This window comes from Tenrec ecaudatus, chromosome 9 (genome assembly GCF_050624435.1).
Source record: "Tenrec ecaudatus isolate mTenEca1 chromosome 9, mTenEca1.hap1, whole genome shotgun sequence".
In the NCBI taxonomy this organism is placed as follows: Eukaryota; Metazoa; Chordata; class Mammalia; order Afrosoricida; family Tenrecidae; genus Tenrec; species Tenrec ecaudatus.
The window spans coordinates 8,023,797-8,167,975 of record NC_134538.1 but is presented as its reverse complement, the minus strand read 5'-3'; the positions used below and the strand labels follow the sequence as shown (position 1 = coordinate 8,167,975).

General features: G+C 47.7%; 2 protein-coding genes across 2 annotated transcripts; one reads left to right on the top strand and one right to left on the bottom strand.

Annotated features, from left to right (window-relative positions):
* Positions 1-23,161: 23,161 nt before the first annotated feature.
* Positions 23,162-121,655, bottom strand: ST8SIA2 (ST8 alpha-N-acetyl-neuraminide alpha-2,8-sialyltransferase 2). Its single transcript, XM_075557878.1, has 6 exons — positions 121,513-121,655; positions 61,136-61,198; positions 56,045-56,173; positions 51,777-52,034; positions 45,902-46,195; positions 23,162-30,172 (listed from the first exon to the last, which is right to left on the bottom strand). Exons 1-6 carry the CDS (start codon positions 121,608-121,610, stop codon positions 29,887-29,889), a joined length of 1,128 nt encoding a protein of 375 aa, XP_075413993.1. The 5' UTR covers positions 121,611-121,655; the 3' UTR covers positions 23,162-29,886.
* A 12,973-nt stretch (positions 121,656-134,628) lies between these two features.
* On the top strand, positions 134,629-135,291 carry LOC142456283 (uncharacterized). Its single transcript, XM_075557462.1, has one exon. The coding sequence runs from the start codon at positions 134,629-134,631 to the stop codon at positions 135,280-135,282; it is 654 nt and encodes a 217-aa protein (XP_075413577.1). The 3' UTR covers positions 135,283-135,291.
* Positions 135,292-144,179: the final 8,888 nt, after the last annotated feature.

The following is a 144,179-nucleotide window of genomic DNA, read 5'->3' as shown; positions in this document are numbered from 1 at the left end:
TAACAATCACTCACAATTGAAGCACATAATCCTTTCAGCCCCTTCCCCCATTTCCTCTTACCCAACCCCACCAAGAAGAGGAAATGTGATCTGTATGACTCCATTCCTTCATTTGATGGGGGTCACAAAGACTATGGCGAGAAGATTTATATCAATTAAATCACTGCAACTTCCTTTTTGTTTTTTAACTTGGTCAATAAACATTTACTCCTATACCTGGTCAAGCCCTCTGCTATATCTGTGGGGTTGAACTTTGGGGAACTACATTGCTATCACACTGTGCCAAAGGAGTCTGATTGAGATGTCACCAATGGGAGGCACATATACATAATCTGCTTTTAAAAAGTCAATATTGCTCCTATAATATGATGGACAATCTCATGAGCTTTAGGAGACAGCAGACACAAGGCTTTGTCAGTGGCTTGTGGGATCTTCTCCTACAGTTGACCTATTTGGGGGCAGCACGCACCCCAGATCACCAGTGGCACTCTCCTCCAGCCCTTGTGGGATACCTTCTTGACTTTTAGGGCCTCAGCCCATACAGTGGTGTAAGCCTCATGCCCTGCAGATTCCCTTCCTTCATGAAGCGTCCGTAAGGGTTCTTTTCCTAGCTAACGCTTTCTAATATACCCGATTTTGAAACAAAACTATTCTCTTCCATAGCGAGAAGGAATGAGCTGGTGTTTTCTTGCTAAGAAAGGGGAACATTTGAAAATCGGAAAGGTTCCCAAGACTTGAATTGGAAGAGTCTCGGTTAACCGGAGGCTTGGGAAAGCTTGTAGCGCCATAATGAAGTGCTTGGCTGCTTACCTAGAGACGGGAACTCCCAACCCATCAGAGGGCCTGTGGGAGAAAATGCTTGGCAATCTGCTCCTATGCAGATGCGTCTGGGGAAACTCAATGGCACCGGTGCTCTGCCCTCTACAGGTGCTCTGATTCTGGATCCTACAGTGGCTGGAGTTTAGCCAGAGGAACTTGAGGGAGCGAGAAGGAGAATGGGTAGAATGACTACAGGAGATTTTAACATTACTTAATTTTCCTTGCTGGTGAGCAAGGGATTCTCGACAGGAGGAAGAGCTCGAATGAAATAGATTGAGAAAGACAAATGGAACGAAGAAAACCAGATCCGACAGGTGAACCCCACATAACCAGAGGAGAGAGGAAGAACTCTATCAACTCAATGGCATGACACTCTTCGCTGTTTTATTGAGCACACCACACAGCTCCTTTCTAGTAAATATTATCTGCATGCCACTCAGGTAGTCTTTTTGGAGTTTTTTTTTTCCCCAATAAGCAAAATTTTATTTGGGAACAGCTTCTTACACAGAAAACAGGCAGGCAGACAATGCTTACTTAAAATGTATATAGAGGTGCCCAAAAGTTAAAACTTTAAAAGCCATTTTTTTACATAAGTAATGCTCATATCAAGTTTGAAGACAAGTGGATCACAATGATGCTCAACAATAGTTGTATTTCATTAAATAAGTCCATTGACTTTTTAATGAAAACATATTTGTTCAGAGATTATAATTACTCAAATTCAAAAACACTGCATTTGTAAAAATCATGGCCTCTGATCATGACCATTTTTTCCGCTGATTGGTTTCTGAAGAATAATTTCATGCAGTGAAGAACAAATTCTAACATGTACAGAGACGACTTTCAGCAATTTGGAGCAGTGCACAAGTGGCAAGTCATTCTGTTAACCAACTCCAATTAAGATGTAGTACTACTGCCTGTTCCTCATTTGTTTCATGAATAATACTATTTAAATGGCCAAGAGAGCTCAAACTTTCTCCTATCACTTGCGACAAAGTTTCCCCATCATTTTTCTTTTTTCTTAGGGGTGCATACAACTCTTTTCACAGTCCATACAGACATCAATTGTGTAAAGCACATGTGCACATTCATTGCCCTCATCATTCTCAAAACATTTGCTCTCCACTTAAACCCCTGACATCAGGTCCTCATTTTTCCCCTCCCTCCCCACCCTCCCCTCCCTCATGAACCCTTGATAATTTATAAATTATTATTTTGTCATATCTTATCCTGTCCGATGCCTCCCTCCACCCACTTTTCCATTGTCCGTCCCCCAGGGAGGAGGTCACATGCAGATCCTTGTAATTGGTTCCCCCTTTCCAACTCACCCTCCTTTTGCCCTCCCAGTATTACCACTCACACCACTGGTCCTGAAGGGATCATCTGCCCTGGATTCCCTGTGTTTCCAGTTCCTCTCTGTACCAGTGTACATCTTCTGGTTTAGCCAGACTTGCAAGGTAGAATTGGGATCATGATAGTAGGGGGTGGGGGGAGGGAGGAAGCAATTAGGAACTAGAGGAAAGTTGTATTTTTCATCATTGCTACATCACAACCTGACTGGCTCAACCCCTTCCCGAGACTCTACTGTAAGGGCATGTCCAGTAGCCTACAAATGGACTTTGGGTCTCCACTCCACACTCCCCACCTCATTCACTATGGCAGGATTTTTTGTTCTGATGATGCCTGGTACCTGATCCCTTCGACACCTTGTGATCTCACAGGCTGGTATGCTTCCATGTGGGCTTTGTTACTTCTGACCTAGATGGCCGCTTGTTTACCTTCAAGCCTTTAAGACCCCAGATGCTATCTCTTTTGATAGCCGGACACCATCAGCTTTCTTCACCACATTTGCTTATTCACCTGCTTTGTCTTCAGCAGTTTTGTGTCGGGAAGGTGAGCGTCGTAGAATGCCAATTTAATAGAAGAAAGTATTCTTGCATCGAGGGAGTACTTGAGTGGAGACCCAATGTCCTTCTGCTATCTTAATACTAAATCTATAAATATATGCACGTAGATCTATTTCCCCATCCTCATATATAAATATATTTACATATGTGCCTGCCTTTATCTAGACCTCTATAAATGCCCTTTGCCTCCCAGAAATTTCCTCTATTTCCTTTGACTTTCCTCCAGTCCCACTATCATGCTCAGTCCCCACCTGGGTTTCAGCAATTCCTCTTGGTTACATTACCCTGGATCACACCCTACCAGGCCTCCCACACCCTCCTCACCACCAATTTGGATCACTTGTTGTTCCATTGTCACTGGGTTTGTTAACACCACTACCTTTCCCCCTACCTCTCCCTCTCCCATGTCACCCGGAACTGTTGGTCCCATTGTTTCCAGAGTGTTCATCCGGCCTATCTTATTTAGACAGACTTATGGTGATAACAACATGCACAAAAACAAGACATAGCAAAGCTAAGCAACAATATACAGCAAAACAACAACAACAAACCAATGACAAAAGAACAAAACAAATCACAACAAGAAAGAAAAGCTTGTAGTTAGTTCAAGGATTATTTGTTGGCCTTTAGGAGCGTTTTCCAGTACAATCTGTTGGGGCAACACGCTCAGGCCCCAAAGTCCACCTTCAGCATTTACTGGGGACCTCGCTGCTCCATTCCCTTGTTGCTCTGTTGCACCCCCTTACTGTTTTGCCTCAGTGTGGAGGGATCAGATTGGGTGCAATTCCCACACTGTGTCTCTGGTGTTATCCCCTGTAGGCCTATAGGTCAGTGAGGGACGTCATGTCTCCTAGTGGGGCCGGCCATGTGGTCCTCTCTGTGGATTGACTGCTCTAATTGGGAACATCGTCCTCAAGGCCTGGTGGTTCAGGATGTGCTCCACTCTCTCCTCCTCCCCCTTCATCTGCTCCCGTGTGCTCCGATCAGATAGGTCCCTCTCCCAGAGCTGCAGATTCAATGCCATCCTTTGAAATAAATTCTTCTGGGGGGAGGGGCAGGTGTCCACTTTGTAGTTGGGATTGGGGCCGGCCCCCCAGACCTCTCCACAGGGAAAGAGGGACCAGACTTCAACCCAGAGCTACAATGTGTGAATTCAACATGCCAGCGTGGAGTAGGGAACCAGTGGAGTTTTCTAACTTAGGAGATTTGACTCTTGCTTATCTGCTGAGAAACAGCTAAGTTTGTTAAGCTCAGCAGTGTGCATGTGTTTGTCAGGCAGCTTCTGCTTGGGAGCATTCCCTTCACCAGCTTTGTCTGTGCCGATTGTCTGTGAAGCACGGAGCCTCATTAAAAATCCTGCGTTGGGTAAGTTATTTCTCACAACGAAACAGGAACGCATCTAAGGAAACTTGGACTGAGTAACAGGCATGCCGTCTCTTACATGATCTGTTAATGGTGACTTGTATGGAGTTGAGAGCTCCTGATGCTCTGTGCTGGGTAAGATGAAAGGATGGAAACGAGGAGTCAGCTTGGCAACAGCTGAAGATCGGGGCCGCAGGAGGCCCACTTGTGAAGTAGCCAGAGAAAAAAGCAGCTTTTAGAAACGAGATGTATTGTTTTCCTTTTATTGCATCATCATGTACTTGTTGGGTACCGACTGCTTGCCAAACCCTGCCCGCCTGCTTCAACAACTGAGAAGAAAGCAGACCGAGTCTTGGGGAAACTAAGCAGAACCCACTGCAAACTAGTCCTCAGCCCCATGGCTCAACTGGGAAGCCAAAGCAGAAGGAAATGGTTTGCTACTCAATGAATGCCTAAGCACACCTTATTGGAACTTGGTGGGCTTCCATTTTCATTTTGGTGATGAGGAAATAAAAGAAGCAGGTGCGTGTACACTGCTCACGTGGAAGGTGGGGAGGCAGGGCTGGGACCTACACGGTCTGAGCCTCCACAATGTCGCAGGTGCTTCAAAAGGGATTAGAGACCACTCCTCTGTGATAAGTAACTGCATGTGTTACAGAGTAGAACAGCTTCCTCGGGTCTTCTTGGCTTCAGTCTTCATGGAAGCAGATCACCAGGCCTTTCTGCTGCGGCACTCATGAATGGATTTGCCCTGCCAGCTTTTCATTTAGGGATCAAGTTCAAAACCCAGCCAGGGACGTGTACCTAGCATAGAGGTGGGCTCCCGGAGCAGGTGTCCTGAATAGATCCGCTGATGGCAGCCTGCGGTGTTTTCTGGACGTTACACACCTTTTCCCACCCATGTCTGCTGCGCTGCATTGTGCTCCTTATGCATTCCCTTCTGTCTCTGCTTGGTTGGTTTCACTTCTGGCTTCCAGTCTGGCTGAGGCTAAAGATCTGTGTCACTGTTTTCAGCAGTCCCTGTACCTCCCCCCAGACACCGAGCCGAAGGGCCCAGCATGCTCAGGGCAGGACTGTTAATTTCAACCTCCCTGCCAAGCTCCAGAGGCAACAGCTGTAGCCCGCTGGCTGGGAGGATGGGGCTGTACCATTATCCCCGATGCACTAATGAGCATCTCCACTTGGTGTGCCTGAGAGTGACAGATGGGGTGGGTGCCTATCCTGGAATGAGCTGAGACTGGGAGCTGGCTGGACCACCTACACTCAGGATGAATGCAGCAATGAGGGCACTGTTGTGGACTGCCAGAGGTAAGGGTTAGGGGCTACCTACGTCACTCTGGAAGCTGGCAATAGTTGCTGTTAGGTGCTTGCGTTAGTCTGGGTACTTTGGAGAAACAAATCCACAGAACTCACGTATAAGAGAGAGTTTTAGAGAAAGGGTAAGTGCACATCAAGAAAACATCCCAGCCCAGTGCTGCCCAAGCCCACAAGCCCAACATTAGCCTATATGTCTGACACCGATCCACAAAGTCCTCCTCCATCTCACAAAACACACACTGACACTGACTGCAGGAGGAAAGCCAAATCAGTGAACGAACGTATAAGCATCTAATTGCTGGCAGGGGTTTCCACATGACTGCTCCAGCACCCAAGGCTGCATCGGGGTAGGTCCATGCGGCTTTTCCTCGGGGATGTCTTGCAGGAAGTGAGCCTTGCCAGCTGAAGCAGGGAACTGGCTCAGGCTGCTGCACCCTGGTCCGACCATCACAAAGCAAAAGACCAGAGAACTAGAAAGGTGAGGCTCACGGAGCCATTTATCTCTCTGCCCTTCAATTAACCCCACATGTGTTTATCGGCCAGGTTCGCACAATCAACTAACTACCTCACTGCTCTTGAGTTGATTCCAATTCATACTATCTGGAAAAGGGAATGAAGCAATGCTGCGTCCTGCACCGCCCTTAGTACCATTTCTAAGTTGGACCCATTTTTGCAGCCATGCCATTGAAGGTCTTTCTTTCTTTCTTTCTTTCTTTCTTTCTTTCTTTCTTTCTTTCTTTCTTTCTTTCTTCCTTCCTTCCTTCCTTCCTTCCTTCCTTCCTTCCTTCCTTCCTTCCTTCCTTCCTTTCTTTCTAACTGATCTCCCCTTTACCAAGTATGATAATCTGCTCCAGGAAAACACGGTTCCTCCTGATAACATGTCCAAAGTACATGACATGAAGTCTTATCCTCCTCAATTTTAAGATGCTACAATTTGGCTTTATTTCTTCCAGCAGAGATTTGCTGGTTCTTTAGGAAGTTTATGATATTAAAACTATTCTTCATCAACACTATTATTTCAATGCATCATTTCTTCTCTGTCTTCCTGGTTTACTGGCCATTTTTCACATGCAGATGAGGCTATTGAACGCACCAGTCTGGATCAGGAGCACGTTAGTCTTTGCTCTTCGACACTTTACAAGAGGTCTTGTGCAGCAGGTGTGCTCAGTGAGGTTTTTTGGGAGGCGGGGAATCCTCTCGTATGGTTTGATTTTTCTGACTGCTATTTCTATGGGTGTTGTTCATCATCCAAGTAAAGCTAACTCCTTGACGACGTCAACCTTTTCTCAATTTATCATGTCATTTATTTCAGTTTAGATAATTTTTGTTTCCTTTAGGTTCAGGCTTAGTCTGTACTGAAGGCTGTAATCCCTGATCCTCAGTAAGTGCTTTAAGTCTTCTTTATGTTCAGCTTGCTTAACTTTCCGGCTTGCTTAGGCTGATCTGCATATCATAGGTTGTTAATGAGTCTTCTTCCAGTCCTAATGCTGCATTTTAAGCAATTCCCTGCTGCTCAGATTATCTATTCAGCATATAAATTGAGTAAGTATGGTGAAAAGATACAACCCTGACACATCCCTTTCCTGATTTTAAACCATTTCTTTTGTTCTCTTTTATTTTAAAAAATTTATTTTAAAATTATTATTATTTTAAAAATCATTTTATTGGGGGCTCATACAGCTCTTATCACAATCCATACATCCACCCATTCTGTCAACTACATTTGTACATTTGTTGCCATCATCGTTTTCAAAACATTTTCTTTCTACTTGAGCCCTTGGTTCAACTCCTCACTTTTCCCCTCCCTCCCCCACCCTCCCTTCCTCATGAACCCTTGTAATTTATAAATTATTATTATTTTGTCATGTCGTACACTGTCCTGTGTCTCCCTTTACCCACTTTTCTGTTGTTTGTCCCCCAGGGAGGGGGTTATATATAAATCATTGTGATAAATTCCTCCTTTCTACCCCCACCTTCCCCTTCGCCTCCTGGTATTGCTACTCTCATTATTGTTCCTGAAGGGTTTATCTGTCCTGGATTCCCTGTGTTTCCAGCTCTTATCTGTACCTGTGTACATGCTCTGGTCTAGCCAGATTTGTAAGGTAGAATTGCGATAATGATACAGGGGTAGGAGGAGGCATTAAAGAACTAGAGAAAGTTGTATGTTTCCTCAGTGCTACACTGCACCCTGACTGGCTTGTCTCTTCCTTGTGATCCTTCTGTAAGGGATGTCCAAGTGTCTACAGATGGACTTAGGGTCTCCATTCTGCACTCCCCCTCATTCACATTGATATTTTTTTTCTGGGTCTTTGGTGCCAATTCCTGATCCCATTGATACCTCGTGATCACACAGGCTGGTGTGCTTCTTCCATGTGGATTTTGTTGCTTCTTAGCTAGATGGACACTTGTTTACCTTCAAGCCTTTAAGACCCCAGACACTATATCTTTTGATAGCTGGACACCATCAGCTTTCTTCACCACATTTGCTTATGCACCTATTTTGTGTTCAGCAATCATGTCAGGAAGGTGAGCATCAGCGTGTGCCAGGTTATTAGAACAAAGTGTTCTTGCATTGAGGGAGTACTTGAGTAGAGGCCCAATGTCTGTCTGTTACCTTGATAGCTAACATATAAATATATGGACATAGATCTATTTCCCTATTGTTTTATATAAATATGTTTACATATCTTCATGCCTGTATTTAGACCTCTATAAATGCCCTTTGCCTTCTAGTTCTTTCCTCTATTTCCTTTTATTTTCCTCTTGTCCCACTATCATATTCAGCCTTCATTCAGGTTTCAGTAATTTCTCTCGGTTACATTGCCCTTGATCAAGCCCTTCCAGGCATCCTACGCTGGTCCCTGGCCATTGATTTTAGATCACTTGTTGTTCCCTTGGCCTGTGCTCTCTTTTAATGACTGTCTCTTCACCTATGTATGGGTTCTAAAATAGGCCACTATGAAGTGATCTGAATTCCTATTCTTCCCAATGTTATCTGTAATTTGTTAGGATCCATACAATTAAATGCCTTTGCATAGTCAGTGAAACACAGGTGTGTAGCTTTCTAGAATTATTATTATTATTTTAGCCACGTTTCCCCTGATACTAGCAATGAGATTCCTCACTTCAATTGCACTCTTGAATCTGGCTTGGATTTCTGGCAATTCCCTGTTAATGTACTGCTGCAACAGGTTCACAATAATCTTCAGTAAAATTTTCTTCATTTGTGATATGTGATACTTTCTTAGGGTCAGATTTCTTCCCATAGATAAGAGAGCCCCTTCAGTGCTCCACAAATTTGTTGGAACATTTCAACTGGCATTCTGTCCATTTCTGTACCCCACCCCTCTTTTTCTCCTTGGCATTGCCGTTAGTACAGTTTAGACTTCTTCCTTCAGTACCAACAGTTCTGGATTGTATGCAATCTTCTGAACTAGTCAGATGCTGGCCAATTGTTTTTGGCCTGCATTCCTTCCATCTTCTTTTGAGGCTCTAGTGTCATTCAGTATTTTGTGCAGAGAATATTCCAGTATTGTAACTTGAAGGTTGAATTATTCCTCAGGTTGTTCAGTTAGAGACACACTAAGGGTGTTCTTCTCTTTTAGTTCTGCAACTTCAAGTCTTTCCACATTTCATTACAGCACTTTGCTTCACGAGTCCCCTTTGAAATCAGTTCAGTTCTTTCACTTCACCATTTATTCCTTTCATACGAGCTATTCTATGTTCAAGAGCCAATTTCAGACTCTCTTCTGACATCCACTTTGGTCTTCTTTTGTTCTCTTTCTTAATGACCGTTTTGGCCTCCTATGACTCTGGGATTTGCACTAATGAACAAAGACTAGACAAGGTGTGGAACCTGACTGGTTTCAAATCCCAGCTCAAGCACTTCCCAGCTTGGTGACTTTGGCAATCTTAGTCAACCTTTAGGTCTCAGTATTACCATTTGCAACATCGCAGTAATAATACCATCTACCTCAAAAGAATTCTGGTAAAGGTTAAATGGGTTAACTCATTTTCATTTCATGATTATGCTTAGCTGTCTTCAAGTCCACTCCAGATTCATGATGAGAAATAGATGCTATCTTGTCCTGTATCAGCCCCATGCCTGGTTGCAGATCAGCCCACTGGAATCCATAGGGTTTTCATTAGCTGATTTTTGGAAGTATATCACCAGGCTTTTTCTTTTTTTCTTAGTCTGTCCTCCTTTGGAAGTTTTACTGAAACCTGCTCAGGCTCTCAGTAACACAGACGCCTGCAATGACAGGTTAACAGTGTACTGACATGGCTGCGATTGAACCCTGGTGTCTTATGCAGAAGATGAGGATTATACTGCTTTTTAATATTTACTTTCACCTCTTTGTGGCTTGGGTAAATGTTTACTGAGTATATTGGTGCTCCATCGAACACTTCACAGTAATTCTTTGGTGGTTAACAGTCCAATGCTTACCTGGCAGTGCCATCAAGGCTCCGTATTTTGTGCTGACCCCACCCCCTCCTTTTATATTTTGCCTTCTCATTCACTCAAGTTAATATGTGTCTGCATTTTAGTTTGTGATTTTTCCCTCTTCCTTCCACTCCTGGTAACATATAGATATTGCTTATTTGTGTGTGCAAATCATTCCTTGATTAAAAAATGGTAGTGGTTTCATACAATAGCTATCCTTTTGTGATGGACAAATTTCACTCATAAGAGTGTATTCTAGGTTCCTGAATGTTATGAAGTGTTTCCATTGTTCTGAACATTACTTAGTATTCCATTGTACGTATGAACTGTGTTTATTCCATTGATGGGCACTTAGGTTGTTTTCTATCTTTTTGATATTATGAATAATGCTGTGATGAACATGGGTGTGCATGTATCTTTTCATGTTACAAGTCTTATTTCTCCATAATATCTGACTAGCTGTGGGGTTTCTGGATAATAGTTGTATGGCATTCATATTCCCAATTTTTTTTAAAGAAAAGTTGTAGTAGATGCACCATTTTACAACCCCATCAGCTTTGTATGAAGGTCCAAGTCTCTCCACACCCTGACCAGCACTTTAAAAAATGCTATCTTTTGTACTTTGGTACTGATGCTGGGGGGAAAAAAATTCTTTTCTTTTTTTTTTTTTTTTACTTGCTTCTCTCTAATGCCTAATAATTACAAGCATTTCTTCCTTGCTTGTTGCGGCCATTTGGATATCTTTTCTGGTGAAATATCTACTGATACGCTACACCTATTTTGAAATTAAACTGTTTTTTGTTGTTACTATTTTGGTGACATTTCTCAGGAATGTTAGACGTTAGTACATTTCTGATAAACCAATGCATATGTCATGCATCGTTGTGCATCAGTGTTGACGTTTTAGGAGGTCATAGTCATTTAGTTTGCCTCTTGCTACTTATGAAATTTCAGATATATTTGATAGTGTGTATATCTATATCTATCTATATATCTATATCTATCTATATATCTATATCTTCTATCTCTATCTATATCATGGATTATAGCTCTTAGATGTGTCCCTATTATTTCTTTGATGATCTTTATGGTTTTACCTGTAGGTCTTTGATCCCTCTTGAGTTAGTTTTTATATATGATGAGTGATATGTATCGGCTCCATTTGTTAGAAAGACTATCTTTCCCCAATGTAATGAGTTCCAGACTTCTGTCAGTGGTGCCGGCTCCTTTGTTCTTTGTTAGTAGTATTGAGGACGTCTCTTTCTTTTCCATATATAAAGCTGCCAGTTAGTTTTCCATTTCTTTGGGAAATGATGATGGAATTTGTAGATTACTTTGGTTTTATTGACATTTTCACATTGTTAACTCTTCCTACCCATGAGTTTGGCCCCCCCCAAAAAACAATGCTCGGCCCCCCACAAAAACAATGCTCATTTGTTGTTGTTGTTTATGCGAGGGGGATAGTGCATTTGGAGTTCATTCCACCAGGTCAGACTGCTAATCAAGCTTTCTATTGAGAGGTTCTGAAAAGATGGAGTAACAGTGTGTGACAAACAAGACCTGATTTCTGGCAGACAGGGGACTAGTTTTGCCACCACGACAATGAACCTGCTCATGCAGCCATCTCAGTGCATCAGTTTGGGGCAAATAATAGCATGCCTCTCTTGCTCCACACACCTTACTCACCTGACCTTGCTCTGTATGATTTCTTTTTGTTCACCTGAATGAAGAGGGACATGAAAGGACAGGGATTTGATGACAGAGAAGAGGTGAAGAAAAAAACCGAGGGAGGTGCTGCTATCAGCCATCCAAACAGATGAGTTTGACAAATATTTCCAAGTTTCAGTAAGGGTTGTATGAGCCCCAAGGATGGAATCACAGATTTGACAAATGTATTAAATATAATGGAGAGTACTTTGAGGCAATAATGTTGTTTTGTAAAAAAATAAAAATTAAATTAAATCATAACTTTGAAAAAAAATTCCGGTATATTTTGGGTACCCCCTCAAATTCCTACACTTATATAGGTCTCTCTATCTCTCTCTGATACTAGTGGCTTGTTTGTTTGTTTGTTTTTCTTTCAAAAGTCATTTTGGTTAGATTGCATAAGTGGTTCTGGTTAGATTTATTCTGGAGTATTTAATCTCTGGGTGAATATTGTAAATGTATTGTTTTCTGAATTTCCTGTTCGGGATTCTCTTTGTTAGAGGAGTTTGGCTTGTTTTGTATATGGATTTTGTACCTTGCCACCGAGCCATGTTCTGTTATTTCCAACAGCTGTCTTGTTGAGGGTCTAGGATTTTCTGCATTCAGTCATATTATATGCAAATAGAGAGTTTCACTTCTTCTTTGTCAACTTGTAGGACTGCAAGTTCCCTTTCTTGCCTTATTGCACCGTTTGCAATTTCTAATACAATATTAAATAGGAGTGACAATAAAGGGCATCTTTGCCTGGGTCTTGCTCACAAAGAGGATATTTCCGGTGTCTTTTTGTTGACACTCATGTCCATTGGTTTTGTGTATATGTGCTTAATTATGTTGAGAAGTTTGCCTTCTGTTCCTATTTTGTCGAGAATTTTCCCCTAATAGTTTAATTGAGATATAATTCACATATCATACACCTCCATAGTTCAGTTGTATTTAAAAGAAATATATATGTATATATATCACCTCAATCAGTTTCAGAGTATCCTCCCCACTCCTTTATTCATTATTGGCTCTCCATTTCCCTCCAACCTCACCCCAGCCCATGTTCTTGAGAAGCCATTGCACTAGTTATTGTCTCTACATCCACCAACCCTGTGCTTCATATACTGAAAGTATAAAAAAAATCCAAAAATAGCAGATATTTATTTTAAAGAAAGAAATGACCAACTATAGTATTAAAATAAACAAGAGGTTGAGGGAAAAACTTCTGTTGAAGAAAAACCAGAAACTATTGAAAACTAGAACAAATCCAAAATGGGTCAAAAGGAAGATCAAATGACCAGATGTCACATTGCTGAGCATTTTTATGAAAAAAATAAATAAAATAAGATGCTGGATTTTGTTAAATACCTTTTATGCACCATGCACTGATTTGTCTTATTTGTGTGTTAGGTTATGTTGTTTTTCTAATGTTGAACCATCCTTACATAACTGATATGAATCCTGTTTGATCACCATAGATATGACATATAATCTTATTTTACACACATATAATCACTAGGTATAGTTCATAATGTATGTGTATATATGTTCATGTCAACATGCGTGCTTGTGTGTGTGCTTCGCTGGATTCTTTAGGCGAGTGTTTGGTTTAGAATCTTTGCATCCGTGGTCAGGAGGGCTATTATTTTTCTTTTGGGGGGTGCATTTGCTTAATTTCTTCCAGGGTAATTCTTGCTTCATAAAATGTGCTCAAATTCCATCTGTGCTATGTTATGGAATAATTTTAACAGAATAGCATCAGGTGTTCTCTGAATGTTGGACAGATTTGTCAGCGACGCCATCGAAGGCAGGTTTTGTTGTTGGGAGGTTTTGTTTGTTTTACTTTAAGAACTCCCCAGTTCTTTCCTTTTTGATGGGTCTGCTTAAAACTTTTTAACCTCAGATTTTGTTAGTTTGGGTAGGCAGTATGTTTCTAGAAATGTGTCCTTTCCAGGTTTTCAAATTTGGTTAGAGGACAGTTCTTAATAGTATTTTGGTATTCTGTCATTATCATTTTAATTCTACTTGGTTCTAAAGTGACATCATCTATTTAATTTCTTATTTTTGTTTTACTTCTCAGAGAGTATCTATGGCAATAATTTGCCCGTGACCAGTCCTGACAAACTGCTTTAAGGTGCCTTTCTACCTTCTAAGACCTTCTGTCTCCCCAAATGAAGTTGATATCAGTAGATCTTCTGAGCTACACAGAATATCTAGTCAGCATCAAGGATGCACCCACAGAAAGCAAGAAGTAAGTGTGTTAAGCAGGGTTCTCTAGAGAAACAAAACCAGGACACTTATGATTATATATCTTGAAAAGGAATACAATGGCTAATTAGCCCAGCAGTACAGAGCACAGGGGGCCCCCTTCAATTCACTTTCATGGAACAGTTAATAGACTGAAGGTCCTTCAACTCATGAGGGCTGTTGTTACAAGGTCAAGGAAGCAGAAAGCAGAGTCTATACTCAGGCAAGACAGGCAGAGTGGGGAAGCAAGTGTCAGCAGTGCTGGGAGCTTAGCGAAGCAGGCCCTGATGGGATCTTAAACTCAAGCAGTGTGGCAAAGCAGGTCTCGAAGGAGCCTCAAACTCTAGCAACACGATACATGGGTTGGCTCAGCCCACAGGTAGTGAAGCACATTGTTGAGGCAAAGAACTAGCTCAAACAGCCACACGTTGGTCTGATCTGCAGGGAGGAAGAGAGATGGGATGCCAGCCATGGACACCCTCCAATCAAGCTACAACCTGATTCAATTCCACCCACATGTTCCTATGGTGGCCTCATTGGCACAATAAACCTAACTATCACAGTAAGAAAGTCAATCACTTCTGCAGATTGGTTCCCGGGCTTCAAACCAGTCATGGCTGACACCGCAAAATCAGGATAGACCCAAATTCATAAATTTGTAAAATTCACATTTATACCAGAATACTAGCTGGAATGGGGAGAGTTGTGGTTTGATACTGCGGAATTGGAAACCCTAAAGAGGCATCATGAGTAATATTAGGAGCCTGGTGCAGGAGATTGTGTCATTGTCTGGGCTATAGAGAATGCCACACATTCAAAGTGGCAGAGTTGGCCACCACATTTTGACAGGGCACCCACCATTTTTCTGTCTCTCCCAGTCAAGTGTTTTCATTGCTATACAGAATACATTACCTTTGTTTCTTAAGAGTAACATGAAGTGTGTGTTGACCAGCATTGTTCCCATTCCATAACGCCCACGTTTTCCTATTTCTAGTAAGTCCTGATTTTACTCTGTCAGCTATGACTGAACCTGGTGGAACGAGTTCAAAACTGGTTAGTTCCATGAATACACTAATGAGATGAGGCTCTGCTACCTTGCCCCTTAGTCCCAGTACCCAAACAGTCTTCCTGCCCTGAGAGTCTTGCCTGGAAAGTCTGAGCATCAGAGAGGATGATCAGAGTGTATAATGCTGGAGCAGAAGGAGCTTGGGTAGTCGGAGTGATAGTTCATGACAAACTACCCAAGCATGTCCGTGTTTTATCCATTGGGTTCTGTAGAGGGAAATGGGTAGGAGGGTTATTCCATCCTCCTCTCTCTCCCACCTTCATGCTTGTTCTGGGTTTAGAGCAAAGGGTTAACAGCATTAAGTGTCCCTCAGGAGCCAACAAAATTAGATATAGAGTCAGATTATGTACGCACATGCTTTGGCATCTCTGAGAAGCTTGATTTTCTAATCTGTGACCTATAGGGCAATAAAGCACTCTTGCAGGGCTGTTGTAAGAATAAACCTCATGGAAAGAAAGCATCTTGCACGGTACCCAGAATTTGGGACCCAGCTGGGGAGGAGGTCCTCTGGGGATATAAGGGAGCAAGCCTCCCTTCAAAGTACTCTCATTCAATAAGGCCCATATTAAAAAAATCATTTTATTAGGGGCTCATACAACTCTTATCACAATCGATACATCATTCTCAAAACATTTGCTCTCCACTTAAGCCACTAGCATCAGTTCCTCGTTTTCCCCCTCCCTCCATGCTCTCCCCCCATGAACCCTTGATGATTTATAAATTATTATTTTGTCATATCTTGCACTGTCCAATGTCTCCCTTCACCCACTTTTCTGTTGTCCATCCCCCAGGGAGGAGGTTATATGTAGATCCTTGTAATTGGTTCCACCTTTCCACCCCTCCCTTTCTCCACCCTCCCAGTATCGCCATTCTCACTACTGGTCTTGAAGGGATCATCTGTCCTGGATTCCCTGTATTTCCAGTTCCTATCTGTACCAGTGTACATCCTCTGGTCTAGCCAGATTTGTAAGGTAGAATTGGGATCATGATAGTGGTGGGGGAGGAAGCATTTAGGAACTAGAGGAAAGTTGCATGTTTCATCTTTGCAATCTTGCACCCTGACTGGCTTGTCTCCTCCTTGCGACCCTTGTGTAAGGAGATATCCAATTACCTAGAGATGGCTTTTAGGTCTTCACTCCACACTCCCCCTTATTCATAATGATATGATTTTTTGTTCTGATGATGCCTGATGCTTGATCCCTTTGACACCTTGTGATCACACAGGCTGGTGTGCTTCTTCCATGTGGGCTTTGTTGCTTCTGAATTAGATGGCCGCTTGATTACCTTCAAGCCTTTAAGACCCCAGACGCTATATCTTTTGATAGCCAGGCACCACCAGCTTTCTTCACCACATTTTTTATGCACACATTTGTCTTCAGTGATCGTGCCAGGAAGGTGAGCATCATGGAATTCCAGTTTAATAGACCAAAGTGTTCTTGCATTGAGGGAGTACTTGAGTGGAGGCCCAATGTCCATCTGTTAGCTTAACACTAATACATATGTACATTCCAGTCTTTAGACCTCTATAAATACCCTTTGTCACCTAGTTCTTTCCTCTATTTCCTTTTACTTACCTCTTGTCCCACTATCATGTTCAGCCTTCATTAGGGTTTCAGTAATTCCTCTTGGTTACATTACCCTTGGCCATGCCCTACCAGGCCTCCTATGCCCTCCTCACCACCGATTTGGATCACTTGTTGTTCTCTTGTCCCTGGGTTTGTTAACACCACTACCTTTTCCCCCACCTCCCCTTCTCCCATGTCTCCCCGAAACTTTTGGTCCCATTGTTTACTCCTCCAGATTGTTCATCCAGCCTATCTTATTTAGACAGAACTACGGAGATAATAACATGCAATAAAACAAGACGGAACAAAACCAAGCAACAAAATAAAACAAAACACAACAAGAAAGAAAAGCTTATAGTTAGTTTAAGGACTGTTTGTTGGCCTTTGGGAGTGTTTTCTAGTTGAGTCTGTTGGGGCAGCAAGACCTTGCCCCAAAATCTATTTTTGGTATTCCCTGGGGACTTTGTTTCTCTGTTCCCTTGCTGTTCTGTTCCACGCCCTTAGTGTTTTGCCTCGGTGTGCGGGCAGAATTCCCACACTGTCTCCACTGTTGTCCTCTGTAGGGATATGGGTCAGTGATGGATGTCGTGTCTCATAGTGGGGCTGGCCATGTAGTCTTCTCTGTGGGTTAGCTACTCTGAGTGGGAATATCGTCGTCAAGGCTTGGCGGGCCAGGATGTGCTCCACTCTCTCTTCTTCCCCATTCATTTGCTCCTATGTGCTCTGAGCAGACATGTTCCTCTCCCTGGGATGCAGCCTCAGTGCTGTCCTCTGAAATAAATTCTTCTGGGGGAGGGGCAGTTGTCCACATAGTTGGGATTGGGGCTGGCCCCTCAGATCTCTCCACTGGTGTCCTACTCCATGCCGGCATGTTGCATTCATATCTTGGAACACTGGGTTGAAGTCTGGACCCTCTTTCCCTGTGGAGATATAAACAGTATTCTCCCCATGGGTGGATTAGTGCTCTGTGTCCCCACTACTGATTTCTTTTTTATTATTTTTCTTCCTCCCAACCCCTTCCTTTTTAGTTGGCTACCATATGTATCCCTGGATTTGGTTTGGCTCCTACCATACTACCTGGGACTCACCTTGGGAATGTTTGTACACAGTAGCTTCTTACCTATGCCCCTTTTGCATTTTTTTTTAAAGCTTACCTCAGCAGACTCATGTTGTACTTGTCCTTTTGTGCTTGCCTTACATGCCTTGCATGATTTCCTCCAGTTCTTCCCATATAGCAATGTGCTTCATACATTCATCACTGCTTTTTAGCAATGCATAGCACTCCATTGTTTGTATGTACCACAGTTCTTAATCCACTCGTCAGTTGATGAAAAAAAAATTTAATATGTGCAACCAGAGTTGAAGTGCCCACTCTGTGTCGTCCACCATTCTGACAGCAGGAGAGGCTTCCGTGGACACAACAGACAAAGCCCTGCCCTCAGGGAGGCAGAGAATGTGGTGGGGGTTGGGGTTCTAGTCAACTTGGAAAGGAGACCCTGGGAGAACCAAGACTTGTGAAGTATAAATAATAATAATAATAATAATAATAATAATAAAACCATCCCACTGCTGCAATAAAGGTGTAAAGACTCTAGCCATCTACCAGGGCTAGGGATAGAAAAAGGAATCCTTATGACCAATTTAAAATTGGTGTGTCTTTGCTGAGAGGACTAGGTATGTGGTTGTCCTGCCACATCTCTAGGCAGAGTCATTAGCAACAAACTGTCTCTGAATCCAAAAATTTTCCGGCCCCAGTGTTAGTGTATAATTACCCTGGGCTTTGATCATTTCCACCCACCCTCCCTACCCCAATGGTACTGTGGGGTTAGAATTAGACCGACCGGCGTGTGTAAGAAACAAAGGGGCTATGTGCTCTCATAAAAACATAGAGGCTCAGAAACCCTATCTTAGGGTGCTATGAATCAGAATGGGCTCAATGAGGTGGGTTGGGGTTTGGAAGGCATTGGCAAGTGTTATGGGAAAGAAGTCCCCGTTGAAAATTCTAGAAGGATCAGCAGACAATAAATAAATATTTTTATTCCTGATGTGCCCTAGAAGCTTTTAAAAACAGATGTTGCTGTTCATAATCAGCTTCCAAAACAATGGACTCATGCTTGTCCAGGGAGTGGCCTCCAATCAGGAACTTCTATGGGGCGACTCAGAGTGAAAGCCCCTGCCATTGAGTTGACTCTGATGCATAGCAACCCTGAGGCTGTAAATCTTTTCAGGAGCAGACAGCCTTGCCTATGCAGTGGCTGGTGGGATGGAGAGCCCCGCCCTGTGGTTAGCAGTCCACTACTTACCTGACAATGCTACCAAAATTGAGGACCACAAAATGAACGAGGTAATTCAGAGAGTGCTGAGGGCTACAAGGGCAATCTATCAGGGCAGCGTGGCATGTGATAGAGCCATTAGCTGAGAGCGAGGGCAGCGGATGATGCCTTCAAGAGGCGACATTTGATTTAAGACTTGAAATATGAGAAGGCAGCCAGGCAGGGCGCTGAAGAGAAGCTTTTCAGGGGAGAGAACAGCACATGGAAAGGCCCGAGACGAGAATGAGTTTGGAACATTTTAGGTGCAAAAAGATCAGGGTGGCTGTAACATAGCGAGCTGGAAGGAAGGATGCTCAAGACCTTGATAAGCACGGTTAGAAACCTCTAATTTTTTTTCCCGAGCAGGATGGACAGTCACAGGAGATTTAAGCAGAGTGATGGAATGGTCTGGTGTTAGCTGATCAGAATCTTTAAACCTCACAGCCACAGGCATTTCGTTTTGTCTGTGTCTCTGAAGCACGACTCTAATACTCGGCTCCTTTTCTCTCTCCTCCCGCTCTAGTTCAATGTTCTCATTAATTCCACAGAGGTGGTAGACGGACGACATGCCCACTTTACAGATGTTTCCTGCTTCTGGACCAGCCAGTTCTGGCTCTCACTCCAGAGCTCTTTCCCAAATCAGAGAGCTCATGAGCCAAAGCAGCCAGATCATTAGCCCTTTGATTATTAGGAAAATGCCTTATATGTTTGCATCCTTCATCGCTGGGACAGGGATGGATACTCCTGGCTTTTCACAGGCGAGGCCACTTGTCCCTGAATGTGCCCAACTTTTATGAAACACGGATGACTTGAGGAGCCAGTCACTCACCACCTCACAAGCTCTGCCCAGCAGCGATAACACTGCAACCTCCTCTTGGAAAATTAAGACACTTTGCACCCAATCGAAGGGGTGTCTTCCTGACTTTGCAGCAAATTGAAGGGGCGTTTTTCTGAGGCAGTCCAATTTGACTCAATGCAGTACACTGCAGTTGGGTGCCCACCCTCCTCCTCTGGCCATGCATGTCAGGAGTCGTGTGGGTCATAGCACAGTGGTCCCATTTCTTGGCTCCTGGGTCTTCCTTCTCCACTAGTGACTCTAAGGTCGGCTGCTTATGGAGGGTGCTGGGTCCGGTTTTAAGTTTATTTAATTGTGTCATTGTGAAAATATATGGGGCAAGAGAGATGCTAGCTCAAATGGTTCATATGTGCAATGCAGTGACATTAACTATACTGATTAGGCTCTGCACCCATCACCACGCCCCGTTTCCAAGTGTTTCCCTTAGCTGGGTCCATTTTGAAGAAGCCTTTGAGGACTCCAAGTCACGGTTGGGGCTTTCAGGTCATTCTTGGCACTGTTCTCGGGACCCCTTGAAAGCCCTATTTGCCCCCCCCCCCCGGGTCTATGGGCAGGAGGAATGACTGAGGGAGTGTTGAAATGAATAAGACGAAGAAAAGCTACACGGGACCTTGTCTTCTTGTTCTGTGGTTCCGTAAGCTATTTGCTATAGACAGCTGATGGTTCAAGACCAGTGTTATTTCCCAAGGTGGGCAATACCATCCCCTGGAAGGCACTGGAACGATCTAGGGGGTGGTAGTGCCGAAGCAGACACCTACATTTTCTCTTAGATTATGGGCTATAATAGTACAAAATGTTTTAATTTCCAGGGGAGATGGCGTAATTTTTTTCTGAAAAGGAGATGGCAGGTCAAATACAATTAGGAACCTCTGTATCTGGCCCATGGGCTTAGGCATAGGCCTAATCGCGAGGATGGGGCAAGCTTTATTCTGCTGTGTATATGGTGGCTATGGGTCAGAGCCAACTTAACGACACCTCACAACAACAACGTATCTCGGGCTGGACACTAATACACTGTTTGTGTACACATCAAGCTGGGTGTCAAAGTTGGAAATAAACCAACCTTTGTCCGCCGTCCCCCCAAACAAAAATACAAATCTGATGCTTCAGGGAAATAAAAATTCTTAATATGGCTCTTCTATCTATGTCTCCCTGCAAATGACTGAGTAGGGCTCTGCAGGTAGGGTGTGCATAACACCAGTAGAGGAGGTTCGTCAGTTTGAGTTACCACCTCCCTGGCTATAGGGTGATCACCCTTGAAGTAGAAACACAAACAGAAATCCCAGGACCATCAAACAAAAAAACACGTTTTGAGATCTCTGGCTACAGTGTTGGCGGCTGGGGCATGGAGACCATGGGGCAGAGCAAACAAGCCAAGGCCAAGAGATGATGAGACAGAACAGTCAAGCAACAGCGAGACCACGAGACTGTGAGGCTGAGGAATGGGCTGGCTCCAAGGCCCGCAGAGGCAGAAGCCAAAGGACCATGCAGCTACGAGGCTGAGGTCTAGAGAGAGATGAGAGTGCTCTTGTGGATCAATGACTGTATCCTTGCTGTTCACCGATCCTGACCTGTGATAAGCCGTTAGCTTTCCTAATAAGCCCTCTAATTGTGAGTATTGTCTGTGAGTTCTGTGGCGATTGCAATGGATTACTGAACCCAGTAGAATAGAGTGCGGTGGGAGGCATGTTGGGGTCAGTTAGGGTAAAGAAGGATGGAAGGTGAAGGCAGGTCTGACCTCTACCTCATGCCAATAGGCCTATCAACCTTGGGCTGGAGAGCATTTGGAGTCCCCTCTCCCTCTGTAGCCAGAGGTCACATATGTTCCCCATGCCATGAGCTCCGTTGCCGCTGAGCTTCTTCTGACTCACGGTGATCCTTGTGTGACACAGTAGAACTGCCCTGAAGGGCTTCTTGGCTGTGATCTTTATGAAAGAATGCCAGGTCACTTCTGAGGTGCTGTCCAAGGTGCTGGTATGTGACTGTGTCAGCCTGGGTTCTCTGGAGAAGCAAAACCACTGACACGTATATCTAGATATCTCTATCTATTTATTTCTTTAACATGACAAGTGTCTTAAATTTTTGTAGAAGCAGTTAAGTAATGTCTGATTCAAGTCCATGGCCTGGATATTAAGCTAGAGGCTTCTCTTGACTCGCAGGGCTGCTGAAGCCAAACTAGGAAGCGGGAAGCCAAAGCAGGAGGCAGGAAGAGCACAGGCTTCCTGGAGGCAGAGGTGGATGATCAGTAAGTCAGTAAACTGCGGCAGAATTGTATGAATCCTGGGTCGGCAGGCACCAGAATTGGTGGGTTGACGGGTTAGATGCAGGATCTGCACCCGCTAGAAGCGAGTTAACTTCGCCACAGTGTCAACTAATATTAGGAGTAGCGTACACCTCTGCTGAAACTTCCTTTCAATTTTATCAAAGCTGTGACCAGATTAAAGGGACAGTACACTCCCCTATTCTTCCCTCGACTGCTCGGCTGTCACAGATGATCCCATCACAGAGTTGATTACATTATGTTAGAGCACAGTGTGGGAGAATCCTGGTAAAGTTGACATGAGTGAGTTTGAGCCACTAATCTCAGGTTAGTAGTGTAAAGCTCAAAGGTAACTAGATCGTAACCATCTCTGTGTGGATGGTCAGAACAGAACCCCTTGTTTCCCATGTGCCTAGGGGATGCTCACTACTCCACTCCCTTCCTGGCCTCTCACCCCTTACTCTGCCGTAACTCTGCTCTCCGGGCTATCCCGTTCTAGTGAACCCCACAGAGAAGAGCCTTGGGCAGGGAGAGCAAGAAGGACAAAGATGGGCATGCTGAGATTCCGTAGTGCTAGCGTGAGGCAGGCGGGCAGAGGCAGACACCCAAGGCCACTGCAGATGCCGTTAAGGCATTCGTGAGGCAGCACATGTGTCTGGAGCCCCATCCGACTGCATCCATAACCGTCCCTGTTCCGTTCATCCTGGAAGGGGAGTCTTAATTAGGCATGAAGACATTTATCAAACAGTAACCCCATGGAGCTGCTGGTCTCGCTGCCATCTGGGGTGATGGCTTTGTACCCGGCAGGAGCCACAGCGAGGGTGACATACGAGGTCCCACCACTCGACCTCTGCACTGGATAAAACCCACATGGTGTTTGCCCTTCCCCCCCAAAGGATCAAAAAGGAGCCTTGTTGATAACCAAGCATGCTGAGGTCCACTCCGAGGAGTGGGGTTACTTGAACTTGGCCTGTGGTGATGAAAGGGGAGGTGGTTAGGATTCTGCAAAGGTGCTATCAAGACTCACAGCAGCCAGGCCGATGCTTTGAGTCTGTTTTCCATTTCCAGTGACTCACACTCAAGGACAACAGAAAAGTCCCTGGAGTGGCTGCAGGAGACCTGCCACCCAGGAAGCTATGTGGCTTCGTGTAGCCTTTAATTTCAGTTTCATAACCTATCCAGTGTGATCACTGATTCTTGCATCAGCCCAACCCCTGTTGTGGTCTTTCCAAGGTTCTTGGGAGGTTAAAGATGCAAGTGATTCATGATAATGATAAACCCTCATTCATGATGAAAAAACTCTAGAGGCATTCAGGATTCGATTCAGCAAACATTTATTGAGCAATTGCTGTGTGCTGTGCACCACCCCTGATGCTCCAATGAGTAAAGATGGGAAAAACACAGTCCCTGCCCTCGAAGAGCTCACAATCTAATATGGTCATAAGACAAGTGCACACGTAACTATAATACAAGGCAGAATATGGTCAGTGCCATGAGAAAGGTACAAATAAAGTGCTCTGGTGGTCCGTTGGCGGGAGCGAACCCAGTGGTTGTAGATCGGGGAGGGCTTCATGAAAGATGTTGCTCGGGAGTGGACCTGGAAGGAAACAGAAGAGAGCATTCCAGGGCGTGGGGACAGCAAGACCAAAGGCACAGAAACAGGAAAACCCAGGAGACCATGCCGTGGATGACAAGCACTCTAGAATGAGCCGTGTAGGGAATGAAGGAAGAGCAGAACGGTATTAGGCGCGATTGAATGTCAAGGTGCAGACCAGACCCCATGTGTGTCAGATTAGATCGGTGCACCGTAGAGTTTTCATTGGCTGAATTTTGAGAAGTGCCTTTCATCCAAGGCACTGCTGGGTGGAATTCAATAAATAGCATTTTGGTTAACAGATGTGTGTGTTAGCGGCATCAGCCTTGAATCCGTGGATTTGACGGCAACTGGTCCACTGGTTAATGTCAGGATACAGATGTGGCATGTTAGTGTGTTGCCAGTTCAACACACAAACCTTTAAAGGTTTGTGAATGGCTTAGGATACTAATGGTTATGGATGCTCACGGTGGGTTGGAAAATAGGTACACATGCGCAGAGGAAATGGGAGAGAAGGGACTGCTGAGACTGTCCAAGGAAGAAGTAAAAGTGAGGTTAGTGGTAGTGGAGAAGGATCAACCGCTCTAGTGCCTCACGACGGGCGGTTGAGTGTGTCGCAGGTGTTCCATCAGAAAGAGCAAGGATGGTGGGTGAAAGGTGACAAGAGATGAGAGACGTGGCTGTACACATGTTGAGGTTAGAGGGCTGTGCTCTATGGCAGGGTTGATATATATGAATCAGTGTATAACCGGAGTCTAAAGCTTGGAAGAGGCCTTTGGTTGAGGTCAGCTTGGGAGGGTATTCCTGGAAAGGTGGCTGGCTGGATCCAAGGGGAAACATGAAATTGCTGTTGGACAGGGCAGGGATGTCATGAAAGGGGGCAGAGGCAAGGGCCCTGGAAAATGTCCACCTTTCGGGGCAAGGAGAAAAGGAGAAAAGCAGGGTTAGATCTGCTTTGAATAGTCAGGGGAAGGGCACTGTCTAGGTTACCTAGTGCTCTTATAACAGAAGTATCACAAGTGGATAGCTTTAACCAAGAGAAATCTACTTTCTCACAGTTCAGGGGGCTGGAAGTTCAAATCCAGACCGCCAACATGATCCTTGTTTCTGAAGCTTCTGCTCCTGGAATACCTTCACGTGGTGTGACATTTCTCTTCCCCATCTCTGCTTCCCAACTTGTTCCTTCTCTTTTTTATCTCAAAAGAGACCGACTCAAGACATCCTACACTAATCTGACATCATTCATGTAACAAAGACAGTCCATTCTCAAATGTAATCATAAGTACAGGCACAGAGAGGTTAGGACCCATGACACAGAGGTTTAGGGAAACAATTCGATCCATAGTCTACCCTGTGCCCCCACCCCCCAAATTTCATGCCCTTTCCCCACATGCGCAGCACATTTATCATATCACATCATCCCCAAAGTCTTAAATCAACTCCAAGTCCGAGGTGAATCTTCTGACTCATCAAAGATGATTATTCCATTATTCTTCAGGTGCATTCCATCCTGGGGGTAAAATTCCTCTTCATCTGTGAACCCGTAACGTCTCAATTACAAAGTACCAGTTTCTGAAGCACAATTGTACAACAGGCATAACGTAGACATTTCCACTACAAAGGGCAGAAATTGGGGGGAAAGAGGGGTAATGGGTACCAAACAGGCCAGCAATTTACATGAACTCTCAAAGTTTGAAAACAATCTCCCCTCTTTTTTGCGGGGCACTACCTAGGCAATGACCATGCCCTCCAGACTCTGGGTGTTGGCCAAGCTCTCTGGATTATAGGGAGAAGCCTCTTGGCCCTGGGTTTCAGCTCCACATGCAGGCCCATGGGGACGGCAATTCTGTTTCCTCAATGCTGGCCGACCCCAGTCTTCTAGCCAAGATGAGTGACCACCCTACCTCCTCGGTCCCCAAAGGTTCTATGCTTTCACCTGTTGGGGATGGCAGCCTCACACCCTCCGCTTTCGGTAGCAACCTAGTCCTCTTGGGCAAATGCTTAAGAGCTTTACCTTCTGGAACCAAGCTGGTGAAGATAGGACTGTTTGAAACTGAGCATATTCTTGCTGTATCCTTTGGGATCCCCGAGGCCATGGTCCCACCCTCGGAGATCCAGGGAACCCTGTTTCCCATGCTCTTTGAAAGCGTTCTCTGGTCTCTGTCTGGCCTTCCCCGAAGATGGTTCTGTTCTTTCCATTGGTGGTTCTTTTCTTGTCTCGAAGGACGGCAGATAGGAAGACAGCATTCGTTCCCTCTTCAGTTGAAACTATGGTAATTGGGTCGACTCAGCAGTCACAGGCTTAATCGCTTACACAAACAATGTAGAGCCACAACATTGGTGAAAAGCGTACGACATGTTTCCTTGGCTTGAAAAATAGAATTTTCACAATCTGTACCTTTGCCCCTTTCATTTTAAAATCCACCTCTTTCCTCTTGCATTTCACCATAGGCTGCAAGGAGAAACCACGCACGACCTTTGAGATCCCACTTAGAGAACTCCTCCGCCGAACACCCAAGTTCTCCCTCTCACCAAACATTTGAACGTCATTCCGACAAGTTCGTTGCCACTGCATAAAAAGCACTGCCTTTCCTCCAGTGTTCAATCATATGTTCATCGTTTTTCTTTAAAAGCCTCTGGTGAGAGCACATTTAATAACCACTCTATGAAAATAGAACCTTCCTCCAGAAGGTCCTTGATGTGCACAATTTGCCAACAGTCTCTGCAAAGCCATGTAGACCTCCGGCCTCTACCCATTATCCAGTTCCAAAACCACTTGCATGGTTTAGGCTCTTCCAGTACGAAGTTCGGGCTTAGTACCTAACGCTGCTGGAGCAAATACCACAAGTGGCTGACTAATGCACACAAGTTCATTTTCTCATAGTTTGGAGGCTAGACACCCAAACGTAGGATCCCAACTCTGCGGGAAGGCTTGTTCTGCTAGCTCTAGAGGAGCCTGGTCTCTCATCAGCTTTTGGTCCTGAATACTTGTCTTGTGGGTTGGCATCTTCCTACCCCCATCTCTGCTTATTCACTTGCCTGTTTTATCTTTTATATCTCAAGAGAGGTCGATCCACAACACACCGTATACACTTCTCCTGGCACATAAGAAAGACAACCCATTTCCCAAAGGAATTACCATCAGAGGCAGAAAGGTTAGGGATCATAACACATATTTTGGGAGGGACACACTTCAATCCATAATAGGTGTTAATAAATACATCATAAATAAACATAAATAGGTAAGTATAAATAAGTGATTAAGAGGGGCTATAAAGGGAGAGAAAATCCACGTCATCCCAGGGACGAAGGGAGCAGGGATTGTCCAGCATTGGTCGGTACAGAGCCAAGCGATGTGGAGAGCTTCGTGTGACAAGGGGTCTTTTGATGTGGTCACATGGAGGGCACTGGGCCACTGGCCTCCAGAGCATGCCAGCCACTGGAGCCTGGGACGAAGGAACTGGCTGTCAGGAGAAAAACTTGCAGTAAGTGCCAGGCCCTTCTGGCCAGATCTGGGAGTGCAAAAAGGGGAGGGGCCTGTGGGACCCAGCGTGGCTGAAATGCATCCGTGGTGGTTAGCACCAAGGTCCAAGCCAACAGTAGCAGGAGTGCGGGTGTAAGAGAAAATGTAACTGGAAACCTCAAAAAGCGGGCACCGGAGAAGGGAGGGAAGGGATGAAGGGATTTTTTTAGGGGACATCTTATTTCAGATGGCTCCATTTTTTCTGAGAAGGAAAGGCTTGAGATGGGGGTTCGCTGTGGGGGTGTTGTAGAATGGAGGTCCGGGTGCTTCAGGGTGAGTGGCTGTGGTGGGCATTGACGATTTGACTGATGGGCAAGAAGAGGTGACTGAAAGGGTTGCCCAGAAATGGTGAGTTCCCAGCTAAGGCTGACCGATCCCTTCTCACAGGATGTCTGGGGTCTTGTAATCATAGATCAGTCCTAGGCACGGGCTGTGACTGTGTTGGATCCGCCCAAAGTTAGCTGGTTGGCCTACGCTACTCAAATGGATTTCTGAACAGGCAGGCGAGGACAGCTGGCCTTCTGCAGGTGACCGGAGAGAGGAAGAGGGCAGAGGGGAAGACCACGGTCTTCAGAACTCCAGCCCCAGGGGCTCAAAGCATTCTGGCCACACAGGACTCACTGAGTTGGGGGAGACGGCACATTGTGACTGTCCCAGGCCTCCCGCCCCCTTCTTCAGACAGGGAATGGAGGCTGGTTTTAAGAACTCCTTCCACTCAGACTCTCATCAGTCTCACAAACGAAGACAAAGCACAGAAAGAAACCGTGTTTTCCAAAGCACGTTGGCTCTTTCCTCACCCCTGCCGGGAGGGAGGGCTAGCCAACTCCAGCACCTGGCATCTGGACTCTCCTCAGAATCACTACGCAATGTCCTCAAAATCAGCTCCTCAACACCTGGGCCTTTGCTAATCCACCAAGGCTCTGCGTTGGCAATTCTACTTGCTACCCCCGGCATCACAGGCTTCAGAAATGAAATGTCTTGTAATGCCTCTGAGAGCCTGAAGATGAAAGGCCCTGGGGAAGTGTAAAATATGGTAGTAATTATTTCCACTGCTCAGGAGTCCGGACCACTCAGTGCCCACAGAGGCTGCTCGGGCTATTGCTTTTTAAAATATTCACTTTCGAATGCAAATCCCCAACGCCAGGCTTTAAGCAACAGCAACAATGGACAACAACAACAAAACCTGGAGATGTATCGTTGTCATCACTGCTGTGCACTGGAGCATTTGGGGGGGGGGGATCTGGGGGTTCTTCTATTTCCTCCGCTAGCTTCCCACCAGCCATTACTTTAGAGAAAACGCTCTGTTCTGATTAATTACGTCCGGTCTCTAGGCTTAGCAACAGATCTTGATTACTTTTCTTTACTCTCTTCACCTTCAAGATAATGGTTTTTTACTTATCTTTCCAATCGGTCTCAAAGCATTGTTATTTATCACGGGAGGTGATACATCTCAGAGGCAGTGAGTGCTTTGTCTAATGTGACCTGGGACTTCAGTCCCTAAGTTATTGGCTTTGAGCCCAGATAGCCCGGTGAGCTTGTGTCCAATAGTTGGGTAGCACATTGGCTTTGGGTTAAAAAAATGTTTTAAAAATGAATCTTATGAAGGGAAATGCAGATTTTACAGGATCCTGAAATAATTTCATCTGTGAGGGGCTGGGGGTGGGCGACATTTGGGGTGAGTGTAGGACTCACTCCCTGAAGAGTTGAAGATATTACTGTAGGAGTTCAGGGCTGCTAGTATGACCATTGCTAGGAAAGTGGCTGGGGCAGGACCGTGACACCGCTGCCTGGCTACAGAGGACACAGCACAGAAAGCAGACCGGCAGCTGTGGGGAAATGGCACTGGGAAACTGCACGTTTGTGCAGACCTCTGCTCTGGGGCTTTGTAGGGTACCCAGAGAGGCAATCATATACATTTTAGAAAAGATGGCATTTAGCTTGACAGTGCCCTTTCCAGCTTTTGCCTTGGCTTCCCTGGTGGCAGAAGGGGACAGCACAGTCCCTCCGGTGACAATCTACCAGGGAAGAGGGACATTAGCTTGTAGGGTGAAATTCCAGGGTCTCTCCTCCTGTACTGACTCAAGTTCTTTCAAGAACACCCCACCCAACCACCACCATTGGGATGCTCTTCAGCCTTCCCCTGGGTGGGTTGCCAACCCCTAGCAAGTGGTCTTCATTGTTCAAAGTCCCCATTGAATGTTCAGGCACAGTATCATCTGCCTGCTCCAGCTAAGGTTCCCGGTGGTCCTTGCTAAGCCATGATAGAATTGTCCACTGTGTTTTCTTTAGCCCTCTTCCCATCACCCGGATTCTGGCCTAGAACATATGGGTCACCGGGCATCTTCCTTGGCAATGTAACTCTGTTTGTCGAACGAGTCCCTCCGTGCTGACGTGGCTCTGCTTCTTGGTTTTCTGTGCTCCTTTGTCCAGTCAAACTCATAGGCTCCCTCTCATCTGTGAACCATTTTGGACTGGGTCAAATTTCCCCCTCTGGGTCTTGGCGTACCCAGAATCCACACATCCCAGAGGCTCAGGGCAGCTGACAGGTGGCTCTCCATTTATCCATCAGCCCACAGATTCTCCAACCCGGGAGGTGGTTTGTCATTGCAAGTCAAGAGACTGGCTCCATTCACCAAGTCCTGCCACCTCCAAAGATGGACTGAGTCTCAGTCCAATTCACGTGGATCCTCCACATCTACTTCCTGTGGCTTATCTGCCTAACGCTAGATGAACACCACACAGTTAAAAATACTCAGGTCAATATATATATGCAGGTTGATATATATATGTATATTCTGGTCACTGTTTACACTTTAACAAAGAAAACCACTAGCCTGCTTGTTCTATTGTGCTGCCCTGACTCCCATCTGCCTAGGGTGTAGCTGGCAGGAAATGTGAGCCACTGAGTCCCACAGAGTCCCCATTTTACGTGGCCCCGTCACACTGGCCAACAGTCAGTTTCAAAGCCCCCTGCTCGTGCAGGCTCTTGAGGGCCTTGAACTCCAGGGGCATCGTGTGGGGGCTAGCCTGGGACGTGTAGCCATACTTGAGACTGTCGTAATAGTGGTACTTGACGGGATTCTGGCTCTGATCTAGTGGGAAGGGCCAGAAGCCATAGAGATCAATCTGGTTGCAGAAACGTGTGGCCAGGGTATACATCAAGAGGCCAGTGGTGGGTCGCTTGATGTGGACTTTGTTGGTCAGCCAGTATCTGAAAAAGAGGTTAAAAAGAGAAAAAGGAAGAGTAAAAAGTAAAAACCATAAGCTTGTAATTATCCTTTCTAGGAAAAAAATTAGTTTAATCATGCCCGGCAGCCTGCCACCTGCCAATCCAAGAACACAGGGACCAAACAAGGTGCTGTTTCCCAGCACCCTTCCTCTAGTCAGTTAGTACTGAATTGCTGATGCTGGGTCCTGACACACACACACACACACACACACACACACACACACACACACGCCACTGTATAGGCAGTCTCCCAGCATGCACAAATGCTGAGACGGAGGCCCAGAGACCAAGTGGCAAGACCTGACTTAGATTCAGGCCTGTGGAAAGTGGAAGGAGAACTCAACACACTGTTCTGTAGAGAGCCAACTGGTAACTGTGTTTGCTTTGCGGCCATCTAGACTCCTGTTTCCTCTACTCAACCATGCCATGGTAGCCCCAAAGCAGTCAACGACCAAACAATAAAAAATCCAGTGGTCGATTGCAAGCATCTACATATAACCTCCTCCCTAGGGGATGGACAGCAGAAAAGTGAGTGAAGGGAGAAGTCAGACAGTGTTAAGACATGACAAAACAATAATCATTTATAAATGATCAAGGGTTCATGAGGGAGGGGGGAGCAAGGAGGGAGGGGGAGAAACGAGGAGCTGATATCAAGGGCTCAAGTAGAAAGCCAATGTTTTGAGAATGATGATGGCAACAAGTGTACAAAACTGCTTGACACAATGGATGGATGGATGGATGGATGGGTTGCGAAAAGAGTTGTACGAGCCCCCAATAAAATGATTTAATAAAAAAGAAAATCCAGTTGTCATCAAGTTGGGTCTGACCCCGCACGAAAGCCTCGTGTGTTAACGCTGACTTTGTGGAAGGAGATCACCTTACTGAGGCACCTGTGTGTTGACTTTTTTGGCTAGTGGTTGAGGTCATTAACCTTTTGCAGCACCCCAGACTCCATCTGTGAAACCTATGAGTCAAGCTGGATGTGGCCTACAGGTCAAGGTGAGCTGACGACGATACGGCACCAGCTCCTACCACCTGTCTGTCAGAGAGCCACGCTGGGCGTCCTTCGGCATCCACTACAGAAGACGAACCCCTTTAATGCCATGTCTGTGCCTCATGGAAAAGGCATATTCCTTACCCCAAATTCCTTCGGGAGCCCTGGTGGTGTAGTGGTTACACCTTGGACTGAAATCCACCCGTAAACAGTTACCATCTCGAAGACCCAAAGGGCGGATCGCTGTGAGCCAGCGTGGACTCAATGGCAGTGAAGTGTGCTTTTTAGGTTTGGGACATATTCTTTATCCCTGCCTCTCTAGAGCAGGCCCTGTCTCTTCTCGGTCCTTCAGCAAGAAGTCCTGGTGTTTTCTGGACTCGTTTCCTAGGGCTAGCCATGGAGCAGGTAGCTCTCAAGAAAGGAAGCCAATTGCCTTGCAGTTTGGGAACCTGGACATCTGAATTCAGGGAAAGGGCTGGCCACAGTTCTCTCTCCAGAGTCTCCAGAGGAAGTCCTTCCTGGTCTCTCCCAGACTCTGGTAACCCTAACCTTGGCTTGGAGAGGTCTCTTCCCATACCTGACCTTTCTAGTCTCTTTCAGAGTCCCATCTCCCATTTCATAAGGAGACCACTCATAGGGGATTAGGATTCACCCTGCAGCCGTCTGACCTTGTCCGAACTGATAACACCCTCACAGACCGTAGTTCTAAATAAGATCATACTCAAAGGTACTCGGATAAGGCCTTCCTCAACATGCCGATCTCTTTTCAGAGGAAGGATTCAGACAAAAGGGCCCCTACTCCACACACTCCTACCTGACACGATGGAAACATTCACTCCCAGGAAAACAATGGCCTGAGCCATTTCTGAAGTGATATCTCAGCCCAGTGATGTGTGTGCCTTTGTAATCAAGCACATCAACTAAATGATCAACTCATGCCAGGTGTCATTCACTCACACCAGAGACAGGAGCATGCCAGACAAAAGCATATTACCATATTGCTGAAAGTTGAGGCTCTTTCCTACTAGCCACAGTGCTTTCAGTTCCAAGATGTGGCTCTTCGAAGCGAGGCCCTTAAGGTTTCCAGGAGCCCTAGCACCGGTTTGAAAAAAAGGAACTCACTAAACAGTCTAGAGAGTCAACTTTACACTGTGGTGTTTCAAGGAAGAATTAACCTTTGGATGAAACAAGGTTACAGATTCCCAATGACGTGTATAATCTCAGTATACTGTACAATATTTGCTATGTTGCTTGTGTGTGCTGTCAGTTCTGACTGATTGTGACCCTATAGTGCGGAGCAGATCAGAAGGTTTAGTGGATTTGAACTGTCAAACTTCTGGTTAGTAGTTGAGCGCTTAACTCAAAGCTTGTGCTACTGTGTCATAATATTTAATATAATAAAGTGTATTTAAGGATCCATATCTCTGCCTCCACTCTCAGCCCTAGCCCCACCCGTCTGTCAGACCCGGGTGACTAGAATCCTCCTGGCACCTTTGTCAATGAAGGTTGCGGTCACAGAGGGTAGAGTCAGCCATGGTCTCTCCTAGGTGGTCGTCTACACAGGTGCCACTGTTCATAAGCCTGTCATTGGAGATCCCTTTTCATGCCCCTCCTCCTACGTCTTCTAAGACATGTCCCCACAGCAGAATTCTCCAGTTAGGACTCATCAGAGGGAGGGACACAAGTGGAGCACAGGACAATGGCTCAAGTGAACACAAACAATGAAAATGGAAACAATAGGAGTGTTTGTGGAAATGTTAGGGAGCTAGAGGCAGAAACCAGGGGTTGTCCCTCTACACGCCAAGACCTGCCTCCCCCCCATAGAGGAAGTTGGAAGCCCATAAAGGGCAGAGAGCATGCGCAAATTCGGGCCCACGGACCAGGAAGCCGCAGGTACATCTGGGTGGGCCCAATCTAGGCCAGGTGGGCTTAATTCAGCCAATGGGGTCAACCAATACTGTCGCCCACGCCTCCCAGTGGTGGGCCCTAAAAAAGCCATAATCAGGAGTCCACCGCCCTCTTTTCTCAGCTGCCCCTCAGCCTTGCCTCAGGTCACCACCTGCAGGTGTGAAGTGCCCAAGGGTGCCCGAGGGTGCCTGTGTAAAACCAGAAATGGCTTCTGTCCTTTATAAAAAGGCAGTTGGCTCACAAACCAGGCTTTGCTGTGAATTCTTTCTCATGCAAGCCAAGGACCGAGGTATTTCCCACCTGAGGAATCTGACAGCAAGACTTCATTTCTTCCCTGCCCTGGGTTAGAAGTCCTATGCCCATAGCCCCAATTGATGGTTCAGTGGCAGACTTCCTGCCTGCCTTCCATGCAGGAGACCTGGGTTGGATTCCCAGAACAGGAATAGGAAGAAAGAGCCGGCAACCCACTTCCCAAAGGTAGCCAATGAAAGCCTATGGCTCCCAGTCTGGTCTACAACCAACTGTGGGCCAGGAGTCTACGAGTGTCAACCAACAACGGCGATTCACTCTCCCCATCATCCAGTCAGTTCTGTGCCTTTAACTTCTGACTGCTTCAGCAGAGGTACAAATTCCATAGCATGAAATACAAGCTCTACCAGACCTGGTCTCTGCTTAGCTTTACCTTGCCGCCACCCTGCACCCCAGTGGAATGGCTGCAGCTCCCCAAGGCCTTGAGCTGGGTCACTGAATTCTGCCTCCGTCTAGGCAGCTCTCTCTGCTTCCCTGGCCCAGATCCATCTCTAGCGAATTCTGTTAAGGCTCCGACTGGAATGCTTAGTGGCTGGGCCCTGGGCTGTCTTCCTTTCCTCGGGGCACTCCATTCCAGTTGGGCCCCAGACCCTTCCCTGAACACCAGATTTGGAGCTATGAAGGTATGAGCCTCTCCCACCATGCTGGGGCTCTCCGACAGCCATCTGTCCTGCCATCTGTGGGTCACCTGTCTAATGGGTCTTCAGAACAAAGATTGCTAAATATGTGAATAGTCATCTGGGGGGTTGTACAGGAAACTTTTCGGAAGTATAGGTGTTTGTGCATTTGTGGCACACATTTTTTATCTATCTACCTATTTATTATGTTGATAACATTCTTTTGGCCAGGGTAGCAGGTGGGGTGGGGCAGGGTTGGTCTTGAAGAAAAAGTTCCAAAAGGGAGGGGCAGCCTATGGGTGGCATTTCCCACCCAGGCACTGGCTGGGCCTGGGTCAGGCTCCTGCTCTTCTGCGCATGCTCCCTGTATCCACAGGCTCCATTTGACCTTGGGGAGGCAGGAGTTAAAAGGAACCGTGGGGTGTATCTGCCTTCTAAATCAGCTTTATTTCCCAGAAGGCAGAGTGTGCATTGAAGTATCATTTCTACACGACTGTGGCTCTCCCTTTAATGGGGATTTCCCAGCCTTTGAGTCCAGGAAAAGGATGAAGCGAAGCTGGACTTGGATGCTGAGCAAAGACCTTGGTGCAGGCCCCTCAGTTGCCCTCGCCCCAGGCTGACTGGGATCCTAGACTTCGACTTCCTGCTTCAGATAAGGGACCTCTGTCTGCCACTCAGATGCTGGGAGCCACCCCCTGATGCATTCCCATGAAGCTAAAGTTGGATGCTTCCAACAGGCTGCCTGGCATCAGGGCTATCAGACACCTGGTGCTTCTCTTCGCCACTCAGAGCTCAGAGCCCCTAGGCAATGCCCAACTTTTGGTTTGGCACATGGGTTTCATGCCTCCTTCTCGCCCCTCCATACATATCTACTCAGCGATTTCTCTCCTTCCCTATAGTCCAGCTGAGGTCTGATCCCAAGTTCAGATACTCACAGCACTTTAATCCAGTGTGCCTGTCTTACTTATGAAGTATTGCTCAAACAGAAATACAAGTGGATAGCTTAAGCAAACAAATTCATTCTCTCACAGTTTAAGAGGCTAGGAGCTTGAGTTCAGGGAGCGAGTGCTAGGGGCAGGGTCTCTCTCTGTTGTCCTCGTTTACTAGAAAAGTCCTCGACTCACTTCAGCATCTTGTGGTCCCAATGGTCCTTGGAAATCTCCACCTGTCTTGGCATCAATCTTCTACTGGGTCTAGGAGGTTCCCAGAACAGGGACTCTGGGTCCAAGGATACTGGCTCTTCTTTCTGGGTAAGGTGATACTCATCCACCACCCCTACCTCCACCCTCCACTCCCCCAAACTGGCTTAACTCTCTGTCCTAATCTTTTGTAAGCTAAAAGGGAATGCAAGTCACACTCAGGGAAACCCCCCCTTACATCAGATCAGGCCTGAGTCACTCCACCACATCCTGGGGGATAATTAGATTACCACATACCTGCCCAGTCCCTGAGAATCATGACTCAGCTAAGTTGCCGCATATTTGAGGAGAGATAAAATTCAGTCCATTACAGTGTCCACCACAGTACCTAATCTTACACCCACACACCAGAGAAAGGCTCAAGAATGAACTAGGCTCCCTCTAGCCGTCCTCCCTCCCCCTGGGCTTCCCTGCAAGCCTTTTGATTCCAAGACAATGTTCTTTCCTGAAAGGGTGCAACCACACAGTTATATGGGTAGTGAGAGAATGTAGCTAGTCAGATGTGATTGTACTAGGTCTATCCCATGCCATCCTCTGTTTACTTACTATCTAATCTATATGACATTAAGGCGTCCTGTCCTGGTTAAGGTGAAGTGGGTTACGAAGCGGTGGGGTGCTAATCTTACAGTGGAGGTTCAACCTCACCGACTGCGCTGAGTGATAAAGATGAGGTTATCTGCTCCCTTAAAGATGCACAGTGTCGGGGATTGCTCTCAGGAGCAGTTCTGTTTTGTTCTGTGAGGCCACTATGCATTGGGATGCCAGTGGGTCATGGATCTGTGACTCTGTGGGATTGATGCCGGCTGATGATGGGGGCTGGTTGGGTAACAGCTCTTCCTTAAACGACCTCTGCTCTCTGTGGCCGATGGCGCTCTGAGGGGCTTGGAAGGAGCCTCTGGAGTAAAAGGAAGAGGAGCAAAAGGGATGAATCTGTTCCCAGAAAATCTGTATCCCCCTGACCCCCAAAACAGCTGTTGTCCGTGCTCATCCGGCTTGGCTTAAACACCTCACTGGTCCATCGCATTTTTAGGTCTAACCCAGTGGCAGGTTCATGAACAGGTTCTTTCTAGTTTGGCCCCCTGCTGGGGATTTGCATTCCCATGCCACATATACCTAATCAGAATCTCCTTTGAACAAGATCTCCATCCATGGCCAACATGTGGATTCTAATTAGATAGGACTGGGAGTAGGTGTAGGCCTCCCAGACCCCTGGTCCTTGCTGTTTTCTTTTACTCCATTCGACTGAGGGAACCTCGGCTGGGAGGATTTGGCTGATGCCACTTGGGGTCACGTGCACCACCGGCCCGTGGAACCTGGCATTAGAACATCAGACTGACATTCACTCACTGAGCCAATCTGAGCCTTAACCTGGGCCAGATGCCACATCAGGGATTTGTGGTTGCCTGTTCTCTGATAGTAAGACCTGAGCAAGAGAAGGCTTCCAGAAATAGATATATTTTTCGCTCCGTGCATCAACACTGTGCCTGAAGAGGGGAGAAAATAATCGAATCAGTGGTGAATATCCAAGTTGCTCATCGATGTGTCCGAGGATTCTACAGTCCTGTGCTATTCCATCCCGATGCCCATGCCCCTTGTGTAAGCTCTCTTCCCACTCCATCCAAACCAAGTACACAAATCACACCTTCCTCTTCTTCACCCTCCTCCCTCCCTCAGACTGAATTATTCTCCTCGGCCAGTCGAGCCCTGATGGGCTAGTAGGGTCCATCATGGGCTGCTAACTTCAAGGTCAGCACTTCAAACCCAGCAGCTACTCCTTGGCAGAAAAACAAAACATCTGCTCCTATAAAGCGTCACACTCTCAGAAAACACAAGGGCAGTTCCACTCGGTCCTCCATGGTCATTATGAATCAAAATCAACAGGATGGCAACGGGCTTGATTTGGAACCTGTTGTGAGAAGTCCCTGCACGGCTAGCCACCAAACTGATGGGTCATGGCTTTTGGAAGTGCCGTGGCTGGGCCACCTGACCTATCCACTCCTGCAAACAAAAACCAGCCTTGGAAAACCCAGTTCCACTCTGCCACGTGGGTCCCCGGGACTCCGAACGGACTTGACACCAATTGCTTTTTGTGGATGTCATTTATCATTGGGTTTTGTTTCTCTGGTGTGTATTGGTCACCTACAGCAAGCTGTATGGCGATCTCTGAGACAGCAGGGGCATGCCGTCCCTGCTGCCCAGACAGTGATGCCCAGGAAATATACGTGCACTCCCCTGTGCCTCCCGGCTTCCCTTGACCTTAGACTCGGCTCAGGTGACCAGTCCTGGTCAACAGGACGTGATGGGAAAGGTGTCGCTCTGTGTTCACATTCTTGAAAAGGTAGCCTTGCCCAATTTCTTTTCTGAGACCTCCAGGAACTTCAAACCTACAGGCTATGGTGATGCCCAAGATGGAAGGCTCTTAGATCACCGAGTCACAGGGCTGGAAGACAGCCCCTGTCCATCCACCCTGGACGTTGTCAGAGTGAGAGAGAAGCCACTGGGATGTCAGCATCGGATATTATAGGACAGCCTGGAGTGGATGCTCCCCATGCACCCTGTGCTTAGTTGGTGCTTGATTCCAACAGGACTGACAAATGGACAGCAGGCGAAAAGAACAAAGGGCAAAGGCACCCAGGAGTGGGGCCGGCTGACGGGAATAGAAATGCCCAGCTATCACACTGGTGCCAGGCTTCCCACCCAGAATCACCAACTGGGAAACGTGTTCACAGAAGAGGCCCCAGGAGGAATCTGGAGCCCCGTGGTGTGGAGGGACCCACTTGTTTCCTCTTCTGTCTCCTCGGGTAAACAAGACCTCCTGAGTGATGTGTGACAGGGACACAGGGGCACCGGTTAATGAGCGGCTCGTAATAGAAGCTGACTGAGTTAGGCAGGAACAAATCACTCTCGATTTCTTTTGTATCTCCTCAGTCGTGCTGGCCAATTTAGACACAGTGTACGTGGCCGACCTGCCGACGATGTCTTTCCTTAGGATAACAGCTGGGTGTTAAGACACAACTAATTAATTCTGCCTTCCCAAATGAGGTTAGCTGGTGCATCCGGGATGTGGTGTTGACAACGCACCTTGAATATCCCAGTACTGAGATTTAATTAGGAGGCCAAGTCAGCTCTAAGGAGGCAGTAATTATTTTCCAAATTGGCTACCCCAATTGTCATGGCGATTAAGCACCATATTTTAGGAACCCCAACAGCAATAAATGAGTCTGGCCAAAATGGTCTCCAAAATGCCTTCCACCTTCCGGTTGGATTCCTGGGCTCTGGACTCAACAAAGAGAGTGGCTGCCCCGGCTGGAAAAGGGGGAAAGGGGGACTTTTCTGAAGACACTGAAAGTGCTTTGTGGATGGAGCTAGCTCACGTGGCCTTGAGGAACAAGGATGAAGCAAAGCTGGTGGCAGAAACCCCTCCCCTCCCCCAATCACCCCCTGCCATTCACATCAGCTGCTTCAGCCCTGACCTAGGGGGTGCATTTGGGTCAGGGGGATGTGCACTTCTGTCCTTTCCTTGGGGGTTAGCACTGTTTAGGGTTCTGGTGGCCTGGCCTCTCAGGATGAGGCTGTCTAGCTTTGTACTAATGGAAAGTTAAGAGTTAAGGCTCAGAATTCTGGGCTGAAATGCACAGCAGGTCCAGCTGAGCGAATCCTCAAGGCAGATTCTTAGTCGCCAGCTGTCCAGACTGGTTTAGTCAGTGCTCACCCCGAAGCTGGCCGGGTGATCTCAGATCTAGCCAGGCCGCTGAAAATCCTCCCAAGATTCCTGATGACCTTGAGAAGGCTTGAGACCTTGGCATGCAGATTCTCACCTCCTGCTGCGCACTGCCACTGACCCAGGAAGTTCCTTTCCTTCTGGGGTATCACCTCCTCCCCCACGCTCCCGACTACCAGCTCCTTCTGATGCACTCAGCGTCCCTGCCACTGCCTCCAGGAAGCCTGCCTGGACCACCCTGGCTGGTTTTGTGCCCTGCAGGTTCTTCATGCCCAGTACAGTATATGTGATGCTACATTAAAATGACTCGTTGGCCTGCCTTTATCCTTCCCTACAACTTAAAATGCTCTGATAAGGGAACTGAACTTCCCGCTTCTTACCAGAACATCGCCTCAGAGCCCAGCAGGACCCGGGGCTACAGTGGGTTTCCCACAGATCTGCAGCTTATGAAGCAGTGCAGAAAAACTGGAAAGCAGAGGCCAGGTGGACTCCCGAACATCGTCCGAACAGATGAGCGAGCCCAGGCTCACTGTAGACACGTGGAACCAGCCATTAGGTCTACCCACCTGAAAGCCAGGGGAGCAGCAGCCCAAGAAAGCAAGCTCCCCAAAGAAAGGAGTGATCCTGAGTACTCCAGGGGGGTCCCCGCCCCAGGGGGCCAGGCCATAAGATGAGAGCCAGTAGCTCTGTTTCTAGAGGCCACAGCAAGATCATTTCTTGGGGGGGGGGGGTGTTAAAAGCTCTAAAATTTAAATGGATGTCACTGCAAACAGAAAAAAAATATTAAAAAATAAACAACAACCTTTGCTCTCATTCCTAATTAAAGAGTCCCATTTCAGACAACAATGAGATGTAGCTTTTCAATGGCTTGGGATAAAAAACACGTGTATCGTACACACTGTTGGTGTGGCTTCGGGGAAATGAGCATGCTCGATAGATCATAGGTGTGAGCGTGACTCTGTACCCACTGCTTACGGAAGGCACTTCGGCCTATTAGCAAAATGAACTATGCATGTTCCTGCCTTCCCTTCAGCCACTGCGCTTAAAGCAAGGTGGTTGTTCGGGATGCAGGGTTGGGTTCCACTCAGCGCCACTCCGTGTGACAGAAGCGGATCCCACTGGGCTTTCTTCATCGTCATCTTGACGGACACACACCACCGGGGCTTCTCGCCAGGGGCCACGGGTGGGTGAGCAAAGGGGCGCTTAACCATGTGTGCCACCCTCGGCTCCCTCCAGCAAACCCAGAGACGCACATACACTGGCACGTCTCAGTACAAGGGTGTGCCCTGCAGCCAATCGTCGGACACTGATATGCCTACTAGGGGTTTCAGAGGCCATTGCTCATGGGGCAAGCGGATGGCCAAGTGCGGCAAGCTGAGAAGGAGGACGGGGGGCAGGGGGTACGAGCCCATCTGAGAATAACCCCCAGAATGAAGCGAGGTGCAGTGATTAAAGCAGGTCCTTTTCTGGGTCGACAGGGACTCTCCTGGGAGGATGCCCACGTAGGAAGCCCAGTTTAATAGGTCGGGAATGACCACGGGTCCGGATGGTTCTTTTTACTATGCACCCTGCTTTGGGTGATGGTTTTAAAGCAGGGGTCCTCAAACTACGGCCCGCGGGCCACATCCGGCCCGCTGCATGTTTTTGCCCCATTTTGTTTTTTACTTCAAAATAATATATGTGCAGTGTGCATAGGAATTTGCTCATAGTTTTTTTTTTTTTCCAGCCCTCCAACGGGTCTGAGGGACAGTGACCTGGCCTCCTGTTTAGAAAGTTTGAGGACCCCTGTGAGGGAGACGCAGCAGTTCGTTCAAAGTAAGCCAGTGCCTGTAGCTCTGGGTACATGAATGCCTTCCATTCCCAAACAGCACTGCTGGCGAACACCCTTCGACCCACGACCTCTCCTTCCATTGCAGGGGCCCCAGACTCAAAGAGGGAGACTGGTGGCCTAAGGACTCTCGTGGACGGTGGCAGGCAAGTCCAGGAGGAGCCCCCTCCAGCTGGTGGGGATCACTGTTTATTTTCTGCGGGTGACAACCCTTCCCGCCTGGGCCTGTGGGCTGCTCTCAGCTGCTCACTACTGACAGATGGAGGGCCTGCTCTGCCGATTTGCTGTGCCCCATCCGCACCACTGAACCCGCCCAGCCTGGCAGACATGCGAGCTGCATCAGGATCATCCTGAGGCCCAGGTGTCCATTAAATACCAATTCTAGGTCTGCTTGCCACAAAACCTGTAGGCTGCTTGGCTGGCCGGCCCTGGAGCACCTTCCTGGCTGAGGGGCCACCTTCTCTGCGAGGGATAGCTTCCCCCGTTGTTCTAATTGAATGCGAGCATCCACTACCAGCTGCCACTATGATTTCTGGCTCCCTGTGCCCACACTCAATGGCCTCAGTGGGCATCTCTTCCCCTCTGTTGCTTCCCTCCCTTGCCAATTGCCAGTTAGGGCATGGCGCCACTCTGCAGCGGGCAGAGCCAAAGAACCCTGGAGCAGCCACTCGGACGAGGGCGGGGACCAGAGCCCACCTTGCTGGCACTGAAGGCCAGGCCTTGCTAGCTCCTGGTGAGAGCGGGAGGGCAGGCCAGCTGCCCACGGCTTCCATTCCACGTTCTCTTGCTCCCTACAATGACTCGAGACTCGCCAACTTCTCAGAAGGACGGCAATGTTGAAAGTACCTGTGGGTCAGAGAAGCCTGCCTGGCACGGACAGCAGGAACCAGAGAGGCACAAAGGGAGGAGAGGGGCCATCCAGTCCAATGTCTCTGTGACGTGGATTTCCATCTCCACCTCCCCAGGAAGGGCCATTTCTTGACTCCTGGATTCCCCCAAGGCTGCTGAGCTCACTGGCTCTCAAGAGGCCATCAGTCTTGTTTCTGATGACCTCGACTTGGTGGACTACCCTTCACCATTTCCAGAAGACAATTCTGTATGGCCTCCCCTCTCAGGCTTGTACCAGGTCAAGTCCCCAAGCCACTCTAGGGTTGTTACTAGTTGCCATCAAGTCAGCCCTGACTCAGGGGACCCCACGCGGTGGCAGGAACCACTGCCAAATGGCCATGGTCAGATGCACATCTGACTGCTGTGAGTCACGCAGTTGTGGGTCACTGGCTGCTTTTACAAGGTGATTGCCAGGACTTTCCTCCTAGTGCATCTTAGTGCATCGGCTGGCAGGTGAGCGTCTGTACTTCTCTGCCCAGCGTAGTCCCTCTCTGGTCAGGAGGTTCTCCACATGGGGATCTGGCCAGGTGGAGTCAACAAGGCCATCACTGACACTGACATCCATCAGAACACGTGACGTTCGCTCTGCGCTCAGGCCGCTCACTGTGTCCTTGCGAGTAACCACACTCCCGCTCATCTCTCTGGACTTGGACAATCACTTTGAATGCAAGTGCTGAAGTTTGCATTTGCCATCGTAAGCTTCTTCCTCTGATGGTGGTGCTGTAGCCAGCCACAAGAAAGGTTTACTCGCTCTGCGACTCCAAAGAATCATTTTCCTCTCCCAAAGGTGTGAAACTAGCTCACTTCAACTACTATGGTGTGCTGGCACCAGGGACTGGTCTGGCAGCGCTACAAGAAGGGGGCAGGGAGGAGTGTCCAGCCCTCCGACGTCTTTCCCTCCCTGTCTTCCTTTGACGCACTCAGACCCTACTTCCCCAGGAGGATGACCTTCAGGCAGGGCTCCCTGCACTCCGCTTCCAGGAGGGAATGCGCTTGTGCGTTCTGTTCTTGTGGGCAGCAGGGGCAGGGCGTGAGAATCAGCGAATGGGCTTCAGTTCTGGTTCTGGCCCGGGGACCTCCTACAAATCACTAAACTCGATCGATCAGGAAGCTCCTCATTTCCAAAAGTTTCTTCCCCGATGATTTTACAAATAAGTGGTTTATTGGGCAAAAGATTGACCACTTTCATTTCTATAAAAAGATAATGAGATTGTTCTGCAAACCAGAGTCCAAGACAGCGTGAACCCTTTCTCCCAGAAGGATGGCCGCCTTCTCCCTGGAGCCTCCAACCGACAGAGTCTCATGGCCCCATGGAGGAGAGGGTCATCGACATAAGTCCACCCCAGCACACCCGCAGCCTCTCCTCCGACTCCCCCTCCCCTGGCTGAAAGCAGAGCCCCCCCCACCCCCCCCAACCTTCTCTCTGGTACTCCTTCCTCCCTGCAAAGGGAGCTATTACAACCTCGACGTTAGCAGCCCGTTTGTTTAAAGGGCTGATTACTGGCGCTTAGTGCTATTTTGACAGGTAAAAGTGAGTCAATTATAGCTGGAAATAGCTCTGGCTTCCACGATTCCTTCCAGGTGGTTGCCCATTTTCCACGCAAGACACCTTTCCTCTCTGTACCAAAGCGCAGTCTTTCCCCCTCCTCGTATCCCCTGTGGCCCCCCACACCATCGAGGGAGAAACAAGATGTGCAGCACCGAGTCAAAGTCCATGGGGTCAGAGCTGCTGCCTCAGACCCACTCTGGGCCACGAGTGACACAGGTGGATGCCAGCGGAGGTGCCCGCAGGTCACTCTCCAGAGTAAGGCATGCGGCCCCATCACCAGGAGCGTGGCTGCCTCTTCGCCGACCTTTCTCTGGGTCTCTCTTGTGGACAATGGTTTCTTGTGTCAGTACCCACGTCCACGAGACCAGTGCTGGCCGCAGGAGCCACCTTGATGGTGGGCATTCCAGGGTCTCACTGACTTCTGTCAGGGCACAGCAAAGGGCACTCCATTGTAGAGTTCATACCCTGGGTGCCTGGTGAGCCCGGGGCAAAACTAATGGCCAGCTGGGTGGTTCCACGAGCAATAGGGTGCAGGGCCTGACGAGGCTGGAAGGTCAGTCATGTTTTTGTAACATGCGTCCCGCACTTCATGGGCTGATGGAAGGACTCGCTCTTTTATGACCCTAAACCTTTGTGGGTTTCTCCAGCTGCCCCCACCAGCTCCCCATCCTCTCAGGTGCCCCCAATCCAGTCCTAAGGGTCATCTTGAATTCTCCCCTTTCCCTCAGACCTCGCGTAGAAAGCGTCAGCACACCCTCCTGTCCGTCTTTAACTAGTATAGCAAATCCCCTGAAACCACTGCCTCCCCTGCCGCCATTCTTATTGAATCATCCCGGATTGCTGCTTAGTTCCCAGACTGCACCCGCTTCCCAACCAGTGCCCCGAGGTCCACGCTCGCCCCCTGTGGTCTCTTCTCCACACAATGGTTCCAGGGCTCTTCTTGAGGCCCCAGTCCATCTTGCCGCTCCCCTCCACGGCTGCCCCTGGAGCCTGAAGAGCACCGGGACCACTTCTCTTGCCGACATCATCCCCTGGCCCTTTGTCACTTGTCCTTTGCCTGCTCTGTGCACGTACTTCTGCCTCAGAGCCTGCCTATGTGGGATTCCCACACTCCCACTCCCAGACTTGTGAATGGCTGGGGCTCTCTCCACAAACATCTTTCCAGAGAAGAGTTTGCTGAGAGCTAAAAGTATCCGCGTGGCTTGATTGCCTATCATTTATCTCTCCCCGCCCCCCTGAATCCCCACCCCCTAGAGGAGGCACCTAGGCGAGCAAGGGCTTCATTTCACTCCTGACTGCAGCAAAGCCTGGCACATAGTAAGCATTCACAGAATAGTTGTTGAAGGAAGTTGGTGAGGTTGTAGGCATGTTGTAAACATGTTATCAACACAGTCTCTCGCCCTCCTCTCACTTAAAAGTGAGTTTTACTTCCCCCGCCTCCTGATTCAGGGCCACCTTAGTGCTTTACTGGGCAATAGCTTACGGCAGAAATGACACTACGTGGCCTTAAAAGGTGATGCAGCTTCCACCTCCCTTTCTGGAATACTTGGGCTGAAGACAGTCTCATACGTATTCTGACTGCCCTAAAGCCACCAGGCAATGAGGAAGCGCAGTCTAGCTCATGAGGAGACACCACATGGAGAACCTGGCAGATGCACGATGGGTGGTAGACCCTAAGCCAGGACCATCCTGCTGGGCCCATCTCAGAGTTTAGACCATGGGTTCTCCCCAATTAATTTGGCCTACCACCCCCTTTTTCATAAACAAAATAAAACAACCCCCCCCAAATTACTCAGCACTCCCCATGGCAATTAAACATTTTATACTGTAGCCCATAATCCAGAATAAAGTGTAGATAGGTGCTTTTTCAGGCCCCTGGCACCGTTCCCGCCTCCCCCAAGGAGTGGTATCCACTACCATGGGAAGCCCTGCTTCAGACCAACAGAAATTGGGAGAAATAGGAAAACAATTGCTGTTTCTATAAGTCCCGAAGTTTTGAAATCATTTAACTCCACTGCAATAGCATGAAATCATGTTTACTATCCCACTGTTCTCTGAGATGGCTGCTAGGGAGGGAAGAGGACCTTGTACACAAAACAGAGGCCAGCAGACCCTCCTTCTGAGGGCGGTCCCTGAGCCCTGTCCTCAAGGTGAGAACCGCGCGGAGTGGATCATGGTGACAAAGATGACGATGCCGCTGTCGGCGTCCCCTGGCATCTCACGACATGTGTGTACGCACAACCTCGATGATGCTGCACACCTTGCAGTGCTGTGAATTGCACAGATGGAGAGAACTTCTGGGTGACTTTTATTTGGAGGTATTTGAAGCCAGGTCGTTCCAACCCTGAGTCTTGTTTCTTAGAAATCACTTGCCTGGGTGGATAGATAGGTAACACACCAGCCACCATCTACCTTCCTCTCTCTTTTCACTCTTATAGCACCTGTTCCCAACGAGCTTGGCACGACCTCGCTGTCTTTCTGAACACAGCGGTCCAGGCAGGCTTGATGCACTGGTCAGAACTGGGATGCCTGATGAAACCCACTGGCCACCCGCTCCCACCCCCCAAGTTCTCCAGAAAGGAAGGCTCAGAAAAGTCAGGGGACACATTCGGCTGCCCAGCAAAGGAAGGGGTGGTGGGGCTGGGCTGGCAAGGCACCCACAAAGCGCTGCTGCACCCCAAGGCTCTCGGACACTCACCCTCGGACGGCATGCAGCAGGCGCAGGGAGGGGTACGCAGTACGCACGTTAACGCGGTGCTTCAGGATGAGCTCGTTGACCCACTCCACGCGCTCCTTGCCACCCCTGGCCATGAAGGCGGGGATCCACAGGATACTGCCGTTGAGACTGTGCAGCCGCTGCAGCAGCTTCTCCCGCCACGTGGCATTGACCAAGTCCTCAAAGGCCCGCTGGATGACTGACGGGTTCATGGTGACCAGGTCTGTCTTGAGCCCCACATCCCGGGCATACTCCTGCACTGGGGCCAGGTTGCACCTGTCAGAGAAAAACACAACAGGGTCCCTTTGAGGAAGCTGGGATGCCGCCCCTGCCTTATCCTCTTCGTCTGCATCACGAGTCTCAGAGCATCTTGCTGCCCCCACTGGCTCCCTCTCTCAGCCGCCTCCCTGTGCTCCTACCAGCCACAGTTGCTGGACTCCTACTTTATTCCTAGTTCCTGGGTCTGTAAAACGCTTGTGTTCTGGAATTCCAGAGTCAGGCGAGGAGAAAAGAAATACACAGGGCGATACCGAGGGCCGGTGTCAGAGTTGGAAGTTCTTCTCTGTTCTGGTCTACCTGTGTGATTCTGGGCAACTTGCTCAACCTCTCTGTGTTTCCTTTTAGCTATGAGATGTCTACCTACCTATATCTCTATCATAACTAGCTATAACAGGTTTGGTTGCTTTTGGCTATAACGAATATCATTACTGCATCCTTTTCGCAGGAACAAAAGAGCCACTACATACTCAATATTTAGAGTAGTACTCAGTAAATGGTAACAATGATCATTATTATGGGAAAGGAGGGGTGCCGGGTGGTCTTCCCAGAGGCTGTGACCAGGGAGGGGCATCTGGAAGGGGGAACGAGCAGGAGTCCATGAGTAGACAACCTACAAGAGGCAAGTACCTCTCCAGTAGGTCCCCCCAACCAAATTCTGCCACCCAGTCAATTCTGACTCCGACCAGCCCTTTCAGAATTGCTCCTGAGGGCCTCAGAAACTGTTAATAGTTATGGTAGCAGGCAGCCTCATCTTTCTCCCATGAAGTAGCTGGTAGGTTTGAACCACAGACCTTGCCCTTAGCAGCCTGGCCACCACTTCACCCAATGCACCATCGGAACGCCTTTCCAATATGCCAGACCAATGTCAGCAGCTTGTTTAGATTTCACAGATGCCTCACTTGGAGATTCGGATTCAATCCCTGAGTTTAGGACTGATATTAGTTTCACAGGCTCTTTAGGTAAGTCAGGCCATTTCAGGAAATGCCACCCTCTGGCGCATTCGGTGCAGACAATGTGTGCATGGGAATAGAGGTGTGAGTCAGCGCGGCCATTTGGGGGAGGCAGATGGGTGGGCTGGCGAGCTGGGCAGGGGGAGATGTCAAAGGACCTGTGTGTCAGGGACCTGGTTAGGAGGGCCATCCGGAGCCCCAGAGGAAGCCGCAGCATGAGTGATGTGTGAGATTTGCCTGCTAGGCCACAGATCAACAAAAGGAGGACATTTCAAGGGTAATGAATGGGGTGGGGGAGGGCAAGGTAAGATGCCAGGACATGCTCTTGCGGAACCAGCCAGGAACCCTAGGCTGGCAGCTCTGTGATCCCAGAGATCTGCTTTGGGGGGCACCCTCTCACCTTTCTGGATATGTATACCTGGGCGATGTGCTGTACCTGGACTAGCAGTAGGGGTGCTGAGGGGCATCCTGTGAACTTCAGGAGGGATTGCTACATGCCTGAGTGAAGCTACATGTCTGAGAAATCCGTCTAAGTGTATGGAGGACAGAAGCTAGAGATGTGAAGACCAGAGATCAAAGGTCAATACTAAATGCCAAGATTCAAAACAGAACCACTCCCCACCCCCGTTTATAAGGAAGGATTTTACAGCCTCGGCTCGTGAAGAAAGCAGAATAATCAGGAAGGAAACTAACATTTACTGAGCACCTGGTATCTGGCCTTCTCTCATGCTGACCTAGGAGCGTTGGTGGTATAGTGGTTACACATTGGGGTGCTAACTGCAAGGTCAGTGGTTCAAAATCTCTAGTTGCTCCTCGGGAGAACGATGAGGCCTTCTACTCCCATAAAGAGTTCTAGTGACCGAGACCCACAGGGGCAGTTCCACTGGGACATTATGAATAGCAATCCACTCGATGGCAATGAGCTGGCTTTGGTGAATTCTGACCCAGTCTGAATCAATGTCATTTTACAGATAAGGAACCTGAGACCCTGCCAGCTAGTGAGAGAGACACCAGGATTCAAGCCTTCTCGTTATTTTACAGTAATGTCCCCAAATACCCACCATTCTTACCCTAGCCTCGCTGGTCCTGCCTGTGGATAAGCCTTCAGCACAGCCTCAGAGTCTGGGGTGTCATGGCCAGCACGCTGGGTCATCATGGGGGTCTCTGAAGGGCAGAGCCTTGGCCCAGGGAGGACACAAAACTCTAGTCTGGAGGTATGCAGGGCCTGAGAGTTGACAGGGAAGGTCAGATATAGGGGTTGGCAAAGAGAGACTGCTCTAAGAGACCAAGGTGGCGAGAGAGGTGTTACAGGTTGAATTGTGACTGTGTGTTGGATTCCTGGCCCTCGTGCTTGTGAATGTGGAAATATATATTTTTAATGGTTGTAATGACATTCAGCAGATCCCAGGAGAGCGGGCTCTACATGTGGTCACTTGTAAATCAGAAGAATAGCAGACGAGACACAGAGGCATATCCAGACTTGCAGACACCATGTCTGCAAGCCAGAAATCCAAGACACACCGGGAATAGTGGTGAGGAAGGGCTTGATGTGGCCGACACGGGATTTGGAAGGCTAAGCTGAACGTTCAGCCTTCTGTTCTTCAATGCCACTGGCACTGAGTGTTTGTGTTACTGCCCACAACACCACAGAGCAACAACAAAGCCTTTTAGAGCATTTCATTGTGGGTTAGGTGAATGTGTACAGCGGCTTATTCTTTGAGCAGGGCTCTGGTTGGGAAATTTTTTCCAAGTGTGAGGGCCCGGAAGAGTCCCCAGGATGGAAGAAGCCTGAGAGCTGGTTCAGATGGGCAAAGCAGTCAGGACTGCGGCTTGCACCAATGTCCCTACCATCAAATGTGGGATCTGTCATGGTGGGATGGCTTCGTCTTGTCCCAAGAGACCACTCTGGCGTGGCCCAGAGACACAGGGACCTGGGAGAACCATGTGTGGAGAACAATTTCTACAGCTAGAAGGACCACTGTATTTGAGAAGCAATGAAGGAGACGCCCACGAACCCAGTCAGTCCAAGTCACTCATTTTATAGAGGATGAAACTGAGTCCCAGAGAGGGGAGTGACCACTCTCAGACACATGACATGGGTGGCAGAGCCGAGGCCGGACTTCAGCCTTCACACGAGCTGTGTAAATGTCTGAAACCCAATCCAACCCGATGGCCAGATTTTACTGTTCCCTCTGTATCTTCCGAGAGCTGAGCCCAGTGAAGTTCAGAAGGCTCACTGTTGACAGAGATGAATTGGCACAAAGAGGTGTGGCTGTCTGTGGGACACTAGGCTAGAAAGGCTGCCCTCAATCCTGACCCCATCCAGATGCCGAGTTTGCCCTGTGTCCAATCCTTAGACCTAACTGGCTCTGAGGTCATTCCGTTAGGAAGGCTGCGTAAAGCTCTAGCCCAGTGCTGCTCAAACATTAACGTGCACACAAATCACTTGGCTTAGGAAGACACAAATTCCTCAGGTCTGGGGTGGGGCCCGGGTGCCAGGGCGTGCCACCTCTCCGGGTCTGCAGATGGCACTTTGAAGAGCAAGGCTGTGGCTCCCACACCTCCGTGAGAGCCCACTACACAGACGTAAAAAGGGGGACCAGAAATGCCAAGGAGAGAACTTCTCAAATAGAGTAGTCTTTCCTTCTACCTGTAGATCTAGCTTCCCACGCCCAAGCTTTGGGATGTTTATGACAAGGCCACTTCCCAAAGCCCCAGGACAAGGTACTCACTGTGGTGGGCAATGTCCCAATAGAAATGTGAGACGTGGTGCTGGGCTGGGAGCTGAGCGAGACCTGAGGTTTTTTCTGTGTGGCCTACTTTTTGACCTGGGAACAGCAAGGCCTTGTTTCCAATCCTCACAGCACTGGAGTCAGGTGTCAGGACCATGAATACCTGTGTTCAAACGGCTCCGGTGACGGGACAAACTAGAGCTAATGGTTGCGGGAACAACAGTCAAGTGCAACGTCCAAGTTTCTCTGTCTCCCGGCTCGTCCCGGGTTTTGATCACGGCAAACTAAAAATGCTCAAAGAATACCACTTCACAATTTTGGACCAACAATTAGCAGACGAAGGGGATTTTCTTACTAATCTTTAGCACCAGGTTGGAGGTCAGGGCTTGGCAAACTTTTTATTTCCTGTAGAAATTCGGGGAATAAAAATCGTTGGCCAGGCTCAAGTAGAAAGAAAATGTTTTGAGAATGATGAGGGCAACATTTGGACAAACGCGCTCGACACAATGGATGGATGGATTGTGATAAGAGTTATACGAGCCCCCTCATAAAATGATTTTAAAAATTCGTAGGCTTTTCTGATGACCTGGTCTCTTTGTTGCAATTACTCCATCTGCTGTCCGCAGTGTAAAACTCATTGCCACGGAGGCGATGCTGACTCACAGTGACCCCTTGTGAGTTTCTGAGACTGTAACTGTTTGCGGGAGTAGAAAGTCCAGTCCTTATCTCTTGGAGCTGCTGGTGGTTTCAAACTGCTGACCGTGTGATCACACCCCAACACATCCCACTACACCACCAAGGCTCCTGTCCCACTGTGAAAGTAGCAAGTGTTACTGCTGACACTGAGTGGATTCTGACGCATGGTGCGCCCACGTGTGTGACAGTAGCATTGAACTTCATGGGGCTTTCAGTGGTTGATATTTTGGATGTCGATGGCCAGGCCTGTCTCCCGAGGCAACCATGGGTGAACCAGAAGCGCCAACCTTTGGTTTGCAACACTCAGTGATTCTAGCAGCCATCACCGACACTCCACAACGAAATGGATGTGGCTGTGTTCCAATAAAACTTTATTCAAAACAGAACAAAAACGGTGGAGAGTCCCAGCTTGCGTCCCTCTGCTTCAGATCTGAACCGGAGCTGGGATCACCTGGGCTGCCTAGATTACTCACCCCTTTGGGTTGTGCATTAGTTTATTGTGCCAACCTGGCCAATACACACATGTGGGGTTACTTGAAGGGCGGAGAGATAAATGGCTCGATGAGCCTTGCCTTTGGAGTTCTCAGGTTTCTTGATTTCTGATGGTCGGACCTGGGTGCACCTGCCTTAGCCAGTTCCCTGCTTTAGCTGGCAAGGCTCACTTCCTGCAAGACATCTCTGAGGAGAAGCCGCATGGACCTACCCTGATGCAGCCCTGGGTGCTGGAGCACCAGTGTGGAGACCCCTGCCAGCGCTGAGATGCTTACATGTTCACTGACTCGGCTTTCCTCCTGCAGTCGGCATCATAGTGTGTGTTTTGTGAGATGGAGGAGGACTTTTGTAGATTGGTGTCAGACATATGGGTTAATGTTGGATTTGTGGGCTTGGGCAGCACTGGGTTGGGATGTTTTCTTGATGTGCACTTACCCTTTATATAAAACTCTCTCTTATACATGAGTTCCTGTGGATTTGTTTCTCTAACGTCCCCAGACTAACACAGGTTGACTTCATTAGTCGGAGGTGCAGCCCGGGCGTTGGGACTTTTAAATACACCCCAAGAACTCGGATACCAGGTTGAGAGCAGCTGCTCAGGGAGTAAAAACCTGAGCAGTGTTCTTGCTTCGCTCTCTTGGGACGACTGCCAACACTGAGTTTCAACACGCCCTGCCACTCTGGGGCCGAAGCACTCGTCGCAGTTACCTTATGACAAAGCTGTGCGTGTCGATCTCCTGCCCGCAGCTGCTGTTCAGCAAGACCCCCGAGTTGCCCACGATGGCACATGTCTGGAAGTGCCTGTTCTTCAGTGGAGAGGTGCGGGGGAGGAGCTCGTAGAGGTTCTGGGACACGTTCATTGTGCTGTCTCGGTCGAAGATGTAATGAATAATATCTCCAGGTTTCAGGGTCCCCTTGAGGACAGAAATGTCCTTCTCAGCATCCAAGAACTTTAAGATTTGTTTCCTACAAAAACCAAGCGCATGTGAGTCCAATGTCTCCCTGCTGGCAGGTGCCCTCTGGCAGCCCCAGCTCCCCCTGTCTGCCTCTTGCCCTGCCAACAGCAAAGAGCCCAGGCATCCCCAGAGAGTGGCTTTCCGGCAGGAATTGTCAGAAAGGGGCCAGAGCTCGTTGCCGTGGTTACGTCTTCTTCCCACAGAGGCGAAACTGGCCTTGGGAAATGATTCTGTGAGGGGTGAGGTGATCTCCTCACAAAAGGATCCAGAAAAAAGGCTGGCCCACCCTCCTACTTGATACAGAAACTGCTTTTGCTTTAGAACCCACAGTCCCACATTCCAAGGAGTCCTCCAGTCTTGGGGCAAATGGGCCAGCTAGCTGCTCACCGGCATCACCCCCACCTCAGGTAGGTGGATTCTGATCATCATTGGAAGTCTGGAACTAGGAAGAGGGAACCGGGACAGTAGGTGCCTCCTTCCTCGCGGACACAGGTTCTCTCATGGACTCTCTCTCGAGCTAAGGGACTGTCCCCAAGGCAGGGTATGAAGGCCTGGCCACTGCGCTTGAGAGAGTGAGCATATGGCCTACTGTCCTGTGAGCTGGCCCACTGGTGAAGGGTGTCCCCTCCCTGTGACTAGGGTAGGCTCCTCGATCCCACAGAAAAGAGTTCCTTTGAGGTATTTCAGAACAAAGGTGATCTAAAGAGGGCTTGGTAGACTCTAAAGCGGGGGTCCTCAAACTTTTTAAACAGGGGGCCAGTTCACTGTCTCTCAGACCCGTTGGAGGGACAGACTATAGTTAAAAAAAAACTGAACAAATTCCTATGTACACTGCACATATCTTATTGTGAAGTTAATAAAAACAAACGGGGCAAAACCACCTGGTGGGCCGGCTAAATGTCCTCGGCGGGCTGCATGTGGCCCACGGGCCGTAGTTCGAGCACCCCTGCTCTAGAGTGATGTTGGGTTAAGGGGAACATTCTCAAATCATCCAGCCAAGTGCAAAGGTGAGGTGGAGTGGGATCAGCAGAATGCAGGTCTCCTCCCAAGATCACCAGGGAAATGGGACGCAAACACACAAGTACGGGACGGCCACCAGGAGCCTAATGAACCTAAAAGGCAGCTTTTCCTTCAAAGACACGTTTTCACAAAGCGATGGAGAGATGATCCACAGAGAACAGTATCAATCATTCCAAAGAGTTTTAGGTCAATTCAGAAATGATCTAAGGGAAAGAAAGCAATCGGATACTTAGTTCAAACGAACTATCTTTCACTTTCTGCAATGGGCCTCTTCCTAGAAAGGATGAACTGGGGGTGGACTCCCTCCCCAGAGCTCTGGGGGGACAGAATCCCCAGGTATTTTGTAAATGGGCAGAGTTACAAGATGACGCCCTCCAGGCACCTATGGCAACACTGGCGTCTGAGAGGTCCACAGCCTGCGTACCCCACAAGGCCACACACTCTACCACTTGGGTTTTCATTGGCTGGTTTCCCCCCCCGCCCCCTAGATTACTAGGCTTTTTTTCTTACAGGGCTTTAGTCTGGAAATCCCAGGGAAACGTGCTTAACATCACAATGGCGAACGGAGTCTCCACTGAAGACTGGGCAGTAACTATCCATGAGGTGCATTGGCCAGGAATCGAACCTGGGTCTCCTGCATGGAAAGTGAGAATTGTACCACTGAGCCAGGAAGGAATGCCTCAAGGCCCCTAGGGCTCAGCTTCCCAAGGGACTGTGTGTCCCCAGAGCTGGGAGTCTCTTGTGTGGCCTCGGGACAGTCAGAACTCTTGCAAGCCCTCCCGTCTTCTTCCACCTGCCCCTCTCTGTCAGGGACCTGGATCTCTTGCTATCAGGTAGTAAAAGCAACCTTGCCAACAAATTCTTCCCTCCTGATGGAAAACCAATTCCTGCCGTTTACAAATGCTAAGACCCATGCAATTACTTACCCCATAGTACTTAAAAGCAAAGAGAGTCCCCCAGAAAACTCATAAATAAACACTTCTGTGAGTGAATTAATTTCTAACTAATTATGAGAAATTACTATCAATTATTAAACATCTTTCCAAACCACTCACAGAATCTTTTATTATGAATAATTATGACTGAGGTTGAAAGAAAATCCTTTTTCCCCCTGGGTGTAAGCAAATTGTCTCCGCTGAGGTGCCTTTGCTATGACCAGCCCCCTATGGAGAACACTCTACTAGTCTTTAAACGGAGGCCACGTTCTCTCCCCGGTGGCACGAGAAAGACTGGGACCATGGGGCGCAAGGGCGCTTGCTCAGGAGGATTTCACCAACAGGTGCTGTTGTCGATTGAACAGGGGCCCCCAAAGAGATAAGTCCACCTCCTCACCTCTAAAACCTGTGCATGTGACCTCATTTGGAAAAAGTACCTTTTACGATGTAATTACACTGAGGATCTTGAGGTGAGATCATCCTGGATTACCAGGGAAGTCCTAAATCCAATGGCAAGTGTCTTGATAAGATGAAAAGACACAGAGGAGACGGGCACGTGAACAGAGCCTTAGGTGGCTATAAGCCAAGGGATGCCTGGAGCCTCTAGCTACGAGAACCAAAGAAGAATTCTCCGCTAGAGCCTTCAGGGTGCGAGGTAATCCTACTGACACTTTGCTTTTGGCTTTCTGGCCTCTGGCAGTGTGTGAGAACATGTTCTGCTGTGTTGAAGCACCAAGTATGTGGTAGTTTGCCATGACAGCCCTAGCGGCTGGTTACAGGTGACCTCAGGACTCTATGGTGCCCCAATTCCGGGTGTCAGTAATGCAGGGCTGTCGCTACTAGGACCCACACTCAGGGTCTCAGAGTGGACAGAGAAATAGGTGGCAGGTTGCAGAAGGGAGGTGGGGGGGAGGGCACAGAATCAGTTCCTTCTCAGCTCCAAAATCGTACTCCTCTGTTCCCCACAGCCCCGCAGGTCCCCAAACTAAGCCTCAAAGCCTAGGGTGTGGGGGCGCCACCATTTGGACAGTATGCCCAGCTGGAGGGCCGACTCTTTGCTCTGTCTGGTGACACTTTGGTGGCTTGATCAAAGGTGACTGGGGCCAGCCATTCTCCCTCGTCCTACCCTGCACAGGGATAGCTTAAGAAAGGCCGGCCTTGAGAGCCTTCCGCCACTTGCTCCTGCCCATCACACCACTCTCATCACCTCTCCACCCGCCTCTGCTCCCCGCTGCTCACGCCTTGTGTGGTACCTGGGTAAACTCGGAGCCTTCAAATCCCCTGCTCCTGACCAAGCTCTCATGTCAGCTTTCTCCGCCCTCTTACAAAAACCTCAGCATGATCCCGTTAAAAACAACAGCGACCACAACACCCTTCCAGACTCACTGGCACTGAGTTGATGTCGACTCATGGCGACCCGACAGGACAGGGTTGCCCCTGTGAGTTTTGGAGACTGTAACTCTTTACCGGAGCAGGGAGCCCTCTCTTTCTCCCCAGGTGCAGTTGGTGGTTTTGAACTGCTGACCTTGCGGTAGGCAGTCTAATGCATTAACCCTATGCCATCAGGACCCATCATTACATCTTTATTTCCCCCTATTTAAAAGATGCAATATTCCTTAATGTACATACATATCACACTGCACCATCCTGAGTCTGCTTATTCTGCCTCCCCGCCTAATAGGTGTGTTTCACTTTGCCCTCCCCACCCCCACACATAAAGGGTCTCAATCTGTCAGGCAGCCCAGGGAAGGATGCTCTTTCTGGGAGAGGCCACCTGTGGGCTCCCCACCCAGCTGACTGGAGCCCCATGCTCTCTGGCCCAGGCCCTCAGCGGGGTGCCTCCCCACCTCTGCAGCGAGAGCTGCTGCAGACACCTGCTGGGTGGCTGGACTTGCTTCAGGTTTTCATTTCCAATTGATCATTTTACAGATGAAACCTGCCTCCACGGGAGGTGCACATTTTCTTTCTGCCCTGCCTTTTTTTTCCACCAGGGGCGAGCGGCAATTTGCAGCTGGTGTTGATCACGACCAAGAGAGCCCCTTGTCCTCGATGTAATTACCAGTACCTGATCCTCAGAGAGAGTGTCTGGTTGTGTCTCCATTTGGATGAGCCTGGCTGGAGGTTGTGCTTAATGCTTTCATTGCTTCTGTCAACAACAGCTGGTGCGGATGAGCCATTTATTACAACGTCCGCTCTGGAAGGGGGCAAGAATACAGGAGGAGGGAGACATAATCTGTTAGCAGGCCAACGAGAAGTTTCATGATTTTGTTTTTGCACTGGATTGAATGTCAACTTCTTGGGAAGAACAAAGTTGCAGCTATTCCTGAGAAGGGAATGGAGTCTGTCTTCTAGAATGCCCACCCACCCTCCCTCAGGTCTGGTCTACCTGTGTTCCTGGAGGCAGGGTGCGGGTGATAAACCTGTCTTGCTTTCCCTCCCCAAAGGGCCCCCGGAAGCCACTCTCAGAACAGCCGTAGTTGCCACTCAAGCTACTCCACAAGTAGCAGTGGTGTTTGCAGAAAAGGATCACACGAAGTGTTACAAACTTAACAACAAGAAAACAAAACTCCAGAGCCACCCACTGCCAGGGCATCAATTCTGACCCATAGTGACCCTTTAGGACAGAGTAGAACTGCCGCTTTGGGCTTCTAAGACTCTCAATCTTTACGAGGGCAGAAAGTCTTGGAGCAGCTGGTGGATTCAAACTGCTGCCTTTGCAGGTAGCAGCAGCTCAGGGTGTAATCCGCTATGCCACCAATGATCAGACATAAACAATGTGTTACCATGGAGTCCATTCCAGCTCATGGCACGTCCAGTCCAGCACAACCACTCCAGAGAGAGTTCTTGGCTAGCATGCTAAAATTGAGTCAGGGCCGAGCTCAAGTGCAGCCCTCAAGCGTGAGTAAGAGCAATATAGTCTTACGGGTTCCCCAGTCTCTGTTTGACCAATAAACTTGCTTTCTATAAATTTGATGATGCTATGTTTTAGTCCACATTGCGCTTCTGGGCAGATTCAATCTACCAACCTTTGGGTCCGCAGTCCAACACAAACTGCTGGTATAACCCAAGGACCTAGGCTCTGACAGCAGCTATTTGATCAATGAATATTTGTTGGACTTGCACTTGAATGTAAAGTCTGGTGCATTTCGCTCTAGGCAGTGGATGAAGGAGCAGGCTGGCTGGCTTTGCCCAGGGCAATCACAATTCCGTGTGCACAGGAACATCAGGCAACTGAATTCAGAGGCTTGCGATCTATGCTGGTGGGTTTCTAAGGAACTAGGTTACGAAGGTGTCTTTAAAGGCGGCATCCTGCAGGGGGTACTCAAAGGAAGTCTGTGGGTCATATGCTATCACAAGTCCCTCTTGTCTGGGGCCAAGAAGAGACACTTCCGCTTAGAATGATGAGTGGATTTTCGATTCCACGTTCTGGAGCTTAAAGAGTTCAAACCAAGCATCAGTGTTCTCTGCTGTTAACAGTGAAGTAATAAATACAAAAAGAAAGAAATCACTTTAATGGAGCCCTGGTGGTGTAGTGGTTACGTGTTAGGCTGGCAGTTGAAAAGCCCAGGTTTTCTACTCCCACAATAGTTACATCTCAGAGCCCCACAGGGGCAGTTCTGGTCTGCTCCGTAGGGTCACCACGAGTCAAGGACAATGAGTGTGGTGTGGTGTACGCCCTACGTTCTACTCTGCCCTGTGGGGATGGTGTGTGTAGTGGGGGCGTGGAGAGGAGCGAGCACGGCCTTCTCAGCTCTTCTCACCTTCCCAGCACATCCGCTCTTCCAGATGCCTGACCCTTCCAGCTGGCGCTGCTTGTCTTGGAGAATCCTTCGGTCTTCCCCCCTCCCCCTCGTGAACATAAGCTTCGAGTGTACTGGAAAGAGTTCGTGAGTTGTGTGAGAGTGGCTGACACTCACGTTACTTCTTTAAACCTCAGCTTAGGAGCCCTGGGGGCATAGTGGGTGATGTGTTGGGCTGCTAACCACAAGGTCAGCAGTTTGAAGCCACCAGGTGCTCCGGAGGAGAAAGAGGAGCCTTTCTGCTTCCACTGCGAGTTACTGAGTCCACGGAGCCCTGGTAGTATAGAGGTTAATCTTTGGGTTGCGAACCATCTTGCAAACCCACAGGAGCAGTTCCACTCTGTCCACTGGGGCCACTAGGATTTCTAATTAACTCGATGGCAGTGAGTGAGTTAAGCCTCCGTCTCCCTGTTTGTAGGAAGGGGAAAGAGGAAGATATTGTCCCTAATGTTCTAGACTTCAGTAATGATCTTCATTGCCCCACCCCCAAAGACTACCTCCTGCTTGCCTCTTAAGCTTCCAGCAGGAGCTGCAACCCCTTGGCCCTACCCAAGGCAAAGAATGGCTTCAGGTCACCGATGTGGCGGCCACCTCTCAAGACCCCAATGCTTCCCTGCAGCTCCCCCCAGTAGGGATATGTGATAGAAACACTTTATACACTATAGTGAGGAGGTGCATCCTTACATGACGCGCTGGCTTATCAGAAATTAGTAAATCAGAGAAAAAGAGCTAACTTGGGAACAAAAAAGTGGCTGGGGCCTGGCACCTGGCAGCGACGGTGGCTGCAGTCTAGGATGCTGCCTCTCAGAAGCCAGGACTCAGGCTTGCTCAAGAGAACAGGCACCGCAGAGAGTCTCTGGCCTGCTCAGAAAGCCCACAGCACAGATGCTACGCTTCTCTGGAGCAAGCAGGTGGGAGAGGAAAGAAAGGGTAAAAGAGGCCGTATGGCATGGGCAGTGGCTCCGTTACATTACAACCTTTGCTTCCTGGCAGACCTGGTACAAGATCCTACACAATCAATCATGGCCTTCCAGAGTGGAACCCTGGACCCGTCTCTGTGGAGCAGGGGGGCTGAGAATGACTTGAGGTCTCTCGTCTCTGCCTTCTGATCTGTGCAATAAAGGGGAGGGATTGAATCCCACCTTGGTTCTCAGGTTGTCCGTGTTCTGGGTGTGTGGAGCTATTCCGTAACCATCTCTTCCTGCCCCTGGAGCCCCGGGTCCCCAATCTCCCTGGTGACCCTAAAGACAACGCATAATTTCTGTTGCATCAGTTCAGACTCATTGTCACCTGAGAGGACAGGAGAGCTTCACCCTCGTTGTTTCCAAGGCGGTACAAATCTTTACAGAAACAGCTTGTCATATGGTTCTCCCGTGAGGTGGTTGGTAGATTTGAACCACCGACATTTGGGTTAGCAGATGAGAATTCTAACAACTGTGCCACGGGAGTCTTCAAGTGACACTCGAGAGGCATTTTCTTCGTAAGTTGCTTCCTCTGCCGTGTCTTGAACACCTCACTCGTGGCCATCTTTGTCAAAGTAGGGCATACTGAGAATCTTTATCAGGCCCTAGGCTAGAGCCTTATATTCATCCAGTAGGTCCAGTCCTTGAAAAACCCCTCTGAGAAGTCCATGCAGTACTATTCTAATTGACGGAGGACATAGAAACCTCAACTAACAAGCTCCAGGACTGAATCCAGTGCAGTCTGCCTTCCAAAGCTGTGTCCTTCCAGTTTGGGGCACTTTTGTGGATGTTTTAGAAGACACCTTCCTAAATTATGAGGTGCCTTGACCTTGAGGGCATCATCTTGTTTCTTCAAAAGTGGGCAATTCCCCGGCCCAGTGACACATGTTCCTTCTGCCATATCTGCACACCACCAATCACAACATTGCATAAGCTTCGTTCGTAGTGCCAGAGTGGTTACGGGTTACTAGAGTATTAAAGGCAATGATGCTGGGGACGGAGGGGCAGTCTCCCTAGTCAATCACCCAGGGTCAGAAACAGGCATACCTGACAGTTCTCATGTGGCCCAGGGACTTAAACAAATAGGAGTGAACAACTAACAGAATGCCACGTAAGTCCCCGGGCTACAAATGTCCACTGTAAGGACAACCGGCACTTGCCCTTTAATGCTTTATGAAACAGCCCCTTCTTTGACACAATTGCACTGAATCCTCCACTTGACTGAATCACCACAAGCTCTTCATCACAATCGCCCTCATCCGCTGCTTGTGCAGCTTTAAGTCACTGAAAAGGCTCCAGGCTTTCCCCTGCCGGGTAGAAAGGTTGCATAAGAACTGCATGCTCTTGTCCCTAGTTACCTATGAACTGAGTGAAAGGCACACTTCAGTACAGTTTGTTCTTAACCCAAGAATGGCCTCTCCTAAGTTTGACCTCTCTTTCCCAGCTTAACAAAAATAGAATATTTGGGCATTAAAAAAAACAACAACCATGACATTCTCTTTTCCCTTATATTGCTCCTTAAATGCAGACTTATATTCAAATTTGGGTCAGAAATACCAGCTACCATTAAGTCGTTTCTAACTCCTAGTGACTCCATGTGTGCTAGAGCTCAACTCTGCTCCAGAGTCCATTCAGTGGATTAAAAAAAAATTAGATTGCTAGGCCTTTCTTTTGAAGTTCCTCTGGATGGACTCGAACTGCAACATGTTTCTGGTTCGCAGCCGAGGGTGGTAACCATTTGCACTAGAGAATCCGAGCACTGGGGTGGCCATCACGGGCGTGGAGTGGCAACTCACAGAGGGATTGTCCAACATTGTTCGGGATCACATCTGAGACGGTTGGCTTGCATGGGGCCTGAGGGCTCCTGGGCTTGTGACATTAGGTGAGGTAACACTCTGTAAGAGTTCAGATGGCATCATCAGTCATTAGAGTTAGCATTAACTGAGTAGACGCCCTAAATATTTTAAGAGAGCCTCCTGAATGTGTTCGCTTCGGTCTTGACCTCCTGGTCAAGCTATTTCTACAGTAAAAGTGGGAAAGGTCTTGGTCCCCTCCAGGGTCCCTACTATTCAGCACAATTGCAAGTTACTAGTCTCTTTGTTGGTGGCCTCAGCGCTTCAACGTGGGCGGGCTTTCATTTCCAGAAAGCAGCTGTTTCTCATCTGTGTTTTCCATCTCGGCAGTGTCTAGACCTTGGGCCATTTCATGGCATCTTCTATAGACGGTTCACCCCCCCCCCCCCCCCCCGCAAAGTGATTAGGGGAATACAAAACCAAAGTGAAATGAAACAGATCTATTTGCTAAGTAAGAAGGGCACCATCCTGCAAAGAGGAGAGGCAGATTAATAGCTGCCTTCCAGCAAAAACAAATGAACAGGGAATCTAATTTACAAACCTATTGGATTTGCTATGGAAGCTGTTCACTGCTGATCTGATTGTCCCTCTGCCTCCAGAAGTCCTGCAAGACAAAGGAAAGGCGTTACTGACAACCCCTGCTCTTGTTCAAAAGCCCTCTTCACTGCAGTCCTCGCCCTCAGGAGATCCCGCCTCCCCCATGGAGGGCAACAGAGGGACCTCAAGCTGGTACTCTGGACACTCCAGAAGGGGCAACCAGACCCAAGATCTTTACAGAGACGCCCGTCCCTAAGGGCCTTCGCCGGCCCTTGAACCTTGTTTCCGTGAGCATCATGACAACACCCCCCTCACCCCCGTTGAAATTTGTCTCCCTTCATTCCCAGCCTCAGCATGAATCAGCATCTGCTCCGACTTGACTCAGCATCTACTCTACCTTGACCCAGCCTCTGCTAACGCCCTCCTGCTTTCACTCGCACTTGGGGAGATGCTGTTCCTCAACTTATCTCCCTACCTGAGACCCAGGAAGTTCAACAGCGGCAGGAAGGTTAACCCAACAGTGCCTTGGAGCAAACGGGATGATGGTTTTTCATTTTGGCGGCAGGAGAAATCATATCAAGCGGTATCACTAGGGTGAGAGGGAAAGGGGTAGGTTTGGAAGGCAGCTGAGGACAATCCTTTGGACCAAAAGCCGTGGCTTTTCCGATCGGCTGCATTTTCACACTGGACACAGCTGTCTGCCCAGCTCAGCTGGGCCCTGCTTTGCATTTGCACTGAGCTGTGCAAAAAAAAAAAAAAAAAAGCAGGAGTGTTCCTGCTCTGCTGCCCCTTGCACTCTGCCTGCGGGTTTTGAACAGTTGTGTGTGGGACGAAGGATGACTTCTGCTAAACAAAGTCACTTTCCACACCGATTTTTAAGATGTCTGACCTGGGAAGGTACTCTTCGGGACTTGCGTTTTTATTTATTTTGAAAATTCGATGTCGCCTTTCAAGATCCCTAGTGATGGAGTGGTAACGAGTAGGGCTGTGATCTGCATGGTTGGCAGTTTGAATCCACCTGCAGCTCCTCGGGAGAAAGACTGGGCTTTCTACTCTTGTCAACAGTCACAGTCTCAGAAACCCAAGCGGTCTCTATGGGTCATCCTTGACTTGGTGGCAGTGAGTTATGCAGCATTTCAGTTGACGTGTCAGTGCGCGCCAAAGAAGCAATTAGAATCCGGGGAAGTTGAGCTTTGGAAGGGATGCTGCCATTCAATGAGAACCCTTTGGGGAATGTTAATCCACAGCCTTGCATTGGTTTTAAGTCTAATTTTTTCTCTCTGCTTGGCTTATAACTCCCATAAAAGTATTTATAATAGTCTTTCTGCATGTGTACATGTGTGTGTTTGCACATGTGTGTGTACGAAATGAGTGCATAAGCAAATGTGGTGAAGAAAGCTGATGGTGCCTGGCTATCAAAAGATCAAGCTTCTGGGGTTTTAGAAGCTTGAAGTTAAAAAAGAGGCCATCTAGCAGGGAAGCAAGAAAGCCCACATGGAGGAAGCACACCAACCTGGGTGATCATGAGGTGATGAGGTATTGATAGGAATTGGTATCAGAAACTCAGAAACAAACCATCAAATTGACTTGAAGAAGCATGGAAAAAGTGGAGACCCAAAACCCACCCCTAAGATAATTGGAGAGTCCCTCAGAGAAGGGCCACATGGAATGGATGATATAACCAGGATGCAGTATAGCACTGATGAAATACATAACTATCCTCTAGTTCTTTAATATTTCCTCCCCTTACTATTATGGTCTTAATTTTACCTCATTAATTTTGTTAGACCTGTGTATGTTCATTTGTATAATTAAGATCATTCAATGCATGGAAAGCCAAGATAGATAACCCTTCATAAACAGTAATGGGAGTAATGATTCCCTAAGGGACAGGGGGTGGGGTGAAGGAGGGGCTGAAAGCAAAAATGACTATAAAATTTAACTCAAGGGTAACTGAATTGATATAGTGGGTGGTGTAAGATATGGCAAAATAAAATAATAATAATATTTAATATACTAATAAGGGTTCCTGGGGGGTAAAGAGGGAAGGAGGGGGATAAAAGGAGCTGATATCAAAGAAGAAAGAAAATGTTTTGAAACTGATAGTGGTAGCAATTGTACAATTATACTTGATCTAATTGAAATATGGATAGTTATAATGTCTGTGATAGCCCCAATAAAATGAGTAATAAAAAAAGAAATATTGTTTAAAAAGCACAGAAACTCCGAGAAAACAAAAGTATTAAAATGTAAAGCTATTATTTCTTGACATGGCTTCCCTCTATATCTATGCACTTCGAAAGGTGATATTTCCATCTTTCCAGTGGTGCTAGCGGTTAAGTGTTGGACTGATAACCTTAAGGTCAGAGGTTCAAATCTGCCAACCATTCCTCAGGCGAAAGATGAGGCTATCTGTTCCCATAAGTATTTGCAGCCTCAGAAGCCATCTGGAGGGTCAGATGGAGGAGTAGGAAGAGACTCAGTGGCAGTGGGGTTTAGGGTTTAACTCTCTCAGAACAAGTATGTGCTCTTTGATTGACAGCATATCAGATTGGTAGTTTGGGTACTCTCTCAAGGAATGGAAAGAACTGTCTTGTTGAAACTTTACTGGCCTTTTTATTACCAATGCAGGTTTCCATTTGATTAAAACTTCTTCCTAATAAGCCATGGTGATTTTCCTGTGTCGTTGGAGAAAGTCTATCAAGATACATCCTTTGGCTTCCCCCCAAATGGTCACCATGTGGACCCTTCTATCCTGGATTTAGCTGGCCCAGCAGATTCCCCAAGAGACCATGGCTTTGATTGTATCGTAATGCGACTAGTACAACTATATTGCTGAGAAAGCTTGTCTGTGGCCATTCACTGAGGACATGCTTACATGTGGTTTGCTTGCACTAAATCTATGCATGCATAAATTGGAGCCCTAGCTATACTTTTTTTACTTACCCTCAGATACACAGGGGGCTCCAAAAAATCCACAGAAAGAAAGCAAAGATCATCTAAATCAAAGTGTCACGGACATTTTGAAGCTCCTATTGTACAGACATGTCCACAGACATGATTTTTTTCCCCTGAGAGATTGAAATACACTTTCAACATAATGGCCACCCGCTTCACAGTCAGACAACTGAACAACACAAGCAGTGTCTTGACTTGTCCAGCGTCTCATCAAAGATGGCTCAAGTCACATCACAAGTCATTTAATGCACAGCATGTCCTTAGTCCTTTCTATTGGAATGCAATATAGATATCGCTTTCTTTTTTTTCCTCCTGCATTTTCCCTGTGGGATGCCAAAACGCTCACTCTTTCAACATGGGAATGCCCCTCAGTTCTGGTGCGTAACACCTTAGAACCTAAGGAAGGTATTTTCTGGGCCTGCTGCTGACCACAGGTGTCGCTGACCTGTCATATCCACCCTCTCATTACCATCCCAGCCCACAAAACCAGCCCTCTTTTCTGGGAAGGTCAAGTAATTAAAAATGCAGTCATAACTCAAGATGACTGTAAGTGTAATGGAACAAAAGTGATTGTCCAGAGAAGCTGCATATAAAAATTGGCATGCGCTCTCCTCTTGTCAAAGGAAAATTCAGTAATTGGTTGAAAGGATTTGCTGGACAATTTGGGTGAGTTGAGTGTGAAATCAGTTGAGCATTCACCTACTCCAGACAGCAAAGTGGATTTCAAATGAATTTCACCAGTGTCAGCCAAACTTTAGTAATTTTCCTATTTCTGTCACCCGTTTGCCATAATTGCTTATCACTCACCCTATTAAATACTTAAGGTTTTAATGGACTCATCTTTAGAAATTTACCCTCATCCCAAGTAATGCCATCCATGAAAATCCAGGTTTGATGTCTTGGTGATAGTCTTATTTTAAAAACCCACAAATCCATTAACAGAAAAAACATGTTCCCCGATGAAATTGCAAAAGCCACTAGGAGGGCCAGAAGTACTTGTCCGGCCCTCTGGAGAAGACAGAATTAAACGGTCAACTATTTAAAGAAGGGAAACCATAAGACACTGATCAGAGGATGGAAGAGTACATTTATCAAATACTTGGTGAGGGGTGTACTTGAAGAACTGTTTAAATTCAGAAGTCTTAGAAGAAATCACCAGGGAAAGGATAGAAAGATTTAAGATGATAAAAATTCAAAACTCTGTTTAGACTAAAAGCAAACCTCAACATGCCCCAGGTGAGTGTGTGTCGTTGGTAAAATCAAAGCGGACTGGGGTGAGGACAGCCTGGGATGGGGTTGAGTTTATCTAGACTCTTAGAGAAGATAAACGCTCTTAAGACAATTGGCTCCTTCTTTGTCTTTTCCTGCCTCCAATCCTGCCGGCTTAGGGAAGTACGTGTACTTTTTCATGTTAGCTTTTCCTCTAACTCAGGGTTTCTCATCGTGAGTATGATTACCATTTTGGCCTGGACAATTCTTTGTTGTACAATGTCCTGTGCATCGGAGGGTGGTTAAGCGCATCCCTGGCCTCGACCACTAGTTGCCAATATCCCTCCCTTGTGAACTGCTATGGTAGTTACATAATCTGGTGTCAATTTGAGAGGATTATGACTGAAGGGGTGGAGTCTGGCCTGTCAATCAAGATATAACCACCTCACCCCAGTCTGCTTTGATTTTACCAACCAGTGAAGTCTCAGTGTGGGCATGGCCTTCTCCTGAGAATTCTGCTCACTCACTAGGAGGCACTCTACTGACAAGACACATGGATCCATATTAGTGTCCTGAGCTGGAGAAGCCATGTGGAAACCCCTGCCAGCGCTGATATGCAGACAATGCCACTGGATCCACAAGACTTCCCACTCGGTGTCCTGTGATCTCCCTGTATTTGGCATCATTGCATGTGTTTCATGAATCTGAAGAGGACTTTATAGATTGGTATCGGACATATGGGCTAATATTGGACTTAGGGACTTGATCTGGACTAAGCTGGTATGTTTTCCTCAATGTTCAATTGCTCATGTAATATAAAGCTCTTTATTATACACATGTGAGTGTCTATGAATTTGTTTCTCTGGTCTACCCATTCTAACACAACTGCCTTCATGTAGAGTCAGACTCAGGGCAGATTCTGACACAGAACTATGCCTTAGGTTTTTCAAAGTTGTGACCCACGACTTAGTTGTGAGGCATCTCTGAGTAGATTTGAATAGACAACCTTAACAGGAGTGAAGAACTTAACTGTTTCACCTTGGTCTCATCACACTCCTTTCTCCTTCCCAAGTTATGACAAACAACACCATCTCCAGACATCATCACCTGCAATGCCTCCTGGAGTTTATGTTCTATCTTGTGTCCCATCTAAGAGGACTCTCCAGCCCCCGCCGGCCCACCTCCCTTACCTTTCCAGGCTAAGCCCCACCCCAGGGCCTAAAACTCCCATTAAAGCCATCCAGATGGTCAAATCTTAGCTCCCTTCTCCTTTTCCTCCGAGAACATTCAATTTGGTGATAGCATGGGTCATCTTCTTGCACTTAATGATCTCATGGAACCCCATGGGGAAGGCTTGCGGGAACTCTTGTCATATATATTTAGCCTAACTTCCTCCTCCTAATAGTTGAAGAACCCAAGGCTGGGAGTGCCAGCTCCCTTAGCTGCTCGCCACACTAGAACATCGTCTCCCTGTTACCTTCCTCACCTTACCCGCACCTCGCCCAATGGATCCAGTGGTTCCGACCAAACCGCACTAATGGATCCTCACCTTTTAAATGGGGGAAAAGGCTGGGGCTTTTGACTCCCGTAAAGAATTACAATCTTAGAAACCCACAGGCACAGTTCAACCCTGTCCTATAGGATCACCGTGAGTCACAATGACATTGTTTGGAGTCTTCTAAAATTTTCCCCTGCAGTCTGCATTCTGTGTTTCCACATATTATTTGTACCCCTACTAGACAGAATTTCATCACCCAGTTAGCCATCGGATAGAACCCAATGTCATACCAAAAGACTCAGCACATCACAGATGCTCTGCCTCTGAACAGAGCACATGCATCGGTGGCAAGAGACTTCCTTTCTAATTAGATTTTGCCTCACACATTGTTAAAATAACTGTACTTTCTCTGTGCCCGGGGGATGCTGGTCCCTGCTTAGATGAGTGACAGGACCACTGATGTGGTGAGCAAAATGTGCAGAGGCTCATTCACAAGGTGCAGAAATCATAGCAACATAGATGCAAAGGTGATCCGAATGAGAAAATACTCAAAGAGCAAATAGCGTCTTAGCAAGAGAGAGAGAAAACGAGGTCTGTGATCACTAATAACAACGTTCCCTGGACCCCCGCCCCCCTACAGTTTCCTCCACCACAGGAATGATGGTGGCTGACCACTGTAAAGGTCTCAATGTGAGCATCTCTCCTCTCCCAACATTGATACGATATCCTAAGTATAGTGTACACAGGAAACGAATGCAAATAGAAGTGGTTATATTTTTAAAAAGGATCATCCTCCCCCCAACTACCATGATCCGAATTCTACCTTGCAGGGCTGGATAGGACAGAGGCTGTACACTGGTACATATGAGGGCTGGAGGTACAGGGAATCCAGGGTGGATGATACCTTCAGGACCAAGGGTGTGAGGGACAATGCTGGGAGAGTGGAGGGTGAGTGGGTTGGAAAGGGGGAACTGATTACAAGGATCCACATGTGACCTCTTCCCTGGGAGAGGGACAGCAGAGAAGGGGGGAAGGGAGACTCCGGATAGGGCAAGATATGACAAAATAACGATGTATAAATTACCAAGGGCACGTGAGGGAGGGGGGAGCGGGGAGGGAGGGGAAAAAAAAGAGGACCTGATGCAAGGGGCTTAAGTGGAGAGCAAATGCCTTGAGAATGATTGGGGCAGGGAATGTATGGATGTGCTTTATACAACTGATGTATGTATATGTATGAACTGTGATAAGAATTGTATGAGCCCCAATAAATTGTTAAAAAAAAAAAAAAGGATCATCCTCAAGTCTGCTTTAGTAAACTACAAGACAAAAAAAATGTGGCTCTTGAGGTGATTTCAATTTACAGTGACCTTATAGGACAGAGTAGAGCTGCTTGGCCACGGCTTCTGAGGTTATAAGGTCTACGGATCAAGGCTATGTACTACACCTTTCTCTTGCAGACACGTTGGATCTTTGTGTTTTCAGCCAAGCATTTTAACCACTGCTCTTACCAGGGGTGTTTTAGTGAAAAGTAGGTAACAAATGTGAAATCTGCATTTCAATTGAGCCTCTTCTTCCACACCCAGTTGCTTCCAGGCACGGTAACTTTCAGCACTTTCAGTCTCATAGCTCTGTTAGAAACCCCCAGGCCTGCAGTTGCTCACTGGAGAGTAGGCTCAGTAAATGAACTTTCCAGAGCTGACAGTTCTAATTAAAAGTCTGGACCCAGCTTACACACTTGATTAGTCTTCAGAAGAGAAGATTAAACTAAAGCACAATTTGTGAGTCACTTTTGTTTGGGAGAGGGGGCTACTGAATGGGTGGGAGTGCATTTTTAAAATGTACACATGCAAACCACAGGTTCCTTCCTGCCTGTGGACCCAGGAGTACACCGTAAGTATTCAACAGGAAGAGAGCCATATTCGCACCATCCCACAGAAAGGTGAGCCAACAGAATGCTAACGAGCAGAGAAGTCACTATCGGGGCTACACACCATGGTGTTTTCGATCGCCTCATCTGCATATGGAGGATAAGCAATGAATAACGAAGACCAGCAAAGACATGATAACTTTGAATGAAGGTGTTGATGAAGAATATTGAACATAGGACAGACTGCCAGAAAAACAAACAAATCTTGGAAGCTTTACAGCCAGAATGCTCTTGAAGAGGGAAGATGATAAGGTTTCAGCTCACATACTTTGGCCATGTGATCAGCAAGGACTAGTCCCCGGAGGGCACCATGCTTGGAAAAGTCAAGGATCAGTGAAAGAGAGGCAGATCCTTAAGGTAATGGATTGACACAGTGGCTGCAGACATGACAACAGTTGTGAGGCTGGGGCAGCACTGGGCAGTGGTTCAAATATTTTGTACTTAGGGTCCTGATGAGTCACAATAGAGTAGGACAACAATATGACCCCTTGACCCCAATGTTGAGAGAAAAGAGAGGAAAGGTTTGGGAAGCAGGGACAGTCCTACAGAGGCTTCCTACATGGTTCCTGCTGATCAAGCCTGATCTTAGATGTAATTTTGAGGAGCCAGTGAGAAAGAAGGTCACCGAGCCATTAAAGGAGGTGCCCCTAAAATGTAGTGTCAGAAGTCTGGAGAGCATGTGATTAGAGTAGGAGGAATTCAAACCCTGGCTGACCCTGGTATAGACAGCTCAGGGGCCCATGTCCACAACTCCCTTGGCTAGGAACTTTCTAATTTGTTGTCACATGTTATGGATTGAATGCCCAGTCTCCCAGGTGAAAAAAACAAAAACAGGAGATGTTAAAGTTTTAACCTCTGTACCTATTTTTGTGACTTTCTTTGGGCAAATAGTGAGGATAAGGAGAGGTTGGAGACAGAGATGTGGAGCAGAGATAGAATTTAGCCAGGAATGTGAAGTTGAGAAAGATTTTATTGAGGCAGAGAAAGAACTCCCTGGAGGGAAGGGAGAGCAGAAAAAGGGACTAGGGGGGTGGGGTGGGGGTGGTGGTGATCATCTTGAGCCCCCAGGCAGTTTTGAGACCTAACGAGTTAGGTCAGGGAAGTCACGCTGGCAGTGAGGCAGTGGGACTTATATAGCGCTTGAACCACGGACGTAAGTGCTGATAGGGGAAGGAAGGCCTTCTGGTGCTGCAGCTGCAGGGTCTGAGTCTGGATGTGGCCTGTGAGTAAATCATCCCGGAACACTGGGGGAAGGGGCTGTACAGACTCGGCCCGGAGAGAGAAGCTCCTTGGAATGCTGGAGGCAGGGACTGCACAGTCCAGCTCTGGCCTTGAGAGGTGGTGGGGAAGGGCCCACACAGTCCAGCAAGCTGTCTTTCGGGGGAGCTGGGGGAAACAGCTGCATGGTCGAGACCCGGCGCAAACAGATAAAATATTGGAAGATGCTCTCAGGTAAATGAACAAGGGCAGGGTGGATATTAATCCTCTATGACCAGTGTCTTATAAAAGAGGACGATGGGAATGGCAAGAGTCACAGAGAGGAAAGATGAGGTTATGGATTGAATTGTTTCCCTCAAAGTATGTGTTAAAACTCTAACTTGTCTACCTACAAATATGACCCTGTTTGGAAATCACTATGATCAGTTGCCATCTCATTGACTCTCATTCACAGTGACCTTATGTACACATAGAACTGGACAACACGGTGTCTGTGTGCCATTTTCATAACTGTTGGTTTGGAAACAAGGGTGTTTTCTTGTGTTGATGAGAATATACCTGGGTAGAGTGGATCGTACACCTCATCCCTTCGGAGTTATTAAAAGAGTGGAACAAGCATATAGACATACATGGGGGAGGTATACTATGACTCCAGATACATGCAGCGGATGCATCCATGCCCAGGAACCCCAAAGACTGCGAGAGACTAGAAGCTGAAATAAAAAATGACTTACCTAGAGTGCCCTGCGTGGACTTCCGGCCTTCTTAACTAGGAGATGCTAAATATCGATTGCTTAAAGCCATTCACTCTATGGTAATCTGTCATGGCAGCCCTAGGAAGCCAAGACAAGGGCCAATGGAGTGGTGCCACCATCTCCTCGTCCATCTAAAAGGAGGAGATGGTCAGAATCCCAGCCTCGGCGGTTCAGGGCAGACCTCCATCACCACAGTGAAAGTATTTTCCGTCGCTCTGGTGCGCTGGAAAATATGGTACCCCATCCTTTGGACTGGGCCTGTTTGAACTTCTGGAGAAACTCTGTCACATGGTGGACCTGATTCCCTCTGAACAGGAGCCAGGTGCATGTTTCCTCATCTCTGGTCTTGACCATTTGCTTTCTGAAACCATCCTCTACCACCTGGACATCCCTTCCCCCAGTTGGAGAAAGCTCTTCCAGCTTTCCAGCCAGCCTGGTCTAAGCCGTTTTCAGTAGACAACACTACGTCGCACCTGATCAAGGGCCTGTCAACCAGCTGGTCAGGGGTAATTTAAAATCGGGAGATTGAAGTTCCAGCCATAGTTCTCAAACTCAAAGAATTGAGAGGCTATTGTGTCTGTGCCATTTATCCCCTGATGATCAGTGTAGCCGGGATTTCCAAGAGTGTTCAACAGCTGCCCCAGTTTTCTTTAGTCTCTCCGATAAGGCTTGGCAAATTTCCTTTAAATGGCCACAAAGCAAATACATTGGGCTTTGTGGACTAAGCGGCATAAGAGAAGGTAACATGTGCATATTTATATAATAAAAGGGAAATATTGTTTTTGAATTTTTATTGAAAAATTGAAAATATCTTAATAATAGGAAGCAAGTTGGCTTTTTTTTAGCCAGTCTAATAATAAGAATTCCCAAATCACTCTTACTCAATAACCCAGAAAGTCAAACCATTAGAACTCAGAGGTGCAATGGAATATTACTCAGCCATAAAAAGAAATGAAATCTGGACACATGCAACAGAGATGAGCCTTGGAAATATTGAGCTGAGCGATTCTACTTCAGTGAAGTATCCAGAACAGGCAAGTCCACAAACTCATTGCAATCGAGTTAATTTCCACTCCTGGTGACCCTGTAGGACTGAGCAGAAGGTTTCGGAGGCTAAATATCTTTATCAGAGAAGGTGGGCTATGCAAAGAGGAATACAGCATCGGATTATTACCACTCTGGCACAGGCAGATGACACAACCTTGCTTGGTGAAAGTGAGGAGGACTTGAAGCACTTGCTCATGCAGATCAAGGATTGCAGTCTTCAGCACGGATTACAATTCAGTGTAAGGAAGACCCAAGTCCTCACAACCGGATCAAGAGGCAGCATCAGGATCAATGGAGAAAAGGTTGCGGCTGTCCAGGATTTTATCTTGCTTGGACCCACAAGCAATGTACAGGGAAATGGCAGTTCAGAGATCAAATGACACACAGCCTTGGGTAAGTCAAGACCTCTCTAGAATACCGAAGAGCAAGCATTTTACTTTGAGGACTACGATGGGCCTGACCCAAGCCCTGGTGTTTTCAATCACCCCATAAGCATGTGAATGTTGGACATCGATTAAGGAAAAGTCTAAAAGAATCGATGCATTTGAATTGTGGTGCCGGAGAAGAATATTGGAAGTATCATGGTTTGCTTAAAGGACAAACCGATCTATATTGGAGGAAGTAAAGCCAGGCTGCTCCTTCGAGGCAAGGGTGGCAAGGCTTCATGTTGGATTCTTTGGACATATTTTCTAAAGAGGCCAGTCTGTGGAGAAGGACATCATGTTTGGGAAAGTGGAGGGGCAGCGACAAAGAGGAAGGCCTTCCAGGAGATGCAATGACACAGTGGCTGCATGGATGGGCTCAGGCACAGAAACAATTGTGAGGATGGTGTAGGACGGTGCAGTGTTGCACTCTGCTATGCAAAGGGTTTACTCTGGGTAGGCGCTCACTGGATGGCACCCCACCACAACCTCAGGAGCAATCAGCCCCTAGAGAAGGACATCACACTGGGGCAGCGAAATAGAGGAAGACCTGTTGGCAAGAAGCATTGACACAGTGGCGGAATTGATGGGCTCAAGAATAGGAACAATTGTGAGGATGATACAGGCTGGGCACTGTTTTGTTCGATTGTACAAAACATCGCTCTGAGTCCACGCTGACTCCCAATAGGGTCATATTTGCAATGGGTCATAACAGGGTCATAAACAGCAACTACGACTCTTTGGGGCAGCATAAAACTTCATCTCTAGTCCTCAGAGCAAATGATGGGTTTGAACTGCGGACCTTGTGCATAGCAGCTCAATTCATAACCGACTCTGCTAGCAACGGTTCTTATAGAATAAACAAGTGCATGGGAACCCAATTTTATCAGAGGCTACCAGAAGCAGGCAGGGGGGAAGGGAAAACACAAGACATAGTGGACACTGAGATTTTGCCAAGTGTGATGGACAAATTAAGAAATGGATAATGATGAGGGTTGGACAATACGATAAACATATTTAATGTCAACACTGCATGTCTTGTTACCTATTGTTGCCATTGAGCTTATTCTGACTCCCAGTGACCCCGTGTGTGCAGAGCAGGGGGAGAGCTGCCTGGAGACAAGGACGGCAAAGTGAAGAGCGTGGTTTTGCTACAGAGAATAATTGCATTTTCCAGGTGGTGACCTTTCAGAATTGAATCACCAAGCCCTGACTTCCTAGTAATTCTGAGTGGGTTTGAGCCACTAATTTTTCAGTCCAGGTGCTTCACCCTTTGGGTCACCAGGGACTCCTCTGTTATACAACATACTCATACATGCAGATGGGCGTCCAGGAAGGGGCTGCAAGTGTTCATGGAGGAATTCCATGATCTTTCCATTCCAACTTTCCACAAACTTTTTGAAGCCTCATGAGTATGTATGTGTGCGTGTGTGTGCGCTCATGCACACATGCATGCTCACGTGTGCCCTATGTATAACAGAATGAAACTCTGCCCAGCCCTGCACTATCCTCACAATTAGGGTTCTCTTTCAGCTGATTGTAGTAGCCACTGTGTCCGTCCATCTCCTTGAGGGTCGTCTACTGTTTCACTGACCTTCTACCAAGCATGATGTGGCTCTCCTGATAACATGCCCCAAGTACATGAGATGCAGTCTTGCCAACCCTTGCTTCTGGGAAGCATTCTGGTTCTTTCTCATACTCCCTAGTAATTCATTGAAGCCTCACAATTTCCCCAAGAGGCAGGAGTGAGCATCGTCCCTTTCTACATGACAAGAAACCCAAATGCAGAGAAGCTGAACGTCTTGCCCAGGCCCCCACGAGCGCTAAGTAGAGAATCCAGGCTCAGGAGCCCATTCTCCCAATTACTGGGCCAAGAAGCTGGCTCACGTCTGTTAGCATTTAAATATACCTTTGCTTTTCTTATCTCAAAACCAAACAATTTTGATGAAATTTTGTATTTCTCCCAGGTACTTCTCTCACCAGCACTGCACAAACTTCTTCAAGGATTCATCTACTGGATATACTCGAGTATAAGTAGACCCGAATATCAGCTGAGGCACCTACTTTTACCACAAAAACGGCATAAAAAATGTGCTGAAAAACTCAGCTGATACACGAGTATCTACGGTATCTGGGCTGCCTCTTTCCCCACTTCCCTTCCCACTCCAGCCTGGCTACCATCACTATGAGAACGAGTTCTTGCATGATCCTCTTGCAGTGGGCACTCTTTTTTCCATAGCTTTCTCCAATTCCCATCCATCCTTGACTGATAACAGTGGTCAATCCCTCCTTCCTCGTTGGCTGAAGACAGGGCTTGAGGGATCTGGTTCATGCTTGGGCCTGGACTACTTGGGGCTGGAGAGACCTTTTCTCTGAGAGCGAGCAACAATGTTCCCTAGAGGTTCCCTCTGAGAAAACACCACTGGGAAGAGACGCTCTGAAGAAGCCAAAGGGAGGGGGTGGGCGCTCTTCCCAGCATCTTTAAGGTGTCTCCTAGAACACTCCGAAAGACTATGGTTCAACTCATCTATTCTCAACACTTGGACACCCAAGTTCCATTTGTAAGGATGTAAAATTCCCTCCTGAGCCTGACTATTTCCATAGCAAAATCAAAACACCCAACTCACTGCCCTCAAGTGGATGTTGACTCATAGTGACCCCACAAGACGGAGTGGAACTGCCCCTGTGAGTTCTTAAGACTATAATTCATGTCAGGAGCAGAAAGCCCCATCGTTCTCCCATTCCCTACCAAAGGGTGGCTTTAATTTAAAATATGTTTCTCAAGGTTTATACCAGTTAAACTTGTTGCATACTGCTTGCTTAATTGTTCTTACAAAATAATCTTTAAAAAAAATCTAAGTCCACAAAGAATTATTATGCATGTTTGGTTGGTTGATTGTTTTCCTCCCCAAATTAAACAGTCTCGCTTTCTTCAACAACATTTACTTGCTAGGAATAGTGCTTCTTCCATCCCAGGTAGGCACATCCATAAAAGCACTTCCGTAGGAGGGATGCCAATTCTCACGGACCAATGAAAACGTTGCTAACTTCAGTCAATGGAGCCTCGCTCTTTGCTGGGCACTGCAAGGCCCACCACCCCGCCAAAGAAGAAAATCCCAAACCGAACAGACCAGCTGCCACCAGGTCCACATTCAGACTCAAGGCAACTCCATGCATTTCAGAGTAGAACCGGGTCCGATAGGGCTCTTTCTCAGTGGCTCATCTTTTGGAAGTAGATTGCTAGATCTTTTCCTGAAGTTCCTCCACACGGATTCAAACAGACAACCTTTCCATTAGTAGCGCTGTCCTTAACAGGTTGTGCCTCCCAGGGACTCCTGCCAGTCACTGTACCAGTGGCATGTGAATTTCCCGTTTTCTTGTTTTGATTTCAGACATAGGACTTGCAGGCTCAGAAAGCTTACGTGGTTTGCCCGGGGTTATGCAGCATGTGCTAGGGCAGGGCAGGGATTGGATGAGCTCTGGATGCAGCCAATCCCACGGACTTACAGCCTGCCACCCCTGGCCCCTGCCCGTCCGTTACTCTCTGCAAGCGAGGATTGAAAAGGCAATCAAGCAGGCGCCAGAGAACTGAGGAGGAGAAAGCAAAGGTTAGTTGATAACTAGTTCTGAGACAGTGGGTTAGCTAATGAGGCAAGTATTCCAGCGTGGGTGTGCAATCGGTTGGCGTCAACTCAATGACAGTGGGTTCATGAAGGGTTTTATAGAAAGACGCACTCCCTCCTCCGCTGCCCAGTGATTTAAGGGCTGTCATCAACAGCTGCTGCACCTTGCACTGTTAACCCCATATTAACCTGAACTGTTTGTTGTTTTTCTTTTCTTTTCTTTGATTGTGGAACAAACTTACTACGGACAAGCTTTAATGGACAAGTGGGCAGCCTGGCCAACTTCTCACTGAAGTCACGTTGCATGGCTCTTTCGAAGAAAGGAAGCAGATGCTTGTCCACCTTGAACCTGGCCCTCCGAGCCTTGAAAGGTCTCTGCATTCACGCACCTTCCTTCTCCCTGTGCACTTTGTGATGGGGCTGCGTTCAGAAGCGGCAGCCCTAGCCCCATCAACTGCAGCCTTTCTAGAAGAACATTCCTGGGAAGACTCTGAAGTCACGTTTCTTCTGGGTATTTGATGTGTGTCCTTCCCAACTCTGCAATGGGTAGACAGACATCCACTCTTTCCACTCCAGTATCATCACTCTTGCCACACAGGGAGCTTCATCCAGGCTCCGCATGTTGGCGGAGGCAGAATGGACGGGACCATCCATCAAGGGAGTGAAGTTCTGTTTCCTGCGGGTTTCAACCCAAACCCACGTTTCCTTCTCGGTGACATGGGGTTCTGCTGTGGGGCACTCGTGAGACATGTACTACACAAGTGAAGAGGTTGGTTGTGACGTTATTATTTGAGGAATAGGACATGCCGGTGGCTGCTTAGGAGGCCTAAGAGTCCTTGAGACGACTCTCGTCAGGAAAATGTGGCCCAGTAGGGGACATAAAGAGAGGTGGTTGACAGAAAAGGGAGGCTATCAGCCAAGGTGGAACCACACCGCCTGCTTCTACTGCTGGGGGGCTGCGGATTTGTTTGCTTATCATCAACAAAGACGTGCACAACAAATCCTATGAGATAGACTTGTCTCCTTTTCTGTCATCTCCTCCTGTACTCGCTTTGCTTTCTTCTAATCCAAGCAACAGGTAGTTTCTGGTATGTGTAAGGCCATTCACAAGGATGCAGCCTTAACATCATAATACCCCTCAGGAATGGCGTTATTTATTTTTCATTTACTCAATTTAGAATCTTGCTAGAAAGTGCTACCCCAGGTCACATCGGCTGCAAACACTTATTGGATAGACTTAGATATGAGGGTGTATCCCTGCCCCAGAAAAAGAATTTTTTTAAAGCTATGTATTTAATTTTTTGTTGCAAAACAACCTTATCACCTTCAAAGCGCTCTCCCTTATACTTCATACATTTGCTAAATCTGTCATTTCATTCTTGGAAACATTTTTCAAATTCATCTGTTTGGATAGTTGACAGCACCTTCCTCATTTTTTCCTTCCCCTCTTCTATGTCGTCAACTCGCTATCCTTTCATGTCCCTCTTCATTCACAGAAACAAAAAGAAGTCCAACTGAGCAAGGTCATGTGAGTAATGGGGGGGTGGTGGTGGAAGAGAGGCATGCTATTTTTTGCCAAAAACTGGTGCACTGAGATGGCGGTGTGAGCAGGTGCATTGTCATGGTGGCAAAACCAGTTCTCTGTCTGCCACAAATCAGGCCTTCTTTTTAATCGCACACTATTATGCTATCTTTTCAGAGCCTCTAAATAGAAAGCTTGATTAACAGTCTGACCTGGTGGAACAAACTCCAATTGCACTACAAGTCGACAATTTCTTCCAAATGCACTACAAGTCGACAATTTGTCTACAAGTCAACAAATTCAGGAAGTTGACGGACATCCAGAATGAGGTTTGTCATCAACTGACATTGTCTCTTTTTTGAAATGAGAAACCATTTGTACACTTGAGTTTTTCCCATAGCATTGTCTTTGTTAGCTGTGTTCAACATCACAACAGTTTCTGGGCATTTTTCCCAAGCAGGAAACAAAATTTCACAGTCACACTCTGGTCTCTTAAATTGACCATCACAAAAAATGAGGTTCCAGTGAAACTTCTTTTATGATATATTAATATATAATGATAGGGATAGAGGTCTATGTATATATATTTACATGTTAAGTATTAAGTAGCAGACAGATATTGGGCCTCTACTCAAGGCCTCCCTCAATGCAAGAACTCTTTGTACTAATAACCTGGCATTTTGTGATGCTCACCTTCCCGACACAATTGCTGAAGACAAAATGGGTACATAAGCTAACATGGTGAAGAAAGCTGATGGTGCCAGGCTATTATAAGCTATAGCATCTGGGGTCTTGAAGACTTGAAGTTAAACAAGCAGCCATCCAGCAGGGAAGCAACAAAGGCCACATGCAAGAAGCACATAAACACGTGTGATCACAAGGTGTCCACAGGATCAGGTATCAGGCATCCGAAGACCCAAAACAAATAACCTGTTTGATGCAAATGAGGTGGGTCGGAATGGAGATCCAAAGCCCACCTGTAGACAATTGGACATCCCCTCACAGAAGGGTCACAAGGAAGGGATGAGCCAGCCAGGGTGCAGTATAGCACCAACAAAACGCACAACATTCCTCTAGTCCTTTAATGCTTCCTCCCCCCAACTATCATGACCCCAGTTCTAACTTACAAATCTGGTTAGACTGGAGCTTGTACAATGGTACAAATAAGGGCTCTTGACACACGGAATCCAGAACAGATAAGCCTTCAGGAACAATAATGGGAGTAGAGACACGATGAGGGTACGGGGAAGGTGGAGGAGAAAGGGGCTGAAAGGGGTAGCTGATCACAATGATCGATGTATAACACACCTGTGTTATACAAACAATAGAAATGTCGGTGCAGGGAGACAGAGGACAGTGTAAGATATGAAAATAAAAATAAATTATCAAGGGTTTACTAAGGTGGAAGGGTGGGGGAGGGAGGGGAAAAAGAGGAGTTCATGCCAAGGGCTCAAGTAGAAAGAAAATGTTTTGCAAAAGATGATGTTAGCATATGTACCAATGTGCTTGATACAACTGATTTATGTATTGTTATAAGATCTATAAGAACCCCCAATAAAATTGTGAAAAAAAAAAACTTTACGAAAAAATTGTGACCAGAAAGAACCTTCCCAGGTGACGCCACTGGGTGCACTAACTCAGAGTGAGTTGCTAGAGGCTCACCTAGTGGGAAAAAAGGCGTACTATGAAAGCTCTGCCAAGCGGAGCTTTTTTCCATTTCTTGGGGGGGGGGTACCCCCTCAAACACCAAAATAACTTTTGCACTGCTTGCCCATATCTAAGAGGCTGCATTACAAAATGTCCTAATATCTGCCTCTGAACAATTAAACAATCAAGCAACAATGAACCATCGTAATGCTGGGGTTTGCCGAGACCTTGGAGGCAAGTGAGTTTGAGTTCTCTACTACTATTTCTGGTTTTAAACTCATCTTGTGCCACCTTCTCGAAGAACTTTCCTAATTTGCAAGCCTCTCTTATATCGTGTCCCCGAATTTATACATGGACTCATTGACTTAGACACATACTCAGATGAGGGTATTTCAAAAAGCCTTGCTCCTAAGGTTCCAGTTCATATATTCCAAACAAAACCACATCTCTGTGGTCAGTGGAGGACCGCAAACAAAGTCTTTCAGTGACACATTGGTCTTGGTCTCCATTTGGTACTTAGAAAAAAATGACTTCCATTAAAACAGTGATCCGGTGAGCCAGTTAATTCAAAGTAGAGAGGTCAGATTAGAGGTTGTGATGACTGTTTTTTGAATTTCCAAAAAGATACTTTCTTGAAACATACAGGACAATCATGTGGGCTTATGATGAAAAAGTTCTAAGAAGCATGGAAATTGCATCGGTGATAAAAAATGCCAGGAAAGTTGCACTGAGGAATTTCTTCCCCCAGCACAACAATGCACTTGCTCAGTCTCCTAGGTTAGCAAGGGCTATCCTACAAAAATGTCACTGGGAAACCTCACTCCATCCACCCTACAGTCTGATCTTGCCCCCTCGGACTCCGTTTTGCTCTTCAAACTCAAATAACATTTCAAAGGAACCTGGTTTGCGTCCCTCAAGGGTGCCAAAGCCATTGTCTGGACGTGGTGTCAATGAAACAGCACAGAATTCTTCAGAGAATGGTGTGTGTGTGTGTGTGGTGTGTGTGTGTGTGTGAGAGAGAGAGAGAGAGAGAGAGAGAGAGAGAGAGAGAGAGAGAGAGAGAGAGAGAGAGAGAGACTGTTTTCAGAAATGTAGACACCCCAGATAGAGGATATGTTGGGAAACAATCGCTTCACATTTTGATATTTTTGTTCACTAAAGGTCTCTATGATTTGGGGCAATTTAACTTACCCTTCTCTCTAGGTTGACTGTTGTCCCATTTGAGTGTGGTTTGCCATTTCCTGGCTCATCTCCCTTACTGGGTCTGTGTGTTTTTTGAGGCACAGCATATGTCTTTTCAACTTGGTCTTCACAGAACTAGCCCAGTCCCTGGCCCGTGGTGGTCCTAAGTGATCTACAAGTGGCCTACAAGTCCAGGCAGAAAGGTGGGCTACGAACAATGTGGGCAGTGCTAGGCTTCAATCAAGAGCAGGACGGGCTGTCACAGTTGGGTCATCCACATTCTCAACCTTCTTCAGACCTTGTCAAAGTAAGGTAGGCAGCCTGCATCCAGATCAACTGCACCAAACCCTGAAGGGCAATGGAGTATTTTCTAAATGCTCTCAGGTGAGTCGAATGCACATCGTGTGTGTGTGGCTCAATGGACTACTCCTTGTGCACCACAGTGAAAAGGCCAGAGGGCTTGGCTGAGGGCCCATCCTCTGTGCCTGGTGTCTAAGAGCACGGGTGAAAGAGGTGCCCGGCAGGTACGAGATGGGCAAATATCCCAGGTCACATCTTCTAGAAGCTTAGATACTGTGGGTCTACCGGAGAGGCCAGTGGCAGCTTTGAGCAGGAGCACATGCTGGAGCCCCACTGCCTATGGCAAGATTGGGAGGCATGACCTTGGGGGACCCTGCCTGCCAGCTCGCAGGGGCCGTGTCGCTCCAATTTGCAAACTCCTCCAGGGTAGCATCGATGCCACTTTGCTCACTTCTGTGTGCCAAGGAGCTAGAACGATGCCTACCAGGTCAGAGGAAGGACACTGCTCCCTGCTCTTCATGGGCCCTCCGAGGAAAGCAACCAGAGGACAGGCAGGTAGAGGTGGGGCGAAGGCAGTGGACAGGGTCAGGCTGGAGGGAGTGCAAGGAGGAAACGGTTGTGGAGACTCCCCGGACGTTAGGAACCACGGTCAGCATGTGACTCCATCCAAGTAGAGGGCAGGAGGAACAGCAGGGACCGTATGTAGTGAGTACCGAATGAGTGGATTGATGACCGAACAAAAGATTGATGGGTGGCTGACAGGGATTGGAGAAGACGTCCATCAGCATTGAATTGGTGAAGGCTTTGTGAGGCCAGGTGCTTTTGGATCTTAACCAACAAGGATCTTAACCAGCCAACAAGGATCTTAATGTAAAAAGAAATCTGGGTGCGGGATGCTGAAACCAGCGAGGGAGGTGCCCCCTGGTGGTCAGGAACAGCAACATAAATGGCCACAGTAAAACTTCAGCTCATGGTGACTCTCTGTGAGTCAGTGGAATACACTCCACGTGTGCTCATGGGGCTCTCGGTGGAGCCCCAACCCCCCCCCCCTGAGAGACCTTTGGGTGAACTTGAACTTCCAACTTTTAAGTTAGCAGCCAAGAATTTCACCGTTTTTACTATCCAGGAACTCTAATGAGATGACAGGAACACTGGGGAGATAGCTGAGTTAACCAAAGATGGGGGCCGCCAAGGGAGGGATGAAGGGGCATGTAGAAAGAAACACAGTGTGTGGTCCCAGCTTCCCTCTGGTTAAGCAGCAGTCATGGGCACTGTTAGTGAGTAAAGAGGTTATATTGAAGTTTGACCCCCATACAGTGTCTATCCGAGAAGGGCAGAGTGGGTACAAAGGGCTGGCCGCCACGATGAGCGGATGGCGGTGTGAGGCATGCTGACTGCCAGAGGGAATGGCAGGGCTGAGTGGGCAGGCGAAGGAGAAGCGCAGTTCCCAGTGACAGTAGTCGTGGAGGGGATGATGGAGAGGGTCAGCGGAAGACGTGTGTGATTCGTGGATCCAGGGGGAAAGGGTCCGACAAGGAAAACCCTGCCTGTCCCATTCTGATTTCCAAGATCAAGCAGGGCTCTCAACATGAAAGTTGCTTAGCCTTAGCCTCCACAGAACGCAGCTGAGGGCCAGGCGGGGTGACGCTGGTGTGAAGGCATGGCAGAGGGCCAGGCAGGAGACTGGGTGGGGAGTGGCAGGGACCACAGTGGCCCCTTCCGCTGGCAAGCCGGGACTATGGCCAGCACCCAGGAGATGAGAACTAGGGCAAACAGAGGGGAGAGCATGCAGCAGGGACTGGGGGTCCTGCCTGTGCCTGAAAATGTAACCTGCAGCCAGATTTTAGTGACATCCCGTGGAGAAAACCCAGATTCCCTTTCTGGACTTGTACACCTTCAGTTTTGCTATGCTTCTGAGCTGGCAAACTTCCGACCTTTGTGCTAAGATGCAAAAAGGGGTTTGTGTGATACTTATCCAGGGTCCTGGCATGGTGTCGGCAAACAGGAGTCTTCCCAAGAGCACCCCACAGAGATGGGGAAGAGGGATCAGGCATTCAGTTTCACCGCCCAGGTTGGAAAGCCGGGCTAGCTGAGAGATGGCCGGGCAAGTGGCTGAGGAAGACAAGCTAACTAAGACATTCGAGTCTTCCTGTGTCCAGGTTTGTGCTGAAGGCTTTACTCGCAGTCCTCAACCTAGCGAGGAGCCTACAATCTCCACAGTCCCCTTTTAATTGAAGAAAAATTTGAGGTAGAAAGAAGTGAAGTGGCTCATTAGTGGCTAAGCCAGAATTTTATTTTATTTAACATTTTATTAGGGACTCATACAACTCTTATCACAGTCCATACACACATCAATTGTATAAAGCACAGCTGTACATTCTTTGCCCTCATCATTTTCAAAGCATTTGCTCTCCACTTAAGCCCTTTGCACCAAGTCCTCTTTTTCCCCCTCCCTCCCCGCTCCCCCCCGAGCCAGAATTTTAAACCGGGTTTTCAGGCTCCAAAACTATGTCCCACAACGCTTTCCTTATTCTTTTATCCAAGACGGCTAACTCCCTCTCCCTCTCAGTCTCCCTTTCAGGATCAAGGAAAAACCCATTTCCTTTCTTTACTCTCTTCTCCAAGACGGCTAATTCCTGCTCCCTCTCAGTCTCCCCTTTCAGAACCAAGGAAGAACCCATTCAGTGAAATAATCAGGGTAGAGGACCTAGACCAATGTCTAGCACATAGTATATGCTCAATAAAAGTTTGTTGGATCTGAATGTGCACCAACTGGGAGGGTTGGAATTAGGCGGGGGTGCAGTTACTGGAGAAGAGGGTAGGGGAAGGTGTGGGAAGGGGCTGGGGCTGGGTCCCTGCTACCAACGGCTTCTCCTGAACCAGAGTCCACAAGGTCTTGGTGGCAGACACCTGCAGAGTCCTCTCCAAGGGCCTGTTCACCCTCCCGGTTTGAGGACGCTTTGGGTGAATAGTCTGCACTTGGCAGTGCTTATTACAATAATACACCTATAATCCATGCTGCACTCATGCCCCCCCCCCCCGCCACTCTCCGCCACGCAGGCTATCTGTGCGTGCAGACCTGTTGCTGGGGTCACTCCTGGTGACTGAGTGGGCGGAAGGGGCAGCTCCGTTCACACACAAGGAGCGGGGCAGACTGTGGGCCAGGCTCTGATCTTTTCTGGATGAAATTTAGTGTCCCTGGAAGAACTAGAACTAGGTGCGGGAAGAGTGTAAGACGTCAGAGAACCCCAGCCCCAGAAGTGAGCGGGGTGGGCGGGGACACTTGTCAGCAATTCTTCCCCAGCCAAGGACAGCCGGTCTGGTCTGCAGGGGTGTGTGGGGAGTGGCTGGGGTGGGGGCTGGTTATGAGTTCCTTCTCAGAGAAGCTGCGCAGATGCACAAAGATGAAACTGAGCATGCTGGGAGAGAAGAGGAGCCCCAGGGAAAGTCCTCCCCCCCACGCCCCCATCCCCAAACAGTTCAGAAGACAAAGGTGCAGGGACATGACATTTGATAGCACGGCGAGGCTCCTCTGGGTGCCACAGAGACCAGCGTGCTCGGCTGCAGATGGAGAAAGTGGACATCCGAGCCCACCAGCTGTTGGGCAGGCGCCTGGGGTGGCAGCCAGAGGTCTCCAGCCTTGCAGTGCTGCTTTGCCCAGGAGGGTCACTATGAGCTGGAAAGGGCTCAACAGCGATGGGTTTGGGTTTGGTGCTTTCTACGCCTTGTGCTTGACCAACTGGCGGCAGAATAGGAAGAGAAAGCCAGTCTTCACTTCGGAGAAGGGCATTCATCCCAGGCGTCCTCAGGCGCCAGCTGCTGCCACCCATCCAGGGCTCTGGGGAGGACCTGGGAGAGGAGGTTCCGCACTGGGGTCCCCCACCATAAGCTACTCCCTGAACTTCCTGCCAGGCAAGGTAGTGCTAACAGTGGCAGCCAAGAACTCCCGAGATTACAATGTAGAGTGCGGGGAAGGAGCACCCAACGCAGACCGCTGCCACTGGCAGCTGTTGGGTGGCAGCTGTCGGGGTGCGTGGGAGTAGGGATGTGGAGGGACCAGGTCGATGCCAGCCCTGTCAGGATTTCCAGGTGAGCAGAGGGCTATTCCAACCACACATAGCCCACCCCCACCCCCCGTTGGAGGTTCAGGGATGAACCTTTGCTTTTCCCCTTGCTGTGAGAAACAGCAGCACAGACTTCCAAAGGGGGCGTGGGCAGAGGGTTGTCAGTCACAGGCCCATCAGCCCCCAGGATCTGCGTGAGTGACTCCACATGGTGCCCCACGACAATTGCTCATGCCACCCGGGGTCTCAGTGAAGGCTGCCTCCGAGGTTTGCCCTCTCCCCACTTCTCCTGCCAGCCGTTTCCTGTTTGGAGTTTCCAGGAAAGCAGGCTGGGGTGGAGGGGGACACTGTGCCCTGCTTGGGTTTAGAATAGTCTAGAGGCAAAGCATCGATGCATTTGAACTGTGGTGCCTGGCAATGAATATTCAAAGTATTCAGAGACTGCCAAAAGAACCATCAAATCTGTTTTGGAGAAAGTATAGCCAGAAGGCTCTTTGGAAGCAAGAATGGCAAGACTTCATCCCATGTACTTTGGACATGGTAGCAGGAGCGACTAGACCCTAGAGAAGGACAACATGCTTGGTAAAGTAGAAAACTCAAAACCAAACTCAGTGCCACCGAGGCCATTCCCACTCACAGGGACCCTACAGGACAGAGCAGATCCGCCTCTGTGGGTTTCCAAGGCTATATATACATCTTTATAGGCCCTGTCTTTCTCCTTGGGGAGCAGCTAGTACTTTTGAACTGCTGAGCTTGTGGTGAAAACAGCCCGACACATAATCACGATGCCACCAGGGCTCTAGAGAAGTAGAGGGGTACAATGGAGAGAAAAAAGAAGAGGACCCTCGGATCCAAATGAGATGGATCGATACAGCGGCTGCAACAACGGGCTTGAGCACAGAGCAGTAAGCATGACGCAGGACCAGGGCACGTTCCGTTCCAAGCATACAGGGTGGCTGGGGGGCCAAAATCTACTGGATGAAACTTGATGACAAACAGAGGCAAAGAGAACCCCCTGCTGACTTCTTCAGGTGTCCACTGGACACAAGGGGACAGGACACAAAGCCCTCTTTTTTTCCTGAGACAAAGCATCGAGTCTCGTTCAATGGCCTGGCAGGCAGGCTTTGTGTGGGCATGCTGGAACGGGGACTTGCTATGGGCAAGAGCGGGGGGAGGAGATGCAGCGCCTACCTGATACCTGGCTGGGGGATAGGGAGGGAGAGACTTGGGGCTCCAGCCTCTGTGTTTTCAGAACAGAAATGCCTCTCTGATCAATTCATTGACAAACAAGGAAGCAAAAAAGAACACGAGCTTTGTTGTGATCCCTCGCGTTACTGAGTATTAGAACCTGGTTTCTCCAAGCCCTGAAACGAGTAAGCGGTAAAGTATAAACAAGATAATGCATATTTACAAATGGCCTGGCAGATTATAAAGGCTGTTTTTATTATTGCTATTTTTAACATTTTTCTGAGAAGAAACAGCAAGGCCAAATTTATGTGCTATCCTGCTCTCTCCCCCACCCCCTGCTGTAATGTGCATTTCGTGAACACCTACTATGTGCTAGGCACTGAGCTGTACTCTATGTGGGAGTGCAGATAGAGCTAGTCTCTTAATTTATCGGCACTTAAAATCTAGCTGTGGAATAGGAAACTCACACGTTCACAACAACCACGCAAACACACAGGGACAGAGCCGCAAGCACTACCTTGGCTTTGGTGGAAACAGCCAAGAAGATGGTCAACAGGGGACAGGAACAGGATAACTTAGCCATAGATGATAGGAAAGGGCTGTTTTAAGAGACGGGATTTTTCTAGAACTTTGAGGCACCAGTCAGAGGCAGGGTGCAAAGGACTGGAAATCGTGGTCAAGGCAGAGGGATATCCACAGGACAAAGCCCCGGAGGCAAGAGAAAACAAAAGGGTTTGCTGAATTTGCAAATCCTCCCTGAGCTGAGTTGACACAGTGGTGGTGTCCAGCGCGGTATGGTGCGATGAGTTATTTAGTGTGGTCCTTCTAGTCATGGTTTCTGTAACTCCCTCCAAACAACTAGGTGGGACCATGCGGATTGGGTCTATTCCCTCGATTCCTGATGGGTCTGGGTGGGAGACTGTGGACAAGGAACGGATAGGATTATATGATCCTGTTATAAGTGATGGTTCATAGACTTCATTGGGATTGCAAAAACTTCGAGCTCTCCAGTGGAGACTGGTCACTTTTGACTTGCTGCCAGATATAAAACGAGCCTTCTCAGAGGTAGGAAAGAAGAACTCACTAGCATCATGAAAGAAGAGCCAGGAGTAAAGTATGTCCATTGGACTCCGAGATCCCTGTGCTGAAGCCCCTCCAGGAGACAGAGGACAGGGGGATTAGAGGTGGCAGGACAGGGGCAGCATAGCCAAGAGCAAGAGACAGAGTTGGCGGCCCACAGAGCAGGTAAACTGAGAGCCTTCAGGCAGGAGGCTTGCTTGTGGAGTGAGGTGCCTCCAGGTACCTAAGTCTCAGAGCAAGATTTGCTGCCCACCCAACAGAGCCAGAGCCAAGCACCTTCGGGCTGAGATTTATGGCAAGCGGCATGCCCCTTTGGACATTCATGATCAGTACTAAGAGTTTTACAACATTGCCCAAGCAGGGCAGGGAACAAGAAGCCTCATGGCTAAGAGGCCAAGGACCAGAGGTGTGCCTGACGAGAACTGTATCCTGATGGTTTCTGATCTTGAATAGTAACATGTTGATTTCTCTCATATCGTTCATAATCATTAGTATTATCTGAGAGTTCAGTGTGGCAATTCCATGCATTCTTTGAGTTCAGCACAGAAGCAGAGCATACCTTAGGAGGAAAAAGTGGCGTCAGCATTGGTAAAGAAGGTGGGAAAGTGGAGGCACGCTGTCATCCCCCTCGTAGGCACTGGCCATGGGCTGGCTGATGGGTTCGGCTTTCCTTGCCATTTGTGCAGCCAGATGAGACCAGACGTGGTCCTCACGCTCTTAATACCATACCCACAATCGTGAAGAGAACATGGGATTGGAAATAATTTTGTTTTGTTGCACACAGGATCACCATGAGTCAGCGTGAACTTGACAACTAAAAACAACAACAACAATACTCTTCTCCCCTTTAAAATTCATTGTTTCTGGGACTAGCTGAATTCAGAAAGTGATCTCTGATTTTTCATCCTCTTCCCATTTTGGGCAAATGGTCCCATCAGTACCTCATGGTTGTGGCTTCACTGAAGACCCTTCTCCATTCTTCTTCTCTCATTGTTTCATTGCCCTATTGCTAATAAGCATACTCTTGTTATTTATAAAATATTATCCTCCTCCTGCCTTATCTCTATGTCTGATCGGCTTCTTCCCTTTAAGACATCTAGCAAGGGCCAGTCTGTCCTCACCATCCCGTTTATTAGGACTTCTTGGAAACCCCATCTGTACTCACCATTTTAAGTGTCACCTGTGAACCTCAGATAAGCAGTCTCAGGGGCCATTGAACAATCCTTATTCTGGGGGCCCTCCTGCTGGGAATACTCACCTCTCTTACTCACAAGGCACTTGGTTCTCCTATTTTCTCTCAGACTCTCCTCTATGGAAGATATTGGTGGTGTCGTGAGTTACATGTTGGGCTGCTAACTTACAAGGTCAGCAGTTTGAAGCCACCAGCTGCTCCAAGGGAGCATTGACGCTTTCTACTTCCATAAAGATCTACAGTCTCCGAACCCCCCAGGGCCGCTCATATCTGTCCATAGGGTCACTGAGAGTCAGGACAGACTCAAGAGAACTAAGTTTGATTTTGGTCCTCCATGCCTCTGTGACCTGGGTTCTATTCCCAAATGAGAGCAAAGACCAGGGGCTGAAACCTAGGCCTTGCTACTTAGAAATGGGAGATGCAAACAGCTGACCTGCTTGATTACTAACCAGAAAAGTTGGCATTTCAAGTTCACTTAGAGACACCTTGGAAACAAGATCTGGTGATCTACTTCTGGAAAAATCCATCACTGAAAATTCTCTGAAGCACACACTTACTCTGGGACACACGGTCACCATGAATCATGGCCGACTCTACAGCAACCATCTACTTTCTTTTAGCCCCTTGAACTACCCTGGTGGCATAGTGGGTTATGGGTTAGGCTGCTAACTGCAAGGTCAGCAGTTCAAAACCACCGGCTGCACTGAGGGAGAAAGATCAGGCTGTGTACTCCCTTAAAGTGCTACAGTCTCAGAAACCCAGTGGCAGGTCTGCTGTGAGTGAGAATTGACTTGAGGGCAGTAAGTTTGTTTTTGCTTTTTTCAACCACCACCTCTTCAAAAATGTCTCCTGATCTCCCTTTTCAGCTCTGACCCTCTCCTACATGTTATTCTCATGTGATTTGGTCCCTGGGGGCCACCATCTAAGTGAATTCCCATCCCTGGGTCTCAGTTGTTTTCGCAGCAAAATAAGCTGGGTAAGGACAAGCTGGCCTCTCAAGAACCGACTTGATCCAATAGCCAGGGATCGAAACCAAACTCACTCTCTAACCTCAAAACACAAGTGCCTTTCTGGATCCTTCTGCCAAAGAGAATGCCCTTCTCCAGACATGTCTGGCAGTGCCCAGAGCGCTGCCAATCCTTCCCCACAACACCACCTCTAACACTCTTCCTTTCCACTTCTACCACTCTCATCCAGACCCTCAGACCCGCTACCCTGAGTGACTCAGGTAGTCTTCCCGGCTTCTGTCCCTTCTAATGACCCACATTCTTTACCACACCTCCCTGGATAGCTCAGCACTTCAAGGATCCCAACTCTCCCAAAGGTCTCCGAAGTTTTTCTTTGTGTGGAGCTTTTGTGGATCTTCTCGAGAATCCTTTGAAATGGGTCCTGTGTCTGGAAAGTTGCCTACATCTCAATGTAACTATGTCATGACTAGTTTCCGTTAATTTGGCCCCCTAAATCACCATGAGCTCATATGGTGGGCATGGCCCATATTTGGGTGTGAAGCAGATCTTTGTGATCCAATGGCTGATTTTCTACAAAGTAGATTACCAGACGTTTCTATCCAGCTCATCTTAGTCGGGAAGCTCTGCTGAAACCTGCCCAGCATCATAGGAACAAGTACGCCTGCAGAGAGGGGTGGTGTCTAAGCATGCAATGCATTGGTCAGGAATCGATTAGGTGACTCCTGCATGACAGGAGGTAATTCTACCACGGAACAACCAATACCTTCTTCAAGGGGACCATGAATCTCCTGAGATCCATCATAAACTGTAGAAGTCATTGGACCCCAGGGTAAGCTAAGAAAACCTCTAAAGAATCAAGTTTCCATTTCTTAGTCCATCACAGTCTGGCTCTCCAATCCTACTTATTTTTTTAACAGTGTTATTGGCACATAATTAAATATCACACACTTCAACTGCTCAAACATTCAATCATATCAAGGGGCATTGTAAGTCACCACTACATCAATCTTAGAGCATCCCCACCCCTGTGGTTAAATCACCTTTAAAGTAAGTTGTGCAATCACCATCAGTTCAAGTGCTCCTTCCCCCCTCCCCCCTTTAATGTTTACTCCCCAAATCCCCTTTCCCTCCGTATCACCCATTCCCCAACCCTATATCCAGTATAAACCCTTGTATCAGTTATTGTCAGTATGCATCCACCTCCTCCTGTCCTTCACAAACTGGGAAACCCAACAGAAACAATTAAAAACAAAATTGAAATAAGGTAATAAGGATAAAATAATAATAATATAAAGACAAAGATCCAAATAACGAGTAAGAAATAAAATACCCATCCACATTCAAAAAGCCAGGGAAGAAATTTCTGTCATGAACCAAGTAAAAGATACTTGCACACAGAACAAATTCAGATCTGGTCTATCGGGAGGTCAGCTGCCAAAGAGGGCAAGAGAAGACAAAATGATCATTTATACATTATCAAGGGCTCATGAGGGAGGGGGGAGCAGGGAGGGAAGGGATAAAAAAAAGAGGACCTGATGCCAAGGGCTTAAGTGGAGAGCAAATGCTTTGAAAATAATGAGGGCAATGAATGTACAGATGTGATTTACAAAATTGATATATGTATGGATTGTGATACGAGTTGTATGAGCCCCTAATAAAACATTTTTTTAAAGGCCTTTAATATAGTTAAATTCATTGTGCCAACCTGGCCGATAAACACATCTGGGGTTAATTGAAGGGCAGAGGGATAAATGGCTTGGTGAGCCTCGCCTTTCTAGCTCTCGGGTCTCTTGCTCTCTGATGGTCAGACCAGGGTGCAGCTGCCTTAGCCAGTTCCCTGCTTCAGCTGGCAAGGCTCACTTCCTGCAAGACATCCCTGAGGAGAAGCCACATGGACCTACCCTGATGCAGCCCTGGGTGCTGGAGCAGCCGGGTGGAGACCCCTGCCAGTGCTGAGATGCTTACACATTCACGGCTTTCCTCCTGCAGTCGGCACCATAGTATGTGTTTTGTGAGTTGGTAGAGGATTTTGTGGATTATTGTCAGACATATGGGTTAATGTTAGACTTGTGGGCTTGGGCAGCACTGGGTTGGGATGTTTTCTTGATGTGCACTTACCCTTTATATAAAACTCTCTCTTATACATATGAGTTTCTGTGGATTTGTTTCTCTATAAAGTACCCAGAATAACATAGCCCTCAAAAGATAGATGGACTCAGTGGCTACAGAATTGGGCTCAAACATACAGCTGTGAGGATGTTGCAGGACTGGGCAATGTTTCGTACTGTGTGCATGGGGTCATGATGTGTTGAAACGGAATCTAACATCAACCTGGCATGAACCACCAACACCGTCAGCACGATGCTGCCACTGTTGTGTTCATCACGTGGCAGGGCTTATCCCTGTTGACAGAGATCACAGCTGAGCTGATGGACTGAACACAAGACACCCATACGTGTTCATTGGTGACCGTGAATTTTCCTGATAAATGACCAAAGGAGTCTTCATAAATCCCCACATTTCATTATCTTCGGTAGTAGATTTTCTACTCATGTTTACACACATTCACATGCTTTTCCAAAATGTGACGTGTTATCGTCATTCATCCAAAGCACCAACCCTGTGGTAACACAAATCTTTTCAAAGGGGCCGCTTGGTGTTGGAAGACTAATGGTCCTATAGAACACTTATCTGGACTGTTTATCCTGGGGTTTCCTTCGGGTGAAAAGGCACTTCTTCAATACCTGACACGCAGTAGATGATCAATATTTGTTAAGTGTGTCTTTCTTGTCCCTTACAGTGAGCCTTTTTTTTTCTTTTTTAAAAGCAGTTGATAAGTAGCTTAATTCCTATTTATAGCCTGACTAAAATTTGGGGGCAAGGAATGTAGAGGCATAGCAAAAGGATGATCTATTTCCAGTACGGCTGGACTTCAGTTAACACTTGGAGGAATCGGAGAATTGTAATGTTTCACAGGGTGAGACCATCTGCGGGCTTATCTAGCCCTCACTGTACAGATGAGGAAACTGAGGCCCAGAGAGCTCACTGGTGACTCTGACGTTAATGGCTCAGATCCATAACCAAGTCCAGCCCTCCAAATTCTCATCCTCATTGTGCAGTAAGTCTTTCCATCATCAGATGACACCCTCCGGGAAGTTTATCTGGACTGCTTTGTATCTGGTATGGAGTCAGACACAAATTGATGCAGTTGTACACGGTGGTACTGTGGCGAGTGCTTATGCACTGGGCTGCTACCCGAAAGGCACAGAAGTTTGAAAACACCAGCTGCACCACGGGAGAGAGGCGGCTCTCTCTGCCGATGTGAGGAGTCCGAGTCTTGGAAACTCACAGGGCCCATTCTACCTTGTCGTAGAGGGTCACTATGGGTCGGCATTGACTTGGTGGCAGTGAGTCTGTATTAAATTTGTTTTTTGTGGAGCCCCTGGAGCAGCACAAATAGCTGAGAACTCACTCAGCTGCTAAAGCTGCAGGTTTGGGTCTACTCAGAGATGCCTCAGAAGAAATGCCTAGTGAGGTACCTTTGAAAAATCCCAACATGAAAAACCATATGGGGCACAGGCTATTCTGACATAGCTAGAGACTCCAAGAGTTGGAATTGGTAGAATGGTGACTGGTTTGTGGTGTGGTTTTTATCATCTAGCTCAGGGCTTACAAATGCCTGTTTCTAATGAATCGGCTGCATTTTGCTCACCTAGCTCTATGATGACCACACAAAGCACAAGGCAACTGTCATACAAACCAAGAAGGCATCCTGAGGCCAGCAGGTTTTCTTACGGGGGGGCAGCAGGTTTTCTTACGGGGGCACTGCCAGGACTGCTACGCCTGCTGCTTCTGCACCTACTTGGGATAAGACTCCCTTTTCCAGCAGACTGGCCCATGCAGATCATCTGTGTTGGCTGAGATGAAAATACAGCCTTCAAGAAATCACGATTGCCTTTGAGGTGAAGAGGACAGAAATGGATCCTAGCCTATGAAGAATCACCCAGTGGATTATTTTTTAAAATAAATATACCACATTTTGTTGATCTTGACATTTGTCCAGGGGTACCTGTGTTGCTTGCCCCTGGGGGCTACTGTGAATCATGTGGCAGTGAACAGTGGTGTACAAGGTCCTGGTATACCTCAGTGACTTTGTGCGTTCAGTACCAGACTACCACAAAAGTGAGCTTCAAAGTAAAGTCAATCATGTGAATTGTTCATTTTTCTATTTCATATAAAATTTATGTTTAGATAGGGTTCAGGGGAAATGGCGACTAGTTAACACACCCATCTGGAGCTCCTGCTGCCAGACCAGAAAGTTGGGAGTAATCCCACCCAGCATTAGTGGAACCCTTCATCAAGAAGGCACACCACCCCACTACCTTGAGGAAGAGTTGGAACTCCTCCAGTCCTACAGACAGGTGATCAAATCTCTGTTATCTCCTTACTTACCACTCTACTTCTTTCTTTATCCACTCACCCTTCTATCTCTCCTACTGCAGTTGGTCTCAATGGGCTCAGGTTTGTTTGTTCTCTTTCTTTCTTCTTTTTCCCTCTTTTATGTCTTCATTCCTTCTCTTTCCTATCATATGCCACTACTGGTTTCGCGGCCACTACCCTCCACCTAAGGCAAATCAACCAAACTAGCAGGGGGAACTCCAGCCTGCCCTCTGTGAGAGTGCTGTGGGAGGCAGCTGTGACAGCCTTCTACAACACGCTGTGCTGCTGAGGAAACCTCTGTTGGACCTCTAAGGTGATCTCGCCATCTAGGGCAATTCCGCCCAGCACCACTGGGTCCCTGCATTAAAAGGGCACACCAACCTGCAATCCTGGGGCAGGGTTTATACCCCCTCTGGCCCCACATTCAGGCAATCAGGGATCAGCTATCTCTTTTTTCTTTATTTTTTCCTTTCTCTCTTTCTTCTCTCTTTACCATCACAGCTAATCTTAGTGAGCATCGTTGTGTTTTCCGCCTTGTTTCTCTTTCTTTTCTCTCTCTTCCTCTTTGTTCTCTCCTCCTCTCTGTCCGCTTTTATGATTCTCTCCTCTCCCTCTCCTTCCACATGCCACTGCTGGTTTCCAGACCCCTATCCTCTGCCTAGGACAACTCCACCCACCCAGTGGGGAGAGATGTAGCCTGCCCCTAACACAGTGCTGCAGCATGGCACGGGGTTCAGTTATCTCTTTATCTATTTAATTTTCTCTCCTTTTCTTACTTTGTTTCTTCTTGGTTTCTTTTTATTTCTTTTTGTTCTTCTTTCACTTTTCTTCTTTCCTCCTCTTCTATCTCTTCTCTCTTTCCTGCCAGAGTCTTAGCAGATTCAGCTATCCTTTTTTGTTGTTTTCTTGTCTTGTCTTTTTTTTATTACTATTTTCACTTTTGTTTAGTCTGTGCATTGTGTGTGTGTGTGCATGTGTGTGAATGGGTGTTACTTTGCTTGGCATTGTTTATCCAGTCTTTGTTTTCTTCTTTCTTTTTCTTCTCCTCTCCCTCTCTTTCCTTTCACAAGCCACTAGCGGCCTCCAGGCCACTCCCCTCCACGTAGGGCAACTCTGAAGGCCCAACGCAGGAACTCCCACCCACATTAATTGGCTGTACATGCAGCTGGGGAAATCAAGGCGATCCTCTTCCACACACCAAGCAGCAGGGGGTTCTCCCCTTCAAACAGTGGAGGGAACTCCAGCCTAAACACCAAGGCCCTACAAGTGACTTGGGGAAACTCCTGCCCACCACTGGTGGGGCTCCACACTTCTGTGGGAACATCCACCCAATCTCTCTGACTATGGTAATTCTCCTGCTAGTTACAGTGCTCTACACCAAGGAGGGTACACACACATGCCTTCTGCAGCACTCCAGTTGCATAGGGAAACACCACATGCCACCCAAGGTGCTCCGAGCACTGAGGCTTACTTAGAGATCAGCCAGTTTAGTGACACCCTCATGGGCCCACAACAACCCGACCAGTATCACATGAGAGGACTATCCAATTCACATTCCAAATAACAGAATACTGGTCAGATAGGGTAAGAGAGAAAGCACAGGAAGATGTTGCGATAGCCTGACTCCTCAGTACAACTACCGGCAGGTAGTTCATATAAGCACTCATACAAGTCCCCAAAAAGAGAGCCCAGTGAACTTCGACTCTAGAAGGTGGCTCTAGGCTCCTCTAAAACATCATGTAACCAGCAACCAGTCCTAACAGCCTCAAAGAAAAATCAGGAGAAACAGAAGATAATGCCAGAAGCCATTAACCTAACGATGTGCATATAAGAAGCAGATACCTGCCACAGAGAAAATTTTCAGAATGTTGCTTGGCACCATACAGGATATGAGCAAAGCGATACAGAAAAATGATGAAATGATAGAGGAGATAAAGACAAAATAACAAAGGGAAATACAAGACTTAAGGGATGAAATAACAAAATCCAGTGGCAAATTGAAAGACTTTGCCAACAGACTTGAGGAGGCTGAGAATTGCACCAGTGACCTAGAGGATAACAAAGCAGACCTCAGCAAATGGGAAAAACGGTCAAATAAGACAATCAGAGAAGCTGAAGAAAACTAGAGAACCATGTTTGATGCTATGAAGAGGAACAATGTTAGAATATTTGGACTACTGGAACAAGACACAACAAAGAAATCAACAGTGAAAATATCAAGGGAATTCTTAGAGGAAAACTTCCCCAGCTTAATAAATGAGAATCAGGCAGCCATTCAGGAGGCTGAAAGAACACCAGCCAGACAGAATCCCAAGAAGAAATCACCAAGATACATACTAGTCAAATTATCCAACTATGAAGAAAGGGAGATCATAAAAGCAGCTAAGAAAAAAGCAAAAGTCATGCACAAAGGTACCCCAATAAAAGTATATTCAGACCTACCAGCGGAAACGATGAAGAATAGGAGGGAATGAAGTAATATTTTCCAAAAATTGAAGGAAAACGATGTTAACCCAAGAATACTTTACCCTGCCAAATTATCTATTAAGCTAGGTGAAAAAGTAAGAGTCTTCCCACGCAAGGACAACCTCAGAGAATACATAAAGAGGAACACAGCCCTACAAAAGAGCCTTGCCGATCCAGTATGGTCAACATTCACCGAGGTCAAATAAGAGACCATCACATAGAACAACTCCACCCATAGGGCGACAAAGAGAAAACAGCTCCCAGGATAGTATTGGCTCAATAGTGCAAAGAAGGCAAACATAAAGCACACACAACATAAGTGAATAAGATAGGTAGGTAGGAAAATAGCAAAAATAAAAGGTACAAGATGACATCACAGAGTCCACAGATGGATGTAATAACACTGAATATCAATGGCATGAAGTCAGGCATTAAAAGGCAGAGGCTAACAGACAGGATCAGAAAACCTAACCCACCGATCTGCTGCCTATAGGAGACACATCTCAAGCTTGAAGACAAAAACAGGTTGAGAATTAAAGGCTCGAAAAAAATATACCAAGCAAATGGCAATGCAAAAAAAGCAGGAGTAGCGATCTTAATATCTGATAAAATTGATCTCAAGATACAGGCCATAACAAGACATGAGGAAGGGAACTATATAATGCTCAAGGAAACAGACCAAGAACGAATGAGCATAATAAATATATATGCGCCCAATGGGTGCCCCTGAAATTTGTAAATCAAACCCTCCAAAAGATAAGAAATCACTGACTCAACAATTATAGTTGGTGACTTAATACACCACTCTCTGAAAAAGACAGATCACTGGGAAAGAAACTCAACAAGGAGGCTGCAGATCTAAACAACATAATTGTACGACTTGATAGATATTTTCAAAGTTTTCCACCCATGTGCAAAAGAAAATCCCCTTCTTTTCAAGCCCACATGGCCCATATTAGAAAATAGACCACAGGCTGGGACACAAGTCGAACTTAAGTAAATTCAAGCACATGTAGATTATACAGACATCTCTCTCCAATCACTGTGCCATAAGGCTGAAAATTAATAGAAGAACAGTGAAGAAAATAAGGGCAAACAATCGGAGGATGAATAATTCTCTATTGGAAAAGGAGTGGGTATTGACCCATATCATAGATGAAATCAGGAAGATTCTTGAAACCAATGAAAATGAAAATACGACATACCAAAAACCTTTGGAATACAGCAAAGGCATTATTAGAGGAAGGCTGATAGCAATAAATGCACACATGAAAAAAGAGAGACTCATGGGGGCTTTGCTAGCACAAAACTTACACCAATTAGAGCAGAGTCAAAAGAATAAGCATACTAATAGCAAGAGGATAGATAAAATAAAAATCAGAGCTGAGATACAGGGGAGAGAAAACAGGTAAACTGTGGGAAAAATTAATGCAGCTAAAAGTTGGTTCTTTGAAAGAATTAACAGAATTGATAGACCACTGGCAAACCTAATCAAAGAAAGGAAGGAACAAATGACAATTGCAAGGATGAAGGATGAAACAGAGGACATTGCAATGGACCCTAATGAAATCAAAAGGATAATTACACAGTACTATGAAGGCCTGTACTCTAAAGAATTTAACAACTTGGAAGACATGGACAAATATTTGGAAACACAATCCTTCCCTAGACTATCGCATATGGATGTCAAGAACCTCAACAAACCCATGGCAATGGAAGAAATAGATAAGGTTTTTAAGGGATTACCAACCAAAAAATCCCCTGGACCAGATGACTTCACAGGAGGATTCTACCAAGCATTCAGGGAAGAACTGACACCAATCCTACACAAACTCTTCCAGATCATAGAAAAAGACAGAAAACTCCCAAACTCTTTCTACAAAGCTAGTATAACTCTGATACCTAAAGTAGGCAAAGATCCTACAAGAATTGAGAACTACAGACCAACATCCCTAATGAACATCGATGCAAAAAATCTTTTAAAAAAATACTGGCCAATAGAATACAAACGCATATGGAAAAAAAATTCACCATGACCAAGTGGGATTCATATCAGGGATGCAGAGATGGTTCAATATATGAAAGACCAACAGTATTATTTGCCACATTGGCAGGAAAAATGATAAGAACCACATGATATTATCCATAGAGGTGGGAAATGCAATTGATGACATCCAACATGCAATCCTGTTTAAGACACTCAAGAAGATAGGAATAGAAGGGAAATCCCTCAATATTATACAAGCTATATAAGGAAAACCAATAGTCTATGTGGTAGTGAAAGGAGAAAAGACAAAAACAATTCACTGAAAAGGGGACCAGACAAGAATGCCCCTTGTCCCCACTCCTATTTAACAGCGTACTGGAGGTCCTAGCTAACAACATAAGGCGGAAAGCACATCACTGGTATTCATCTGGGAAAGAGAGAGACGAAATTATCATTATTCACAGACAATATCATTCTATACATCTAAAATCCCCTAAACTCCACTAGTGGAGTGTTAGAAGCAATAGAGAAATATGGCAGAGTGGCAGGATACAAGATCAACAAATATAAGTCTATCAGACTGCTCTGCACATCAGACAAGAACACAGAAGAGACCATTTAAAAGGTAGTACCCTTTACAATAGCCAAGCACAAATTGAAGTATCTAGAGATATTCCTGACTAAAAGAAGAAAGATTTGTATGAAGAAAATTATAAAACACTACTATTAGAAACCAAGAGTGACCTCAACAAATGGAGGAACATCCCATGCTCGTGGATTGGCAGACTCAATATAGTAAAGATGTCAGTTCTATCCAAGGCACAATATAAGTTCAATGATATACCAATTTGAATACCACCATCCTTCTTCAAAGAATTGGAAAAACTGATCACCAACTTCATATGGAGAGGTAAGAAGCCTAGAATTAGCAGAGAACTCCTCAAGAAGGACAAAGTGGGAGGGCTTGCTCTACCTGACTGTAGCACGTACTATACAGTCACAGTAGTCAAAAGAGTGTAGTACTGGCATAACAACAGATATTCAGACCAATGGAAAAGAGCTGAGGACCCAGAAATAAAAATATCAGCACACAGGCAACTGATCTTTGATAAGGGCCCCCAAAATATTGAATGGGAAGCAGATGCCTTTTTCAATAAATGATGCTGGAAAAAATGGATATCTACCTGCAGAAAAATGAAGCAAGATCCTTACCTCACTCCATGCACAAGAATAAGGTGGATCACAGACCTTGAGATAAAACCCCAAACAATTAGGGCCATTAATGAGGGACTTGGGCCAAACCTGAGAACCTTGGCACAGGAAATACATAGGGTATCGGAAATAGGGAAGGATACAAATACAGAGAAGTCACAAATAGACAAGTGGAATATACAAACGATAAGTCACCTGTGTACATCAAGAGAGCCCACTGACTGGGAAAACATCTTTAGCAATGACACATCAGACAAAGGCCTTATTACTAAAGTCTACAATATTTTGCAAGCTTATAATAAGAGAAAAACTAACTAAAGGACCTGAACAGAAGTTTCACAGGGGCAGGAATCCGAATGGCCAATAAACATATGAGAAAATTTTCCAGATCATGAGCCATATGAGAAATGCAAATTAAAACAACTATGAGATACCACCTAACATCCTCAAAGATAGCCCAATTCAAAAAATCAGAAAGAAACAAGTGTTGGTTTGGGTTGTGGTGAGATAAGAACTCTTGTCCACTGCTGGTGGACCTGTAGGTATGTACAGCCACTATGAAAATTGATTTGGCGATTTCTAAAACAGATGGAAATTGAGCTACCACACAACCCAGCAATCCCCCTACTTGGCATATACCCAGAAAAGGCAAGAAACAAACCATGACCAGGCATCTGTGCTCCAATGTTCATTGTGGCACAGTTCACAATTTCAAGGAGTTGGAATCCATCAACAGATGAATGAACTAAAAAACTGTGGTACATACATACAATGGAGTACTATGCATCGCTAAAAAAAGCAGTGATGAACACATGGGAAGAACTGGAGGAAATTATGCTAAGTGAAGTAAGCCATGCACAAAAGGACAAGTACAACATGAGTCTGCTGAGATAAGTTTATTAAAAAGAAAAAAGAAAAGAAAAATACAAAAGGGGCACAGAGAAAAAGCTACTGTATACAAACACTCTAGGGGTAAGGTCCAGGTAATATGGCAGGGGCCAGACCAATTCCAGGGGTACATATGGTACCCAACTAAAAAGGAGGGTGGGGGAAGGAAAGGGGTAAAAAGAGAGAGAGATGTGTGGCGGGGGAATTGGCCCTGACATGCCCCAGGGGATGATATTGTTTGTGTCTCACAGGGAAAGAGAGACCAGCCTTAACTCTGGTGTTCTGGGATGCGAATTCAGTGTGCCGACATAGAGTGGGGAGCCAGTGGCAGGGCCTGAGGGCTCGGCCCCCATACCAGCTTTGTGGACAACTGCCCTTCCCCTCAGAAGAATTTACTTTAGAGGACAGCACTGAAGCTGCAGCTAGGGGAGAGGGACATGTCTGATCAGAGCACACGGGAGCAAATGAATGGGGAGGAAGAGAGAGTGGAACACATTCTGGCCCACCAGGCCTAGAGGCCGATATCCCCATTCTGAACAGCCAGTGCACAGAGTGGACCCATATGGCGGATCCCACTATGAGACACAACATCCTTTGCTGACCCATGGTCTTACGGGGGATAACACTGGAGACTCAGTGTCGGTATTGGTCCGGTCTGACTTCACCACACCAAGGCAAAACATTAAGAGCAGTGGGGGGAGCAGAGCAGGGAGCTCCCGAGGGAGTGCAAAGGATAGATTTGGGGGCCAGAGCATGACACCCCATCGGACTGGACTGGAGGACACTCCTAGAGGTCAAAAAACAGACCTTGATCTATTTATAGGTTTTTCTGTCTTTTATTAATTTTTACCTTTTTTTCAAAATTAATTTATTTTCTTCTGGGTCATTGGTTTTCTTTTTGTTATTGTTGTGTTCTCTTTTGTCGCTTTGTCTTGCTATGCCTTGTTTTTTGGTGCATATTATTATCTCTGTAGATCTATCTAGATAAGATAGTCTGGAGGTGGAAACAATGGGACCAATGGTTGTGGGGGTGGGCATGGGAGAGAGGAAGCGGTGAAAAGGAGTGATGTTGACCAACCCAGGGTCAAGGGAGAAACAACTGATCCAAAATTAGTAGCAAGGAGGGTGTGAGAGACCTGGTAAGGATTCATTGAGGGCAATTTAACCGAGAGTAATTACTGAAACCCAAATGAAGGCTGAGCATGATAGTGGGACAAGAGGAAAGTGAAAGGAAAGAGGAAATAACTAGGAGGCAAAGGGTATTTACAGAGGACTAAATACAGGCATGTACATATGTAAATATATTTATATAGGACGGTGGGGAAATAGATCTACGGGCATATATTTATAGGTTTGGTATTAAGGTAGCAGATGGACATTGGGGCTCTACTCAAATATTCACTCAAGGCAAGAACACTTTGTTCTATTAAATTGGTATTCCATGATGCACATCCTCCCGACACGATCAATGAAGACAAATGTGTACATAAGCAAATGTGTGCATAAGCAAAAATAAGCTGATGGTGCCCGGCTATCAAAAGATATAGCATCTGGGGTCTTAAAGGATTAAAGACAAACAGGTGGCCATCCAGCTGAGAAGCAACAAAGCCCACCTGGAAGAAACACACCAGCCTTGTGTGACCACAAGGTGTAGAAGGGATCAGGTATCAGGCATCAAAGAACAAAATATCATATTACTGTAAATGAGGGGGAGTGCAGAGTGGAGACCAAAAGCCCATCTGTAAGCAACTAGCCATCCCTTTGCAGATGGGTAGCGGGGAGGAGACGAGCCAGTCAGGGTGCAGGGTAGCAAAAATGAAACATACAACTTTCCTCTAGTTCTTAAATGCTTCCTCCCCACACTATCATGCTCCCAATTCTACCTTACAAATCTGGCTAGACCAGAGGCTGTACATTGGTACAGATAGGAACTGGAAACAAAAGGAATCCAGGACAGATGATCCCTTCAGGACCAGTGGTGAGAGTGGTGATACCTGGAGGGTTGATGGAAGGTGGGTGGAAAGGGGGAACCGATTACAAGGATCTACATATAACCTCTTCCCTGGGAGATGGACAACTGAAAAGTGGGTGAAGGGACACATTGGACAGTGTAAGATATGACAAAATAATAATTTATAAATTATCAAGGGTTCATGAAGGAGAGGGAGTGGGGAGGGAGGGGTAAAATAAGGAGCTCATGCCAGGTTTACATGGAGAGCAAATGTTTTGAGAATGATGAGGGTAACGAATGTACAAATGTGCTTTATATAATTGATGTATGTATGGATTGTGATAAGAGTTGTATGAGCCCCCAATCAAATGATTAAAAAATAATAATAAAGAGTTGTACAACCCAATAAAATGATTTCATTATAAACAAACAAATAAATAAAAATCACCAAGCTAAAGAGAAAGAAAAAATAATAAAATATCAATTCTCTTTAAAAAACATTATGTTTATGCCATGCGACAGTATATTAATTATGCAATCAATTATGAAAAATGAAATCCATATTGTGCAAATGACTGAACTGTGGTGCCGAGACAAGAAGCCAGCACCTGCCGTTGGGAAATGACTCCCGTAGAATTGTCACCAGTCTTCAGTTCTTAAAACACAAAATATCTGCAAATCTCAATAAAGCAGAGCACTACAGAAGCGGGTATGTCTGATTCTGGTGGAATCCCCTTGCTTTCAACTCCTGGTATCTAGGAAGGGGCCTTAAGTTATTATTTGTGTGTGTGTGTGTGCGTGTGTGTGTGTGTGTGTGTGTGTGCGTATACACTAGAATGGAAAGATAGATAGTGGTAATTTTCCATGACCTTTATGAAGCTTTCTGATACTATGAAATGTGGTTGTTCAGTGCTGCCATGTTGATTTAGGCTTCTCCCGACCCTGTGTGACAGAAGAGCACTTGTCTGTTGGCTTTTATTTCCTGTAGTCTTTCCGTAAGGAGATTGCCCCAAGAGAGGCTTGGAACCCCCAACTTTCAGCTGAGCACTGAACAATGGAGCTAACAGAGAAATGAAGTCTGGACACATGCCCCACGTGGATGGACCTTGCACAGGTCAGGCAGAGTGAAGAACAGCCAGCTACAAAAGGACACAGAGTGTGTGATCCTACGTGTGTGTGAAATGGTCAAGACAGGTAGATGCAGAGAGATCACAGTCTACCTGGAGATGGTGGTATAGCGGTTACACACTGCACTGCGAACAGCAAGGTCCGAAGTTTGAAACCACCCGCAGCTCTGCACGAGCAAGAAGAGACTTTCTACTTCCATAGTTACAGTCTCAGAAACTCACAGGGGGCAGGTCTACCGTGTCTGATAGCCTCACTATGAGCCAGCATCGACTCGATGGCAGTTGAGTTTGGTTTGGGTTCGGAGAGGGTGGAAGGACGGAATGGTGAGATATTGTCCTTGAGATTCTGTTGCGAGTGATGAAATGTGCAATTGGATAGTGGTGACGAACAAGACGAGGAGCAGAATTAATGTCAGGTTTTCTATGTGTAAAATATGTTAAGATGCCAAAGGCTTTGTTACATTTTATCACCTGTCAGTGCAGGCAGGAGAATGCTCTCTCCTGGAAAAGCTCCCTCTCGTCCAAAAATGAAAATAAAAACAACACTGCACGATGGGACTCTGATGAAGACGGAAAAGCCAAAAGTCAACACATTTTACTTGATTCTCTCGCAGTGAATCTCAACTCCCAAATGTTTAAGCTTCAGAAGGAAAGAGGAGGCAGCATTGAGCGGGCTGGGGCAGCCTTGATTTTCAAAGCGGCCTCCAAGGGATAGCACCCAGGAGGTCACAGCCCCTTATTAATCTCCTTGTTATCAGCTTGATCTTAGCTTGCCAGGAGCCAGAGCTCTTGATTCCCAAGGCTGGCCACATCCCTCCAGTCCTTGGTCTTTGTGCATGAGGTCGCCGAGCCTGCATGGCACCGTGACTCTGCTCTGCTAGGCGTACTTAGTTTACCTGGGCTGTCTTTCATTGTGCAATTGGGAAAAAAGGAAAACAGCCTTCATCTATCGATAAGATAGAACGCCTCGGATCTCAAATGAGACACTGGTGTGGGGAACTGATCCAACCCACCACATTTTCTGTCCCATGCTCATGCAAATATGTAACCGATCCCCAGAGAGGTGCCTGAAGCCTGACTGAGCTTCACTCTGCACACAAGAATCTCCTCTCCACCACGTACGCACAGTGAGCATGAGAGAGCCTGGCCTTGTCCTAGCCCTGGTACAGCGACAATCACCCAGGAAGCCAAGGCGACACACATGAAACAAGTGTGAGGCGTGGCACAGAGGAACTGGAGAACGTGTGCCAGGGAGGAAAGGTCCCCTCTGGATTGGGGAGGGTCCCTGTTGTTGCTGCTACCTGCCATCCAACTGGCCCCAAACTCAGGACTCACCATGACCCCACACAAATGGAATGACATGCTTCCCGGCCCTGCGCTAGCCTCAATGGCTGGTTGCAAATCTGACCACTGGGATCCACTGGATTCTCATTGACTGATTTCTAGGAGATTCCTGGTCTTTCTTGGGCCAAACCTATCTTAGTCCGGAAGCTCCACAGAAACTTGTTTAACCTCATAGCCACAAGTGAACCTCCAGTGATGTGGCGCGTGAGGTTCCTGGGCTGCGGGAAATCAAACCCGTGTAGAGCAGCAGGGATTGGCCAGGCCTGGGCCATCCGCACCCCCTCTGGTATGTTGGGGTCCATTGTGGTGGGCACTATATAACTTGAAGTCCTTCCAACCGAGGCTCATTGCCCGGCACTGTATCAGACAAGATTCCACTGTGAGGAGATTGACACTGATGGATTTCACAGTGGATTTGCCAAGCTTTTGCCCCTACCCTCTAGACCAGGGGTTCTCAACCTGTGAGTCTCGACCCCTTTGGGGGGTTGAACAATCCTTTCACAGGGGTCGCCCGACCCGATTCATAACAGTAGCAAAATGACAGTTAGGAAGTAGCAACAAAAATAATGTGATGGTTGGGGGGTCACTACTACATGAGGAACGGTATGAAAGGGTTGTGGCATCAGGAAGGTTGAGAACCTCTGTTCTAGATGCTCTGCTGACACCTATCTACCAGGGATGACCCTGCTGGTATTTGAAACACTGGTGGCACAGCTCTTGGCACTATGGCAAAACACAAAGGACCACGGTGTGACTACAGGATAGGCGGCTGTTTGCTACCAGTTAAGGCAGAAAACAGCCGTGGGAAATGAGTGAGGCTGGCTGGTCATTGCACCAACAGCCATCATTGTGCGACTATCTTCCTGCGTTCTGTTAACACTATCTAATTGCCTTAATATTTTTCTTTAAATTGGCTCCCTGAAAAACCGTAAATGAATTTGTCATAAAAGGAATCTTTGTATCACAACCAGAAATAGAAAACCAACATCCCTTGCCTCAAATAGATGGCAAAAATAAACACAATTAAATTCCTGGCTTCCAGCCTGCCCAGAGGCGGTTTTCACCGGGAGGAGCAGATTGGTTTTCAAAGGCCCCACTATACTGGACTTGTGTTGCCCCAGGGTCCTTGCCAGCAACTCCGCAATTCCCGCTCTGTATAATGCATGTGAAGTTTGGTGGCTGGCTGGGTAGGCCACCACAAACTACCCCAAGAACCCCCACAACTCAAAGGAACTGTTGTGTGTCCCATCTGTGCAGTGTGGCCATATGCTAGCTCAGCACAGGGAGAAATGAGGTTTGAATGGTATTGTGGGAAGTTGGCTTTGCTGACCAGGTTCCCTAGAAATTTCAAACCAGTCTGGTGCTTCAGCCTTTGGGCAAAGTTGCTTCTGGGGCAGAGGCACCAGTGGGGCTTCTTAGACACATATACTAAATTCAGCCCCTGATTAAAGTTTCACCTAGCCTCACCTTCTGCCTCAGGCCCTGGGGAAGGCACAAAGGGGGTGGTAGCAAAACTTCTGGAACCCAGGAAAAAACGAGCCAGCTGGGCTTTGATACAATTTAGCTCCTTTTCCTGTGCCGAGGAAGCAGTTACTGAATCTGAGCTTCAGTTTTCTTGTCTATAAAATGGGCATCCCAGGCACTTTTATAACAAACATTATCTGGTGCACACACAGGCATCCTAAAAGTGGCTGGCATACTAATTACCCTCCCTTTTCCAGACATCCATTTGAAGGTCACCGTAAGCCAACTGGAGGATGACAAACGGTGTGACAGCTCAGCACCCTCACTGCCTCTGACTATGGGGGCTCTGTGGAAAGCAGGAACACGAATGATCCGCACCAGCGGTGGCCACACCGATGACCTGATTCAGTCGGTCTGGGTCGCGGCGTCTCGAGGGCGGGCGCTGTGAGTCAGGCGGCACTGGGCTGCTAACCATGAGCTCAGAAGTTGGAACCCACCAGCCAGTGCTTGGGCAAGAGGAGGCATCTGCGCTCATAAAGACTCTCGGGTTCAGCAAGCGTGGGGAGGTCTACTCTGCCTCGTGGGATCAGAACAGAATTGAAGGTGAAATGACTGGGTAGGTCTAGGTCGGGCTTTCAGCCTGAGAGCCTGAATTTCTTACAAACCCCCAGAAGATGCTACCTGAGCAGGTCAAGTACCACACTTTCGGTGGCCACGTTCAACCCCAGTGGTTCTCAAAGCAGCACCCGGAGCCTGTGCGTAATACAAGTTTCTGAGCCCTGGGCCGTCTGGGTCAGTCTTTGGAGCCCATGATCTGTGTTTGTCGCGCCTGCCAGGGGAGTCGGATGGGGTGTCACTATGGTCACTTCTGGTCCCAATGGAACCCATGCCACTCATTCCTGTTGTCTCCGGGAGGGTGGTGAGATCCTGCAAAGCAATCGACTGGTGAATCCCAGCTCTTCCCAGCCAGCAGGTGTCAAATCCCTGGAATCAACACTTTGGGATTCACTTTTCTTTTTCAGGCTCATCCTCCAGCAAATTCGCTAATCCAAGGCTGCTCCCCTAGGCAGCTGAGCTGGGAGAGGTGACACTCCCCGCCATTGAAGCCTCAGCCACCAGCCTGCCTCCCCGATTCTATGCCTTCCTTCCATGTGTTCAGGCTTCCAAGAGCTCTTATGGGACTCCTACCGCTTGCAGACAAGCAGGCAAGAGGCAGGCCAACAAATGTTTATTGAGTGGCACATAAAAAGTATGTGTTTGCACTTTCCATCATCCTGAATCCCAGACGCCGAGGACCCGGGCCTCCTCCGGGGAGGGTAGCAAGTCCACTCCTTCTGTGTGTCTAGGTCCTTTCTTCACCTTCCGCCCCCCCCCCACCATGTTTCTGCACACGATATTACTCATTTTTAATTATCAAGAAAATGCCCTACTCATTTCCATGCTGCTTTGTTCCAACCATGACCGGGGCTCTTAAAACAAGTCAGCGAATATCGAGCGGCCGCCAAACCCTCGTGGGGACACTGTGAACTGGGTATTGGGAAGTCCATTATACAAGAGTGGGAGCCGGAACCAAGAGAGGCGAGGTCACTGGCTGGAGAGCACAGCGGAACAAAGTGCTTCAGTGGAGAACCGAGTGCCACTCTCCCGAGCACTGAGCTCTGCCGAGGACATAGGAGGGAGGGCAGCTCTGTCAGGGCGGGGCTGTTACCGGTCCATAGAGGAGGAAAAGCAGGCTCCGGGCAGGCTGAGAGGTTTAGGATAACGGCCTAACTGGCAGATTCTGACTTTGCTAGGGCCTAGAGCTCAGCTAAGGGGGTCTGGTAGCACAATGGTTATGCACTCAACTGACAACCAGCGACCCTAGCAATCTGCTTGCATCCAGATTATAGCCCAGGACACCCTAAGGGGCAGGTCTTCTCTGTCCGAGGGGAGCTCGTGGGGTCATTATGAATCAAAATGGACTGTACGGCAGCAGACAAGGAAACCATTTCACCAGACGATGAACATTGGTAACATAGTCTCCCCCACTGTCAGCACATGATTGTGGGCTCATAACGACCCTGCAGGAGAGAGTAGAATGGTTCCTTAGGGCTTCCAAGGCTATAAATCTTTGTGAGAGCAGAAAGCCTCATCGTTCTCTTATGGAATGGCTATGGGGTTAGAACTGCTGACCTTGTGTTTAGCAACCCAACTCCTGACTATTTACCCCATCAGGACTCTTTGTTAAAACAAAGACCACTTAATTCAGAAGGATTACCTATAAGGGGAGCACAAGCCCTAAGGGAAACTGTGTGGTGGAGGGGAGGGAGAGACCACTCCCATTCCACTGAGACAAAGGACCGGGAGGGGTTCTATGAAGATTCAGTTGTGGCCCAGTCTACTCAGAACATTTTGTTTTCTCAAGGTCAGACCTTGGACTGGCGGGAGGGGGAGTAGGGTGAAATGGCAGGACAGGTCCAGGCAGTGAGGAAGGTTGGAATTTGGGGAAATTGGGGGCCTATGCTAAAGCTAGACAGAGCAGGGCCCTGGTGCCACACTGGGCAGCTAAGCACAAGGTCAGCAGTTCTCAAGCCCCATCACTCGCTCGCTCCATGGGAAAGGTTCAGTCTCAGAAACCCACAGGCGCAGTTCTACTTTGTCCCACAGGAGAGTGTTTGGGAGTCCGTTCCTAACAGTAAAGAGTTAATGCAGGTAATGCACTCGGCTACTGGCCAAGAGGTTAGATGCTCAGTCCAGCCAAAGGCACCTGGGTAGAAAGCACTTGGGAAGTTATGGAGGCCAATCCCACTCATACACCCGGAGACAGCTGTTTGCTTTCCCTTCTTAGCGCACCCAAAGGATCTTGGGTAAAAGTTGGCTTTGTCCCTGGGCAGCAGTGGCAGGATGGAGAAGGGAAGGGAAGTCGTGGCTGGTTGGGCCTCCTAGGCTGAACCAACAGAGGATTTGAGCGGCCACTGTCAGCTCACTGGAGCCCATTCACAGGTGGCCTAAGAGGCTCCCTGGCCAGGCCAGGATGGCTACCCAGACTTCTCCCTGCTTCTCCTGGGAATTAACCACTGGGATCAAGGTACAGGGTGAGCCTCACTCAGAATCCACTAAGAGTTAATGTCAAATTTTGGCAACCCCAGGGGTGCAGTAGACAGGGCTTTGCTGGTTGCAGGAGAGTAGCAAAGAAAAGTCTTGTCTCTCAATTTACCGATGCAATTTCCCCACATATAGTAAGCCTTCTTGCTTCATCCTTTAAACCATGTTGACATGTACCACAAAATCAAACCTAATCCCATGGCTGTGGAGTTGACTCTGATTCATGTTGACTCTATATAGGGTTTCTGAAGCTGTAAATCTTTATTGGAGCAGATCCCCTCATTTCTCTCCTGAGGAGAAGCAGGTGTGGTTAGCTTAGCAGCCAAACTCCGGGGTCCCTATTTACCAAGAAGGGAGGTATGAATTAACCCTGGGTCTCCCCCCTCCAAGCACAGCCAATCTTCTTGTTCTTGATGTTAGAGATGGGAAACCCAATGACAGGAATGCACACCTCACTGAGCAGAGTCCAGCTGCTGTCTGCCCCTTCCTTAGTATCTTCAGAAATCTTATACCCAATGGGGATGCTGCCCCTGTGTGGGCCACGGCTGTTAGGGGAGGAGTGGGGGACTGGGAGGATATGCAATGAGTCTTTGTTTTTTCTTTCTGGCAGCTTCAATTATTTTATTTCTTTTCTTTTAGTAAAAAATACACACAGCAAAGCACACACCCATCCAACAGTTTCTACATGTACAATTTGTAACACTACTTACACTCTTCAGGGTGAGCAAGCGTTCATGCTTTCCCTTTGCACATTATTTTTCCACCATTAACATGAACTCACTGCCTCCCACTCAACTCCTCTACCCTTCTGAGATGTTCTCGTCAATTTGATCACAGGCAGATAATTCTTTGAACGAGCACAATGCTTAAAACATATATTCCTGAACTATCACACTAACTCAGAGTTTATTTTAAAGATGACTGTGGGAGATATTTTCAGCTTAATTACTAAAGATTCTCTCAATGGCTTGGGGTGGACATCCAGCCTCGATGGCTCAAGAAAGCCTAGCGCCCATGAAAAGTTGAGATTCTGTTCAAACACTCGCTCCCTGGGGTCAGGATTCCTCTTCAGAATCTTTGAGCAAAATATTCAGCATCCAGCTCTTTTGGTCTCCTGGTAAAAGATGCAGCTGTTTGTGGAGACAATTAGTCATACATTCCACACCCTCCTCTAATTCTTAACTCTCCTGCAATGAGTCTTTTCTAACGTTTTCCAAAGTTTCTATTAGCCTTCAAAAACAAAAACCAAAACGTGTGGCACACAAAAAAGGGGGTGAGAGGTAGGAGGCCCGGAATGGTGGGCAACAAGGATGGGAGGAAGCCAGGTAATTTCTATTTTTAAAAGCGCAGCAAAACGCACTTGGGCCTGTGGACTCAGGTAAGCCTGGTGAGAATTCCAGCTCCTCCTCATTTACTGATTGTATGACCTCGGGAAAGTGCTAGGCCCTCTCTGTGCCTTGTCCTTGCCAGGTGGTGGCGAAGGTGGTTATGAAGGGTCCATGAGATGGCCCATCAACCGTGGCCAGGCTGGCCCTGCATCACAGCCACACCAGCTGCCACCGAGTCAATTCTCCATCCTGGGATTGTGATGTGTGTCACAGTAGGTTTTTCACTGTCGATTTCGCAGAATTCAATCACCAGGCCTTTCTTCTGAGGTGCCTCCAGGTGGATTCAACCTGCCAAAGTGTGGGGTAAGCAGCAGCCTGAGGGCATTGAATGAAACATTAAATGTACCTGGGCAGGTCTAAACCCCGGCCTGATAAAGCTGACTGCACCAGCCCTGCCTCCACGCCTTAATCATTCAGGATGCTTTGCTCCGCTATCAGTGTGTCCCTCTCTCACTCTCCAGTCATGAGGTGGTCAAATGCACGCTGTATTCCAGAGCCTGAGGGGTTGGGGGTGGGGGGGTGGAGCCGGCTGCAGGGGGCAAGGGGCTGGCACAATCAGAGTCCCGGCCTCCCTCCCGTGACCTGCAACAAGGTGTGGGCAGAACTTTCATCCCTGAAGAGTCCAGATCTTTGGGGCTGCCACATCCCGTGACAACCTCTGTACTGAAATGCTGTCCCTTATGGGCTCTTCCAACCTGGCCGTGCTCCACCTTTCTCCCACAGACTTTGCATCCTGAGCAGACCAGCTTTCCAGTTGGATACCCTTTAGTGCATCATCTCTGAAGTGTTCCCCAGGCCCCGTGGAGCCAGGGAATCTGGGTTCAAAGGCCAGCAGTGAAATTTACTTAGCTTTGGGGTCTACGCTGTTGGGGCCACTGAGTCGGTTACAAGCCATGGCGACTGTGCACGCTACAGAACCAAACACTGCAGGGCCCTGCACCACGCTTACAATGAACCAGCCTTGGTGGGACTGCTTGACACCTCCGTTTCTTCATCTGTAAAATGGGGGTGATCATACCCTAGACCTCATAAGCTTACGGAGAGAGCAGCACGTGTGGAGACAGGGCTTAGAATATTGTTGGCAAGGAAACACGCAATCAACGGACTTGGCTGTGGTTGGTATTCCATGTTAGCCTCTTCCGCCATCAGGGAACAGCGTGGGGCGAGTTTCAATACTCCCTCAGGTTCCCAAATGTTTGGGGCTGAGGGTTGGGCAGTCACAGGGTTACCAATGTCTTTGACCAAGAAAGGCCATTCTGACTCCCCTCTACCATCTGTCTTCCATTGAAAGGGGGCCCCTGAATGCCCTAAAGAGAGAACGCAAAAGGAGCAGGGTGCTATGAGTGGGAACCCACCAGCGCAGTGGGCTGGCCGCAGAAAACAGCTGTGAGCGCTTCCCAGCAATGGCCCTGGGCCACCTGATACTCATGGTCAGGGCTAGAGCATGCACGCTCTCAGGTTGCCTCCTCTTTCTTTCTCCGTTTGGATCATCCCGCCTGTGGGAACTACTGACTAATGGAGGGGTCATTTCAAGGCCTGCCCCTCACCGCCAGGTTGGAAGCAGAAGAGAAATTGTAGCTCTGAGACTGAGACACGGGCCAGGAAATGGAACCGAGTCCCTCAATGATCAAAGAAAACCACCAGTGTGCTCGGGAAAGTCCCGGACAGCAGAAAGTCTCAGGACTCACACACAACCATGTGTCACTGCCAGACATGGAGTTCCCAGGTGCGGTGAATCAGGGCTCCAAGCTGCTGGAAGCTTGGGAGACGCCTCAGTGGGCTGTACGGGCACACGCTGGATCGGCTACTGCTCCCTCCCCACTTGGACCATTGCTCTTCCTGCCCCCCACAAGCTTGTGATGGCTGACGTTGAGAAAACACCAGGACAAACAGGTTCCATCAGGACACCGGGCGGTTTCCTAGCAGTGACGGATTACTACAGGAGACTGGGGAGAATTTAAAACCAGCCCAGCTGCCACCCAAGAGTGTGACTAATTTAAACACTTAAGGATGGGCCTCTGTGCCACAGACAGCAGGAAAGCGCCTAGAGTCTCATTCAGTTACCGGGGGTGGTTCCTGGGGTGCAGATGGCACCCAAGAGCCTCTCCCCCTGCCCCAGGACTTCTCCAGGAGATGGCCCTGTTCCCACGCTCAGCAGGAGACAGATACCAGACTCACCAGCGAATGGCTGCCCAGTTCATGGCCCTTCCTCAGTCATCTCCGTTTATCGTTCCACCTGTCCTCCAACACATTTTTTTCCTGAGAACTGAGAGATGTGAGGCTGCTGAGCTTATCTCGGACTCCCGCGGCTTCCGAACACCTTGACCAGACTCCCCAGGAATCCCCCGCTTGACCAGAATTTTAAGAGAAAGACAACGGTTGAGGCTCCTGGGTGGTGGAAACCGTCGGTGCTTGACTACTAACCTAACGATGGGACAGTCACGTCTACCCACCAGTGAGTGACATGGAAGGAAAGCCTGGCAATGCCTTCTTTCAGCCAAAAGAAAAGCAAGCACTGTCCCATAGTGCTCCATCAACCCACAGTAACACACGGGGTGCCACCAGTTGGAATTTGACTCAACAGCAAGCAACAAGTTTGGTTTGGTTCGGTTTGGTTTGGGTAAACTCAAATTTTACTGCCATCGAATCTACTCTGACTCATAGCTGCAACCCTATAGGTTTCCCAGACTGTACATCTTCACAGGATTGGAAACGCTCATCTTTTTTCCTATAGAATGGCTGGTGGTTTCGAACCATTGACCTTTCAGTTAGCAGCCAAACACACCACTAAGGCTCCTTGTGTTAAAAATGCCCACTGAATTGCCCTCCGATTTCACATTCTCTCCGTGTCCCAAATGCAAAGCCTGGCGTCCCTCAAGTCCTTAAAAGCAAACAGCTGGCCCAAACCCCAACTCTGCCCGCACTACAGGGTACCAGCCTTCAAGGCAATAAAGATAGAGTCGTTTGGCACTTGCTCTTCAGGCAGAATGGAGCGTGTCTGGTGCAGCTGCGAGTGGATTGCTGGCCAGAGGGGGCCTGGGAAGGGTTCTTGGGAGAAGAGACCAGGCAAAGGCTTGAGGGCCCAGGCTCTGCAGCTTTGCCTTCTATGTGAGCTGGCACGCGGTATACATGCTACTGGATCCTTCTCTGTTACAAGCTGGAGAGGGGCTTTCGTTTCTATTGCTTGTCCCCCAACCTTGTGAGACAACATGTAACGTCACAGCCACAGGGTGCTGTACTCTCCGTGGTGGGTACCTGGGGAAAAGAGTGGGCTTGCTAATCAAGCGTCTGCCTGAATTCTGCCTGTGATTAGGAGAATGAATCCCCTTTTAGGTACCTGCTTGGTACAGGCAGGGCTTGACTACTAACCAAAAGGCTGGAAGTTCGAACCCACCCAGAGGCACCATGAAGGAAAGAAAGGCCTGGCAATCTGTTCCACAAATATTACCTCCGAGGGAACTGTGCCTGATCTGACCCCACCGCACCTGGGAAACGCTGAGGGCGCCCAACAGAGCAGCAAGGGAAGCAAAGCAATGAAGTCCCTGGGGAACGCCAAAAATAGACTTTGAGGCCAAAGAGTGGCACCCCGTCAGACTCAACCAGAAAACACTCCGAAAGGTCATCAAACAGAACTGGCTTTTATGTTGTTGGTGTATTGTTTTATTTGGGGGGAGGGGGGGTTCTATTGTTGTTTTGTTTTGCTCTGTCTTGTTTGTGTGTTTACTATTGTCTCTGCATGCCAGTCTAGATAAGAAAACAACAGACTGACGATTCAAAGGTTGGGGGGGTGGGGTGGTGGATGAGGAGCTGAAATGAAGGGTTCAAGTGGAACGAAAATGCTGATAGCAACATATGCACAAGGATGCTGGACACAATGGATGGATGGATGGATGGATTGTGAGAAGAGTGGTAAGAGCCCCCAATAAAATGATTTTTTTTTAAAGAAAAAGATTACTGCCAAGGACCCCCTACCGAGCTCCCTTCTACTCTGCCACAGCTGGGTCACCATGAGCAGGAATCGACTGAACAACAACGAGGTTGATGTCTTTGGAAGTAGAGCGCCTTTCCAACACTCTCTCAGTGCCTTGACTCATTGCAGCTCCCTCGGTCAGGATCAACCTGCTTTGGGGTTTCTGAGGCAAAACATCTCATCTCCTTCCTGTGGAGCAGCTGGTGGGTTTGAACTGCTAACTTTGTGGTTAGCAGCCCAGCGTGCAACCGCTGTGCCACCAGGGCTGCTCCTGGTCAAGAGCGCGAGTGGCGATTTTTGCCACGTCCAAGGCTCATAGTTTGCTCACCCAGCCACAGACCATTTGACTCCAGGTGGCACCATTGTGCTGCCCGGGGTGTTCAAAGGCCTGGTTTTGAAATGTGCTAACCAGGCCTTTCTTCTGGGGTGCCTCCAATTTTTGTTAGCAGCCAAGCATGTGCACTGTCTGAGCGACCCAAGGACATGGAATTCAGGGGACGGGGATAAGGAATACATAAAACCGAGACATGGGCTCCACGGCCTGAGGTTGCAGGCCGGGTAGGATGCTCGGGGTATCCCCCAGGGAGGGAACACCAACCCAGATTGTCAGAGGAGGAGAATGCGCTGCAACAGAGGGGACATGGGCCTTGGCTGTCAGGAGGAGACAAAAGTAGCCAGGAGCCAGAGGGATGGAGGCAAGGAGGGGGGTGGGGGTGTGTTCCAGCAGGAGAAACAGCATGTGCAAAGGCACCGAGGGGTGGAATCACGGTGCATTCTGTAGAACGATGAGGAATTCGGAATGTTTGGATCCCACGGCAGGAAAGGAGCAGGAAAAAAGCTGGAAAGGGAGGCAGGGCCAGGGTCTGTGTCGTCTGACACGCTCTGCTAAAAGCATCAGGGAGCCTTTATAGAATCCCTCTCGCTCGCTCTCGCTGAGAAATATTGATAATTGGTCATTTGCGGCAGTCCCAATTGTGGAAACGTGAAACCATTTTCGAATCTAGCAGCCTTGCCTTACGAGGAGGAAGGACTGGCAAATGGTCTGTAAGAGCACCGTCTATAATTTAAATGGATGTGAGGAACAGGTGACAAGGACGCAGAGCTGGTATATCACTCCCAGACCTCTTTTCTCTCCTATGGCAAAAACTAGGGCTGCGGGCTCAAGTCATGGCAACCACGTGCACAAAGGAAGGAAGAACTGCTCTATCCATCACCATCCTCGTGATGGGTGGACCGGACCTTTTCGAGGGTTTTGCTGGCTGCTTCATATAAGTAGCTGGGCAGGCATTTCTTCCTGGTATGTCTGGAAGTTCTGCTGAAACCTGCTCAGTCTCACAGCATTCCCAAAGCCTCTGCTGACCGATACATGATCTCTGACTCTGAGAGGCATTAGCCAGGAATAGAACCCGAGTCTCCTGCATGGAAGGTGAGAATCCTTCCGCAGAGCCGCTACTGTGCTCTGTTCATGGGTTGATTCCCAGCTAAGGATCGGAGCTCTCCCCTTTTCCAGACAGGACTAAGGTTTGGCTGGGCTGCAGGAGGACCACCGGCCAGCTTGTGCAGCATGGCCCTGGTTCCATGCCATCTGGCGTCTTTTCTTACAGATCAGTGCTCACAAGGGACCGGTAGTAAAATCTTCTTAACATCAGTCCTCCTCCAGACCCAACCACAGCCAACTCACACAGCATGCACAAATGGTGAAGACCCATTCAGTTGACATCACAACCAGGTTTATGACGTAATAGGGTTTTCCCTCTTCCAAAAGGCTTGCCTGAGGCCCCACTGAATCTAGGATACTCATGCGCATGGCAGGGTGTGCTGTCTGGCACAGTAGGGTTGATGCCATTCTGTTTTTCAGCACAAAGCGCTTTGGCTTGTCTAGAGCAGAGTGACATTTGGGAGAGATAGCCCTGAAGTATCTATCCAGTCTTCTGCTTTCACCTCCCTGTTCTCTAAACCATTGAGGCCAGAACATGCTCTTAGGTAAACAGATTAGGAGAGCTCGGGGTCTTCAGGGGCACCTGAGGAATGAGCGCCGAATGACAGACCTGAGACCTATTTCATAATATCACCATAAGCCCAAACCAAACGCACTGCCCTTGAGTCCAGTCCGTCTTCTAGCAACCATCTGCCGGGTATCCAAATCTATACATCTCTAAGGGAGCAGACAGCCTCCTCTTTCTCCTCTGGAGAATCTGGTGGGTTTGTACCACCAACCTTTCCAGTCACAGTCCAATGTTGACCTGACAGCGCCCCTGAACAGGCTCACCCACTGATCAAGAACTGCCCATAAAATGAGGGTAAAGCAAGTGTTTTATCTCTAGCAAACGATACAACCACACTCTGCCTCAGTTTCCTCATTGTTAAAATAGTAACCGTACCTAACTTACAGGGCTTGGCCAAGGATTCAGTAAACTAGAGCTTTAAACAGTTAGGACAGCAACTGGAGTGCAGAGTTCAACTCCCGGCAGTTCTTGGTGTTGGTGAGAGGTAACCAATGGGTGGTTATGAGGATGAAGTGTGCTGACATCTACCGAGCACCAGTCATAGAAGATGCACAAAGGAGTGATAACAATCACCAACCTCCTCTTCTCTCTCACCACAGTGACTACTGCTGTTATTGCTAGATTCTCAATTCCCTGGTAGCCAGAGTCCTAGAGCTCTTTTTTCTTCTTTTTTAAACAGTTTTATTGGTACTTAATCCACATATTGCACAATTCAATAGTCCAATCACATCAAGAAGAATTATATAACTATTATCACAATCAATTTTAGAATATTTTCTTTCCTCTCTTTCCCCCCAATGGCTAAATCACTTTAAAAAAAATAAATCATTTTATTGGGGGCTCGTACAACATATATCCATTGTGTCAAGCACATTTGTTGCTGTCTCAAAACATTTTCTATTTGAGCCCTTGATGTCAGCTCATTTTTCCCCACCCTCCCTGCCTCATGAATCCTTCACCCACTTTTCTGTTGTCTGTCCCCGTGGGAGGGGGTTATATGAAGATCATTGTGATCGGTTTCCCCCTTTCTCCCCCACCTTCCCCTAACCCTCCTAGTATCTCGACTCTCATTATTGATCTTGAGGGGTTTATCTGTCCTGGATTCCCGTGCTTCCAGCTCTTATCTGTCTGTACCTGTGTACATCCTCTGGTCTAGCTGGATTTGTAAGGTAGAATTGGGATCATGATAGAGGGGAGGGAGGGGGGAGGAGGCATTAGAGAACTAGAGGAAAGTTGTATGTATAATTAAGCCAAACCCTCACCACCGCCCCAAGTCTGTTCTGCCTCACCGTGGCCTAACAGTACAAAGTAGAGTCGCTCTGTGGGTTTCTGATACTGCACTCTTTAAAGAAGTCTGCCTTTCTCCCAAGGAGTAGCTGGTGAGTTTGAACCACCGCCTTGGAGCTAGTCCAATGCTTACCTCACTGCACCGCTGAGGATCATTTATGAGCAGAGGGGCTTGTTTTATTTAGGACAAGGGTACTGGGTTATAAACAAGGAGATCTGTGCACTCCTACAATGTCCTCAGTGAGCCAGCGTGTGACCCTGGATGAGTGAGTGATATTGCTTCTCAGGCTCGAAACGCTCTTAACAAGGGTTGTCAATGAGTTGATTTCAACTCATAGCAAGTCGACTGCACAGAATGGAATGGCCCAATAAGGTTTCTGAGCTTGTACTCTTCAAAGAAGCGAAACATCACATCTTGCCTTCACAGGGAGGCTGGTGGGTTTGAACCACTGACCTCTCGGTTACCAGCAGAGCTCTAGCCTGTGTGCTCCCAGGGCTGCTCCACAAAGCTCCTTGGTTAGTTTGTGCAAGAAAAGCCCCAGAGTCCCTTCTTGTGCTAAGGCTCCGTGGATGTGCTGATACAACGCTGGGCCAGTAGAGGCTAACCACCCTGCAGCACTGCCTGAACACACCACGTGCCCATGCAGGGGGCTCCGGGGCTGGCAGGGAAGCCATGCCTTCCGCTTGCATGGGGTGGCAGTGAAGACTCAAGTCCAGCAGTCCACCAGAAGAAGATTTTAATTTGCCACTTGGGCAGGGGTTGTTTTACCAGGAGCCCCACTCAATCTCTGAATTCCATCCTCGGTGGAGGGCGGGACTGTTTGGGCGCTTTGCAGGGAACTTGTCTTCCCACACTTCCTTCTTCTCAGGGAAGCATTTCCATAAGCCAGGGAGTGAGAAAAAATGGAACTTTGACAACAATCACTTAACAAGAAAAATGGCTCTGATCTCTCAGGAACCCCGCCTTCACATGAAAGTCCTGCCCCTGACATACAAACATTCTAGAATGCCTCAGGTAGAACAGGACCACGGAACCACAGCAAAGGCCTCCTTTGACGGAAAAGGAAGCTCAGAGCTTCAGGAAAGGAAATCTCAGCGTTTGCTTCCCCAGACAATGCATGTGTAATTCTCTCTCCTCATTCCCCCTTCATCCACTGATTCTGGGAGAATTACACCAAAAGGAGGTCCCTTTCCTCTTTCCCTTCCTCTTTGTTCTCTCTTTACTATGCCCTCTCCCCACCACCCCACCCTGCCCCCCCCCTCTCCCTTACACACACACACACACACACACACACACACACACGGTTAGTGGTCTCCCAGAGTCAGTCAGTACTTGCTGGGACCATTGGTGTCTTCAGGCAGGCAAGTCACAAGCCAAGATGGAGCAGAGGAAGGGTATGCAGGGCTGAATGGTTTAAGGTCTCTGGACAGGTCTGGTTCCTGGCACCCCTCACTGGCCACTGTGCCAAGTCATTTACGGGTGCTGAGCTCCAGCTGCTCAAAATTAAGGTGGTACAGGGATCAAGTACCATGTATACTCAAGTATAAGCCTACCCAAATATCAACTGAGGCACCGAATTCTACCACAAAAAACGGCAGAAAAGAGTGTGCTGAAAAACTCAGCTTATACACGAGTTTATACGGTAAGTGATGACGGCCCCACGTGTATCTACCCCTAGCCACGAGATGTTCAGAGCTGCCTCTGCTCCTCTAGATTAAATGTGTGGGGCAGACTGGAGTTCTGGTCCAGGCTGCCACCACAGACTGCAGGACGGCCTCAGGTCTGGGCCATGACGTCAAACTAGGGGTCAACAATGAAGACGAGGGTACCAGACTGCAGGGACAAGTCATAAAAGATGTACACAATTGACCTGTGTGGCTATTTTCTCTAGAGTCGGTTTTCCCAGAGCCGCGGCAGGGACACAACAAAAAGAAACAGAGGCTCCAAAGTGTGGCACGTCCCAGGGGGCAAAACCGAAGCAGCAGAGCCCTGGTAAATGTTTCTATGTGTGCATGCGGATCCGTATCGGTATCAGTATCTCCTGCTTAGCTCAAGCTTTGAAGTTTCATCCTAGATACCTTGCTGGAACAACCTGAAGTGGAGGGTAGAGACTAAATTATAATGCATTTGGCAGGGAAGTGCAGCATCATGTGCAAAGTGATTTCCTGATTGCATTTTAAAAATTAAAAGCCCTTGGCACACAAGAGCTTGTCAGGGAAAGTTTGGTGAATGGATGAACTAGAAGATGGATGGATGCGCGTTGTTTTCATAGCAGAACAAGGGCAGCTGGAGATCCTTCCCTAGTTCCTCGTCAAAAGTTAGCAAGTGACAGGACAGGCATAGCCAAGGCTGGGAGAAGAGAGTGCACGGTCAGGGGCTTCTCTCCACTGATCCTCCCATCACCCCAAGACTTGACTTGCCCGATTCTCATAGCTCTCCTTCCCATGTCTCTGAGGCTACTGGGCAAGAAAGGGTAGCAGGTTTTATCTTCCAGAGATGCTCCTGGCACATCCCGTCTGCTGGATGCACTGCCGTGGGGAAAGTTTTTGAGCTCTGGGGGAAAGCATATTTCTGAGCAGACGGGAGGAAGTTGCCTAGGAGAAAGTGGGGCTTGAAGAGCAGAGTTCAGAGAAGATCTGCTCGGATTGAGGAGACAGGCTGGACAGGAATAGGCCTCTGTTCCACTCCTTAGGGGCTTGGCATCCTGGTCCTATTTGAGGGACCTGAGGGCAAAGGCCACTGCACTCACGGTGATAATGAAAAACCAAATGGGACCAAGGCTGCAGACTCTCAGAACCAGCAGCCCCGCTCAGCCCGAACCCCAAGAGGAAAGGACTACTAGGGCACACTGTGACCTCATGCTCTAACCGGGCTGAGTCAGAGGCTCTCTCCAGGGGTCCTCTCAACCCAGGCTGCCTCTCAACTGGTCCACCACCCTTTGGCCTGGCAGGCTTTTTGTTTCTTTTCTCATTTTTGTGCCTCATTGGAGGGTTCGGGCTGGGCTAGCCTGGCATGTGGGGCAGGCTGCCAGGCTGGATCAAGGGCCCTGACCCACAGCACCCAAAGCGGGTGCCTCCCACCGCAAGTGTGCGCTCCATGGAAGCCCCTCGGAAAGGAAGAGGCTTGTGGTCCTGCCTCAGTTCTAGCCAAGGGGTGTAGGGGTGCCCTGCAGATCCTCCTGAAGAAATAGGAGGAAAACCGCGCGAGAGCCTGCCCTAGGGGCAGAGAAGTCCACCTGGCAGGAGCACATACTTCCCCAAAGGGTCTCAGTCCTGCATTGTAATCAGGAATGTCATGTCAGGGCGACAAGGTTGGGTGAGCATCCAGAGGCAAGCCAGCAAAGCGGTCTCAGCCCCGCCCCTCGCGCCCCGCCTCTAGCGGTGCCAGACCTTACCCCAAAGCTGGTTTGGGGGCCGGGAGAGAGACGCTAATGCGTGCCTATGTGTGGGTGGTGAGGGGATACCCCACCTTCCCCAGAGCCCCCGAAGAGGCCCAACCCGCTGATCCCGCCGGAGGATCCCCTTCCCTGCGCAGAGATCCCCCGCGCGCCCCCTGCCCACTTTGCCAGGGCGAGAAAGCGGCCGAGCCAGAGACAAAGAAACTCCTGCCTCCTCCACTCTCGGCCCCTCCGCCAGGGACGGACACTCCCAGGCGCCCTCCCTGGAGCCGCGGACACTCCGCGCGTGGACCCCCAAGGGAGGGGGCAGGGTGGGCGAGTCCACTCCATCGGTCCAGCTGGGGGCTGCCGAGCCGCGGGTCCGCGGACACCCCACGGCGACCGCGCCCCCGTCCTCCGCTCCCCAAACCGTCCCGGGCCCCCCAGCGCCTCCACGTCCGCCCCAAACGGTCCTCCACCTCCCGGAGCGCCAGGGGGGCGCGGTCCACACAAAGCGGGGGCGGGGGACCGGGTGGGAGGGGGAGCGCCCCCGCCGCCACGGCGGCCCGGGTCCCGGCGCGGCGCTTTACCCGATTTCTTCTTGGATCTCGGAGATGTCCGCAAAGATGAGGAAGACCACGAGCAGCGAGAGCACCGCCAGCACCCAGCTCCGGAAGGGCAGCGGCATGGTGGGGTCGCGCCCGCGGGCCCCGTGCGGGCCGGCGAGCGCGGCGGGCTGGAGGGCGGAGCTGCGGGGCTGGAGCCTCGGCTCGGCGCGGCGCGGCGGGCGGGCGGGCGAGCGGGCGCGCGGCGGGGCAGACGCCTGGCGCTCGGGGCGAGTGCGGCGGGCAGCAGCGGCAGACCCCGGGGCTCGGGCGCGGCGAGCCCGCTGGCGGCCTCCCGGCGCCCGCCCCGCCTCGCCCCTCCCGGCCCCGCCCCGCCCCGCCCCGCGCCGCGCCCACCGGCCCCGCGCCGGGCTCCGCGCGCAGTTTGACGGCTCAGCTCCTCCCCGGGGCACCTCGGGCGTCCGGCCGCGCCTTTGCCCAAGCCCGCCTCTTCCAAGCTCCGCTGGGCGCCGGGCGGCGGCTGCAGCCCGTCGCTCCGGGGTGATCGCGGCTGGGCTCCGGGCACCGCGTGCGTCCGGCGGCGGGCCGAAGCCCAGGGCGGAGCGCGCAGCCGCCCGCGCCCACGGCCGCCGGCAAACGGTCTCCCCCTCCGGCTCTTTGTCCAGAGCCTTCGCTTTCTCGCAAAGTTTTCGCCACACAAAGCCCCACACCTGGGGACAGCCCCCAGCGCGCGCCCAGGAGGCGGGTTCAGCCGGGCAGCTGTTTCAGCAGCGGACGGAGGGGGAGCGAAGGTGGGGGAAGGGGAAGAGTGGAGAAAGCGCGAGCCGCCAACTTCGGTGACTGCTGTTGGTGGGTGAGGGGCTCAGCCCTGGGAAACCACCCACGCCCCATGGTCATCTCAGTCCCGGACCTCGAACCTCGCTCCAGGGAGGATCGCTGCGCGCCTGGAGGTCCCACGGCTGTGGCTCCCACAGGAGCAATTGCGGCCGCTCTGCGTTGGCCCCTGTGGTGCTGAATGGCTGGCCTTCAGCTCCCCAAGCACTTGGCCTCTGCTGGCAAAATCAATAATCCCCGGAGCCCTATCTCCATCAAAAGCCCACCTAGAAAATGTGGTTCCCACGGAGGGGAAATGCTCCCCCACCCCCTGCGGAAGAGTGGATGCTTCCCTAGCCCTGGACAATTTAACTCAAATTATATTTTGCACCAGCCATTCTCCTGGAGTGGGAAGGGCCCCATTAAGTTTTACTGGAATTCGATCTTTTTTTTTCTCCTAGCAGTGATGGTAACAATCCCTGATAACGGGAAATAGAACTTCTGAGACATTATCATCTAGTGTATGAGAGGCTTGAGTGTGAGGAGAAGGGTCCTGCTAAAGAAACTGCGTGTCCTGAGGGGTGGGAAGGATGTAATGGAGAAAGAGGCCAGTGCTGTGCTCTGGGGCCTGCCTCCTCCACAGAACCTGGCTGCAGAAAGGTCGGGGGCAGGAGGTGGAGCGGGCGAGTCCCTTCAGGTGAGAGAGCACTTGAAAGCAGCTGCTGGGGGGAAGTGAGGGCCCTGTTCTGGTTTCCCAGGGAAGCAGTGCTTGTGATCAGAAGAGCCCTTCTGTCCCTTTGTGCAAAGGGAAGTCAGGAGGGATATTTCCAAGCTGTGGCACTGCTGGATTTTGTTTACCCTGGGAGAGAGGATTCCCATCATCCTGCCTGGCGACTGGCCTGGAAAGCAGCTCAGAAAAACAGGGGAAGTGTGGATCACCTCCTGTGAGCATGGGGAGCACTGTCTGCTGACCCAAGGAGGGATGTACTCAGTCCCCAAACAGCATGTCTGCCTGTCGCAGCTCCTTGCAAAGGCTGTGTGCTTGCATCCCCTTTAGTGGTCCCCAAGTGAGACCTCCTGATGCTAACTACAAGGGTGAGGACAGGTTTAAAGAGAGAATTTCCCATCAGCAAGGCTGGCCATGTGGTCTCAACCATCTTGTTTCCAAGTCTTTCCCTTTGTCCCCCAGTTAAGGAATTAGAGAGTTGCTTTTTCGGGGCTCAATGGTGGGATGACCGGGAAGGGTAAGGAGAGAGTTCACCTGTTGGAATATTTCACATTTCAGGCTTTCCTTTGGTCGTTCGCCCACTCAGAGATATTTATTGAGCACCTCCTGATTGGGCTGAGCTAAAGCAGGCCCGGGTCCTGCTTCCCTACAAATCCCTGGAGGTCAGCAGCTGCCCCACTGGAATAAGGAGACCAAGGAGCAATGCTTGGAATGCCTGACTCCCTTAGAACCCTTGGGTGGGCCTGCCTGCCAGAGCTGATACACTACATCCTGGGCTGTACACCTTGCTGCTGCAGCCTGGACCTCCCTCTGCCCGCTTTCCTTTAAAAATCTCAGACCCTGGGCAAAGCCTGCGATTCCCTTGGGCTACTTGATAGACCATGGGGCTTCACCCGGGAGCTCCCCGCTAATAAAGCTGTTTCTGTTTCCGCTCTCCCTTGGTCCTTTTAGTTATCTTTGCCCGTCTCCCCTGCTTCAGTTTACCTCTCACCTCCCCCTGCTGGAAAGGAACTCCTGAGCATAACGTGCTATACCTTGAGCTGCTAACCACAAGGTCAGCGGTTTGAACCCACCAGCTTCTCTGCAGCACAGCAATGAGGCGGTTTACTCTTGCAAAGGTTTAAAGTCTTGGAAACCTAAAAGGGCACTTCTACTCTGTTCAATAGAGTATCTTTGAGTTGGAATCGACTCAGTGGCAATGAGTTGAGTTGACCCTTGCCAGCTCCTCCACTGGGGCTACATGTTCTGTCCTCCAAGAGTTCAGAATACCAATGGTCATGAGATGGTGCAAGACTGACCCATGTTCTGTTCTGTTCTGTATCAGGTCCCCATGAGCAGAGACCAAGTCAAGACACCGAATGACGAGTACCTGACAGTTCAGGTGGTAGGTAGACATGCAAGTTTGTGCTTATGACACAGGGTCTGAGCTACCTCCCAGCAATGGTTCCTGAGTAGCTTTCCATTGATCCAAAAGAGCAAGCAGAGCCTGACTGGCTTCTCTCGTCCCCTGCTTGCTGCGTCACTCACACTTACAGTCTTATTATCCAGAGCTAATAGATATGGTATTGCCATAATCTCACATTTACCCCAGGCCAGGTACACCTCATTACTCCAGCCACCACTATGACAGAATCTATTTCCATTTCCTAATTAGGCCCACTATGCTATCCTCCCAAGCTCGGAGATTTTCCCATAGGAACTACGGGAGTACCTATGAGTAGACACGATACAGTTGTGCCTTTTTGTTGAACAAATTTCATCCTTCATGGAAAAGTCCTTGCAACCAGGCTGGCCAATAGAGCTAGCTTTGTGATGCCACCGTTACCCTTGTGATGGACTTTTACCTGTAGGGTTATGGGGAGCGCTTGTGGTAATTGGCCAAAGAAGACTGCAGACAAAGTCTTCCCATGGGCCAGCTTCATTTACAACACTATCTGTGGCCATTCATTGCCCCATGCATTCGCTGAGGAATGGGATCGTTCCTGTGGGCTGGAGAGGAAGAACGATTGGATTGGCAGCCGGTGTCAGGTCTGCTGGGGCTAGGTGAACCAAAGCTTGGCCATATGCTTGGCTCGGCCACACTAACCCCTCCTTTTGACTCCTCTGTTTAAGCAAGTTCCTTTCCTGCCTTGGTCTGTCCAGGAAACTGGAAGGCCTTGCTCAAGATTGTCATTGAATGTTCAGGTTAAAGTTAGGAATTAGATGGAAGCGGCAGAACATTCTAAGTTATTGTGGCCCAGTAACGCTTTAACTCAAATGAGTGTAGTGGGTGATTCAGGCAGTGACTCCCAGGAGCCATCAGGCTGCCTCAGACCCATGGCTAATGTGTCATAATGGAATTGGGCTCATAGATTTCAGTGGATGAATTTTTGAATCACCTACCCTTTCTTCTGAGGTCCCTCTAAGTCAGCGGTTCTCAACCTGTGGGTTGCGACCCCTTGGGGGGGGAGGGGTCAAACGACCCTTTCACAGGCGTCGCCCAATTCATAACAGTAGCAAGATTACAGGTATGAAGTAGCAATGAAAATAATTTTATGGTTGAGGGGGGGGGCTCACCACAACATGAAGAACTGTATGAAAGGGTCGCAGCATTAGGAAGACGGAGAACCACTGTTCTAAGTGGACTTGAATCTCCGTTTGGTTAGCAGCTGAGTGCGCTGACCAATTGCATCCCCAGGGACTCAGGTAACATCACCACAGCAGTGTCTCCAACTCTGGCTTGTCCTTCCTGCTGTCAAGCTAAGAGATGGCGACCCTCACCTAGAATAAAAAATTGCAGTAATGCTCAAACTCCGATATATATATATAATGTACACGTCAAACAAACTGTCTCTCCCATTCCCCATCCCCCCAGCTAGGTAAAGTTTTCACCTGAACTACTACTGGGGAACAATGGGCTCTCTGTGGATAATAAAAGTGTCATCCAAGTTGCTGGCTGGGGTGGCATGGCGATTCCAGTGGCCAGAGGCAGGAGGGAAGGGGGAGCTTTGATGGGAACACATGTGTGTAGCACGCATGCACTGATCCTCCTCCTGGCCACGCTTTTGCACAGCTTCCATCTCCATTTTACAGATGAGGAAATAGAGGCCTGGGGAGCCTAAATTGCCCAAGATGGCTTGGTTGGCAGAGAGGGAATTTTTCTTCCATTTGCAGTCCCGGAACCTCAGGAACTTCAGGTCATGTGATCTCAAGGTCCCTTCCAGCGGTTCAGGGAACCCCAAGTGGATTTATAAACAGGCACTGCCTTGACTCGACTGTCTTCCTTTAGCTCTGGTCTGTCAGGGTGAAGGAAGAAATCTGGCTCCACTCACTGCACGCCCTTCATCATTTTAGAGATGGTAATCATAAATCTCTATTTTCAGCTTTCCACATTGGGGATACTAGTCCTTTCAGTCATCCCAGAGCTTTTTTATTTTTTGCAAATTAAAAAATAAATAATAATGATCTTATCCAAAATTCTGTCCTAGTGTCTAACACCTTTGAACTCTCTCAGAAAGTGATTCAGAATGTGAAAGAACTGCCAAGGGTAACCGACCTTGCTTTTTCACCAACATCTCTCTCTCTCTCTCTCTCTCTCTCTCTCTCTCTCTCTCTCTCTCTCTCTCTCTCGCTCGCTCGCTGAAGGACTGTAAGGAGGAGGTAGCATATCATAGTCTGAATTAGGGGTACATTATTCAATAAACAAGGTAAACACTGGCTTCGTTGTGCTTACTCTTGGGTTGACATGAAATTGTTAAGTCTAGAGACAGATGCCAGCCAAACATAGAAGCAGACTCGTCAAAGTGGTGAAAACAATTGTCCATAACTAATTACTAAGTAAACACAAGTAAGCTCATGCTGACCTTGTTGATTGGGTAGTTAGACTTGGTGGGAATCAACTAAGGGGCTCTCCTGCTTCTGCACCTCCAGTGACTCAGAGAACCCACCTTCTCTTTTGAAATAAACCCTAAATTTGAATGTTCTCATAAATGCAACGTATCTCCATTATAATCCGAATCGGAGCAGTAACAAAATGGAAAAGTCAAAGGGCACATTGACATTCCATCTGTAACTACTGTAAATAGCCAAATTAAGAAAAAGTCCATACGGGGCGATTGCTGTAAATGTTTCTGGGGATATCAGCAGGAGACCTGGGCAGGGACTAGGAAATGAGCTCCACAGTGAGTGAAAGGAGACAGCCGCAGAGTGTATGTGAGGGTTAGTTTCCATGTTCGATGGATTTTCTTTTTACAAACATTTCAGCTGAGATTCAAGGTATCTTTGAACCAAAGCAGGAAGTCAGGTATCAGACAGCAGAGAAGAACAGAACGCATGGTTCTCACCAGTGCTTCTGCACAATCATCTCTGAGTTCTCAAGGTCGATCACACAGCTTGCCCGACGACACAGAGCGCAGCATGGCTGCCCTTTTGGTCAAGCGTCCAAGGAAGCTGGCCTGGGCAGACCAGCCCTGTCTCCCATTCTTCGGTCATGTGGAGCCTAGTCCGCCACACTTAGAGCTGGAAAGCCTGGTAGAAACCGTGGGCCCCGAGCATCCACTCACTTAACAAGTGTTGCTTCATCATACATGTGTCACGTGTCTGGAGTCTCCTGCTACTGAGCTGGAACAGAGGGATGTGTGAAGGAGGCTCTGTTCTTTTCCCTCTGGAATTTAGGGTTCTAGTGAGATTTGGCAGAGGGGAGACCCTGAGTCACAAAGACCAAGAGACGGTCCCGGTGCTAGTTTTGGAGGTGAGAGCAGATTCTTGCTCGTCTGTCTCTTGGGTCCGTGCAGTTCTATTTCTCCCAGTCCACAGAGATACTGCTCTATTTCATCTCTTCTTGTCAACATGTCAATAAGATTATAAACTTCCTGAGGGCAGGGCTCTTTTTCTGGACTCAAGTGGTTTCGCATGGCAGAAACCCAATCAATAGGTGTTTTCACCAAGGTCAAGTTCAAACCACGGCTTTCGCATCACTGAAGGCAGACTTGGAGAGAAAGGCACACAGAGCAGTGCACGGGGATGCCACGGATCAATTTGATGTGAACCCTCTGGCCATGTTCTTGTAACGCCCACTAAATAATTGGCTTGTTGTCAGGTGACATTGACTTTGTTTGCACTCACATGAAGCCAGTGCACAACAGAATGCAGCATCGCTCCTTCCTGTGCCATCCTCACAGTTGTTATGCTTGAGCCTGTTGCTGTAGCCATCAAGGCGGCTCCTCTTGTTGAGGGTCTCCCTTTATTTATTTTTTGCTGCCCCTCTACCAAGTATGATGTCCTTCTCCAGGGACTGGTCTCTCCTAATATGACTGGGTGGGGTGATACAAATAATGTATTAGGAACCCTAAGGAATGGATCAGTCAGTTTTGCCATCCTTTTAAGCTAGGGTTCCAAGGAGACCCACACACCGAGGGAAAGAGAGTGACAGAAGGAGAAAAAGCGACCGTGCACAAGGTTATAATATGAACGACGGCAAGAGAGGACAGTGCTGCCCTAGCACAAGCAATACTGGAGTGAGATGGCTGGGACCAGGAGGTTGGCATGAGTCAGCTTCAGTGGGGTTTGCTGACCCAGAGTGAAGAGTTGACGCACTCACCCAGGAGCACCCCAGCAGAGCCTGTCAGCAGCAAGAGCCAAGCAAGGGACAAGAAGAAGCTGTCCCAGTGGAGGGGACTGCATCCTGAATGGTCTGTTCCTTTTGAGTTGATCCGTATTTCAAGTTTTATCATGTCACTTCCCAAATAAACTACTCACCTCTAAGCACAGTTCTTGGGCTTTGTTAAGTGTTGCAGGAATTGCCAAATCCAGCATGGGAGAGGGAAGAGCAAGGAAAGGGGGAGAAGTTGATTTGGTGAGGATGGAGCGGGACAGCGGTTTGGAAAGCGTGGGCATTTGGAATATCTTTAATGTCTGTTTTATAGGAACGTGCGTTATACTAAATCCTCTTTAAAGGCAGTCTTCTTTCAGTCGTTGCCAGAAGCAGGCTTGGTTGCAATGGCTCCTGCCTCAGAGGAGCATGGGAATTTTTAAAAGGTATGAAGGGGTATGGGAAATAACATTTGATTCTTCGATGGCTCTTTTGGTTGTTGTTATCTGTAATGGCTGAACGGAAAAATAAAAGACGTTATGTGGAAGTAGTAGCTGAGGACATGAGAAAGAGAAATGGTCGTCTTTGGAAAAGCAAGGTGGATAGGAACCAGGGTTTTTGGTTCCATGAAGCCAGAGACCTAGGGCCATATGCCTGTAGAGAAGAGAAGATGAAACTTGGCTATTCTGTATTTATTGGAATGGACAGGTATGTGTCATTCAATGTGTGTGTGAGCAACATCTGACTACACATATGTCCATGGTCCCAGAAGGTCTTATTTGTTTTTTTGTTGTTAGTTTTGCTTTAAAAAATCATTTTATTAGGGGCTCATACAACTCTTATCACAATCCATACATACATCAGTTGTGTAAAGCACATGTGTACATTCATTGCCCTCATCATTCTCAAACCATTTGCTCTCCACTTAAGCCCCTGGCATCAGGCTCACGTTTTTCCTCTCCCTCCCTACTGTCCCTTTCCTCATGAACCCTTAATAATTTATAAAATATTATTTAGTCATATCTTGCCCTGTCCAACATCTCCCTTCACCCACTTTTCCGTTGTCTGTCCCCCAGGGAGGAGGTCACATGTAGATCCTTGTAATCGAGTCCCCCTTTCCAACCCATTCACACCACTGGTCCTGAAGGAATCATCCACTCTGGATTCCCTGTGTTTCTGGTTCCTATCTGTACCAGTGTCCATCCTCTTGTTTAGCCAGACTTGCAAGGTAGAATTGGGATCATGAAAGTCGCGTGGGGGGGAGGGAGAGGAAGCATTTAGGAACTAGAGGAAAGTTGCATTTTTCATCACTGCTACATTGCACCCTGTCTGGCTCATCTCCTCCCTGAGACCCCTCTGCAAGGGGATCTCCAGTAGCCTACAAATGGGCTTTGGGTCTCCACTCCGCACTCCCCACCTCATTCACTACGGTAAGATTTTTTGTTCTGATGATCCCCGATACCTGATCCCTTCGCCACCTCGTGTTCGAAGCTCTCCTTTTGTTTATTATTGTTACCCTAACATTTTTAACAGCATGTCCTGCTTCACAGAACGGATGCTTGAGAGCAAGTGAATCGTACTCACACTGTGGCTGTGACCCTCTGGGTTTCTCCTCCCTCGTGTTGTAAAGCTGACCTAGGTATCTGATGGAAATAAAGATTGGGTCTGACAGATAACAGAGCATATGTAACTCCATTGTCAGAGAGTACTTGATTGGTGATGCTAAAAGGTCAACTAAGATTTGCCGGAAAGCAGCACAGGCTGTTAGTTTGCCTCAGTGGCCCTGTATATAGAGTATTGGAGGAGGTGCCAGGAGTGGGACAGATTAAACAATTCTGAGTCCCACCCAGGAAATTTACAAGACATGCAGACTTGGCCCAAACTACTGAGGGAATAGGAGCTTTGCATTTGAAAGCCTGCAGAAGGGTGGCAGGTGGGTACAAACAGGACTGATTTGCTCTTTTAATTTCAGCAAGAAGTTTACCTTGCTGTATTGATAGAGGAAAATCAGTGCTCACCACAAGAAGTCCTTAAGAGGCTTGCAATTAATGAGAGCCTGGTATTCTTACTTGTGCAGACCATCTAGAGTCACTTGAGGGGGAGTGGCGGAGGTAAAACAATGGAGTTGGATCTTGTTCCATTGGTATATCCTTTAACCTATTCCATCCACAGGAGATAGAGGTGAGGGAAAGAAAGGGCTGGGTGGGCTGAAGTACAAGGAGGGATGTGAACTATCAACTAACCCAGTCAGCAGAGGATAACTACGAGAGGACTAGAACCCTACTTACACAAAGATACTGGACATTGGACACTGGTGTGGCTGACTATAACCTGATGACGTGCTCTGGGCGGCACTTTGCTTGTGGTTGCAGATGCCCAACATTCCAATTAGAACAGAAGACCTGTCACTTAAAGAAACACATTTGTCTCATCAGAGTATGAGGTTTATAGAGATGGGTGATTTAAAATTGGTTATGTGAATAGTGAGGGAGAAATGCATAAAGTCCCTGGGAGATGTGGGTTAGGAGGGCAACTAATGAGTTCTGATGGCACTGTGGATTATGCCTTGAACTGCTAACTGCAAGGTCAGCAGTTCAAACCCACCAGCTGCTCTGTGGAGGAAAGGTAAGGCTATTGGCTCCTATAAAAATTTCCAGCCTTAGAAACTCCGTGTTGAGTTTTTGTTAATCACAATCAGTGTGATAGTAGTGGGATTGTTTCGTTACTATTTCACTTTATTTTAACACTTTTATTGACATATAAATCATGTACCACACAATTCCATGGCTTAACCATAGTAGAAAGAGGTGTGCAGTCATTACCACAATGAATTTCACAATTTCTCTATTCTTGTATCCATTGTTTTTAGCTCCCTCTTTCTTCCCAAGCTCCCCTGTCATGACCCGAAGAAACTATTAATCCAGTTCACAGTATTTATAGATTTACCTGCCCTGAATTTCACATTAAAAATATACAAAAATAGTACCAAAAAAACCCAATCAGCCTAATGACAATTACAAACTAAAACACACAAACCTCAATTGAAAGGAAATCGGAAAATAATAAAAACAAGAAAAATTAAACATGGGTCAGGAAGGAGAACAAATGGTATGGTGTTAAAATGATACAGTGGTTAAATATCCACATCTGCATTAATCCACTCTCCTATGCAGTCTGTCCAATAGCAAGGCTCTTCACATTGCTGGACTATGGAGAGAGGGAATTCGTTACAGGTTTAATCAATGTGGGGGCTCTGCAAATTGATTTTTGGCTTTCACCATCATCCACAGCCTTCTGAAAATTAGAGAATTTAAGCTCTAATGTAGTTCCCTCCTCTCGTCTTGGATTCCACTGTTTACAATTCTTGGATTACACAAGCTAATCTGCTTCGTCCACGTGGACTTAGCTTACACTTCACTTAGATAGATGCTTATTTTAAGAAAGGCTTTGAGATGCCACGTACTATTCTTTCTGATGGCTGGGCACCATCTGCTTGCTTCACCACACTTTGCTATAGCACCCATACCTCCAGTGATCTCTTCTTGAGGGTAAATATTGAGTCAGGCCATCTCATAAGAACCAATTGTTTTTCTTTTAGGGCTGCAATCAAGTGGGAACTCAAAATATATTCGCATATGTACATGGTTTCTATGTGTCCCTGGTCCCCGTTAGTGATATCGTTATCATTTTATTGGGCAGACAATATGAATTATCCCCAGGGAGCAAATGGCAATTTGATTGGCTGGTATCATTAATTTAGTCAATGGTAAAGAATTTAAAAGACTGTTGAGAAAAAGAAAGTATACATGTAATGGACAGGCTTTTCGACTAAAATATGGATTGTTGATTTGTACAGATTAAAAACATACATGACTGAACACTACTTAAACACTGAGTGTTCAGCTAGGGCAAAACTTTCAATAACGTTCATTCATAAAGTCAGAACTCTGCCTGCAGGACTCAGCCGTCATAAAAAGGCAAAACAAGTATGAAAATAGCAAATACATGTTTGTCTTAAATTGGTCCTTTTTATTGTGTTACTTTAAGAGTTTTTCTTACCAGTGCCATTCAAAATTTTAAAAATTGTGATTTAGTTTAATAAGAAATTCACAAAAGCCAACTCATTTCATAGGCATGATGACTTCCAACAGCACAGATTCTGGGATACAGCTTTGCCCCTGCTGCATCCAACAGGATGGGGACCAGGAAGCAATATTTTCTTATTAGGAATATGAAGGTCAAGAATCATTTCCTGCACATCCACTTTAACACCAGAGGACTTGTATTCAGCTGTTTAATTTTAACCACAAGATCCTCACAGCATACTGTCGAGTTCTTTCTTGTCAATCCCAGGAACATACCCTCCGTTTCTACCTGTTGTTTAAATATTTTTAACAGCAAACACAGCTATAAAGAAAGCAGGAAACAAAGATTTATTCTTGGTTCTATGCTCAGCGCTAAGAAGTCTTATTGTTTTTTTAAAGTGGGGTGGGGGAGGACAAACAGGTTTGGGGGGTCAACTTGTAGACTCAGCCACAACGGGAATGGCAAAGCCATCCTAGGGGTTTTGCTCTCTCATCTCAAGCTCTGCATGAAAGTCTTCATTTAGCTTGTCCTAAGATGATTGGGCGAGTCAAGGACTGGCCATAAATTACAGATCCGAAAATGACCAAATTTGTGGGCAAACAAAGCGTTCTGGCCGTCGCAGCTTCTGATTTCTTAGCATCCTTGACCACATTTATTTATTGGTATCACCTTGCTGGCTCCTTTCACCGTCCAGCCCTAGAAGGGAGTTCTGACAGGCAATGCGTTTTCCTGCCTGAATGCACCTACAGGTAAACCTCTTGTGGTGGTTTAGAGCCACGCTTCTCAAAATGATTGGTGATGAAGAACCAGGGCTTGTTGAGGATAATTTTCAATGGACTTTTACCCTTGTATGATCCTACTGCATTCCCAGCAGTCAGTTCACCTAAAATCCCTGTACCACTCACCATTCAAATTGAATGCTCCCGAACCCTCGTCCACACAAGGAATTTCTCATCATATACATGGATGTTGAGCCAACATGAAATTACCATTAATGCTTCTAACGTCTTATCTTCAGTGAATCTATATTATCCACATGGACCGTTAACAGCAGGTTCACAACCAGGGTTGGTTCATGGACCACCTTTCTGTAGCTTTAGTTTAGACCTCACTTTGAAACCACAAGGATTTACTTCTTGCTATTTTTGTCATCTCAATTACGCTAAGTTTTAGATTCCTTGGAATTAAATGAAGATTATAATACGTAACACACAGGCTTTTAGTGAGCATAAAATAAGATAATGCATCTAAAGTACTTAGATGGCTAACATAAAATGTTCATCACGCAGAGACCTTTTATTAGCATTTATATAAAATTAGAATGGATATGTATATCATGTATATAGTAGGGGATATTTTAGAATGGCAAATTTTGAGTTGATCTTTATTTTTTTCCCTCATGTTTTCTCATATTTTATACATTTTTTATGGTGATACTAAATTCCTCTGAAATCATGTAAAGATCATTGCACTTTGTTGTGCCTATTTTCTCTGCAATGACTTTTTTGGGCCAGAATTTAATATCCTTCCTCAATAACCCATGTTTAGTAACATTAGCTTTGCAACCAATTTTCAGTCTTTCTCTGGTGTTTTGTGAGCAGTTCTCTAATAGCCACCTGGCAAGTCTTCATATTAGCCCCCATGGTTTTCCTGTGTCCTTGGAGTGAATCTATCAGTATTCCCCTTTCGGAACCCCCAAAATAACAATCTCCATAACCTTCTCAGCTGGCCTCTCTGCCTTGAACTTGACTGGCCCAGCAGATCCCCTCCAAAGTTACTGGCTTTGATGGGACGCTTTGTTTTTTGGAAGGCCCCCTAACAAGACTGCAACCGGGATTATACTGAGAGAACTTGTCTGCGGGCATCCACGGTTTGCAGAGATACGCTTAGATGGATTTTGTTTGGACTAAATCTGTGCATGTGAAGGGCACGTGAGAAAAGCGAAATGGAGAGGTGTATGTCTAACCTGACGGTTTGCAGCTTGGCCTACAATGGGAGGCTGGAGGAGTTGAAGGAGAGCATCTTAGCCGATAACTCCCTGGCTATGAGAACGGACCAGGACAACAGAACACCATTGCACTGGGCATGTTTGGTGGGACATACCGAAATAGTTGAGTTCTTGCTGCAACTTGGAGTGCCAGTGAATGATGAAGATGATGCAGGTTGGTCTCCTCTTCATATCGCTGCTTCTGCTGGCCAGGACGAGATTGTCAAGGCCCTTCTGGGCAAAGGTGACCAAGTGAATGCTGTCAATCAAAATGGCTGCACTCCCCTGCATTACGCAGCTTCCAAAAACAGGCATGAGATTGCTGTCATGTTATTAGAAGGTGGGGCTAATCCAGATGCTAAGGACCATTTTGAGGCTACAGCATTGCACTGGGCAGCAGCCAAGGGTAACTTGAAGATGATTTATATCCTTCTGTACTACAAAGCACCCACAAATATCCATGACACTGAGGGAAACACTCCTCTACACTTAGCCTGTGACGAGGAGAGAGTTGAAGAAGCGAAACTGCTGGTGTCCCTCGGAGCAAGTATTTACATTGAGAATAAAGAAGAAAAGACACCCCTGCAAGTGGCCAAAGGCGGCTTGGGCTAGATACTCAAGAGAATGGTGGAAGGTTAAGCAGCCTGGATTATTTTTTATTTTTGGATTTTTTAAGTCATTTTATTGAAGGCTCTTAAACAGCTCTTATAACAATCTATACACCAATTGTACAAATGTTACTATCATGTTCTTTCTGTTTGAGCCATTGGTATTAGCTCCTCTTTTTCCCTCATACCCTTGTGAACCCTTGATAAATTATAAATAATTATTCTTTTCATATCTTACACTGACCGCTATCTTCCTTTACCCATGTTGGGTTTTCCCCTTGGGGTGGTGGTTTCTTTGTCAGTCATTGCTATTGTTCCCCCTACCTTCTTGGTATCACTACTCCCAATTCTGTTCCTGAGGGATTTATCTTCCCTGTGTCGGGAGCTCTTATCTGTACCAGTGTACATACTCCAGTCTAGCTGGATTTGTAAGGTGGAGCTGGAGTCATGATAGTGGGGGCTGAGGAACCCTCAGGAACCAGAGGAATATTGTGTGTTTTGTCAGTGCCAGACTGCACCCTGGCTGATTCGTCCTTTCCTTGTCATCCTTCTGTGAGAGGATGTCCAATTGGTACAGATGGGTTTTGGCTCTTCTGAAGCCTGATAACCTGATTCAGTCAACACCTTTAAGCAGCTTGAATTTATTTTTGTGTTTTGTGATTTTTTTTCCCTCCAGTGTTCTGGAAACTAATGAGTGATGTTTCCTTGCCTTCAAAGTCATAGAAATATTGAATATTGTGTCTGTTGCTAAGAGCTTACAACCTGCTTTCTAGGCATTGAATAGCTGTTGGAGTCATTCTACTGTTGTATATGACCCTATATTGAGCTTCGGTCCATCTTGAGCCAGTTATTCTGTGCCTGTTGTGGGTCTTCAACACCCACCCATGTACCCTCTGTCTCCCCCCGAGGCACATCACCACCAGTAATGGCAGGGGCCAGTGATTATTCTGCCAAATGCCTTGAGGTGGATTCTAGAATGTTCCTCCACAAGTTGAAGCACATCCTAACTTGTTTTGCAAGCTCACCAAGGCCTGTGCCAAACTGTTGATTTTTACCAACGGTAAGGTTTAATTTATTTTTATGGTAGGAATGTTGATAATATATATTTTTATTAATCATTTTATTGGTGGGCTCTTCGATATCTTTAACAATCCATAATTCAATTGTTTTAAGCTCATCTTGCACATATGTTGCCATCCTCATTTCCAAGACATTTTCTTTCTACTTGAGCCCTTGGTATCAGATCCTCTTTTGTCCCCTCCCACCCTCGCGAATCCTTAAACAATTATATATTATTATTATTTCATATTTTACATCATCTGTTTTCTCCCTTCACCCACATATCTATTGTTCATCCCCCTGGTAGGGGGGTATTGTATATCCAACCTTGTGATTATTTCTCTGTCCTGGATTCCCTGTGTCGAGAGCTCTGATCTGTACCAGCTGTACTGCACCCTGGCTGACTAGTCCCTTCCTTGTGACCCTTCCCTGACTGGATTCCCAGTTATCTACAGATGGGCTTTGGGTCTCCACTCTGACCCCCCTCGTTCACATCAATAGAGTTGTTGTTTTGGATCTATTGATATATTTTTTTGGACCAAATTTTGAGGTGGAGGGCATGTTATCCAAGTTTTGTATTCATAAACACTAAAATACAATAAAATCATGAAAAATGAAAAAACATCTGTGCATGTGTGAAGTGGAACCCTAATCATATTACTTTTTCAATGTACTGTAATTTTACTGGATCTTTTCAAGCAGAAGAGTTCTATGTCAGTCTGAATTGAAGGGTCAATAGAGAGAGTCATGCCCTGCCTCCCCACCCCCCTCTGCCAATTCAATTCCAAGGCTCTAGCCAGTTTATAGACCTGAAACCTTTTTGAATAAAGCAGAGACTGGGTCCCCTTCAGGAAAGACCCACTTCCTGAACCAAAAATCCTAGTCTGGTTCTCCAGAAGAGCAAACCCAACAAATTGTATATTAAAGTATGTAGAGAGATTTACTTCAACCAAATGCCTCATGCACTTGTGGAACTGGCAGATTCAGGGGTCAAATGGCAGGTTGAAGAGTTCTGCTGGCTTACATTCTAAAGCCTAGGGATCAGATGTTGAACGCAGGGGCGGAAGAAAGAGAAAATGTCCAATGATATATTGCAGACAGGCCGCGTGCTCAGGGAAACTCCCCTTTTAACTGACTGGCTGATTACATCAGGTTTCATCATGAAGATGATTATGCAGTACCGAAAATCAAACACTCACTGCCATTGAGTCAATTCCATTCTCTGCCAAGCGATGGAGATTCTTAGCTTACGCAAGTTGACATGTGACATTAAGCATCACACCTAGGGTCCATCAAAATGGATGGAGGAAGTAGAAAAGCACCAGGAGCTTAATCATGAAAACCTCTTTTCAAGTCTTGACCCAGACCTTGTAGCCATCCCCTGCCATCTCCACCTGGATGAAGCTCTGAGACGGGGACACCTACTAGACAGAACGAATAACTTCTTTTTGCCAGGAGGAAATTTCTGAAGAAGAGTAAAAATAATCTGAGCTTTCCTGAACAGCTTTTGCTTTCTAAGTTGTGGGGGGAAATATAACAAAACATTTACCATTTGCACAATCATTGCATGTACAGTTTAGTGACATTAATTATGTTCACCATGCTGCTTAATGATCACCCCTTTCCTTCCTATTTTTCTCATCACCCTTAATAGAAGCTCATAGTCCCCTTAGCAATGAGTTTTTTTCTCTTTTCCCTTTTGGCCTGTCCCTGATCACTAATAATTCATGTTTATTCTTATATATTTGCACATTCAATCATATGACATAAATGAGATGCTGTAATATTCATCTTTGTGTTATTGACTTATTTCCCTCATCATACTCTTTGCAGGTTTCACCCTGCTGGAAGCATGCATCCTAAACAGCGTTTTAGAGGTTTGAAAAACCCATAGTGTCCAACCCTTATAAACTCAAAGGCATTGTTACTACTTATCATTTACTATAGCTACCATTGATTGCAAGTTCAGGTTTACGCTGAAGAAAAAGCAAATCTGAGAGACTCAAAATGTGACCTTAGGGATATCCCAACTGAATGTAGAGATCATCTCAGGTAACAGATCTGACACACTGAACACTAATAATCAAAGTCCAGAAGAATTGTGAGCGCAAAGGTGTTAACGAGCAAAGGTACCACTTTGAAGACTAAGGTGCACCTTAGCCGAGCCATCATATTTCAGTCGTCTCATATACATGTGAAAGCTGGACAATCAATAGGGAAGGCTAGAGAAGACCGAGCTTTTGATTGATGATGTTGGCTAAGAATAGACTGGAAGTACCTAAAGATGCCAGGTCAACCAAATCTGTCTTGTAGGCAGTACAGGAAGAATGAATCTTAGACACAAGAATGGCAAGACTTCATCTCATATACCTTGGACATGTTAGGCGAGTACAATCCTTGGAAAGACACACACACACACACACACACACACACACACACACACACAGAAAGGCCGTGGATGAGATGGATTGACACCGTGGCGGCAAGGATGGGCTCTAACAGAGAGGATGGTGCAGCACCAGGCAGTGTTTTTTCCCACTGGTCATAGGCTTGGTATGAATGGGATCCAACTCAATAGCACTCAACAACAGCAGCAATAGTGTGTGTGTGTGTGTGTGTGTGTGTGTGTATGCTACAGATACTATTTTGATTCATGCATTGGAAATCCCACATATAGCCAAAGCTTAAAGTACACATTTACCAACGGGGAGATAATTTTGACAATTTTCAATGATGATAGAGATTTGTAGGTGTGGATCTGCCTTTATGTCAACATGTTATTTGTAATAGCTATGATTTATTTGCCCCAAGTCCTTGGTCAGTAACAGAACTCCCAGTTATAAAACCCTTTTTCCAATAAGGAAAAGAGTCTACTTTGCAGGTTTCTGGAAATTCCTTGGTATGACAGTTATGTGCTGGGTCACTCTTTTGGTCTGAAGGAAGTTTAGTGAGTTTTTCTGGGCAGCCCTAGGAAAAGTCACGACCTTGCGCCACCCACCATCACTAGGCAGTAGATTGGGCATAAAAATGTCACATGCCTTTTTTAATAAGCTGAGCTTGGGTCTCAGAAGGATTAAGAAGCCTAGCTTGATGTTTTCGTTTTCTTGTGAGAAGAAAAAGCTGAGAGTCTCAGAGATAGAGAGACCCCAGAGAGGGTTATATCATATCTCTCCATGTCCTCGCGAGAAAGCTCTGTGCCCACGCCACCATTCCTTCGTCAGTTTGTTGTTGCTTATGTGTTTCTCTGATCCTGGAAGTTACGCCACCAGTATTTCAAATACCAGCAGGCGGTGAAGCTTCTCGACTAAGCTTCTGGGAAGCTTCCCGACTCAGACAGACTGGGAAGAGAGGCCTGATATATACTGCTGAAAAGCAGCCAATTCAAATCATATGGATCATAACAGAACATGGCCTGCTATAGAACACAGGATGAGCCTCCTAGCTCGAGGGTGGAGGTGGGGAAACAGCATGCAGTGATGCCATCTAGGTACGTGAGCTCACCAGTGACTGTGAAGATGACAGCGTTGAGCTCCGGTTTGTTCTGTTGGCCTTGAGATCACCATGAGTCAGAGTCAGTGTTATGGCGCCTAACAACGACAATGTCCTTGCAATATCATCAGCCAAGCTCTCTACATCTCAGAAGGGGGCCCACTGGCTAAGGGCCAGTTCCTCTCATGCGCTGTAGGTTTGGGTTGCGTAGAGGTGGGTCAAAAAGGAAGGGAGATGCATTGACAGCCGGAAAAGACAGAAGACTTTGTTTATTAATAGCTTCCCTTTTCCTTTTTTGTTAATGTGAAAAATCTCCGTTTAGAGTCCAGAGAGAGGCCTCAGTGGTTACACCTGGGCTGCTAAGCGCCGGGTTAGCAGTTTGAAACCCCCAACTGCTCTGCTGGAGAAAGACCAGGCTTTCTATTCCCACTGAGTTGCAGTCTGAAACTCACAAGGGCAGTTCTATCCTGTCTATAGGGTTACAACTTGATAATGTTTTTTGGGGAGAGGTTGCTTGTTTGTTTTTGGAGAGTTCAGCACTGGGGAGCACCTGACCCTGGGCACATAAGGCCCAAGAAGTCATCAATACCATTCAACATCACACGCCTTAATCAAGACAAGTAGCTTTACCCATCACATTCCCCCAAACCCAAACTCACTGCTATGGAGTCAATTCGGACTCAGAGCCACCCTATTAAAAGGACAGGGTCAAATAAACTGCCACTGCCGATTTCCAAAACTGTATCTGCTCACCGAAGTCAAAAGCCTGGAGGTGAGTTCGTCAAATGTTTGACAAGTATGGCCTTGGGATGCTGTCATGAACATCCAAATGGCCCTAGGCAGAGAAAAGGCTTCCCCGTGGGGTAAGTTAAGGTATTCTTATTTATAGTTTTAATGAAATAAAATATAGCTGGCACTTTATCAAATGTCTTTGGAACCCAGGTGCCCGAGCAAGCATGCAGCTGCTAACAGAAAGGCGAGCACTGGGAACCCACCAGCCACTCCGCGGCAGAAACCAGTGGCTGGCTGTTTTGTGTGTGTGTGTGTGTGTGTGTGTGTGTGTGTGTGTGTGTGTGTGTTTTCACAAACATGCATATTTCAGCTCAGGACACCCTCTGGGCTAGCTCCATTTGTCCTGGAGGAGTCCTAGGAGTCAGACTCATCTTGTCTGCAATAGTTTTTAGTTGTTATTTTGTTTTTCGGTCTCCCCAAATTTCAGCAGCACCATTCCCCTTCAGCCCCAGGATCACTGGCTTCTTGACTCCCTGGAGTAGCTCATAAAGCCGCATTTTGTGCTGGGCAGCTCACTTCTGAGGATGAGATTCCTTTGTGGTTTCAAGGCCTGGCAAAAGGAAACCCGGCCCCTCCAGATCGCTCACCTTCTGTGCGCCAGCTTCTAGGACGGCGGTCCCCCTCCTCCAAGACGCGTGCGCGGTGCCTGTACCACAGCTGGCCTCTGGCAGAGGTATGCCAACAGCGAGAGGAAAACAAAAGCAACGCTGCATTCATTTCAAGCTCCATTAGGGGCATGCATTGGGTGAAGGAATCAATGGGAAAGATGAAGCTGGCAGGAAAATAACTTTTTTTTCCTTCCTGTGTCTAGAATGGGGTTGACCACTAATAAGGATGGGGCGGAAATCACTCGACAGACCCCACTTTAAAAATAAGGAAATTAAGAAATACCGGGAGGGTGGAGGGAGGGTGGGGTGGAAAGGGGGAACCAATGACAAGGATCTACATATAACCTCCTCCCTGGGGGATGGACAACATAAAAGTGGGTGAAGGGAGACATTGGACAGGGCAAGATATGACAAAATAATAATTTGTAAATTAATTATCAAGGGTTCATGAGGGAGGGGGGAGCGGGGAGAGAGGGGAAAAATGAGGAGCTGATGCCAGGGGCTTAAGTGGAGAGCAAATGTTTTGAGAATGATGAGGGCAAGGAATGCACAAATGTGCTTGACACAATTGATGTATGTATGGATTGTGATAAGAGTTGTATGAGCCCCTAATAAAACGATTAAAGACAAAAAGAGGATAATAATAATAAAAAAAGAAATCACATCCAACAAACATAGGTATTGTCAGTTCCAAAGCACGGCTACAAAAGACAGCTGTCTCTCCATGCCTTGATCCTCCCAGGGAGAGTCCCGACCAAGAGCGAGCTCCTGCGTGGCCGTGCGCAGGCAGCCTCGATGGAGGAGGAATTACCATTATGGGGTCGCTGCAGCCATTTGAAAGGATAAGCGTTAAGCATCAATAATATTGATGATTCTACATAATTGGCTGGATCATAGCAAAAACACTTTACAGTTTTGCTTTCAGGAGCAAGTCGGGGGAGGGCTTGTCCTGAGGGATTAGTTAACCACGGAAAAGGCATTCCACTCCACCGGAAAAACACAAAAGGTCTCCCTGGAGACAGGCAGGACACGCGGGCAGTCTTGATGTTTGTAAATACTCTGGACAGAGTCAGTCTGCTCTCTGCTTCCACACGACTTGTGAATGTACGGATAGGTCCACAGAAGTGAGGGGCGCTGGTGGTGCGGCGGTTAAAGCGCCAGACCGCTCCCCCCAAAGTGGTGGCTGCATCCCCCCCCCCCCAGCTGCTGCTTGGGGCAAACAGGGACAGTGGACTTCCCTTCGAATTTACACAGCCCAGAAAGCCCTCTGGGCAGTTCTGGTCTCGCGCTACAGGGTGGCTGTCAATCGAAATAGACTCTATGGCGAGGGGTGTGGGCTTTTCGCGTTTCAAAAATAAAGCAGAAACCGTTTTCTCTCTCTTCGTCGTTCGACTTCTTTTATGGCGTTAACTCCAGGCTTGTCATGATTTTCCCTCATGGAGAACAGCTTTCCCGGCTATTGTTGCTCGGCTGTAATACCTGAAGTCAGCCACCAGGTGGCCGTGCGCTGGAGGAGGTGCCCTGAAATGGTGTGGACCAGCTTGGATCATCAGTGCCAGGTTGGGATGGCAGAGGAACAAAGGAGACCGTGAGAGAATGAGATCGTGAAGAGCACAAGGCTGCCTGCCCTGGGGGGAGCGCGGGGGGGGGCACACCTTGCATTGCATTTCATTTATCAATCTGTGTTAGACTCACTGAGGCCGCTTTCAATCACCGTATTACCAGAATTGAGATGCACACTGGACAGTGCGCCCCTGGGAATCCGTTTGCAAGACCAAACCAAATGCGTCAGCGATGGCAGATGGACGCGGATCACCAAACGACGGGTGGGAAATGCAGCCTTGCTGTGCAGAGGGGTCCTTTCCCGGGCCTCGGGGAGGGGATACAATGTACACAGACCTTCAAGTGAACAACCAACTGTGTGGGAGCAGCTGACCCTGGACACATAAGGCCCAAGAAGTCATCAATACCATCTAACATCACACGCCTTAACAAAGACAATCACAAGCAGCTGGACACCTGGTGTGGGGTCCTGGTTTGCAACTGTCAGCACCAGCACCATGACAGGCTGTATAAAACCAAAGTCGGGCAGGCTTAAGCTCTAATTTCAGATTCCTGGACACTGAGGTAATTCTGTCAGAGAAGGCATCACCTGTCCCAGACTGACCAGTAGGGAGCAGCGACACCCCCCCCCAATTGACCAGTCAAGAGAATACGCGCGGAACTACTCGCCCACCACCACTGGACAATGCTGATGCCAGAAGTTTTCTCCAATAAGTTTAAAGAACAGCAACACTGGACTACCCCCAGTCCCTAGCCCCATAAAAGCCCAGGGAACAAAGATCCCCTTTGGACGCTGGGTTCCCGCTGTGCTGGGCAGTGGAGGGAGGGAAGCCCTAGCTCGAGCTAGAAAAATAAAACTCCTTTTGTCACGTTTGCATCTCAACTGGTCGTAATTCTTCCATGCACCCAAGGTGAGCTCGTGTTCCATTCCCAAATCTAACACTGGGAGAAGCTGTCTCCAAGGTGGGCACAGCCAGAGTAGCTGTGCCTTCCTAGCAGGTGAAGCTTTAGACTTTACACTTCCCCCCACTCATCCTTACATATAATCAGAGCTTAATATCCTCTTCCTTCCCCACAGGAAGGCACAATAAAACAACAAATACACTTCCTTAGCGGAGGGATTGGGGTGGGGGTGGGGGCAGAGTAGCACTAACACAGCATTTGCATCCTCACAGCTCATGCACCAACCCAGGGGCATTTATCAAATATCTTCCCTGGATGCATCCTGTGGGTCAAATGTTTTCCACTCAACTACCAACCACAAGGTTAATGATTTGAATCCACCCCGTGCCTATCAATTTACATCAGATGAGTCTTTGAACACCCCTGTGCGTAAGGTTTTACTCGGGCATGCAAGGTGACTCGGAATTGTCATGGATGTGACGCATGT

Bases quoted from the DNA above. Each gene is read 5' to 3' on its own strand.
- ST8SIA2 (XM_075557878.1), bottom strand. From the start codon at position 121,610: ATGCCGCTGCCCTTCCGGAGCTGGGTGCTGGCGGTGCTCTCGCTGCTC. The intron at 61,199-121,512 runs GTAAAGCGCCGC...TTTGTCTTGCAG, and splicing joins GAGATCCAAGAAGAAATCGG to GACTTCTGGAGGCAGAGGGA. The intron at 30,173-45,901 runs GTGAGTGTCCGA...CCTCTTTTTCAG, and splicing joins CTGCTGCATGCCGTCCGAGG to ATACTGGCTGACCAACAAAG.
- LOC142456283 (XM_075557462.1), top strand. From the start codon at position 134,629: ATGGAGAGGTGTATGTCTAACCTGACGGTTTGCAGCTTGGCCTACAAT.